We start from the raw sequence: 102,357 nt of genomic DNA, 5'->3' as shown, positions 1-102,357 counted from the left end.
CAATGTCCACAAATACAGTTGTTTTGCGTTCTATAAAAGGTTTGGCTGATCAGAATCGATTTTGTTACTTTTAAATCTTAACTGCAATTTATACTTTTGAGGATTGTTCTATAGTCTGTAAATATTCAGACATCGTGTGTTTTACAGGCACCCCGTTGTACATGGCTCCAGAGCTAGTCCGTGAGCAACCATACAACCACACTGTAGATTTATGGTCTCTTGGTGTCATACTGTATGTTGGATCTCTCTATTTTTCTTGGTCTAGTATTGTACTTTTTATTGTGATTGTGGTTGATTGCTCATTTAAATCTGGCCTAATGCCTGATGTCTATATAATGGATCCCTTTACAAGATTTACATTAGCCCTTTGTATTTTTCTGAATATATTCATGGATGGAGAATACATTTGCCATATGGATGAATTCTGAGTGCCAATTGAGGTTTTTTACTTAGTTATATGAGGGTCCCCACATGAGGCTATGGGTGAAAGGATATTTAGGGTTAAGGAAGAGAGGATTGATATAATACTGCTTTTTGGTTTTTACTGAGTAAACCGTGAGAGATGGCTGCGATGAAGTTGTCCTAGGTGTTGTTTTCTTAGCAACTCGTGGTTTCTCGTTTGGAATCCTTTCTATTTGTCACATACTTATGCCATTTTTTGTACAGAACTTCTTGTTTCGTTCTAGCAGAAGATACTTTCCCCAGCTTCTTGCTTGTAGTATTCAACCATTCTTTCACCTTACCCTTGTATAGTGTGAATATTCCAGATCCGTTGCACTTTCCAAGAGTGATCTGAATGATGACGCTGTGTTACTAGTTGTTATGGTAGTGTGTTTTGTTGAACAGCGCTTCCTGACCCTCATTTTGCTTTACTAGTCACGAGTCACCTAGTTTTCCTGTTTCCAACAGGTACGAGTTATTTGTTGGCCAACCACCATTTTACACAAATTCTGTATATGCTCTCATCAGACACATTGTGAAGGTACATTTCCCAAATGTATTACTTTTGTTATTTAATCTCTTACGCATATTTACTAGTACTGAAGGGTGGGTCTGATCACTAGTTCAATAATCCAGGATCCTGTTAAATATCCTGATCGCATGAGTCCAAATTTCAAAAGCTTTTTAAAGGGTTTGCTTAACAAGGTAGCTCACTTGTGAATATATCCCCTTTTTTATTCCACATTGCTATATTTTACTTTGATCTAAAATGATATTTAAAATGCTTTGCTTTCTGAATTTTTTTCAAGCAGGCACCGGAAAGTCGACTAACTTGGCCGGCTCTTCTTGAGCACCCATTTGTTAAAGAAGCCTCTGACGAACTTGAGGCCAGGGTTAGTGTTAGATTGTTCCACAATGTGCAACATGCTCATTGGATGTGTAATTTGGTTGATTTCTAAATTAATTTAATAAAACATGTACTGAAACTTCAGGAATTGCGAGAGATAAATGGTTCACGCATGCGCAATGGTGCAGAACGGATGGTTGAAGGGAAAACCATTCAGACTCCAACAGGTTTAGCTACTTATAATACTGCAAAATGATAGTACCTAATACTGATAAAGTATCAGCTAAATATGCCTAAATTTTGTATTTTCTTTCCCTTCAGTATAATAGTTTTTACGTCACAGGCAAAAACAATCACATGGTAGGTGCGGAAAGGCATATTGCTTCACCGCTTCAGAGTGAAGCTCAGTTAAATGGTCCTAACTTAGACAGAACTAATTCTTCAGTGCTTGATGAGTCCCCGGTATTTTCAGATCAAAATATAGGAGACACAGGTAATTCTCTTGGCTTTATTCATTGCTCATTATATGCGAATAATATTTTTGGTTGGGGGAAACACAATCTTGTTTTTGCACTTCCAACTGTATTTCTATTGTTATATTTTGTCACATTCGTTCCAAATGCATTCTGTTATGAAAGAAAGGGTTATTATACTTTTGTTATTTTAACTAACAGGTAAGGAAATTGTAATTATAATTGATTCTTCATTCAACTGTGAAATTTCTATTTTAATGTGTGAATGATGTCTTTAACGTTTCCTCTTTAAATTAAATAATTTTATCTAATATTTAAATTTAAATTGGTATGGTGGGCTTTTGGTTATTGTAATTATGTTATATTTCTGATTTGTTTGGTGTGCTCATGAGAACAGAGGTAACTGTATGCTCCGTCGAAAGGAATTGATTGAATGTCACATACACTGAAAAATTTAGGAACCAAAATGTCGTATGGTTCTGGTCTAATATATGATGTGAAGCTTATAAGTGAGCCTCCGGGCTAATGAAAAGGAGATTTCCTCGATGTTTTGTGTTCTTTTGTTTTTCGGATTTGGTGTATACTCACATATGTCCTTCGCATTCACCAATTCTAAACTAAGTATTTTCTATATTAATTATATTCTAAGACTCTCCTCAAGCCAAAACTAACATTGCAAAATAACATTAATGCAAAATGTTAAAATTGTGATTATGATCACTCTCCAGTCCAATCACTTCCTTCATAGCTGTATCCTTTCATACAAATGAATTTGTAGAAACTGTAAAAGCTTATGCTGTTGAAACATCACGCAGTATTTTTTAAAAATTTTGTCCTAACAGAAAGGCTGAAAAGCTTATATTATACTTGAAATTTTCCACATTTTATGCAGACATTTATGAGGAATGGATTTCTTCTGGAGACTTTAAGCCTTTTATTCACCAATTTTTTTTATAAGGAAGGAATGTGTATGCATAACTATCGTATGCATCCAGTTAGGGACTTTAGTACTGTGAACTTGTATTATAATTTTTGTTCTGTTGACTTTCTGAAATTAATTTTCAAATGTCTCCATTGACGTAAATACTTCTGGGTAGGCTGCCAAAGATTGGACAGACTTGAAAATAACTCTCGCACAGTCAAAAGTGCAAAAATAATTGGTCAAGATAATGAAGCGTTGGCACATATTTTGCTACCACTGAAGAAGTGGTCAAAAGGATCTCAAAATATTTGCAGGTATATATGAACTTCTTACTTAAGACTTCTATTTTTGCATATTGAATCCTCGTCAACATTAAACGTTGAGTTGGTTTTAATATGTGGAGTTTACTCATAACTTTTCTTTTAAGATTTTGTTCATTATAATTTTAAGTAGGGAATTTTTTTTTGACTTGGAATATAGGAATACTATCGATTTGTTATCCTTCTAAAACATGGTTTTATTGTATTTCTGCTCAATGTATAATGTTTTGCGCATAGTTTTAAATTCAATCACAAATTTGCAGCATGCTTTCTATCCCTCTAGTTAAGTAAATCATGTGATGTCAGTTTTACTTCCTTGATTGCCTGCTTTTGTACGTCAGGCTGTCAGAGCGTCTCTAGCAATCATTGTATAAGCCTTTTAATGTTCGTATTTTTTTAAAAAAAACTACGATAGTTTTTTAATCTTGAAATAGCCTTAGTTTATGTGTTTGGACGTTGACTGGGCTAAAAGCCATAGTTAACGGCAAGACCAGCCAGATGATGTCAGCAGCATGTTGTTTATATGTCTTCCTAAAATCTCTCGTGTCTTACCTTCGGTATTTTCTGCTGGTATCCTCATAAATGATTTGTTGAAAGGTTTTATGTAATTTACTTTTTCTATTTTGATAATTATCTTCTCAGTTGTAGTTTGCTGCGAAGGATATAAAGTGCTAATACTAGTATTATTTGATTTGCAGAGTACTGCTGCATCACATAAACCTTTTTAAGTTTGCGTTGTTTCTGACTAAATCATTGTCTTATTTTTGAAATGGTAAATGCCAACTCAAGAGTCTTGTGTTTTATGGCTTTTCTCTTCCTGTAATTTAAAAAAAAAACTGGTTACCTTTAGTGTGCTGTTGTTCTATTCTTTCTTTATCTTCTTCATAGAAATAAAATAAATCAATTTGATTTACTAGTGGGTTTTTACTTAGTGTTTTAAATGTTAAAACAATAGCAATTCTATAACCTTTAAATTAAAAGTTAATGCTTTTTTAGGCCCTCTACACAATTTTTATAATTAATTGTCTTTGAAGTCTAATTGCATGTGAGCAATGTACAGTGATCAAGATGTTCCTCAATCAAATCAGTCATTGAGGATTCTCTCAAACCTCGTTGCAGCTGGTGCCTTCAATTCTAGTGGACGAATAGATGAACTAATAAAAGAGCTCCTTGTGTTTACTGGATCTGTTATAGCCATTAAGTCTTCTGAAGTTATTGACATGATGGCAAAGGTACATCACAATGACATCTATTATAGTATTTTTTCCTCCATGACTAGTAAAACTTGCTTGGATTTTAGTTTGATGTATGTTAGAATATTTCAGTCCGTTTCAATATCTTAGAAGTTTAATAGTGATGTAATTTAGGAAGCAATCTTAGTAATTGTTGAAAAGCGATCTTGGGAGTTGTTTATAATTTCTTATGTTTCTTGAGTTGTTTCCGTAATAAATTTATTTAGAGCTAGCAGTCTTATTTATTGTATTAGTGAGCTCGGGCGTATACTAGAAGAACAACAATGTAATCTGATCTGATTAATAAGTTATTGTAATTATAAATTGGTGGTATTGCTTTGTACTTTCTCTACCTCATTATCCATGAAACTATTACTCCCTTATACTCCTTCAGTCTTTCCTTCCTTTAGCCCCAATATTTATCATGGCATGAGAGTGGTTTTGTCCGTCTGGCAGGGTTTGTCCTTTTAGCTATGTTGAGTTCCCATAATGTGAAAACTGTAAATTGCCTCTCAAATATCATCCTTGAGAACCAATTTTTTTAGGACTGCTTTTTCTTGAAGTACGTATAGGGAAAATTTGGGTAGCATATAGGGAAAAGACTAGTGGAAGCCCTAGTGTTGGTAAACTGCCTTAATTGCACTCATTCCCGGACTGCTTTGATTGTGTCCTATAAGAGTTGGTAGCCTCTTGGAAAGGGCTATCAGTGGAAGAACAACAAGAAAGGTTGAGTGAGGTTTTGGATAGTGCAACTTCTGAGACGTTGGTTCTCAGGGGGGTTAGGTTAGATTTAGATTTGATATCAACTAGAGATATGACCAACATATTCCTTGTAAGACTCGAGCCATCATTGCTTTACAAAATGATTTGAGGAGTTGAATTAGATCTTAGACTAAAATCTCTAAAACCTAGTAAGGAGAGTAAGATTAGATGCCCGCACGGTGCAAAGTTAGAGACAGAGGGAGAGCAAGGAAAACTATAGGCCAAACCATTAAAGAAAGATGTAGATTCAAATGGTTTGCCATTAGACATAATTTATGATAGGACATTATGGCATTGCTTGATTGATGTTCTGATTGCATCTGGTTAGGCTTTCGTACTACTTTTTTTAAAGGCATCAATCTCAGTACATGCATTAAATTAGGTGCTCTTTGATTAATGATGTATTAAACCGGGTTTGCCTATTATTATTTGTTTTTGACAATAACTGACAGTCCTTTTTCTCCCAAGAATAGCCAGTGAAACTTAAGATATTTTATTTGGTGCAGGGTTTCTCCATCACTAAGATTTTGCTAGATAATGGAGGAAGTTGCCCATCAAGCTCTTATCTAAGTCACTGGGTTGAATTTGTTGATATATATTCTCAGGTAACACTCTTTCTATCATGTAAATTCATATCTCGTAATGCTAATTTATATTTTCAATCAAAGTAGTGCCGTTTTCATCCATTTTTCCAACCAGCCTATATGCACTGAATACTAGTTTGTATAACTTAGATGAAAAATCTCTTGATAATTGTGTATTTCTTTCTTGTTTTTAGTACTTATTATTATATGTACTTTCAGGTTGTAGCATCAAATAATGATGCATCTGGAAGAGTTCTTTATGAATCCAGTGCCTGCATTACAGTCATGCTGTCTAGAGTTGCTCAAGTGGTTAAGTCATCTTCTCAAATTTCAGGCCAAGAGACACTGAATGAAACAGCTAGCAGAATTTTAGACCACGCAAAAACAATGGGTTTAGTGGACCATCTATGTCTGTGTTTAGCCACTTCAGGTTCAAGTCTTATTTCAGGTTCTTCCAACATGCTAAGGGCTGCTTCTGAAGCATGCAGAGCTATGTGGTCTTTGATTAATGCACTGGATATTCTTTTTATGAAAAAAAGTGCCATTTTGTTTCCCATTAATGCTTTGCGCAGTCATTCTTTGCATCGGATGGAAGTTGTGCAACATGAGCAAAATCTCTTGGACAAAGCAGATTCAACTAAAGTTGTTGATGCAATGACAAGAGCATTCCTTAGATCAAAAGCTGTTCAGGTTGCTGTTTACTATTGTTTTCACCAACGACTTGAGTCTGCAATGAGTTGTTGTCTTCAGGTAATTGTGGTTTACCCCTTGCCCCTTTTTTGGATATATGGCAACGAGTTTTATACCTGTGTTTTGGATACAGTAGATGAATTCAATATTGTTTTTGCTGTTTTCTTCATGATGTTGTAGTTGTAGCACCTAATTTCTATTTGGACAAAGGTTGTGGTTGTAATTATGGCAGAGTTTAAGGTGATTTAATTTGTTATATTCTGTTTTTCCAGCTTTTGTCTAGGTGCTGCCTACACAATGAACTTGTTCCAGCTCTTCTTTGTGGCCTTCCCAGTTCCCTTCCGGTGACTACTGTTGTTAGTGGGGGTGGTGATGGAACTATTGTTTCAGAAGTTTTCACTGTTTTATCATTATGCGGTTCCTCTGTTAACAAAGACGCTCAGAGTATGGAACCAAGTAATGTAAAGTGCAAATTAACAAATCCTTCTGCTCTAGTTCGTCATTCATGTCTTGTTCTCGCAATAATTGCTCAGTGTTTGAAGTCAACTGGAAGAAATTCAGCAATGTTTATGCTCACTACCGCACCAAAGAAGCAGCATGCTCGACTTACAGTGCTTTCGCATCATATTACTTCTGATGATAAAATAAAAACCTCTATCGAACCTCAAAGTGCATCAGCCATATTGGCTTTGGCATCCATTCTATCTCTCGAATCTGGGGCTTTAGTTGAGTCTCCAATATCTGAAATTGCAATGCCTTTAATTCCTCGAACCTCTACACTAAGTGATCATCTTAAATTTTCATCTGGCAATGAAAATGAATTGGACCCTTGCAACTTCAGTGGGAAACTCTCATATTGGCAAGGGGTAAGAGATGGGTATGTTGGCCTTTTAGATTCCAGACTCAAGTGGGGAGGACCATTAGCTGTTCAGCAGTTGTGTGCAAGTGGCACTCCTCTACTTCTTATGGGCTTATTAGGAAATGATGGTTTTAATGCTTCTCATGGAAATGATCATCTAAGTGATAGAGTTGGATTGTCTCCTATTGGTGTTGTATGGACAATTTCATTATTATGCCATTGTCTTTCTGGCGGTGCTTTGATATATCGTCAAATTTTGATTAAGAATGAACATATTAAGCTCATTTCCAACTTGATATGTGATGTTCATATCAAGTTGGTGAAATGCTGGATCGGACCTGGTGGAGGGAGAGCAGGAGTCAGAGATCTAATAAATGCTGTGATAGATATTTTAGCATTTCCTTTTGTTGCTCTGCAAAATGCACCTGGCTTGCCTTCCGCCACTGCTTCTGTCAACAGTGGATTTCTTCTTAATATGGGCTCCTCTGGTCAGAGAGTATGCATGGAAGATAAGGGTATAATTAAGGCAATTGAAGAAGACATGGGAAAATATATTAAGATACTTGCAGAGGTAAAATCTTTTTTTGATTCCTCATTTGGTAAGCTTCTAGCAAATATCATTGTAGCATGTTATAGTAATGAGAGGTCATTCCATGATTTGCTAGTAAGACGTCATTACAAGTAAATTCATTTTCCTTAACGAGCAGTGGTTAATGATGGATAAGTCATTTCTGATGTACTGTGGTTCAACAGTTATTGCTTCTGAGACAATTTTTTTGTTGGTTTTATTTAGCAACTGTTCTAATCGTGCCTAGTACTTATATTTTGTTTAAACTTGATTACTGGATGAATCGCTATATTGTTAACTTTAATGCTCATGTTGTTACCATTATTAAATGGTTTGAACTTTTCAGGTTGGTGTGCCTGGTATCATCCTTCGGTGTGTAGATTATATGGATTTGAATGATTTGGGCAGGCCTATTGCATTTCTAGCTAAGATGGTCTGCCACCGACCTTTGGCAATCCAACTCGTGAGTAAAGGTCTTTTGGATCCAAATAGGATGAGAAAGTTGTTTGACTGTTCGGGCCCAAAAGAGGTCACACTGGATGCTCTTATGATTATTTCCGATCTTGCTCGCATGGACAAGGTTAGTTTCATTCTCCGTCAAATGATTTTATGCGAATGCAAATACCAAAGTTAGTCAGTTCTTACCTTTATTCTTTCTATTCTGTTTACTAAGGGTGGTGAATACACATAAAAGAAAGAGTTAGATAGGTGGAGATAGTGCATGCCATGCACAGCCTCATTTTACATAAATGTATTTTTGTGTTAAAAAATAAAGAGAATCCTTATTTTGCTTATTTGGTACCACAGATGCATCCATTCTCAAGTTTTTAATCCTTTAAGGGTATATTTATTTTTTATGAATTTAATGAACTTTTATTCTTTATAGAGACTGTCTTGGGTGATTTGTTTACAGGTATTTGTTTCAGTGTCAAAATGTCATTTTGATTTCAGTTGGTTGTAGTTTTACTTTGAACGAATATATACTCGTGGTTTCTGATCATCCAGTTTTGTTTCTACTTTGGATCATTAATTTCTCTGTATTTTCATTTTGGATATTCCTTAATTATTGTTTTGGAAAATCATTACTATCTGTTTTACGGTGATCAGGGATTCTATGAGTACATTAAAGGTGCTACTATTTTGGAGTTCTTGAAAGATTTTCTTTCGCACGAGGATCCCAATATGCGTGCCAAAGCTTGCAGTGCTCTTGGAAACATGTGTCGTCATAGTGCCTATTTTTATAGTTCACTTGTAAGTATTCTAAATAATGGTATTTGTATTAAAGTAATTTATTAAGACAATGATATTTCGTTGTTGGATGCTATTTCCTGAATTTCTTTTCATTATTTCTCCTACTTCAGCCATTTTCTCCTCCTGTTTATTTTTTTGTTAGCTATTAAGCAATTATGCCTTTTCCAAGTGTTAGATATATACAATTTTGTTAAATAGATTTATACTATGGCCGTAATAATGTAACAGGAAATTTTTGGATGACACCACACATTACATTAAATTTTCTGACGCTCAAATAACGATATGAAAAAAAAAGTAATACTATGTTTTCTGCTGTTCTCATATTTTGGATTCTCTTATTTTCAATTGTGATTTCCAGGTTAGACATCAAATTGTTGGTATCCTTATCGAAAGATGTTCTGATCCAGACAAACGAACACGAAAGTTTGCTTGTTTTGCTGTAAGTTTGATCTCATTCCCACTGCCGAAACTAAAACTTGATCATAACCATGTTGTTCATATGTATTTCTTAATGCGTTTGATTTTATTAATTTATTTATTTTGGCTTTAGAATATTCTTGTGGTTCATGATTTGCTGAAGATATTAATGTAATTGCATGGACATAATAACATAAAATGCGATCAATTATTTTATTTAATGTTTCACTTGTCAAACATTTATCTGTTTAATTGTCAATCTACCAAGATGTATCTAGCACAAACTTATCCTTCCTGCTTTTAGAACTGATGCCATCGTGTTTATGTTTTCTTATACCGTACATATGCCACTTTTCTTCTATTTTCATCTCTTTTAATCTGCTGCACCATATCTGAACTCAGATTGGAAATGCGGCTTACCACAATGACTTGTTGTATGAGGAGCTGAGGAGATCGATTCCTCATTTAGCAAATTTGTTACAAATAGCCGAGGAAGATAAGACTAAGGCAAATGCAGCAGGTGCACTTAGTAATCTCGTTCGTAACTCTGACAAACTTTGTGAAGACATCGTGTCTAAAGGAGCGGTTCAGGTTAGTGCAAAGCTGCATTTTTTTAATACCGTGAAAGTTTTCTATTCATATCTATTTTCACAACTTATTATCTGATTTTTTAAATATATTTTTAAATCCTCAAATTAATATTTCTAAACTGGATCATATTTTTCCAAATTCGAGAGATTAAAATAAACTTTTCTTAGTTTGGAAAACTAAAATTGTAGTTATTCCACATTTTTATGGATTTAAAATATACCTAAATTTTAATAATGCTTTTGGATGGAGAATTTTTAGACAATATTGACTATGTTTCTTTCATAAAATAAAAATAAAATCCTGTTAGTCACGCGGATGCCACGCCTGAATAGATACAGTACAGTAGCTATGCTGCTAGTGATTGCTAGTTGATTAGAATAAGGAGCAGGTGCCTACGTGAAAATGTCTGATTAGGTTTTGTAGTCTGAAAACCAGTGAACTATCAATCTCTCTATTGCGGGAGGCTTGTTTTCAATCTATCCCACAATCAATTGTTTTAAATTTGTATGGTACTAGTGGATTGTATTTCAACTACTGGCTTTGATTATACCTAATTCTTTTGTTTTGCTTGGATGGTGTTTCTCCCTTGTAGTCTCTGCTGAAATTAATATCCGATTGTGCGGTATCGGCACTAAATCCAGGCAGAAATGATTCGGGAAACGAATCTCCACTTAAGATCGCTCTGTTTTCCCTGGCAAAGATGTGTGCACATCCACTCTGCAGACAGTTCATCCGTTCATCGCCATTGTTTCCTGTGATTGGAAGGCTTAAGCAGTCTCCAGAATCATCCATAGCCAAATATGCGTCCGTGATCATTGGTAAAGTTGCTGAACCTTGACATTTTAACTCTACTTCACAGTTGTGCCATTGGTGCCTGACTTCCACTGAAGAAGTCATTATTCTCTTTGTACAATGCTTCTTGAATTGTACGGACATTGTAACACTGCAAATAAGTGATTTTTTGACACTTATTTTAATATATGTAAAATATGTACATGTACATATATTGTAATGTTTATTCTAAGTGTTTGTTTTGTCTCTTAATGACTGTGACTTCTTACTCAATCCTCTTAAAATAAAGTCAGTCTGAATAAGTATTTTTATTAGTATTTATTGAAGAAAAAAATACAATAACTAATTCTTTTAGTATACAATTAAAATATATTACTAATTAACATTCTGAGCTCTGTTAAGGAGGATTTTTGAAAATTTGCGTATTTTAATCATAATATCAATGTAGTTGTAAATATTTGTTTTAGTTTAATTAGTAAGTAAATTTAGGATTAAAATTAGAAGTGTAATTTCATACGTTTGTTTTTCTGTTATAAAAAAATGATATTTTGACCATTTATTGGATTTTTAGTTAACGTAAGACCTTTTGTAAAATTAAGTGTTTAAAACTACTCAAGCAGCATTAATCTTGACACATTAATTCTAATGTTAAGACCATAAAACCTTCTTGCAATGCAAAATTTATACTGCAAAATAATGAACTTAAAAGCTGCTGAAAAAAAAGGACACTTAAAAAGTGCTGATAAAAAAAAAGAACCACATGAGTATATTCCTGGAGTGAATCGCTCTTGAAAGAATATGGAAAAATCTATTAAAAATGGGAAGAAAATGGCCTAAGTTTCTGATTATTTAATATGTACATTGATGGTTCCAACTTCCATAGTTAGAGAGTTATTTTCTGTTGAGATGATGAACTGTTAATTGTAAGAACATTGCCAAAGTTTGCATTTTATTGGATATTTACAATAATCACTGGCTGGTTCAGAGAGCTTGAAATGGGTGAAAGATGCAAAATTGATTAGTCTGCAAATATGGAAAAAAAATGTTAGTTTCCATAGAGGGAAGAAAAACTACAATAAATTTTAAGAAGAAGATGACAGAGAAAGGGTATACCTGTTATGAGTAAGAATTATGTTAAGTAAAAGTATACTAAAAATGGAGTTAGAAGTTAGAAGTTAGAAGTTAGGAAAATGTGGTTGGAATTATATTTGGGAGACTGCAAAAACTGTTGAAGCTGCATCTTCTTCCTGCCATATCCAGAAGATAGATAGAGTAAAAGAAGTGCATAAAGAGAAAAGAGAGATGAAAAAGAGAAAGTGAAGGGAGTAAAAACGAACAAGTGGAATGTCAAAGAGGCTTCTTCTGCGTTTTCTTGTCTCAAAAGCACTCATTCTGAGAAAATACTTTTGTGCATGACTAGCAACTTGTGTTGGAGTCTTTGTTCTCACATAATTCTTTGAGATCTCTTTCCAGTTACCTTTTCCAACATTCTTTAAACCACACAAGAAGTACCTGTGCTCTTCCTCAGTCCATGGTTTCCCTTCAACAACAAAAATCATTCATGTTATATAATTTTAATAAATTTATTATTGTCTTAAGTTCCAAATAATTCTAATTTATCATTAAAATTAATTTAAGGATTAAAAAGTATCTTTATTAACTTTTTTTAAAAATTTGCAAATATTATATACGTAATTAAATAAGGTTTGCACCTACTTATATAATATGAAATGTCTTTATTTTTAGTCGATATGAAATCTCCATTGCACCCACTCACGTCAAGACCTGCAAACTCGTACGTGAAACTATATATTATAAATGATTCAAGATAATTTCTTTCTGCACCCCTACATATTTCTTCCTGCAACCCCACAATATTATGCAAAAATCAAACTGTCCTATTATTTTTTAAAAACCCTAAAATGCACTTGAACTATATTTATTTTTTTGCTTTCTGGATTATAAAATCCAGAAAATTTTAGATTAGCACTTCCGATAAAATTTCGGATCCACAAATTCATAATTTAAAATATGCATTTCACATTGAAAAAAAGCATTCCGGATCCACCAATCTGTAATAAAAATATACATTCCAAATTCAGAAATCCATAATTAAAAAAAAAGCATTTCGGATCTACCAATCCGTAACAGAATTAGGCTTTCGGATACAGCAATATGGAAATCAATAATTTATGCAAAATTTACTACCAGAACACCCCCTCATCCAAAAAAAAAATGATTTCATTTTCGGATTGATGAATTTGTAGCACACTCCCAAATCCCGATTTCCAATAACCACGGTGTTCTTTTTCAAATAAAAGGTCAAGGCCAATTTTGGAATTTAGAAAAATGTAGGGGTGGAAGAAAAAACCATGGTTCAATAGCAACTCGATATAGCGCAATACAATAAGTCCAAGAAACTCTTGTTAAAATAGACTCTAAATGGTTCTAATATCATATTAAAACGTGAGATCTCAATCGAGACATGCCTACTCGCGTGAAACTATATATTATAACTGGTCTGATAACAACCTGATAACATGTGATCTGATAAGAGCCCAATAGTGAGTGATATAATAAGCTCAACAAACTCTCGTTAGAATAAACTCCAAATGGTTCTAATACCATATCAAGAATTTAAGTCTAACCTAACCTTATAAAATCAACCTATAATGTAAGGTTTGATTTCACCTATATACTATTAAAAGTTCTTATCTCTAGATGAAATATCTAACCGATCTTGAGATATATTCACAAATATTTTATGACCCTATAACTACTCTTTTGATTATCTTTATTTAAATTTAATCTATTTATCAAATATAATTAATAAAAAGTTCATAAATTTTTTCAACAAGAAAATAATTAAATGTAAAAATTGAATAAAAATACAAGTGCAAAAGATTCATACATATGTTTTTAACATAATAAAAATTGATATAAATAGTAGATTTATATGAAAGATATTAATGATGTGTACCTTTATTTTTCTTGTCATGGAAGGCATGTCGTCTTTGAAGAAAGATATCTTTAGAATTTTGTTTGAATGAAGAATTAATCATCCATTCTCTTCTTATGGATTCATCTATCATCATATTTGATCTCATAAACTCAGGATAATTCATCCAACATCCAAAATAATAATCCTTCCTATTTTTATTCTCCTTCTCTTCATCTAAATAACTCAACTTTACCATTCTTCCACCTTTCCCTGAAATATCATATAATTCTTAATTTTAATTATGTTAAATATAATCTTATCATTGTTCAGAAAAAATATATATTTTTCTCACATTTTAAAAATGTAAAATAATCATTTTTCTATCAATAAGAAAAAATAAAATAAATTAAAGTATTTAAAAATACTTCAATCCATATAAAAAAAATTCTATACACATAAAAAACTATTCTGTTTAACAAAGAAGAGAAAAAAAAAATAAACATCTTTTTTGTTTCATGGCAAATGCTAACTACTTGACATCAACAATAAACAACACTTAACCAATCATGTACACAATAACTGTTTGTACATTTTAGGCATGTTTTACAGAAAGAAAGAAAAAAACACATTTTGTCAACAAAACATGACTAATTATTATTTTCAAAAGTCAATTTCAATAAATGTTAAGCTGAGTTATATATATATAAACAACCTCGTAATAAATAAATAGAGAAATACCTAAACATAACCACAATTATTATCTAAAAATTTATCTTGAAAAGCCTTTTATATATATTATACATAAAAGACATGTTGAACAATAACATAAAAAAAATAGATTTTTTATTTATTTTAACTTTATAACTCAATAGTAATTTTTTAAAAAAAGTTGACTAATTTTTTTTTTAAAAATTAAGATAAAAATAAAAATAAATAAAACTTGTTAGTTTGTGACTATAAAACAGGATCAATCGACAACTTGTATGTATACATAAAAATGAATTCTTATTAAAATAACAATCAACACAGTCTCATTATGTAAAATTTCAATAATATATATATATTTTAAAAGACAACAAATTTCTACTAATAATATAATATGAGTTTGCATATTTTTTTATAAAAAAATTAAATAAATTGAAAATATGTTTCAACCTATTTAGTACAGACACAACACGTACACAAAAATTGGATTTTTTATAGAGGAGCAAGATGTTTTTTATGACTGGTTCAAAAGAATTTGTTCCTTATTTTTATAATCATAATAAAATTTTATACAATAAATTTGAGTTTTTAAAAAATTATTGTATTTATATTTTTTAAAATTGTGTTAGAACCGTGTTAGAATTTTAAGAAATCCAATAAATATTTTTTGAATTGAACACTTCACCGATAAGTATCGTTCGAATGTCGTACGAGTATAGACACCGATACGTGTGTCCGACACGAACAAGTCATTTAAGAGAAATGTCTAAACTTCATAGGTTTCGACCCATATAAAAACAGTTTAAAAACTTAAAAAATCCAGCAGAGACCATTAAATCTTTCTAGGTTGTCTTTATTGAAAAAAATATTATAAATTTATAACATATTACTTGAAATAATTTATGCATACTTTTATTTATATATATATATATATAAATAAATATAAAGTTTAAAGATTTAACTCTCAAGCACCTACAAGGTGTTTGATAAAACTTCCAAGTCAATTTAGCAGTAACAGCAATCATAACACTATCAACATTAATTTAGAAAACATATGCAGTGTGTTGTTAATATAATTAAAAGGAATGAATAATGTACCCATATTGTTGTTGCCATGATATGCATGTAGTTGTTGATCAAATTCTTCAGAGAAATATTCATCTTTACAACTTTTGGCTCCATTAAGGTCCTTCTCTGCATCAGCAGCAGTTACAGGTTTCTTTGCAACAATGTTGACACCAAACAGCCTCAAACAATCTTCACTGTTCCTATTGAATGTCATTCTTCTTTCTCTTTCTCTTTTGCTCTGTCAACAACTCTTATGATCATGTGATAACAATTTTGGCTTTCTCTATTTATAAAGCTTTTGGTGGGATGAAAAAGTCCATTTTATGAACCAATAATCTTTTATTTCCTAATTCTCAATCTTATGTCTATTATCCTGGGAAAATATTTGGTCAACAATCTAATTATGGCATCAAATTTGATTATTCATTTCATTGATTAATTATTCCTTTTATTCATGTAACTGACATTTCACTTTTTCTGTAGTTTCATTCTTCTTTTTGACTTCAGAGGATTTTTGGGATCTGATTTATTTTAGATTTGCAACGACGTAATCTCTGTTATAAACTATATATGCATATTTTATGAGTCAATGAGGATAAAGTTTATAACTTATTAAGCACTTGGATTTTTTTTATTTTTTTTAAAGATAAAATTAAAAATAGAATATGATACTATCATTTAATATTGTTATAAAAAGATGAAGCTAAAAAAAGAAACAATCTAAACATTATCTTTTATATATATAAAAGTCAATGAGGATAAAGTTTATAACTTATTAATTATTTGGATTTTTTTTTTAATTTTTAAAGATAAACATATAAAAGGAAAATCGGATATGATATTATTATATAAAGTTCAAACTAAAAAAGGAAACATCTTAACATTATCTTTTGGTTGAATATATATTTTTAGTATAAATACGTCAGTAATAATTACTTTATTTTAATTAATTGTGTAATATTATATAATTTTTCAATCTTATATTATTATCACACTTATTTCATGAACAATTAATTACAAAATTAACATTTTATCTGTTATATTATGAGAGAAAGGAAACGGTAAGATACGATGTGACAATCTATATTTGCGATTTATAATCTTATCTTGATATATCTAATTTTTATGACATTTTTTTCCGTGTATTCAATCCTTAATTAATAATTAAAGGTGATTTTTTTTACATTTTTTTTCATAGCATATTTTTATTTTCTTGTTTATTATGACGTGTTATGTTTTTTGAGAAGAAAATAACGTTGTAATCAGGATAATAATATATAATATAAGACAATTTAAAATATTTTATATAATACTTTAGATATTATATTTATTTATTTTTATCTCAGTAGAGAATGAAGTCTAATTTTCATTGTAGGAGGTGGTAATGGTGAAGAGGATGACTGAGTGAAATTTCAATATAAATTATGTCGTATGCTCTCTATAGAAAGTAGCACTTTTTTTAAATCACTAAAAAAAATCATCAAATAAAAATCAATTTTTAGATACCAAAATAATTAGTTGTAATAGTAACTAAATTATACCATTTTAGAAATTAAACAAAAAATTGGTTTCTAAATTAGTTTTTATTATTGTTAAATAGTTTCTAAATTGGTATCTAATTAGCAACCAATGTTGTAGATACCAAATTTAGAAACTAAATAATTAGTAGTGAATGAGACAAGATAAACAAGTTATAAAATTTTATTAAACAACTATTTACATAATTTTTTGACATTGACAAATCCATTTATACTCATCATTGATGTCAATACTCAGAACATTTGGATCATATTGAGATGATGCTACTAGAGCAGTCTTAGTCTTAGTAGATGCAACATATATGGTAAAAGTGCACATTGTATTAGACAAATAATTGTGTTAGAGTTGAATAATGTTTATGTTAGGTTGTTGTTGAAGAAAACAACTTTGGCTCTTTATCCAATAGATCACTTGACATGACTTGTGCTTGATCATATCTCATTGACAAACGAAAGGAACAGACAAATCCTACGACATAGAATAAACTTACAGATATTCGAGAAGTACAAGATTATCTTAAACTATGCATGTATTGTCCGAGCATATTGATGTCTTGTTAGATGTAAAGGAAGATATCACAATGTTGTATCGTCTAATAGACGAAATATTTGCGTATTAGGTAATCTGCTATTGAATAAAATATTTGTCTTATAGACAATGTATGACCATATTTTATGTTTTATTGTATTTAAACACTTAAAATCATGGATGTATAGACACATTTTTTTTCCAATTTATATCAACAAAAGATATTTTCAAATGATATTAATCGTAATTTAAATAAATAATAAAATAAATAAAATTAATGTTATCTAACTGACATTAATTTAAATAAATATAAATACTAATAATAAACAAGATTAACATAAACTAGGTCAACACTATTTTTTTTTAATATTTATTTTATGATACCAACATAAATATTTTACTTATTAAAAAAAAAGTTAGAAATAATTAACGTCATTTTAAAGTCGCCTACGTTGTTAATGTCTAGTATTAGTTTAACAAACACTAATTCTTTTCATGGTATGTGCTTATTTTCTTGTTTATTACGACGTGTTAATTTTTTTAGGAAAACAACGTTCATTAATCAAGATAATATATAATATAACATAATTTAATTTTTTTTTCATGAAATATACTTAGTTTCTTGTTTATTATGACGTGTTAAGTTTCTTGTGAGAAAAATAACGTTCATTAATCAGGATAACATATAATAATATATAATATAACATAACTTAAATATTTTACATAATATTTTAGATATTTTATTTGTTTATTTTTATCTCAATACCAATTGCAGAGAAAAAATATTTTTTGAGAATTTGCATTATTACTAGAAGTAATAATATATGTGACATAACATTAAAATAATTGTCACAATATTTTTGTGACGAAATGTCATGTAATCAAAAGATATGTAACTCAAAATTTGTGAAAAAAAAGAGTCAAAAGTTTTGTGACAGAATTATTATTTTAGTTGATTAAAAAGGTCTTTTTTTAAGTTACCTTCTTATAAACACACACAGTTTCAAGTGAAAACAAAAAATTAAAAGTTTTATGTATCAACGATGTGTATATTTTCTCTTAAGTTATATTAAAATATATTTAATTTATTATTTATTTTAATTATTATTGTGACAATTAAAATAAATAATAAAAAATAAACAAAAAGGTAAAACTATTATTTTAATTATTGTCATAAAATTTGATATTATTATAAAAAAAGTAAAACTAAAAAACAAACAACCCAATATTATCTTTTGTTGAATATATATTTTTACTAGAGATAACAATGCGGATTGGTTCGTCCCATATAGACCGTTTCGCATTTGACACGCAAAATGCGAGCTGGATTGAGCTGTCCCCATAGTGAACCATAGTGAATGTGAACTCATTTTTCTATCCTAATCCCGTATTATTTTCAAAATATTTATCATTATTATGTACTTTTTTATCTTTATGATTTGTTCAAACAATACATTATATTTTAGAAAATATACAAACCTCAATTTTATTAGATTAAATTATTTTTAGAATATATATTTTATTATTTTCACTTATTTTTATATGTTTTTCTTTATTATGTTTAACTTAATTTTAAAAGTTTAATTGTGTAAACAATTGATTTCTTAAGTAATTAGAAAAAAAAATCTTCATTTTTTTTGTTTTTAATTTTACTTGAAAGAACTCTTATTTCACTACATAGTTTTTCGTTCTCTCACTCCCAGATAATGACTTGAATATTTTTATATCCATCAAATTTACTTACATATACAAGATATTTTCCCTCTGAGTATTTTGTGAAATTAATGGATGTTAAGATATTATGAGATCTCAATTATGTGTAATAGTTTAATTTTTTATCTATTTAAGAGCAGTATTCAATAACATATTTATTTTTTGAAACAAATAATTTTTTTAATTTTAATACATTAGAAATAGTAATTTTTATATTACTTTTGTAAATAATTATTCTATGTTCATAAAATATTATTTAAAAAGCTAAATACATATTTTTGTTTTATATTACATTATAAAATATACCTGTTTACAATTTTACATGTAAAATATAAAAAAAAATAGTTTATAATATACAAAAAAATAAAAGTTATACATAATTATATTCTTTAATTGTATTTTAAATTTATAGTTACAATAATTGATATTTGTTTTTAATTTTTAAAATTCAATATTAAACATGAAAAATATGCAAATGTATTGGAATAGGTAAAAACAATAAATTCTGTCATTTAGCAACCAAAAACTAATTATAAAAATCTTAAACAAATAATTCACATTATTAGTCTCATAAATATTCTAAAGACACACCTTAGACGATAATTTTGTTTTTGTCAAGTTTATTTCTCTTCTTTTCTTTCTCCTCTTCTGGGTAATTTTGTATTCCTCAAAAGAAAAGAAAGAAGAAACTCTGTTTTTCTTGTTTGGTTTTCTTGAGTGTTCTGTTTCTCCAAGATTTGCCTCTGTTTTTGCAGTTGTTTGAGAAATGGCAAGTTCAACCAGTGTGTGCAACTCAGTGGTGCAGGATCGTATATTCCATGCAGAGGCAGCTCCAAGATGCAAGAAACTTGTGTGGAATGCATACAGGGAGGAACTACCCGTGAGATCTCTCTTGTTAGCAAAAGGTATTATTGAAAACGACACATGCCCATGTTGTGGGAAGGGCAACGAGACAACCATGCATGCTTTGTTGCAATGTGAGGAAGTGAAGACCATTTGGTTTGGGTCGCCATTGGGGCTCAGAGTGGAAACGATGCATGATATCAACACTGTGTCGGAATGGATCCATGAATGTGTGGCTTTGTTGGATAAAAGGGCCATGGGCATCGTCTGCGTAATCATGTGGGCACTCTGGCACAGACGCAACGTTTGGGTTCTGCGACAAAAGAAACTGGGTTTTCCAGAGGTCATGGCCAAGGCTTGCTCCATGTTCTTTCCAGATGAATGGATCCCACCTTTGTATCCTCATGTCAAGGCCAATTTTTCTGCTTTTGTTCAAGACAATGTTGGTACTGCAATGGGAGTTGTTTATAGAGACTCCACCGGTGCACCACTAGCATCTGGTATAATTTTTCTTCTATTCAACATAATTCATCTCATCATTAAGAAACTATAATGTTTTATGAGTTTTCATCATGAGAAGTGTTCTTGTTGTGTATTTTTTGAAGTTGTACTTTTGGAATGAAAACATGTTGTGCATATGGAATAATGCAGATGCTGTAATAACTGAAAAGAACAAGTTTGATGAGTGTTTATTGAAAAATTGTGTGTATGCATTAGAATTCTTATTGGGTGTAGTACTTAACATGTGTTTGGATGAACACTGCAGCGACAAATTTTATGGAAAAAGAGTGTTTTGAGGTGGAAATTGCAGAGGCATTGTGCTACAGGTGGGCTTTAGAGCGAGCAGGGGAGCTATGTTTCTGTGATGTTATTTTCGAAACTGATTGCCAAGAGTTATACAGTCACTGGAACGAAATAATGAAAGAAAAAGGCAATATTGAAACTTGCTACCTTGATTCACTTCTGGAAGATTGCAGAATCATGCTCCGTTGGACGAGATCAAGTCTCACATTGGTGGGTTGGGGAGGCAATAAAGTGGCACGTAATATAGCTTTAGAGGCTTTTGTTTATGGTGAAAGGGTTTGGACTGAGGATGTCATGGATGAAGCATCCCATTTTGTACTTGCTGATGCTACCAACTTGCAGAATCAAATCTAATTCTGGTTCAATTCATGATTACATGTTCCAAAATACAACATGTTTAATCTCTAAATTCTCCTGTTAAAGTTGATAATATGTTTCTTGTGGAGTATGTGATCAAATATCAGAACCAAGAGTTGCATCTTTTTCTGGTGTTAATACTGTCATTGCAGAATACCTATAGCAGTTAAATGCAGCAGAACTGATCAAACCAATCTATATTTGTAATTGGATGATAATATAAAAGGTATTTATTTAGGATTTCAATTCATAAGTAATTATTTGAAGTTATATCTGATTGAATTGCATTTTTCAACTTGATCATTTAGCTGACACAAAGCATGAAATTAACATATGAATGGTGTGCCTTAAAATCCAAATATGACTAAATTAACTGTGTCAGCAAACATAATTTTCATATGATTATTTTTAAATTGAGGCAAAACATAAAATTTAGCAGTTGTGGTGAATTGATTGGGTAGCTACTTTATAAAATTTGGTTAAATCTAGAACCAATTTTTATCTCTTTGTTAACCAAATATAACTATAACAACTAATAAGCATCAATATCATACACAAACCATAAATCATGAACATTTCTAGAATATTTTTATCAAGTAATGTTCAAATTTGCAAGTTGAAAATTCTTCATCTTATTTTAACTCATATTGAATCCCTTTTACACCTCCAGGGAGATGAAGATAAAGACCTATCTGCATGTAAATAAAGAAGTGCATTTGTCCACATTATGCATGGAAGCAAAAATGAGAATAAAATTAGATAGCAACCAGATAGAGACATGCAACAAATTTATTTAAACGGTTTAATTATTTATTCAACCCAATCACATTTGACCACATTAAACAAATTATTTTATTCCACAAATAAACAAATAATGTTGCTTTAAGTGTTAAATTTTGGGTTTCATGGTACATATAACAAGATTTACGTTACAACCAATAAATAGGTTCAAAACATTTATAATATATTTTATAATTAATATATTTTATAATTGTAAGATCTGAAGAATAAAAGTTCAATTAAGTCAAAAGTTCAACAAGTGAACACTATAAATAAGTTATTTACTTAAGAGGTTAGCAAAATGATTTTTATCTGATAATTAAGCAAATTGATTTTATATTTATTATTGAACCTGACCAAGCAAAACAAGTTGCAACCGAGAACCAGTCCAAGCCAATGGACCATGTAATCGAAAGCCCAAAATAGCAATGAGAGTCTGAGATACCGAGAAGAAAAGAAGAGTACTAATTGTTTCTAAAGCCTAGTACACTAATTTATAGCTATATATAAAGGACTTTCTTCTTAACTTTCATTTTATTTTATTCCAATTTTATCCTTATACTTATATTTTAAAAATATATGAGAGGAGATATTTGTCATTTTGGGACTTCTTTATTTTTAAAAAGTAAATTTTAAATATTAAATATTAAATATTAAATTTTGAATGTTGAATTTTAAATTTTGAATTATGGAGTAATTGTAAACATAATTTAAAATGTTTTGAGTCACTCCTCTTTTCACTTATTTAACCAAACATTTTCCTTCAAATCCCATTCTTCTCCATTTCTTCTTTAATGGGTGAGAAAAACCACTTATACCATCCAAGAATCTTTCTACGCAATGTCATTAAACATGTAACTTTCTTAAGGTTGAATCTAAGGAGTGAACCTTTTTTTCCAAAAGTCTAATGGCGTGTAATGATGCATAAAATATAATTAATGAATAAAGGAGTGTAACTTTTTTTCCCTAGGTGTGTTTTCGTGTCAATATTAGACATCTGAAAATTTTGTGTAATTTTTTTGTTTTTGATCTATTCTCTTTCTTTCTCTTTGAACTTTTATTGAGTTTTTTTTTTTTCAAATGAAGTGTGAGAGAGAAAATATAGGTGTGCAAATAATAACATAATTTAATATATAAATGAAAAAAAAATACGGATACATACGCATGTGGGGTAAATTCCCTATCTATCTAGCACCATTTACACTTTTATTTCCCTATCTAGCACCCTTTTGTTTTTATTTCCCTATCTAGCACTCTTTTGTTCTTATTTCCCTATCTAACACCCTTTTATTTTTTATTTCCCTATCTAGAACCATTTCAAAAATAAATAAAAATAATAATAAATTAAAAAAAATGATAATTTTAATTTTGAATGCATTAAAAAATAAATATTTTTAATGTTTAAAATAGATAGAAATATAATTAATGAATAAAGAAATGAGTTTTTACAAAATAAAAAAAAAATAATAAATTTAAAATGTTTGGTTTAAAAATTATTTTTTTAAGAATGAAGAAAATAAAAAATTAAACCCTACAACAACATATAAGTTGAATCTATAAACATAAATTAGTATTTATTTTTATTATTATTGATGATGTAATCATGTTAATTTCAAGTAAAAAATACAGAACATAATTATAAAAAAAAAACCAGTTGAATAAGGACTGATATAAACATAGGAGAACAACATGATCGAACAAAAAAAATGTTCATATTGTCAAACACCAGGACACACATAAAGAACTTGTCTCAACATTACTGGATTGTGCATTTCTCGTCATTAATTATGTTTCATTTGGCACAAACTATTTAATGTACCATTGAAGAAAATATTAAATGAATGATCATTTTTCATTTATTTTCCTTTTTATGATCAACATATACTTATTTAATATCGCCTTATATCTCTTATATTTATCTTATTTGGATTTTTTTATATCTTTTATCTTTATCTTATTTTGTTTTGCCTTTATTTTATATATTTTATATTTGTAGTTATTATTTTTTTCTGCCATTCTTTCTTTATTTCTGTTTTTTGTTTTTATTTTATTGTTGCTGTTTTTATTTTCTAGACTTATTTATTTTTGTATTTTTTTCTTCTCATTTTTAAGCATTAAGTGTTAGTTTTTTTTTTTATGATTTTGCATTTAAGGTAGACACTTCAATATTATTTGTGTGTCCACTATTATTTAATACTAATTGACTTTGGTTTTTTCATAATTATGTCCTGTATTTTTTACTTGAAATTAACATGATTACATCATCAATAATAATAAAAATAAATACTAATTTAGGTTTATAGATTCAACTTTTATGTTGTTGTAGGGTTTAATTTTTTATTTTCTTCATTCTTAAAAAATAATTATAAACTAAACATTTTAAATTTATTACTTTTTTTATTTTGTAAAAACTCATTTCTTTATTCATTAATTATATTTCTAACTGTTTTAAACATTAAAAATATTTATTTTTTAATGCATTCAAAATTGAAATTATAAAAAAAATTAATTTATTATTTATTTATTTATTTTTGAAATGGTGCTAGATAGGGAAATAAAAAATAAAAGAGTGTTAGATAGAAAAATAAAAACGAAAAGGATGCTAGATAGGAAAATAAAAACAAAATATGGAGAAATAAAAGTGTAAATGGTGTTAGATAAGAAATTTACCCTATCATGTGTTCCCGTTTTTATTTATATTTAAAAATAAAGACATTTGTGGTAAAATGTTTAAATTTTTATTAAATTTAATTAAGTCATTGATGAGATCTAATGAGTATCAATAAATTTTAAGTTTCAACTAACAGGTCTTCAAATATGTTGAAAACACCAACCGAATCCTAACTGAATAATTATTATTTAATGATTTGTATTGTTTTTTTGAAGCTGTTTCGATTTCTTTTGTGTTGGCAGTTTTCTTGATTCTTCTTCTTTCATCGCCCTATAACTGAGAGGTTAAATGTTCTTCTTATTAATAATTACTATTAAGTTCCCTAATTACGTTCAAAAAATCACACTTATCTAAATTCGCCAAAAACTATAAATTCTTCTTCTTCTTCTTCTTCTTCTTGTTTCTTGATCTGGAATTTGTTTGCAGAAACAGAGAATGGTGCATTCTAAAAGTGTTTTGGACTCAGAGGCAAAGGTGTGGAGGGGTATATGGCACGCAGAAGCGCCTGCAAGATGCAGGAGCGTGGCGTGGCGAGCGTGCAAGGAGGAACTGCCGGTGAAGTCTCTGTTGGTACAAAAACGCATTCTGGACGACGCCACGTGTCCGTGCTGCGGCAATGGTGCGGAGACAACGGCGCACGCTTTGTTGCACTGCGAGGAAATCAAGCGCGTTTGGTTCGCGTCGCCGTTGGGGCTGAGGGTGGAGGCGCTAAGCGGAGTGACGAGTGTGTCGCAATTGATCGAACAGTGCGTGTCCGTTTTGGACGAGAAAGCGATGGGCATGGTCTGCGCCATCATTTGGTCAGTGTGGCACAGACGCAATGTACGGCTTTGGAAAGACAAGAAATTGGACTGCAAGCACGTTATGGGGAGAGCCTGGTCCGTGATCGCTCGCCAGAAATGGGCCCCACCACCAGTTCAACACGTTAAGGCCAATTTTGGTGCTGTTGTGAGAGACAGTGTTGGTACTGGAATGGGAGTTGTCTTTAGAAACTCTTTGGGTGTAGTTCTAGCATCAGGTACAGTTTTTGGTATCTTTTTAATCATTAATATGTTCTGTTTGGAATTAAATTTTTTGTGTGCATGAATGCAGGTACAAATCTTCTTGAGGATGAGACTTTTGAGCCCGAAATTGGTGGTGCATTATGCTACAAATGGGCTGTGGAACAATCAGGGGAACTGGGTTTTTCAAATGTTATTTTCGAAACTGATTGCAAAGTTTTACACTCTCAATGGAACCTAATCACTGAAGGAAAAGGTAGCAGTGGTGTTTCCTTCCTTGATTCACTTCTAGAAGATTGCAAAGTTATGATCGATGGGACAGGATCATCTTTCTCATTGGTGCGTCCCACTGCCAATAAAGTGGCACAACGTTTGGCTGCAGCAGCTTTTGATTACGGTGAGAAAATTTGGATGAAGGTTGTGCCCGAAGAGGCGTCACTGGATTTACAATCTGATATGCCAGCCTCTGCTGATAAATGAAACTGCTATACTCTTCTACGTTTTTGGGTTAAGATACACTTGAAGTTTGGTTAGTTTAATCTTTTTACTATATATATCATGAAGTGCCTTTTTGATGAAGAGATCATGGGATGAAGACTTACACTCTAAACTTATTCATGCAATCTAAATTTTATGTATTGGAAATGGTTGGTCAAATTTGAAATGACTAAACGAAATAAGCAAACAAGCTTCGGTATTCGTTTTCTATGTAATTTCACTTTATGAGATCAAATTGACTAAAAGTGAATTGTCTCTGAAGAAGACGTTTTGAAACTAAACTTAATAAATGTTTAACTATCTTTTCTATAAAAGAAAGGCCTAAGAAAACTCTTAAAATAGTATTTATTATGAGCCTTCTATAGAAAAGGGGATCACAAATACGATCCATCTTTAGTTATAAGCAATTATAGAAAAAAAAAGATATAGTGTAATCAAATTTGTTTTCATATTTAAAATTAATATATATTTGTTATGTTGAGACCTTAAACGATATGAATAATCTGCCTACACGATCTGTTAAGCTTCTATTAAATGATCTCATGAACAAAATATCATATATGAAGTTTATATTCTTATGTTTTGATGATAACAAAAATTAACAAAAAGAATTAAATCTAGTTCAAATAACATGCATTACATATGTTGAATGAATTGAAATATTGGACGGTCTAAAATTCTATAGACTATATGTTCCGACACAAGACGATCTCTGACCCATAGACGATATGATGACTAGACTGCATTAAATATGTTTATATTTGACACTGCATTAAATATGCTTGCATCCTTCACATACTCAGCACCACCTTATACATATCAAATGCTGATACCTTTAAATGTAGATCTGTCCATTGCATTGACGTGTTCCACAGTAGCAGGTATTACTCCTACACTTAATCAATTTTCCATTAGAGATATTATAATCATAAGTCAGCTCTCTACCAGCAGCAATGTCCCTTATAGCAAACAGCATTTTGTGAGGAAGACTCTTGTCATTGTGATCATACATAACATCTTTGACACATAGATTTGGAGAACAACTATGATTTATAAATCTTCCAACGTTTCCATATTTACTTGCATTAATGAAGATCTTTCCAACACCTGCAAAAGAACACTGAAACTGTTAAATTAAGTCCCCAACACAAGAAAAGAAAGTATCCATCATCAACATACCCATATGAAATGTATAGTCATCATCTAGCCTCCATCTAGCCTCCATATAGTCACTCACTTCTCCAATATACTCACATACAAAGCTTCCAGAGGGAATGAAAGAGCGTGTTCTAACACCCCAACCTTTCAGTTCTGTGATGAAGATTTCAAGCTGAAACTGAATGCCATGCTGAGTTACTCGGTTGATGCAAGAAGAGGAGCACTTGCAAGATGGGCCACACTCATATATAAATGATGATTCCAAGTCAGAAGCTAGTCTTTTATTACAATCATTCGGCATTCTGCTACCATTCTTCCTGAAGCAGACACAACTTTCTTTGTCAACACACCCGTCTGCACAATCACAGCCACGGAGAATTGCCTGCTTGAACTTGTTTGAGTAAATGTTATTTACAACGTAATCAAAGGATGTGGGTAGCTGAACACAATCACTTGAAGTCACCACCCTAACACTAAACTTCTCGCCACCATTTGAAAGATCTTTAATGCGAACAACCTCCTTTTGAGCTACACCACTTTTCAGTTTGTGTTTCTTCCTAGGAGTAAAACTTGCAAGTTGCCTTGAGTTTTGGCCATGGCCCTTAAGGGCAACACAAGTTTGGGGTTGTCCTAAAATTCTATTTAATGCAAACTTGAACACAAGCTTTCCATATCTGCCTCTTTCTATTTTCGTTGTGTCCACCAAATACAAACCATCATACACATATGAGTAATGAGAATTGTTGCCAGTGTTACTGAACTCACCATCAAACTTTCCACAAACTTTCAATATAACCCTCACGGGACTTCTAGTTTGCATGCTATTTTTCAGGGCCAAATTTCCTCCTTCCAATTTTTGATCAATAAGTGAAATATTTCTCCCAACATTAGGATTTCCTCCTTGACCTTCATAAACCAAGGTACCATTAGATTTCATAGCATTATCATAGCGATCCGTGACTACAATGCTTGTGGCCAACAAACTATTGTTTATTACCTTATAATCAATCCCATTCCAAAATTGTCTATGGAGACCAATGACATTGAGTTCAACCCAGTTCTGAAAGACATCACCGACATCGATTCCTAGTATATGCCCCACACACTTTTGAGTGTTTTCCCATTGATGTTCTCTTCTCATTGTCCTTGCTGCCTCCATCAGAGCTTTTGTCTTAACCTTAGAATTCCCAGGTTCGTACACTTTGTATTCATGCATTAGCTTCTCAAACAAGTTCCTAAATATGACCAATGCTCGATTCACCTTCCTGCGTTTCAAAAACACTTCCCTCAATTCTTTGCCAGACGAAGTGCTACTGTTGCAATCTTCATGCCTTTTCCTATAGGTCTTTGAAGCATCCATGTCTACACACCCAATTTACAAAAAGAGACTCTGTGTCAGAGATATCCATCAGTGGTACCTCAACAAGTAAAACAACAGTTATGGAAGTGTTCAAATGTAGAAATGTTGAACAAACAACAACAACAAAAATCACATACCCACTATTTAAACAAAAAAAAAACATTAAACTAAGAATTCAAATGTTGAAAGCTTTTTCAGTTATGGAAGTGTTCAAATGTAGAAATTAAAGTATAATGGGGGATTGGAGTGTAAAACAATAATGCTGCAAAATGAAAACTGAGAAGCCATGAAAACGAAAACTTCATACCTTGTAAGCTTTAGAGTGATGAAAAGTTGAAGGACAGTTGCTCGGAAAGTGACAAACAACAGAACTTGAAAAATCACAGAAACAAAAACTTCAACTTGAGACAAAAACAGTAGAAAAAAAATTCATACAAAGTAAACATATTTAAAGGAACTAACTTTTTCCCCCAGAGGAACATGCAATGCAGAAAACAGTGAAACAATATGCAAAACTCAAAAACTAAATGAAGAAAAAGCAAAGCTTTAGGGAAAACATGAAAGAAAGAAAGAAATCACTCCCATGAAAACCAAGAAAAACAAGTAAAGAAACAAACATACCAGAGAAGATAATGAAGTACGGCACTCCCTGGAATCAAGAGCATTTGTTATTGTTGAAGAACTAAAGATACAGAGAATTGGAAATGAAAACTTTTGAAAGAATAGAGACAAAAAAATATTTATTACCCTTCTGAAGAAAGTCTTGAATGAACACTACTTCCTTAGCACTGCAGTGGAGAGAGAATCTATTGTCACGTCGTTGTGCAGTTAATCATTAGTATAAGATTATAAATTTGATTAGAGTTAGAATGCAATTGCAACTTTAAGAATAACAAAGATTTATATTATGGATGCATTTAAATTAAATAATTGTTTGTTAATTTTTGTAAATCATTAAATTTAAATCATAAAAGTGATAGAAGTTTTAAGAAGACAAAAATTTAAGTTTTTTTTTTAATTTTCTTTCTAATGCCATTTGTTATTAAAAAAAGACTTTAATATATATTTCTTACAAATAGTATTATACTGTGGAACTAATACAAATATTTTCAGAATCATAAAAAAAATATTTAAGAAACTTTTATAAAAGAATGGTGTCCTTTGTAATTAAATTTATACAAGTTGTCACTAATAAGTGTTTTGAAACTTCATCTATCACTTTTATTATTTAAATTTAATGATGTACAAGTCATGAAATTTGATGATTTACAAAAATTAACAAAAAAAAATTTACTTTAAATGCATCCATTGTACCTCTTATTCTTCTCAGTGTTTACTTTCTCCAGTATACTGGTAAGGAAATTTGTTCTTTCAAGCATTTAAGAAGGGTAGTAAATATTTTCTTGTTTCTATCCTTTCAAAGTCTTCATTTCCAATTCTCTGTATCTTTAGTTCTCCAAAAAATAACAAAAGGGTAGTGATTTCACGGAGTGCTTTACTGCATTTTTTTCTCTGGTTGGTTTCTTTCTTTACCTGAGTTTCTTGGTTTTCATGGGTTGGTTTCTTTCTTTTTTTCTTGTCTTGTTTTCCTTAAAGTTTTGCTTTTTGTTTATGGGTTTTGCATGTTCCTGTGGGGGGAGTTAGTTCCTTTAAATGTTTACTTGTATGAATTTTTTTCTACTGTTTTTGCAACTGTACTGGTCATACTTCTCAAACATCTCTCGTTTCAAGTGTTCTCTTGAGGTTTTTGTTTCTGTGATTTTTCTAACTTGTGTTGTTTGTCATTTTCCGAGCTGTCATTCGACGTTTCATCACTCTAACGCTTACAAGGTATGAATTGGGTGTGTAGAAATGAATGCTTCAAAGCCCTATAGGAAAAGGCATGAAGAATTGAAACGCTGGAAGGTGAACCGAGCAGTGGTGACATTTAGGAACTTGTTTCACAAGCTAATGCATCAATACAAAGTGTACGAACCTGGGAATTCTAAGGTTAAGACAAAAGCTCTGATGGAGACAGCAAGGACAATGAGAAGAGAACATCAATGGGAAAACACTCAAAAGTGTGTGGGGCATATACTAGGAATCGATGTCGGTGATGTCTTTCAGAACAGGGCTGAACTCAATGTCATTGGTCTCCATAGACAATTTTGGAATGGGATTGATTTTAAGGTAATGGACAATAGTTTGTTGGCCACAAGCATTGTAGTAACGGATCGCTATGATAATGCTATGAAATCTAATGGTACCTTGGTTTATGAAGGTCAAGGAGGAAATCCTAATGTTGGGAGAAATGTTTCACTTATTGATCAAACATTGAAAGGAGGAAATTTGGCGCTGAAAAATAGCATGCAAACTAGAAGTCCCGTGAGGGTTATTTTGAAAGTTTGTGAAAAGTTTGATGGTGAGTTCAGTAACACTGGCAACGATTCTCATTACTCATATGTGTATGATGGTTTGTATTTGGTGGATACAATGAAAATAGAAAGAGGGAGATTTGGAAAGCTTGTGTTCAAGTTTACACTAAATAGAATTTTAGGACAACCCGAAACTTGTGTTTCCCTTAAGGACCATGGCGAAGCTTCAAGGCAACTTGCAAGTTTTACTCCTAGGAAGAAACACAAACTGAAAGGTTGTGTAGCTCAAAAAGAGGTTGTTCGCATTAAAGATCTTTCAAATGGTGGCGAGAAGTTTAGTGTTAGGGTGGTGACTTCAAGTGATTGCGTTCAGCTACCCACATCCTTTGATTATGTTGTAAATAACATTTACTCAAACAAATTCAAGCAGGAAATTCTGTGTGGCTGTGATTGTGCAGATGGGTGTGTTGACAAAGAAAGTTGTGTCTGCTTCAGGAAGAATGGTAGCAGAATGCCGAATGATTGTAATAAAAGACTCGCTTCTGACATGGAATCATCACTTACATATGAGTGTGGCCCATCGTGCAAGTGCTGCTCTTCTTGCATCAACCGAGTAACTCAGCATGGCATTCAGTTTCAGCTTGAAATCTTCTTGACAGAACTGAAAGGTTGGGGTGTTAGAACACGCTCTTTCATTCCCTCTGGAAGCTTTGTATGTGAGTATATTGGAGAAGTGAGTGACTATATGGAGGCTAGATGGAGGCTAGATGATGACTATATATTTCACATGGGTATGTTGATGATGAATACTTTTTTTTTTACTGTGCTAAACTAAATTTAACAGTTTCAGTATTCTTTTGCAGGTGTTGGAAAGGTCTTCATTAATGCAGGTAAATGTGGAAACATCGGAAGGTTTTTAAATCATAGTTGTTCTCCAAATCTCTGTGTCAAAGATGTTATGTATGATCACAAAGACAAGAGCCTTCCTCACAAAATGATGTTTGCTGTAAGGGACATTGCTGCTGGTAGAGAGCTGACTTATGATTATAATGTCTCCAATGGAAAATTGATCAAGTGTAAGAGTAATAGCTGCTACTGTGGGACACCTGAATGCAATGGACAGATCTACATTTAAAGGTACTGCTTTTATTGCGTTGTTGAAGATAATTTAGATATGTTTTTTTTATTACATATACTGGCATCACTATTTGATATGTATAAGGTGGTGCTGACTATGTGAAGCATGCAAGTATATTTAATGCAGTGTCAAATATAAACATACTAAGGGAACATGAAATAAGAATTCTGGTTGATGATTTTATATATAAAGCTGTCATTGATTCTTGATAATCATGTTCAATTATCTTGAAACTTGCACATCATTAATTCCTTCCCCCACTTTAATAGGTTGAGTTTCATTTCTCTTGATTTTTGTTTTTTCTTTTTGTTTATCATGAGTTTTAGCTTAGTCCCCTAATGACATATAAGATTGATTAGGAGTCACTAAACTTGTCAATTTGGTTTAGTCAACAGAGCCTGGCCTTGATCCACATGGGCCAGGGTCAACAGAGTCCGCAAAATCACGAAATCTACATAAGTAAAATGTCAAGAAAAGGCTTAAGGGTTAGTGAAAAATGTCTACAAGAAGTGAATTTAAAGTCTTGTTTTAATGTTGCAGTATGTGAAACCATTTTAGTTCCTATTCTAATCCACTTGGTGTTTTTCATTGGAGTGAGTGAATTAGGGTCATAGAAGTTGATAAAATGCAAAGAAAAGAGATTGAGTTAATATGCGAAAATATTGTAATATTAAAACTCTTGCATGCCATATCGTTGTTTTTTGCATAGGAATATATCGTGTGTTTTGGAATTTGTTTTATTATTTATATAATTTGACAGTATTTTATTAGTTATTTTACTGGCATAAAACATGCGTAATTTGTAATAATGTTATTTGTGTTTTATGTTCTTATCAAGTTGAACATGTAGAAATAGTTGGTATTGTTAAAATTTGTTGTAGAAAAGTTAGAATATTCCAGAAATATTTATTATTTTTTTTCTGATAAAAAAAATGTTATTATACTCAGCAGGCAAAGATTTAGCGTGGTGGAGAATGAAGATTGAGGTCTGTGGGAAGAATGATTCATTTACCGGTTTTGATGGTTCATTTTGGATTGATGAGACTCCAATTACTACAATATTATACTACATTACTACAACATTTATCATATATGAATTACATTCACCTCTTTTTACTTTTTCATGTTACAATCATTTGTGGATGAACACAAGTCTTCTCATTGTTGAATATAATATCTCATCTTTTCATTGTTGAATATAATATATTTTTTAATTGATCACATCTAAAGTAAATATATGATTCAGAAGATTTCACTTAGTTGTTATAATAAAAAACCTATTACTTTAGTAATATGTTCATCAAATCTTCTAGTATGAACAAAATTACAAAATTATAATTAAATTACAGATAAAACATATCATTCAAATAACAATTAAGATAATCATTCTAAAATATACAATTAACAAGTTGTAAATGTTCAGAGATTCTATTTTGTCTGGCAATTATTCCAAAATATTGTTTGAACTTTCAAAATATAAATAAATCATTCTTTTTTTTATATTATCAAAATATTAATTTTTTGTTTAATTTTTAGTCATTAGATAGTGCAGTGGAAATAGATGTTTCAACATATCGTCTATGAAAATGAGATGCAAGATGAATGAGAAGAATCCTAAACTTAAAAAAAAAACATAATAGTAATGAACGTGAATAGAGAGAGAAAAGATAATTTATTATTCAATGGGTTTACCAATTAGAATGGTTCATTATATAAAAAGGCCAAACATATGGACATAGAAGTTATAAATAGAAAATTTCAACATAAACTAAACTAAAAATAAATTAACAAACTTTATAAATAGGATCTTAGACTTTATGATGGAAATATTTTTAAAATGAAAATTTTATACATTATAAATTTATATATATATATATATATTATGAAAATGAAATAAAATAACGTAAAATTAAGCAATTCAAGTAATTGAACATAAGTGAAATAAAATAAATTAGAAGAAAGATATTATATTACTAAAGCTTGGTATAAAGTATTAAAATTCAAATATTCTATTAAAATAATTCAGTAAAATAAACCAACCTACACAATTATTTAAATAGAGTTAAAATCGTACCAAAATTTTAAAGATCTAGAAGAATATCACTAAACAAATCAACACTCTTTCATTAAAGAATATTAAATTTCTTCAGCTTTAAATTAGAATCCATTACATTTTATTCATAAATAAACTTTACTTCCATACACCACTCTACAATTACAATATTCATTTTGATACCTTTATCTATATATTAATATCTTTATACTTTTATTATTATGATATTATAGTAAATAACATATTCAATTTAAATTTGACTAAATAAGACATATGACTGACCTCAATTTATACTTACTATTAATAAGAATAAACATTATTGAAATACACATCCAGTTAATCATATATAAGTATAATAACATTATTTCCACTATATTAACTTAATTCATTTGTATTCTAAACTCCACTATTTTGTGATTCGAATACATTTAATCTTTTATATTAAACTCCTAATTATTTATTATTTATCAAATAACTTGTAGTAAAGAACAAAACAAAATCAATTACAAGATATAAGAAATGTATGATTAATGAAAAAAATAAAATATAATTAATATATAATTTATTTAAATTGGAAAGTTATATATTATGAGTGTGGGCCTCCTCTTGTTAGAACACGCTTTTTGATTCCCTCTGCAAGCTTTCAGTTACTGCATTTTTCTTGTGTTTCAGACTTCTTTTACAGCTGTTCAAAACCCCTTCATTAATGCACTCGAAACCCTAAACCATTCAAAATTTTATGGAATTTTTCACTTTATAATAATAATAATTAAAAAAATATAATATAATAAAATGATTAAATATTGTAAAAGAGTAATTGATAAAAAAGTTATTTAAAAATAAATTTACTATTTTTTAAATTCAAATATTAAATATACCTTAATATTTAAAAGAGATAGAATAAATATGACATTTTTGATACTTAGTAAAATTATCATTTAATTTAGGAAACTTTTTAGTTTATAATAAACTCAAACCCACATTTGGCAAATGAGTAATAATAATAACAATTTAAAAACTATGATCTTATAAAACAATCAAATAATATAAAAGGACCGTTGATGTAAAATATTTAGAAATGAATTTATTGTTTTTTAAATTTAAATATTAAAATAGAGATAGATTAGAAAAAGTTAACATATTTGACCTTTTTCTAACTCAATAAATTATAATTTAACACTGCAGTCAAAAATTTAACTTTTAATCAGATCAAACATACAATCCGTAAATCCGTAAATGAGTAATATTTAAATATAGTAAAACAATTAAATATTTTTAAATGATAATGGATTCAAAATATTTAAAATTAAATTTATTATTTTCCAATTTCAAATATTATAACGGATTTCAACTTTTCGTATTAAACCCCTCACCATTTATCAACTAACTTGTATATCAAATTATATCATTTCCAGAGAATTGTTTAAAAGTAAAGTGATTTTGAGTGTCATGTTACTATTAAATTTACTTTATATTTAATCTTTCTTTGTTCATACAACTTTTATTTTTTACAAGATATAAGAAATGTATCATTAATGAAAAAAAATATAATTAACATATAAGTCATAATAATTAGAGTTTGATTGCAAAGTTGATCTTAGTTATGATTCATAATAATTAAGTTATTCTTATTGAGTTTTTTTGTTTAATTTTCTTTGTATTTGGCTCAGAGTCATGATTTCTCTTGAAGTCTCTCCCAAAGTTTAAACTATCGTATCTTCTCTTATAATTAGTTTAAACTATCATATCACCACCCTTAGAACCATTAGAAGATTGATATATGTGTATATTTAAACTTTTTGAAGATACAAAGATAACAATGTTTATGTTTTTATTTATTTTAATTTGATCTTATAATTGACAAGTTTACCACTAGCCAATATATATATATATATATATATATATAAATATAAACCTCCTAGTACTTTGGAATGATATTTTTTTTTCCTTATTTTTAAAAAGTAGATACTATTATATCAAATCAATTCAATGTAACAAATAATACATAAAAAATTACGATGTTGCTTTATTCAATTACTTTATTACAAATACTCTCATTCAAAAAAAAAATGAAGACACAGTGCAACAACGTCACTGTATAGCCAATTAGTTGACTTCACAAGGTGGATCGCTGCAGCCATGTGAAGGTCCAGAAGGTGGAATGAATCCTTTGGGAAGAACATTAAAATGAATATTTTTAATGACTCTAACATGTTGAGCACTACAAGGTGGATCGCTGCATCCCTCTGAAGGTCCAGATGGTACAGTAGAACCTTTACTAGAAAATATTTCTTCCTTGTTCAAACTTTTCCAGGGAAATATAGCATTTACTATCACTATATTTGAGAGAATCAAAAATAAGAAAAATGAACTTAATCTAATCATCATTTTGGATTCCTTCATATGAAAATCAGAGGTTAAATGCTAACTTTTATACCACGTCAAGAGACAAAAATATAATAATAATATTAATATTATTATTTAATAAAAATGACAGTTATATATAAGTAATCTTTGACTAATCTTTCAACATAGAAAATTATTATACCTAAACTCTATAAACGGAAAAGGAATGCAAAAAAAATAATTTTAATATTTATTTAATAAATGATTTATTGATTGTTTATCATTAATTATAAATTTATTAGATCAGATAAAAAGTCAAAAGAAAAAGTCAAAGATGGTATATAATAATAATAATATAAATTCAAAGAATATTTACTTTTATTTAATAATTAAATGTTACATATAGAAGAATATAAAAGTCACATTTCTTAAGTTGAATGAATAAATTTTATTAATAATGTAATATTTATTAATCAATTCATTTTTATATATTATTTTCAAAATTCAATAATTAATATATTTTATAGTCAATCTTTAAATATAAATTATTCATTAAATATAATATATTTATATAGTTTTTACTATATATATTGCATATTTTATTTTTATTAAAATTTAAGAATATAATATAGTTTGAATATATTTAATTTGTTTCTTGGCCATAAATATTGTTAGAATTTTATTTGTTCAATGTTAATTTTTTATCCATATATTCTATAACATCGACAATTTTGGTTTCTATTTTTTTCCCAGCAACTTTAATCCTTGAACTTTTAATCAACCATTCCTAATTTTAGTTCTTTAACTTTTTTTACGCAATCCCAACTCCTTAATTTCTAATTATTTATAATTTTATTTTGTTATACAATTTAAAAAATATATTAAATCACTTTCATGTCCAAGTAAAAAAACATTCGGACTGATGTTTCGTATAATTAAAAATTAAAGAATCAGAATTACATCAAAAGAAAATTCAGTGATCAAAATTATGGATAAGTAAAACCTATGAGACTAAAATCGTGACAAAATAAATTAAGGATAAAAAATACAATTAAGCTTTTCTTCTACTTTTATAAGAAAATAATTATCTTTAACATTAAATAAATATATAAATGCAAGAGAGAATAAACAAATTAATTCAAGTAGTTCTACATATTCATGTTGAAGGGAAACAATATCATAATTACTCAATAATATAAAGGTGAAGATTCCTCTACAATGGTTTAAGCAAGTATAAATATAAGATGAAGAAAAATGTACAGAAAATACCATAACATACAATTACAATTCTACATTCTTAGAAAATTCTTAGAAAAAACCTAGAGTGTATATTTTCTATCTTTAATCTTTGTATAGTTGGAAAAATAATTTTGTAATATTCTTTACTATCTAAAGTTAAACTTTATAGAAAAGTCTTTATTGTATATATTTTCTATGAGAGTTATTTTTTAGGTTTACTTTGTTCATTGTTATTTGTAGTTAGAAAATGATACTTAAGAATACTTTGTTTATTGTTAATTGACTTGTTTATTTTAGTTTTTTTATTAATGAAACTTTTTGGAATTATTAAATGAAACTAGACATATTCCAAGTATTTATGATAAATCAATATAATCTTTTGTATTATTTTTATTCATTAGTCGATATTTGTTTCACAATAGGAGGCTAATGTTCTCATAAAAAAACATTTAGTGTTTTATTTAACAACTTTGTTTTAACTCATTTGTATCTTCAATATTTGTGGATCTTGTAACTTACTTAAATATTTTGAAGGATAAATATAAAACTAAAATTTTTAGATAATTTTATTGTAATTTATTGAGCACTTTATCAAGAAAAAAAATATACTTTTATATTATATTTTGTTTAGCACTTTATATTAAGCTATACCTAAAAGCTATATTTGTTAACTAAAAATGTAAAGTAAATTAATAATTAACTGAAAATAAAACATTGAAATGTATATAAAAGCAAGATAAGTTAAGGAATTAAGGATTAATCAACTAGATCTCAGAGTATTTATTCTTTTACTAGATAAGTTTCTAACAATAATTTATTCAATGCATAAAGTAGATATTGTTTTATTACATGCAAAAATCTTTGACATATGCGCCACGACAATACTTCAACTTTGTTATGGCTTCATCCAAGTCCACTCCAAGAAGCTTAACAAACAATGTTGACATTGATGTGAAATTTGACGTCACATATCCATAAATTTGTTTCACGATGGGGATATGCAACAACGCAAACACATCATTCAACATGGTTGTCATCTCACTGCATAGCCCATTAGTTGACTTCACAGGGTGGATCGCTACAGTGATGTGAAGGTCCAGAAGGTGGAGTGGATCCATTGGGAAAAACATCAAAATGAATATTTTTAATGGCTCTAACATGTTGAGCTCCACAAGGTGGATCACTGCATCCCTGTGAAGGTCCAGATGGTGGAAAAGAACCTTTACTGGAAAATGTTCCTTCCATGTTCAAACCTTTCCAGGGAAATATAGCATTTACTATCACTATATTTGAGAGAATTAAAAATAAGAAAAATGAACTTAATCTAATCACCATTTTGGATTCCTTCATATGAAAATGAGAAGTTAAATGCTAACTTTTATAGCACGTCAAGAGACAAAAATATAATAATAATATTAATATTATTATTTAATAAAAATGGCAATTATATATAAGTAATCTTGACTAATCTTTCAACATAGAAAATTATTATACCTAAACTCTATAAACGTGCAAAAAATTAATTTTAATATTTATTTAATAAATGATTTATTGATTGTTTATTATTAATTATATATTTATTAGATCTGATAAATAGTTAAAAGAAAAAGTCAAAGATGGTATATAATAATAATAATAGTATAAATTCAAATAATATTTACTTTTATTTAATAATTAAATTTTATTATATAGAAGAATATAAAAGTCACATTTCTTAAGTTGAATGAATAAATTTTATTAATAATGTAATATTTATTAATCAATTCATTTTTTATATAGTATATTTCAAAATTCAATAATTAATATATTTTATAGTCAATCTTTAAATATAAATTATTCATTAAATAGAATATATTTATATATATTTTACTATATATTGTATATTTAATTTTTATTAACTTTAATATTTAAAATTTAAGAATATAATATAGTTTGGATAGACTTAATTTGTTTCTTGGCCATAAATATTGTTGGAATTTTATTTGTTCAATGTTAATTTTTTTATCATAATTTTTTTTCCATATATTTTATAACATCGACAATTTTGGTTTCTAATTTTTTCCAGCAACTTTTAATCAACCATTCCTAGTTTTAGTTCTTTAACTTTTTTTACGCAATTCCAACTCCTTAATTTCTAATTATTTATAAATTTATCTTGTTATACAATTTAAAAAATATATTAAATCACATTCATGTCCAAGTAAAAAAACATTCGGACTGTTTCGTATAATTAAAAATTAAAGAATCAAAATTACATCAAAAGAAAATTCAGTGACCAAAATTATGGATAAGTAAAAACTATGAGACTAAAATCGTGACAAAATAAATTAAGGATAAAAAGTACAATTAAGCTTTTCTTCTACATTTATAAAAAAAATAATAAGTATCTTTAACATTAAATAAATATAAATGCAAGAGAGAATTAACAAATTAATTCAAGTAGTTCTACATATTCATATTGAAGGGAAACAATATCATAATTACTCAATAATATAAAGGTGAAGATTCCTACAATGGTTTAAGCAAGTATAAATATAAGATGAAGAAAAATGTAAAAAATACTTGTGTACTTACTTTATAATTTAATATTTTCATTAATGAAACTCTTTGGAATTCTTAAAGAAGACTAAACATATTTGAACTAGTTATGAAAAATCAATATAATTGTGTAATGTTTTCATTAAAACATCTAGTGTTTTATTCAGTGTCTTTTCTTGAACTCATTGGTACCTTCAATATTTATTGATATTGTAACTTACTCAAATATTTTAAAGGCAAATATAAAACTAAATTTTTTAGAGAATTTGATTATTGTAATTTACTGAGCCTTTTATTAAGAAAGAGACTAGTTTGATATTATATTCTATTTAGACAATAAATAAAAATAAGACTATTGATTTTTGTACCTCCTTCGTTACTTTTTAGAGTCTAAGGACCAAAAAATAACATTTTACAATTTTTACACTTTTCAAAACATAATATCCAAAATTTATTAAAAAAATCAGAATAAACATTTTAAAAAAGTATTCCAGGATCCGACCCTACCCTACACAAACGGGTTGGTGCTAACCCAAAAAAGGCCACTATGACCCGACCCGACCCGACTCTGTAGAAGCAATTATATTGGTTATTTGAGTGGAAAGTGGCAACCGTTAGAAACATAATATTTGAATGGCAACAGTATTTGGCGGGTGAAGAAAACGAAGGAACCACCATTTTCATTTCCATCGTCTTTTTCTTCTTAGAAGCATAAAACTAATACTAACAGTAACAACAATAATAATAATTTCATCATAGTAAAATGTGGAATCTTGAACATGATTGGTACTCTCCCAAGAGTCTTCTCAGCACTCCCACCCATTACGATTTTCCAGTAAATTATTCACCATCACTCAATCTTAGTTTCAATCTTGCAACTTTTGTAATTGTTTTTTTTTTTGTTTTGTTTAGGGTGATCGCTTCGTTCCCAACAGGAGTTTGATGGATCTTGATCAAGCCCAGAGTTTGCTCACAAACAGGACCAAAAAAATTCAGAACAAAAAATTCAATGTATCATCCCTCTTTTTCACTCCTTTTATGTGTTTGTTCTCTTTTTTTCATGCTTAAGAAACATAACTTTCGAACCTTTTTGAATTTTGGTGGTTGGGGTTGTACCCTTCTTTACTGAGATTCAAAGAGTTCTTCTTCGTTTCTAAAGTTGTCAACTTTTTCCTCACAACTCAAGTAAAGTCATTCTTGTTGAAATTCTTGAATGTATACTTACTTTTCCCATGGTTGGTTGTTTTTAACCTCTTCAAAATACATTTTTTCTTGCCTCTGGAATATTCAGTGCATCAGATTCTGAATGTTTTTGTATTTTATTTCCATTGTTGAAGTTATCTTGTTAGAGAAGTCATGTGTATTGAGGCTTTATTTTGGGTGTGTTTTCTCTATATTCAATGACAGGATGCGTACAGACAGATAGTGGATGAGAAACTAAGTTTGGATTCAGAAGGAAAGCCATTTAGGATGTTAGTTTTTAGGGGAAGTCCAAAATCAAGCAGAAAATCCATTCGTTATATCGATGAGATACGAGAGGAAGAAGCAGCAGCATTGCAAAACATTAGCAATCAACACAGTTCTAGAAGATTGCCTAAGGTTTTGTTCATCACAGTGTGTTAATAATAGTGTTTTTATTGTATATTCTATTTTTAGATAGTGTGCTAACTTCAATTTGTTGAAACATTTATGCATTGTGAGTGATAGAATTTATATCTGTCTAAGCAAAATGCACCTTTATTTGCCTTTGGTGTGACCTTGTTCTAAATGTTCTTCAGTGGTAACCCTAAAACATATCAACACAAATGCTTTACATTTGTGATTGTCGGCCAAAACAATTTCTAAGTTGCCGTTGAAAAATTACGAAGTTTAGCCGATATGGGGTTGAATGTGATGTTTTTCTAGTTATCTTATTGAAAAGAACAACTGAACACATATAAATTGTTACGACAAAAAGACTGCCTTTGCAAAACTATGAAACTCGTGTCACTGTAAGAACATTCATGTTTAGATAAGAGTAGAGCAGAGCAATCATAACAGTCTAATATGTCATAGATATATTACATCATAAATCATAAAAGGGAGAAATTTTCATAACTTGTGTATTTTCCTCAAATCAGCTATATATCCAAAATACAAAGCCATGATCTTATGCTGCAACCTGATTGGATGAATGGCATAACTATACTTGCAGGGAGAATCAAGGATATTGGATGCACCGAATATTAGAAATGATTACTACGCAAACATCATGGATTGGGGGAAAAACAACATTCTTGCTGTTGCTTTAGGCTCAAAAATGTACCTTTGGAACTCAGACAATAGTAATGTAACAAAGTTGTTTAATGCCACTGGCAACGATTTTCCTACGAGTGTTTCCTGGTCAGAGGATACCAAATACTTGTCAGTAGGATTTAAGAGCTCAAAACTTGAACTCTGGGATGCAGAAACTTCCAAACCAGTATGTTTCTTTCTTTTTACGGGGCTTCTCAAAGATCAGCAAGTAGTTAATTATACACTACAAATATGTGCAGATAACTCAGTTTTTAACTTTCAGATAAGGATCCTCGAGGGTCATGGTGAAAGGATAGCAACCATTGCATGGAATGGTCATATTTTAACTTCTGGAAGCCATGACAAGTACATTTTAAATCATGATGGTAATCTGTTGTTCCTTTCAACCCTTTTCAGATACTGAGTGTATAGCAAGCAAGACAGTGAAATGAAATAATTTAACATCTTGACGTTTCATGCTCTTGTAAGCAGTTAGAGCAAGAACAAATGTGATATCCCGGGTAAAAGCACACAGAGCAGAAGTTTGTGGTCTAAAATGGTCAAGGAGCAACATATTGGCCAGTGGTGGAAATGAAAATCATATTTATGTATGGGACTTAGCTAAAATGAGTTCCTCAAATTTCTTGCACTGTTTTAAGGACCATTGTGCTGCAGTCAAGGCACTTGCCTGGTGTCCTTATGATTCAGGTGTGCTTGCCTCTGGAGGTGGCACTGAAGATAGATGTATCAAGTTTTGGAATGTGAAAAATGGAACCTGCATTTTCAGCATAGATACAAAAGCTCAGGCAAGACAGTTATTTGTTTCCTTGTTTTGGTAATGTCTTGTTATCATGTTGCATTTATTGTTTAGTATTAAACATTGTCATAAGCCAAAAGGAATAAATCATCATTTTCTCAATTGTACTGATGCATTTCATGCAGGTTTGCGGATTAGAATGGAATAGACACCACAAGGAGCTATTGAGTGGTCATGGATTCAGCACAAGTTCACATCACAACCAACTTTGTTTGTGGAGATATCCATCAATGACTAAAGTGGGAGCCTTGGACCGTCACACTTCTCGAGTACTCGATCTATGTCAGGTATGCTGCAAGTCATACACAATCAATTATGACAATGTATTTGAGTCCAACTTTGTGAACATCATGAAACAATTTAATCTTTGATTTGGTAGTTACTTCATCAAACTAAAATTAAATTATTCTTATGTTTTGCAGAACCCAGATGGTTTAACTGTGGTATCAGCTGGGGCAGATGAAACTCTGCGCTTTTGGAATGTATTTGGGCCACCTGTCATTGATAATTATGAGACAGATCTGGATAACCTTTTGTCTCTCAAGGTGTCCCCATTAAGGTGATGGAAACAAGACAATTTTCTTCATTCAAGCTTATATTCTTGTGTAAATAGTAATGGTGACATTGGTCTTAATACATTTAGCAATCTTATTTTAGAAAGTAGGTAATGAGAATGCTTATATAAAATATTATTTGGTTCAAAATGTCAGGTCTCTGATCTATTTAAGTGGATATAAATATTAACTTTAAGTATTAATAATTATATGAAATTTGTTATAATGTATTAAAAATTATATATATATATATAAAGTCAAATTACTAAGATTATTAAAAATTTAATTATATTTTCTTTAAAAATTATTATGTACTTTATTTTTGTTCTCTGACCACATCAAAGTCTAATTGGTTTTTGCAAGACAATCCATAAATTAAGACTTAAAGCTATCAACGCATGTATATAATATTAAGCATTAAATTAGAACATTTATCTTAGAACAAAATTTGCAGCTTGAAGTGATTGAGCCTCTATACCACACCCAGCTAGTGCAAAGAATACATACTTCTAAACCCCACATGAAAAATATTTTACTCATCATCCGCACCCAACTCAGCATCACTATCAGAATAAATCTCAGGAGTAGCTTCACTGCTTCTAGGTTTCTGTTCTTCGCTTTCATTCCTCTCAGCCTCTTTCTCCCTCTCCACAATTCGAGCCTTAGCTTGCTCGAGTCTTGAGCTGACTGCATCCCAAGACACAAGCTTATCCATGAACACTGATATATAATCAGGGCGCTGGTTCTACAAAGATAACAAAGCAGTCATAGATGTATATTTATCTATTGAGCAGAATTATCAAAGACAGTAATCACTGTGTAATTCTCTGAACTAACTAACATCTTACCTGAAAGTCAATGTAGTAAGCATGCTGAATAAAAGTAAAGTATTATCACAAAGTCAGCAAACTTTTTATCAAAGAAATGAAATGATAATTTTAATGTCCTCAAATCCACGAAAACAATGAAAACTAGATTAGTACCTCCCAGACATCAATGGTAAGGAGTGGCTGCAAGAAATTAATATTGAATCTTGTCAGACATTTTAACCATGATGCTAAGGCCTTACCTTAGCATTCATGTTTTAAAATATAAAATGAATTTTGGATATTATAGCTAATCCTTATAACTTACATGATAGTAGTTCCAAACAAGGGGGTTCACAGCATTGGGAGTCTTCACCACAACTAGCTTCTTGTCCTCGTCAGATGGAAGAGGATTCACCGCATTTCCCACGTCAAGTTTGCTTTCTTTATCTGTATATGAAAAAGAAAAAGAAGGGTAAAGGCCACTTGCTAGGTTAGATATACCAAGAAAAATAAAAAATGAATGCCAGAAAATTAGTATGATCAGAAGGGTATTTACTCACAGGCAAGCCATGTCCATCCTGAACCAAAATGTGTTGAAGCAGCAGTCTTGAACTCGTCAAGGAATTTTTCAAATGAACCAAAGTCTCTTTCAATCAGCTTTAGAAGATCCCCAGATGGCTTTCCACCACCACCGGGTTTCATGGACTCCCAGAAGAAGTCATGATTCCATGCCTGCAAAAAGTTGCACATGATTGTTATGCAATGATTTAGAAAAATAGACAAGACTTAATGATTACAACTATGCATGCCTGTGCTGCATTGTTGAAAGCCGGAAGAAAGTCACCCTTATTGTACGAACTAACTACAACGTTCTCCAGTGACTTCTCCTCTAGATCCGTTCCATCAATTTGCCTGTTCAGATTATCTACATAAGTCCTGTGATGCTTCCCCCAATGATATTCGAGTGTCTCCTGACTCATAATTGGCTCCAAAGCATTCTGAGAATTTTAATTATGACAGTATTGGTAAAAATATGTATTATCAGTCCAGCATCAACATAAAAATCTCCAGAAAAGTACAAGACATATGGTAGGTCATCGCAAAAACTACATGAAACTCTTGCGACATTGTTTAATCAGTTCAGTGTAACTGTTGTGCTGCACAGAAACAAATTAAATGGCTAGTTGTAATAAACTGAAGTCTGCCCAACAGAGTGATTGTATTGTAATTATAGTAATTCAAGTCAATGTGATATTAACTTCAAGAAAAAGATACAGCCAGGCTAAATATAATTTTATGGCAATTGCCATGTTTCATTTGAAGCACAGTTCCCTTTAAAAGTTTGCCAACTTAAAGGAAAAGTTAGCCAACATGTTTCATTGGGAGAAGCACACCACTAAAGCAAGCCATTGTAGCTGGTGAGTCCAAAGCCTTATAAACCCCACACCAAAATATCATTTCCAAGGTGGACCTCAAGTCATATACCTTGCAATTGGATCAAACACAATTAATTCTAATAAGTAATAAATGGAGTAATTGACAAACTTTAGATCTTACCAGTGGATACGGTGGTGGCTTCAGCTCAAACTTTGCAGTGATTTCAATACGTCCAGCTTTCCTTATACATCTACTCTGCAGCATTCAACATATTCTTCTTATATTTTTTTTCTTTTAAGAAGATGAAGAGTGAGAGGTTTAATTAGGAAAACTTTTAAACAGGACATGCTTTTCCAGCCAGAAAATTTAAGTGAAAAGTCCAATATGATCTGATAGACACCCCAAATCACAGACAATATTACAAACTTATAATCATAAAATGTAGTAGTAATCCATAAAAAGGTTATATATTGGCTGTAAAGTTCAAGCATTTATTGTTGAATTGAAGGTCAGTTTTTGTTTACCATATTCAATATATCAATTTCGTTCACTTTTTTTCCATAACTCGTTTTTCTAATAGGTAAACTTAAACATTTCAGCCGATTTTGCATCAATAGGCCTTGAAGTTTTCTCTTTAGTATAGTTATAGACTCCTTTTCTGGTCTCTAGATTTGGAGTATTCTACTCACAACATAATAACTATGTAGACTCCTTTTACTACACAAAGTGCGTTGCTAGCACTCCTCATATTTATAATATCATTGTCAAACCAAATCGCAATTTTGTATGCATTTGTTCATGACTAAGAAGCCCAAACCAAACCAACAAATAGCCTTATCTTGGGCACAGAAATAAAACAGCAAAAGACACATGATAATAAAAAATAAACTAATATTATTCCTTTTCTATTAAAAAAATCAGATAAATAAGCTTTTGATCCTTCTGAATTTAAAATTTTGAGTTCTAGTCCCTCTGAAAAAATTTCTGAACTTTTAATCCATTTTTATTGCTCATAATCAGTCCCAGGGAGGGACAAAAAATGGGAACAAAGGGTAAAATTTAACTCCTCATAGACGAACTATGAGGAACTAAAAATGGGGAACAAAAACTTACTTACCCAAAAGGAAAAAAAAAATTCTTAAAATGCTAAAAGTGTGTGTTGGAAATGGATAGTGGTTCGAAAGCAAACCTCTTTCTTCCACAATTTGAAGGTACCCAAAGAGAACCCTGCTAGCCAAACGAGAAACCCGTGTGAGAGAGAGAGAGAGAAGAGAAGAGAAGAGAGAGAAAGGTGGAACCTTGAGTTTGGCGAGGAAGAAAAGGCGAAGGTGGGAGAAAAGTAGAAGCAGCGGTGGAAGGGGAAGATAGCCAATTCATCTTCTGGTCTGCCTCTGCTTCTCACTCAGCTGTTTCAAAATATTTTGCCTCTCCTAATCTTCTTCTCTGTAACACTACTACAGTATAATACATGCTACATTCCTCTTTTCTACTTTTCTTATACTTCGTTTTTACCTCTTTATTCAAATTCACTTTTCTACTAATTTAGAGATTGTTATAAAGAAAAGAGATAAGGATGGTAAAATAAAAAGAGAAATATAATAAAACAATATAGGATTATGATTTTAAGTTACTTAATATTTTGGTATTTAAATTAAAAAGGTTTTAACTTAGTTCCTGAAAAAAAGGAAATTATTTCTCTTTCATTTCATTTCAAATTCTGGGAAAATATTTTTTATTGGGTTAGACATTACCCCTTCTTCAATTTAATCTTTTTATCTTTTCTAATTATCATCACTTTATTTCTACTAAAACAAAGGATAAGTATTACTAGAAATAGAAAGAAAAATATTACACAATAAGAAATAAAACATATATATATACACACACATATGACTATTGTTATATGTAACCTGATTTTGTTTCATTTTATATATTACTTAACTTGTACCAATAAATTGTACAAACACACTGCATGTTCTAAAAAAATTGGTTATTATGGTTGAGAGACGGATGAATTGGCTTAAAATAATAATGAAATTATTTGCGTGATTATTGTCTTCATTTTTGGAGGGGATTGTGAATTTTTTATAATAAATTTAATTATTTATTTCTCTAAACATGAGGTAATTTGTTAGATTTTAACATTAAGATCACACTTCCAAAGATTAGTTTTTTTTCTGATTTCTCCGCCAATTATTTATTACATTTAAACTCTTGATTCAATGAATCCATTAAAAACGTGTTCAAGAAATGTGATTCCCAATCAAATGTAAATGAAATTGATCTTTTCTCCAATAACTGCTCAGAGTTGATCAAGTAATTACCATGCCAACTTATGATTTAAGATATATTTGGTAGATTCCATGTCCAAATTGCAAATCTTTTTCACAGAAATTAATAGGGTCATAAATCGTTATGATCAATCCTTAGTTGAACCCTCCAAGTTTTGTTATGCATGTGAATTATATAAATGACTGGTTTAGAATATAGTTTTAGGACCTGAAAGTAGTTGTTCTTACCAAAGGCGTGAAGAGTAAAGAATTAATAGATTTAATCAAATAACACAAATTAGTGGTAATTCTATGTTGAAGAAGATCTCATGGTAAAATGTTTTATGGTGCTCATGGGGACTTTATGCCCAAACCCTTTTCCTTGGGACAAGATCTGAAGTCTTTATTTCATCTATCTTTGCAGCAACAATAAAATCATTCATACTTAAACCTCCTGCAAAATTTTGAACCATTTCCATATCATGTTACAAGATGAGAATACACACAGGACATTTAAGGATGTAAAAACAACATCTCTTGAGCATACAGCAACAATGATATGAACAGTTCACAAGAGATTTTCGGTTAAACCTCAGTAACATCATTGTATAAACCATGCACAGTTATCAAGATCGGAAATTCGCAGTCATATAACTACTTACAAGTTTTAAATAAGTTGTAATGATCAATATTTACTATCTCATTTAAGTGACTCCCTTATGTGAGGTAGATATAATCATATAATGAGCAACTCTTATACACACTAGATTATGTTCCCTGTGGGGGTGTTGAGTCCTCTATCAGGAACTTGCAACTAGTATCTAAAACAAGTGCTAAATATAATGAAAGCAACTGAATATACAGGGATTTTGATGATATGCAACTGAAATGAAAATATCCTATCATATTTGTTCTGGTTCATAGTTTAAGTAGCTTAAACAAGAGCATTCAACTGTTATCTTCTAAATCTAATATTATCTAATCTTTAAAGTTTACATCTTCAAATACCACTCGTAGATATAAGATTTTTGGGATAGTTTTATTGAATCTCTTTTAGTAATTAATAGACTCTATAACCGAATTTAAATAAGTTATATTCCAGAAGATGATACGAACTATTAGTATAGAATGTGATCCACAAGAAGAGGGTGCAAGTTATTGCTTACCAATGGAAGTTGTCCATAGTTCTGCCCTGACTTGATTTGGTTGTTCTAAGTAGATATTAGGGAAATGGCCTGCAGCCTCAGCAACCTTAGAGATCCTGTTAATTAGTTCAACCCCACATTTAAAATCTCTCAATTTCCACAAGCATCGAAGTTTATGTCCACCTTCCTCATTCACAAGTCTCCAACCCACAACCTGCAAAAATGAAGACAAAATAAGTTCTAAGAAGGTGGAAAAGGTAAAAAGGACCATCACATAGCTATTCCTTTTTTGTAAAACATAAGTTTTTAACAGGTAAACTATTAAGCTCTAAAGTCCTCTTTTTAACTTTTTAAATAAACAAATAGGGACTTGCAAATCAGTATTTATCACTGAAAATGCTAATTGCAACTAAAAGCTATCCAGAAGCATTATGCATCACCTCACTTTCTAAATCAAAATTCTGAATGTCAAACTTCAACAAACACTGACCATAAAATCTTCAACCTTATGCATAATTCCAATGCACACTTATCATTGGACTTGGGTAACTTGTGTTGACTCAATCAAAAGTTTTCAAGATGTACAGAACCAGATTACATATGATGCTCCTCAGAACACAGAACCAAACTAAAAAATCCACATTTTCAGAGTGTAAAATGTGAACGATCCCAAGCATACAATAGAATCAACTACAGTTTAGCATCACTTTTTTCTTCAACTCCTTTTGAGTCTCTCCTTTTAAGCATACAAGCCCATGCAGCTGAATATTATAAAACTCCAAAAGTGTAGTATAAACATATCTTCCAAAGTGTAGCATACAAAAAGATCAGCGCACAGAAATATGCTAACATGATTCGAGCATTCTATCTGTTATTATAGACTAAAATTTCAAAATTATATAGATCTCACTTTATTTCAGTGGTCACTCTTAATTTATAGTTCTTTTAACAATTTTTAATTAATAATAGAACGCAAATTAAAAGGAGTACAAAAAAAAAATGTGTTGCTAAGGATCATTGTTCCATAATTAGGCCTAAACAAAAAAAAATAGACAAATTCTTCCTCCATCTCCATACCTTTTTATGCACTTCTATACTTTTTTTTTTTAATTTCAACTATAAAAAACAAACTAAACTTAGAAAAACATCTAATCTACGTTAACTTCCTTTCAATAAAAATATATATAAATAAAAAAAAACTAAAACTCAAGATGTCTCAAATAAATTCCTTTTTATTTTAAAAGATCTATTTGATGTTATTATTTTTAAATGCTAACAAAAGTTAAATAAAAGTATTAAGTTATTTGATTTAAATTGTGTAATACAAATATAAGTTAATAATGATTAAATTATTTTTCTTTAAATAATGAAAAAATTGAATAAAAAAAAGAAAAATATTTAAAAAAATATGTTCACTTTTATTATTAATTTAAGAAAAATAACATTTTTATTTTTTTCTAAATTTGGAAAAAAAAAACAGCGTGGTGCAAAAATAAGCACAAATCTAAAAAGAAAAATTATCTTGACAATGAAAAAGTTGAATACAATGAATTTTTATCAATCATTTCACACAAACACAAATCTAAAAAGAAAAATTATCTTGGCAATGAAAAAGTTGAATACAATGAATACAATGATGAAATTACTCTCTCAAATATTATAATTAAAAAAAAAAAATGTTGAGATTATTTAAAAATGTAAATTTATGCTTATTTAAAAATAAGTGAGGTGTAATCTTTTTCACAAATACTCTGATCCAATCCAATAATTGGTATTATAGAATGAAAGTTTATGAGTTCGATTTGTGTTGGGATAGATGAAAAAGCTGCTGAATCCAACATTAACATGTAAAAATTACTAAATTTAACATATTTTTTCGTTTTTTCTTATATAAAATTTCTTGTCAGTTTGTCTACACATACCTTGTGATTCATTTCATTTGAGCAGAATTTAATTTAATTTAATTATTATCTGCAAGCTCTCCGAAATTATGAGTGATGAGATGTTTCTGTTACCTTTCTGACGAGCATCTGAGCGTCGTGTTCTGAGATGGGAGGTTGCGAAGGGGAAATGGGGGCACAGTCCTGCTGCGAGAGAGAGAGAGCAGAGATATTGGGGATCAGGATTCTGTGCTCGGTGTTGCCGTATCCCAGCACCTTCTCTCCGAACGAGCTCTCCAATTCCGCCGGAAAAGGGTCCCTCGCCCCGAAGTCCCCCAGGAACTCGTTCGTGTCGATGGCGCGCGTAACCACCAGCGGTGCCACCCCGTTTCCACCGCGACTCACCGACGGGGCGCGTGTGGGCCACGTCATGGGCTTCTGGTGCATCCCATGAAACCCAAGGTTAAGGTTAAGATTGAAGTTACATGCGGTGGTGGCCATCTAAAAACAAGACACAGTGTGTGATGTCTGGCGATAAGGAAGTTGTTTTGTCTGTGACCTGTGAGAAGAGAGAATGGAAGTGATAATGGCCATAAATTATACTATCTATCCTCTTTAAAGATATCACCATCAAAATTCATATTTCAGAATTTCTTTTATATATATAACTTAAAATTAGTGTTTATTAAGTTGTTTCGGTATGGTTAATATATACTTTTATATTATTTAGTAATCGAGGTCAATTATAATTTAAATATACTTGTTTTTCTTAATTTATTAAAAAAAAATTAAAAATAAAATTGTGATCTGTTTATTCCGATATTTGCTAATATAGTCTCATATAGAATCGATAATAGACTTTTGAAATTCGAAGATAATTGGTTTATACTTTGGTCAAATTATTTGTATTAAACTTTGCACTTATATTTTTTAAAAGTATTTTAGGACATGTGATGTAATTTTGTTAGAATATAAAATTAATTATTTAATTGCTGTTATTTTAAAAGTTCTTACAAAGTAGGCTTATAAAATTCCATATAAAGAGAAGTTAATTCATGTCTAACACACTGCTATTTTTAAGTGATTATTTTGTAAATAAAATATAACTGAGTTTTAGGATTTTTTTTTTATATTCCTCTTAAATGTTAAAGAACGAGCCCAATAAAAAAAAGTGGGTTATATAAACTGAAGTCGAAACAAAGAAAGAAAGCAAGAAGGGTTTTGAGAAGAGGGACAAAATCAAGGTTGAACGAAGAGGCAAGCGTGTAGGGAAACTTTTTCATTTTCGAGCGCGTGGCTTTCGAATCCAATCTGCGTTACCAATGGCCTTCAACAACGCACTCAGATCCGCCGCAAAACTCATCGCTTCTTCTGAATCTTCCCTCTCTACCTCAGGTCAAATCCTCCCTTTCGTTAATATTTTTGTGATTTCTAATTCGCAAATCTTAATGCAATTCGTGGTTGATTTTACGTTGATGTTCCTTTTGGTTGTTTTATGATGAATTCGGTTATGGATGCGGAGGATTCTGTATCGGTGAGGTGTTTTTTTATGGTTAGGGTTTTTTGATTTCATAATAGAAGAAAAAATGGTTGGTTGCAGGTTGTGTTGTATCGACGATTGGAGATTTTTTTTCATGAATTCTTAACAAATTTTATAGGAAACTGGGAGTGTTGACATACCTACGTTGGAAATGAAATGCAATCTCTGAGAGCATAAAGTGTAGGGCTGGATTAATGTGCAATTCGCGCTGTGTCCGTTTATATCGATTGTGGAGTTTGATGGGAGAGGTGTTGGCAGTGACTTTAGTTGATGAATGTGACCTAGAGGGAGTGAATGTTTGGGACTGTCACTTTTCTGGTTGTGTTCCCTGAGTTGGAGGAGTTTTAGCTTGGTAAGTGGAGAATGAGGGGAGCTGGATAGAGATGAGACCATGTAAATCTAGAACCAAAGGACTTGTATTTGATAATGTGTCCTTTTTACAGCATGGAAAGGGTGATGTTTGTTGAGGTAGAAGGAGTTTTGATTTTCTTGAAAATTAGTTATTTTCTGTTGCATGTTTGCTGTTTTTTCTTTGTTTATTTGCTCTCCAGCATGTTGGAGGTATGGCTGCATAGTTCTACCCTCCATAGACCCCTCTAAGTTTGAGCTCCATGCAGTTGATTGTCGTCCCCCTGCTCTTTTTTGCTGCGGAATGTATACTGTTGGATGAGTTCAGTTATGAGTTTAAATTATAGTTACAAATTCAATTGGTTGTTGATAGTACAGAAGTGTTGGCTTTTGAAAGAGCTTTCTTATTAAATAGAGGGAAGCAGTTAAATCTTTGTTTGTGGACTTTCTTTGCAAGAAAGACTGTTTGGAAATGCTTAAGTTTTCTTTTTCTTGTTAATTGCTGTAATCGATTTTGCAAATTTTATGTACATACCTGAGGTTTTTGTATAAATGTTTTATCCTGTTAAACTGATATTTATAGTCATGTTTTAAGTTCCAAATCCACTATTGTATTTATAGAGCATTTAGTTTATTGAACGTTTGAGAGTTCGTATGAGAAGGAACAAATGGAAGGGAAGAGGAGAGAAGAAAAGGGGATGAGTATTTAAGAGTAACTTTCCTTTGCTTCGTTAAATTGTTTGTGATTGATTACTTACAATCTTTTAAGTTTCTTAACACTCCCAAGTTGATGCATAATGCAGAGTCTTGGATAATTACGTGATAATTCTTCAATTACTTCCTCTTATCTCCAAATAGTCCCAAACAAAGGCCTTCTCTATCCATATCTACCCTTAAAATGTATGTTGGATCTTTAGCGCCTACTGTTTCTTGTTCCAGACTCCAGTTGCTGCCTGAATATTTGTTATATTCATTAGGTTACGATTTGAATTTTGTTGACTGCTTTCACTTTTAACATGATCGAAAATCTTGCTGTATATAATCAAGTTTGTCAATCCACCTACTGTAATAAGTGTGTATGTGTACATACAATTGCATATCAATACCCTTTTAGATCCTTGAAAATTAGTTATTTAGTAATCGTTAACATTTACTGATATCTGAGTGTGTCTGTATGTACACACACAATTGCATATCAATACCCTTTTAGATTCTTGGAAAGTCACTGTTTTCATCAGAGTTCCGCCTTCTTACTGGAAAATAATTAATATGTTGACAGTGACCAGAGGTTTTCATTCAACTGCAATGAAGAGGATGGGTGGACATGGGCATGATGAGCCCTATTATCTTCATGCAAAGCACATGTACAACTTGGACAGGATGAAGTACCAGGGATTGAAAATGTCCCTTGCTGTATTCACTGCTTTCAGCATTGGTGTTGCAGTTCCTGTGTATGCTGTCATTTTCCAGCAAAAGAAGACAGCTTCTGCCTAACTCATCTTTCGCTTCAATTGCAACAATAAGGTGGATTTGGGGATCCTAGACTAGCCTATTGGTTTTGGTTTTTATTATTGTTTTCAACGTTGTTTGTGTTCAACCTTCTATATAGATTTTCCTGATATATCTGATAATAATCAAATTCTCTGCACATCTGTTTCATGCGGTTCATCAATTGTTTGATCATTTTTGGTTGATTGCGTGTCTGCAATCAGCTCTCATTTGCATCTTTCCACATCATGGTAAGAATGCTAAAAAAGCAGTAAAACCCAAGTGTTGTATTTATTTGTTTTTATTTCGATTTTGAAATAAATTACACAGCGCGTACGCTTTTTTGGGTGTGAACAGAGAAATTGTTTGCCAAATCCTTGTTACATTTTCAGGGTATATTTGAGTGTTTTTGGCGACAAAACAAAGTTAGGGTAAAATTTACATTTTTAATTAATGTTTTAAAATGTGGTAATTTCTTATAATAAAAGCAATAGATGATGTATTAAATCTTCCAACTTCTTTTCGTGAATTTTGTTCCTTCTGAAAACTGTAGATTGGTTGTTTCCTTTCACTTTGGAAAATCGTGAAGTAGGTCTTCTTAAACAGATAACAAGTTTGTCATTTGACAACGAAGTTTTTAAGTTACTGAGGATTTGACTTTAGTTCATTTGGTTAGCTATTTGTACATTTGTTCAGGTTAGTCAGAAATTTCACATTAGAAGATCTGAACTCATAATAAGAAAGTTAGGAGGTTAAAATTATATGTAACTTTAATTTATTTTTATATAAAATCAACTTTTTTAAAAAGTTTAAAATATTTAAAAAAATTGTATTATAATAAATTTTTTATTTGTATTAAAATTGGATTGGATTTATCAATTTGAAAGTATAAATCACTTGTAAGTTTAAAAGAAAATTCAAAACTGTACTTTTTTTCTAAAAAGTATTATGAATAATCTCTTTTCTCATTCCAAACTTTATTTTCTTCAAATTTGAACAAATCTTATATTCTAAAAAGGTTTATTTTACCACAAAAGCTTCTATAGAATAAATAAATAAAATAAACTTATTTATAAATTAAAATTAATTTATGCATAAGTTTAAAATAAAAATTTTGAGGAATTATATAAAATAATTTAGGTATAATTGTCTTTTTTTCCTATATTACGCGCAGTCAACTTAATTTAGTTGTTTTTTAAAAAAAAATCGTCTTGATTTTTTAAAAAAAATCGTCTTATTTTTAAAAAAAATATACAATTTGTTCCCTTCATCAACATCGTTAATCGATGATTACATGGCATATTACGTGACACATAGAGTAGTACTTTTATTTATACATGTTTCCCGTGTTTAACACTCTTCTCTTTCCTTATTTCATTCTCTTCCATTAAAATCCTAGTACTTCTCAATCTTCTTCCTCTAACTCTTTTCTATCGCTCGATGACTACCTCTCTGAGTTCCTCAAATAGAAGCAGTAATGCTTCAATGACACATTTGAAATCGAATTCGAAAAAGGAAAAATAAATTTTGTTTGGATCATCATTGAAAGAATGTGTTGTTGTGCTTGAAGTTGAACTTCACGCTCACTTTCAAACTAAACTATTTTAACCTAAACTTTTCAATTTCTTCATCTAATCTCCATATCTTCATCATCAATTTTGTAACTTTTTTATTTTAATAATTATTTTTACAAAGTTTTATTCACTTTAATTACATATATAAAACAAACACAATAAATAATTTTTTCGTAAATCCTAAACTCTAAACTTACGAATTATATAATGCTTAAATTCACTAAACAAGTATCAATTTATGATAATATAAAATTAATAAATATTATATTATATTACTTTTATTAAGAGACAATGAAACTTCATCAAGAATCTGTACAAGAACATAATATATTTTGCTAAGCGCTCCTTAATGGTACATAAGGAGCATTGATGTTATTAAAGTTACATAAATGACTTAAAGTTTGTGTGAAAAGCTTAAACAAACATGTTTAATCTATGTTCCTCCCGTTCTTACCTTGGAGTTCGAAATTGATGAGTATGACACTGTTGGAGCTTATAATGGGGAGCAAGTCATTGACAGAGTTTGGAGATGGAGTGTACATCATTGGATGACTAAACAAAATCATATTGGAGATCTCAACTCCGTAAGATGCAACATTAGTGTTGACGGTGGTGGACCCAAGACTTAGTGGGTATTCATTGACAAGTGTCATTTACATGTTCAACATTATTATGATGTGTGTCACTCTGTCTGTCACATCATCACCACTTAACGTTGTTTAAATGAATTTAACAAAACATATCAAATTACATATTTAAAAAAAATATGAAATTGATTTTTTTAAAAAAAAAAAATCATTAGATCAAATTGACTATTTACCCCCTTAAGAACAAAAAGGTAATTATATTAAGAATTTATATAAATTAGTTTATAAAAAAGTTATTCTACAGTTTCGATAAGAGATAAAATTTAATTTGGTAAAAAAGCTCAAGAACTTTAAGGGTACCAAATACAAAACTAAAGTGAGGAAAATATTTCTTTAATATTTAGTTAATTGAGTGCGATGAGACCACGTAGATTTCATATTTATATCCCATATGGATTACATTTGAGACTTTTATTCATTCTAAGTAAAGAACTCAAACTTTGTACTAAACTGAGTATAATTATTAAAGATATTAAGTATGATAAGAATATTATTAGTGATACATTTAATTATTTCTTACTTGTTTTATTTTTTTAAGAAAATTTTATATTTATATTTACTACAAGCTAAATATAACATTGAGTTTATGATAACTTTAGTGAGACAAAATTGAAATTGTGTTTAAGTCAAAGAGAAATTGTATCATTCAATTATGTTCCACACTCATAATAACATTAGATACTTTTAGCCATTATCCATTCTATATAAAGAATTTATTTTTAAATAGGTAAAAAAGAAATCACTTAAACCTAGTTCTAAGTAGAATTTTGAAGTTATTTTAGTAAAACATTTATCATGAAAGGAAGACATTAGTAAACTATTTATTATGAAGGAAATAAGATAATACTTCTTCAAAATTTAGTTAATTGAGTATAAGAAAACCTAATATAGTGGCAACTTTTCTTACTTATTTTATTTTCATCCATTTCATAGTAAGGAGTAGTAAAACAAACAAATATATTTTATAATTATTAAAAAGTTGAAAATGAAAAAAGTAAGGAAAACAAAAACTAGTTTGAAAAAAATTAGAATGAAATTTATTTTCAAAATAAAAAATATAAATTAAAAGTGTAACATCTTTAATCAATTTGACCTTTATCCAAATTTTTGTGCTTTTATAAACTAAAACATGTCTCACCTCACCTTCACCATCTTAAACTTGTAGTTGACTAATGGCTACTAAGAAGATAACATGGAGTTTCTAGAAAAAGTTAAACAAACTACTAATTACTAACTAATAGGAAGATAATAGAAATTATTATTGTCTCAATGTTGTTCAGAAGAATGATCATACTGGTTAAAGATGAAACATTGAAGAAGAAGAAGGAATAAAAATGATAGGTTTTAATTTTGAAACAATGTTCCTGGTATAACACTGAACACAGTAATGGTGAATTCCAGATTTGAGTGATGGTTCCAAAGGGGTGTATCTAATGATTATTCTGTACAGTTCCACATTTACCATAATCCGTGGTCCAATAAAGAAGTGACACGTGGAGAAACGAAGGTGAGGGACATTAGCAACACCAGCAAGTAATTTTAATGAAACCAGCAGTTGAAAAGCGAAAAGGACAAGAAGGCATTATATCCGGATTTAAGAATCGCGACTTTCCTTTCTCTCTCTAAACGTTCTCTCTCTAAAAACCTACAGCCAAACCCTCAGCACACTTTTCACTGTAACAACAAGATCTAACCCTGGTACCAACTCTGTTCTTTTTTTCTTATTCTTCGTTTCTCTTTGCTGGGTGTCAACGTTTCAATTTATATGTTATTTTCCTTTCTGGGATTGTTGCAATATTGTTTCCTGTTCCCTTTCTTTCGGTGTACGTTCTGGAGAAATCTGTGCAGTTTTTTTCATCTGGGTCATTTACAATTTTCCAAATTCCCGGGGTGAAAAAGCGGGGTTTTTTTTTAGTTTATTGAATGTTTGAAGTTTCAATTTTTGTTAGATACAATCTCCATGGAGGAACAGGAGAAGGGTTTGTGTGGGACATCAGAATCCGCAGTGAACCATGAGGGGAAAGTGGGGGATGAAACCCTAGAAGGGTCTGTGGATTATGGGGGTGAGGTTCAGACGGAGGGTTCATTTTCGGATGAGTTAATTGGAGAGGGTGGGGATTGTAATGGGAAGGATGTAATGGTGGAGGTTTTGGGGTCTGATTTGTACATAGATGGTGTTTGCACACATGGGAGTGTTGCTGAGCTTAGTGGTGAAGTAGGTGGTGGTAGATCAGTTGAGGGTTTAGGGGAGGATGTGTGGTCTGGAGCGGCAGGTGGTGGGGACCCTCAGGGTGTAGAATCTGAAGAAGGTAGAAGCGAGAATGTGGCAGTGGAAGATGGTGGGACCGTGATGAACGTGGCAATGGAATTGGATAATGTGGTTATGGGGAGGGAAGATAGAGATGAAGCAATTGTTGGTAGTGAAGTTGATGCTGCATCTTTACAGGAGGAAGCTGTTTTTGATAATAGAGCTCAGAAAGAAGTGGGGACTGCAGTTAGCAATATCGAAGATCCTATTGTGGCAGGCACTGGTGTTGAGTGCACAAATGCACTAGATGCGGGGGCCTCAGATCACAAGGTGACAAATAGTAGATATGATGATGGTTTAGGATGCCAGTTAACGGGTAGTTCTGTAGAAGGAGAGAATGTACAGAGTGAATGTGCTGAAAAGGATAGTGGAGCAACGAGAGACGGAGATGATGTGACCTTAGACGAAGAGAAGAACATTGCTAACTTGCATAGTGATAAAATATTGGAGAAAGAATGTATCGGTGACAAAGTTGAATCTGAGGAAAAGTTAAATTCAGATGTTGAACAACCCATGGAGATTAATAGAGTTGATGAAGACTCCAAAGAAGTGGTTGGTGAAACTGAAGTTACAATGGATGAGGCTCTGCCAACTTCTGAGGAAAAACAGTGCTTGAGAAAATGCACTGAAAAGGAACAAATGTCTGAGACTATACAGGTTGGTTCAGATACAGGGCAGGGAATAGTTGATAAGGATTCAACAGAAGAAGATAAATTAAACAACAATTTTTCTGATGCTAAAAGATGTGGTTTGCTGGAGGGGACAGAAGTAGAAGTCGAAGTTCAACCAGAGACAGAAATTATTGAAACAATGAACCACACTTCATATATTGAAGGTAAGATCTCTGTTGATCTAGTAACTGCTACTTTTCAGTTCAATCAGTTGTTAAAAATGATGTTGTAGCCATAATACAACTTTTCTATTCATTCCTGATAATGGTCTTTGTAATTCTGTGAATGAAGGTACATTTGTATCTTTCAGGAGTGAGAAAAATTTAGATGCTAATGCAATTTCTGTAATTGCAGAAGACACTCAAATTGCGGACCAGGATAACCTTGCACTGATGGATGCTGGAAAGGACAAAGTCCACGATGAGTGTAATATTAGGCAAAATGTTGAAGTACAAATAGGCATTTCTGAGCAGGTTGGTTCAAATGGAGCACAGGAACTTCAAGAATTTGTTCAAGTTGAACAGAAAAAAGTAGAGGGAAGGGTCACAAGACGGTCATCATTACTGAAGGCTGTGAATTCAGAACTATCTAATTATGCAAGATATTTGCTGCCAACAGAAAAGGAAAGCAACTTTGCGGTTTCAAATATGGTTTGGGGAAAGGTGAGAAGCCACCCATGGTGGCCTGGACAGATATTTAATCCCTCAGATTCGTCTGAAAAGGCAATGAAGCATTATAAAAAGGACTGCTATTTGGTAGCATATTTTGGGGACCGAACATTTGCTTGGAATGAAGAATCTCAGCTAAAACCTTTTAGAACACATTTCTCTTCTATTGAAAAGCAGAGCACTTCAGAGTCATTTCAGAATGCTGTAGATTGTGCTCTTGATGAAGTAACAAGACGAGTAGAATATGGGCTGTCATGTTCTTGTATACCTAAAGATACCTATGACTCCATTAAATTCCAGACTGTAGAAAACACTGGGATCCGACCAGAACGAAGTGTCAGACATGGGATGGATGAATCTCTAAATGCAAGCACCTTTTCACCTGATAAGCTTGTAGCGTACATGAAAACACTATCTGAATTGCCAACTGGTGGGTTTGATCGTTTGGAGCTTGGGATTGCTAAGGCTCAACTGCTTGCATTCTATCGCTTCAAGGGTTATTCTTGCTTGCCAGAATTACAATATTGTGGAGGTTTTGACGATGACATGGACACCTTAGTTCATGGTGATGAGAATAAAGCTATTGATTATTCAGCTTCTCTAAGCAAGAATGATGGTCGAGCTGGTTCTGGAAATTTGAAAAACCAAAGCTCTCGCTTCAAACGGAAATATACCTTGAAGGATACTATGCAAGAAACAAAGAAGGAAAGAAGCATGTCTGAACTAATGGGTGGGACTCCAGACTCTCCTGATGGTGATTATTGGTTTGATGAGAAGGTAAATGATAATCTCGTTTCACCTGGCCACTCCAAGAAAAGGAGGACTGTTGATCACTATGGTGATGACTTTGGGAAGCAAGATGGAAGGAAAACAATATCTGTTGCAAAAGTTTCTAATACCACAAAACCGTCATTTTTAATTGGTGACCGTATTCGTAGGGTTGCTAGTAAACTTACTGGTTCACCCTCTGTGGTGAAGAGTTATGGTGACCGGTCTCAGAAGACAGATGGTAGCACTGAAGGCATTTCAGGGAATGGGTTTGATGTTTCCTTTGATGAGGATCAGAGGTCAAGTATGGTTGTTACAACAGAGTATTCATCTCTGGATGATTTGCTATCTTCACTTCAGTTGGTGGCACAGGAACCCCTTGGATATTATCGCTTCCTGAATCCTATTGTAAGTTTCTTCTCTGATTTCAGAGATTCGATAACTATGGCTGGTGATGCTGTAAAGGATATCTTTTGTACAGAAAACGTTGGCACTAAAAGGAAGCAGTCACCCATAGCTGGATCGCCTGAAACATTTGAATTTGAGGATATGAGTGACACATATTGGACAGACAGGGTCATTGACAATGTCAGTGAAGTGCAACCAGCACAACTGTCGCAACCAACACAACCAGCACGGAAAAACCGGAAAAAGGACCATCAACTTGTTTCTGCTGAGCCAGGGAAGCCTGTTCCAGTTGGTCGAAGGCCCTATTCCAGGAAACAGTATTCTAACAGTAATCATATTGAGGCTCCTCAAAAACCTGCTGGTTATATAGATGAGAATGCCCCTGCTGAACTTGTTATGAACTTTGCTGAGTTGGGTTCTGTTCCCTCAGAAACAAACCTTAATAGAATGTTTAGGCGTTTTGGACCTCTAAAGGAAGCTGAGACAGAAGTTGATACAGTAAGCAGCCGGGCAAGAGTGGTTTTTAAAAAGTGTTCTGATGCAGAGGTTGCTTGTAGTAGTGCTCAAAAGTTCAACATATTTGGTCCAATACTTGTGAATTACCAGCTTAACTATACTCTAAATGCATTGTTCAAAGCTTCGTCTGTTGCCACAACACAGGACCACGAGATGCATTTTGATCTCTCCAATTTTGAAGTTAATCTTGGTAAGTACTTTAAATTGCTTTTCATACACAATATGTTAATTGATTCACTTTTAGGCTACAGTTATTTTGTGCTATTTTGTTGGGGTATGCTCTCTAGCTTCAGGAAAAATTATTCTCGGGGACCCTGTTATCATGTAAAAGGCTACCTTAAAGTGAACTTGTTTGAAAATTTAGGGAGTAGGGGTGTGCATCCAGCCTTACTTAGATCTAAGTTGCATCTGATCTTAATCTACTAAGTTCATATAAGGCTGGATACATCATCCTTGCTTGTTTTATATACGATCTTAGTTTAGTGTCTTAATTATTCAGGTATAGTTTTTCATTTGGTGGTTGATTGAATTATTCCATAACCTTAATTTAGGGTAAATAGGTACTTCTAAAGAAACGTTCTAGCAGACTATCCTAATAGAATGCAATCAAGATGAGCATGCTCAGAATTTGAATTTAATTTATATGCACTCATCGGTATAAAACTGTTTTACACAGCCAATTGAAATTTTCTATATTGCCACGAACCAAGTTTATGAACCAAAATCAAACCATAAGAACATGATCTCTCTTTGTAGGTTGTCATAGAATGATTCTAGAATAAGATTCAACTAATTGACTCATGGAAGTTTATGAATAACACATGAAATATGAAACCTGTTTTTGAACAAAACAAGATTTCAACAAAATAAACAAGAATTCGAAGACAAGACAAATATTTGTTGAAGATGTAAGGAAATCACAAAACAAGGCAATAATCGTATGGATTTCATGGAATGGATCTCATGAACAAAAATGCATATAAAACCAGTTTTGAAGCTTCGAGACTCAGCCAAATGATGAACGCAAACCATTGAATTGTTGTTAATGCTTGTGGAAATTAAATGACATTGGAAAAAAAAAGTAAAGATCAAATGGTAATAAAAGGTGAAAAGAGATAAAGGAATGTAGAACACGCCAGTTGAACAAGTTCAAGATAAGTGCAAAGGACCAGTACTTAAAAGCAAGAGATTTGAGATTTGAGATTAAGATAAGGATCAAAGAGACATATTCATACCTTACGGGAGAAAACGCACTGTCAAGCTTCTCCAAAAACTACAATTTATCCAAGTTCTCAAATTTGTGATTTACACACTGAAGTCAACTATATAAAAGAGAAGTGACCCAACATCTAAAGCTTTAACAAGAAGCTGAGGTGTTTGGTTACAAGACTAATCTATACTATCCTATTCTTGTAAATAAACACTACAAATGATCTTATACCTAACAGAGCTATCCTAATCGCCAAAAAATGGTTTTAGCTTCTAAAAGGAATTTGAGTTCTGCTATCCCTTCTTTAGCTACCAGCATGATTAATGATCCTTCAATACTATTGTGAGTGTAAAAAGTTGCGAACACTTAAAATATAAAAGGTAGAAAATGTGATTTATTTGCTTGCATCATTCAGAACTAATATTCTATGAACTATAAATGATATTTGTGATTCTCATTTCAGGAAGTGGTGATGATGATGTGGTGGCAAGTTTGGCTGAATGAACAGCGAAAACAAATTTTTATGAAGGGGCTGCTGTAGTAGTTAGGTAAACGGAGAATGTTAATTCATCTGGTCATCCATTTTTCTGTTAAGAGATATTTTTGGTTGTAGGATTCCTTTTATTGTAGTTCTGTAGTTTGTAATTCATTTTCTAGTTTTCTGTATAGCCTTGTCACTGACCCTCTTTTTGTAGTTGCCATCATTCTCCAGCCTGATTGTTTTGAATTCTCTAGTCTGAACACTGCTTCTGTATCAATATCAATGCTACATATAGTAGTCATAGGCCATTATAGTTAACCTTTAGTTGTTGCTAGCTAGTCATTTTGGTTATATGTGTGCTGAGTCAGTAAAGGGCATTAGTAAGTTAATCGTTAGCCTATGCTTGACTAAATTTTCATACAAGACATTTTTTTATGAGTGGTTACTGTATAATAGGCATTTCATATTCAGCAGATTTCAAGTACTTACCAAATGTTTGGTTCATATTATTGTCACATGATCCGGTTGAGATGCATACCAGTTCCTTCTTTTCCCTCCAACTACTTCATTGCTATGAATGGTTTCCTCTTGTAGCATCAAAGGATCTTCTATGAAAGAGAGAGGTTACAGAAAGTGACAACACATATTAATAGTAAAATAGCATTACATTTCAACACAGTGAAATGAAAAATTCTTTTTCCTTTTCTTTTCTTGCTGGAAATTCAGTTCTCTTAGAGATGTACCCTTTCTATTAAATTTATTTATATTTTATATGTTACAATTTGGTCTAAGATGAAATATGTGAGCGATATATTATAACTTAATCATATGAATTTTCAACAATCTTAAAATTAGAAGTTTACCTACATTAGCAATGTGGCTATCAGATATCATGTTCAGAGATTTAACGATTACAGTACAGATTACAGTACAGTGGGCTTGAAATTTGGTTTTTGGAATTAAGATCGTTAGAACTTGTAGTTGTGGCATAGCACTATGTTGAAAATCTTAGTGTACATGTCCAATGATTTTAATTCTACTTAAACTCATGCTTTGGTGAATTGGATGTCCACTTTTTTTTCAAAAAGGGTTCCAATAGGTTTCAAAATACACTTAATTCTTGACAAAATTGAAATGGGTTCTTCGTATTCATTTTGTTGGGTGCTCCATGAGATTAGATCAATGTTAATTCCCTTTTACTCTAACACTTAGTATTCTTCCATTTTTTTAAAATATCGTTTTGGAGAAATGGTTTTCAAAATTTTAATACATTCCAATCCAAAAGTTAGTTTTTGAAAAGTTGATTGTAATAGAAAATTAAGATCCAAAATGAGAGGACTGTTTCTTCCTGCACCTCCATACCTTCTTCTCTCACCTCCATAAGTTTTCAAATTTCCAAAAATGCCCCTTTATAATATTCCGGATTACGTAATCCGGAAGTCATTTTTTAAATTTGTAATTAGTTACCGGATTACATAATCCGGAAGCCATTTTTCAGATGCATGATTATTCTCCGAATTACATAATCCGGAAGTCTTATTTAACTTCTGGATTATGTAATCTGGAAGTCTTTTTTTAAATGAGTTTCCGAACTACATAATCCAGAAACTATATGGGGTGACACAAGAAGGACAAAAATGTATTTTTATGTTGTGTATGGAGGTGCCAGAAGAAGATATGGAGGTGCAGGAAGAAACAGTCAAATGAGAGTAGTTGTAGAGGGAGTTTGGGGATGAAGGTCAAACTTGGGCCATTTTGTGATGTTTAGGGAGGAGGTCCATCACTCGCTGTTGAAGACCTCCAACTACTTTATCTTGACTCTTTCTTCCTGCACCTCCATACCTTCTTCTCTCACCTCCATAAATTTTCAAATTTCCAAAAATGCCCCTCTATAATATTCTGTATTACGTAATCCGGAAGTCATTTTTCAAATTTGTAATTAGCTTCTGGATTACATAATCCGGAAGTCTTTTTTCCAATGCATGATTACTTTTCGGATTACATAATCCGGAAGTCTTATTTAGCTTCTGGATTATGTAATCCGGAAGTCTTTTTTAAATGAGTTTCCGGATTACATAATCCGGAAGCTATTCTATGGGGGTGACACAAGAAGGATAAAAATGTATTTTCATGTTGTGTATGGAGGTGGCAGAAGAAGATACGGAGGTGCAGGAAGAAACAGTCCTTTATCTTGTCCCATGTTGTTCTCGTTGTATTGAGAAAAAAGTCCCATATTGATAGGTTGAATATTTTATATATCTATGAGAGTTTAACTCATTTTAAAATTGTGATAATTGATCAAGTTAAGTGAGTGATTAATTTTGAGTTTTAAGTTAGAATTCTTTTTACACCTGATTTTTGACAAGTGTTTGGATTATAAATTTTTAAAAGATAATTTCTATTTATAAAAAAATGAATTTTTTTATGTCAAATATATTCTTTATGTAAGACATTTTAAAATATATATATATATATATATGAATTTTAGAAATTTATGGTAATAATTCAGATTATACTTAAAGGAAGAATTTAACATTCTTTACACTCTCATTTCTTAAATCTATGTTTCTTTTCTTTATATTCTCTCTTTTTACGTCTATGATTCTTTTCTTTATATTCTCTCTTGGACTAGGATTTAATGATAATATTATGAGGTTGATTTTAATTGTAATGTTGTTCATTGATATAGATTTTTTCATTGATGTCAACGATAATTTTATTTAAGTTAAAATTAATTACGATTATTTTTCGGTCACTATTATTAAGATTATTTTTTATATAGCTATTGTTACTGTCAACATAAAAAAATTAAATGAAATTTGTAGTGTTTTTTTATGTTTATAATTTTTTTTTATCTATATCGTAGTTTTATTTGTTAATAGTTGTTGTATTTGGTATTTGGTGATCCAAACAAAAAAAATGAATTATTTTATCCAAATAAAACAATTATAAAATTAAACATTTTGAAAAGAAAATTCTTCAAAATTAATATGTTTAAATTTTTTATACTTATAAAACTCTCTATCCAAACACAAACTTTTTTTTAAAGAAAATTACTTTAGTTTGATATCCTAAGTGTTTTGGAATTTGTCGAACAATACCATCTAAAATCAAATAAATTATATACCACACAAACAAATGGTATGAAATTGTTATCACAATTTATTATGACAACTTTGTTGTTATTATTTCTTATTGATGAAAAAAAAAAGGAGAAATATAGAGTTTTTAAACTTTTTGTTGTATATGTCACCATTTCCTGCATTTTAATTTTATTTCATGCTCAACATGCATCATAAGTATAACATATGTTTTGGATTGTTGTTCTGTTTTTTTTTTTTCTTTCTATAATCAATTCAATCTTTAAAAAATTTGTCACATGAAAATAAATATTGTTAACACTTGGACAATCCATTATATGTTTAGGAGCACCAGATTGACCCTAGTTAAGTTTTCATGATTATATTATAATGATCGAATTAATTATTAGATTTCTTATTTTCTACCAACTATCTAATGTTTGTTTTGAATAAGAAAAAGTTTCATAAGTTGGACCTTCTATAAAATCAAAATGTACACTAAACGATATATAATGATTATTCTTTCTAGAATATAACAAATTATTTTTGAATAATTTGTATGTAAGTTATATATATATATATATGTGGTTAACATCATTGCTTGAAATAAATAAATAAATTAAAACAACATTCAACATGTTTATATGTTTTTATTAAGAAATAAATTATGTAATGGAACATTCATATATCCTTATATTAGGAATAATTGATTCCAAATTAATTACGTAATTTTGACAACACTTACCTCATGTATGTCTATATATATTATTGTTATATACACACATTCTATAGTTTGTGTTTATTCAACTTAAAGCTTACGGAGGAAATAAACCTTTTATACAAAGGTTCTAATCTCATTATAGAAACATATAAAGTATCTCTATAAATTTTACATGGATCAAAATCAAAAGAGATCTCACTAGAAAATTTCTCAAACATAAAGTTCAAATTCTCAAAGAACAATATAAAGATAAAGGTGATAAAAGATCAAACACAAATGAGAAAAAACTGAAATTACTTTATCTTTTAGTTTTCAAAAGTGTTTTTAATTTTTTGGAAAAAAATTGATCATATTTATTTTTATACTCGTCATTTCCACTCAATTTATAATAGATATCATCGTGAATACTTTTTTTAAAAGTTCACTTATTTTAAATTGGGATTCCACTTTATAGGTCTAGTGAATCAATTTCAAATAATACTACTCATGTAACTTTATTATATCTTGAACAACTCTATTAAGATCACTTATAAAAGTAGCCATTTTAGCATCTAAAGATTTATCATGCATTTTTTTTTATTATAATAGTTTTCATATCTTTAAAATGCTCATCAACACTCTATTTTTTTAAAATAAAAACCATGTCATGAAATTGTTCTTAAATTCTAAGGAAGCTAATTGGAATTGTTGATCCTCATTTATATTATATACATTAAATATTTCATCTACTTTAACTTCCTATTTTTTTTATTTTTTTTATTAAATAACTAGTGTTTTAAATTTTGGAATCTTAAAAATTGACTTCTTGGATTTGCAAGCATAGGAGTTAGGCTTCCTCTCTTGAAGTCTTCAATGGTAGGATGGGGAAAAGTCCTTCTTCTCCCTTCATTTTACATGTCTCTTCTCTCATCTTCCCATTGTATTCTTTCCTCTTTCATACTGTTTTTTCTCTCTTTAATCCTTCACAAAAACTAAAATAAAGAAAATATGAAAAAAAAATTAAAAAAACTTTTGTAAACAAAGAATTGAATAATTTTATTGTGAGAAAATTGTTTTAATTTTTTCAATATCATTTTAAATTGCATTCACACGTTATGGAGTAGAAAACTCATTCTATATAAAAACTCACCATGTTAAGGATAGTCTTAATAAAATAACATTATGAAATAAACTGATATTAGTCCTAACTGAGTTGGTTTTTTTTTTACAATGTTTTATTTAAGTTTTAGCCAATATGATATTTTTAAATAAATTAAAGAAAGTATCAGTTTATTACAATATAGGATAAATTTTGTGACATCTATTAAAAAATTAAAAGAGATAAACACCTATCTTAGGTTTTAAAAGATTTGAGTGTCATGTTATTAAAATGATCGTAAATATAATTTAATATGAGCTCCAAGAAGTTAAGTGTAATTTCCAGGTTTAAAGTAATATAGGAGTTTTTTTTTCTAAAATAAGATATTATGTTTCAAAAACAGAGTTGATTTATAATCCTGATTAGAAATCAGTTAGTTTAAAATAAAGTAAAATCAAATATATACTCAATGCAATTTAAAATTAATTATAATCTCAATTATCAATATTTTAATTAATAATTATTATTGTTTTTTATTCTCATGAATTCATTCTCACATTTTAAAGAAAATCAAATCATTTTATAACCTTGCTTTGCAAAATATAGAAACTTGATGAAAGGGAAACACGAAAAAAGAAAAATTATGTGTTTGAAATTAGATAAACATAGAAGTGATTGAAGCATTGTGTCTGAGACTCACCATTTGTCAAATTGTAAATTTCCACACAAAAGTATGGAAGAAAAAAAATTGGTGGATATATTAAATGAATAAATTATTTGTTCCTCTATAAATTTATTAAAGATTTATGGATTATTATTTTTTAATAAATAATATATAAAATCATCTTCTTTGTTTTCTTTCCAAACTAAAAATATACATGATGTGACGTTACAATACCAAATTTCAACATTTAATAAATGCATGTACAAAAGTTTTATTTCCATAAACTTCTAAGTACTTTCACACAAAAATAAGAAAATTTTGAAATTAATTTTCTTATAAGTTAATTTTAATTAATTTATCCAGAAGTTAAAAATAAGAATTTAAATGAACTATGATTAAGTTCTACAAAATAATTTACTTACCCAACAAAATAATGAATTTTATTTTTTCTAATTTTCTTTTCTTAAAAAAATTATGAATAAATTTATTCAAACATATCGAAAATAAAAAAATGACATAAATTGCAATATTTGTTCACTTCCTCCAACATTCTAATCTCAAATATCAGGTTTCGCTTTTATCAAAGAATAAACAAAGTATTCATAGTTATCCATGATACCTCACCATAAAATATTATATATATATATATATATATGTATGTATATATATATATGTATATATATATGTATGTATATATATATATATGTATATATATATATATATATATATATATATATTGTATGTATATATATATATATATGTGTGTGTAGGTATCTATTTTTCAAATACGTATTAGGCAAGTTATCAAACTAGATTTGCCTTATCTGTTTTAATTTATTTTTATTTTAAATAGATTTAGTTAAATTTTAAATATGTCATAAATTTAAGTATTTTAATTAAGTTTTTACTAAAAAAATATTTTATTAAAAAATAATTTTTTATTTTGTTAAGTACTTTTTTTTTACTTAATTTTCAACTTTTATAATAGAAGGGTGTACCCTTTACTTCAGTCTCTCTTTATTCAACTCATTGATTATAAATTTTTTATATAACATTTTTGTATTTTTTTCTCTGAGATATTTATTAGGATATCACCGTTTTGGATATAGCTCAGAATTCAGTCCTCGGATAGCCAAATAAGGAATCAAATTCTGAGCTGAACTTTTTATCTTTTTCACATTTTCATTTATTAAAATAATATGAAAGAGAAAATTGTTGGGACCAAATTATAAAAGTAATTAATTAAAAAGAGTTATTTTTGAGGAAATATTAAAATTAATTTTAAAACTAGTAATAATAATTAATTATATTTATTAAGTGCGTAGGAATTAATTATTGAAGTAAAAGTGAGATAAATAAATATTTAAAAATAGATAATTTTTTAAACAAGAGAAATTTTGTGGAAGAACTATAAAGGACTATAAGAAAATAATGAAATGTATGTGGTATAATTAAATTTATTGAGCATTGAAAAATATATTAAATAACTCTTGACAAATTGTTTCGTAAAAGACAATATATATAGATTATTATAACATCAAAAATATCTATATTTGATTAGCTTTTTATATGTTTAATTTTTCATCTAATTACATGTATTACTTTTATAACTATTCATGTCAAATTTCAATTCCTTTTTAAGTATCATTTAAATATTTTCCTGTTCATCCTGCCTTACTTTTTTTGAAAAAATTATATAATAGAACTATTAATATCAATAAAATAAATCCTACCATAGTACATTTTCCCAACCCAATCCTACCATAAAAGTCAACTTTGTTTACATTTATAAAGAATAATGTTACTTCAAACATCTTTTACTTGAAAATTTTATTTCTATACATTTTTAATTTCCTTCTAACAATATTTTTAAAATAATTTTTCTAATTCACACTACAAAAAAATTAGGATGGCAAAGTGGGGCGGGCCATGCAGGCCGATCCGCAGCCCGCTGGTAAAAAACGCGAGGCAGGTTGACCTTTTCAATCCGCTAACTCGCATTAGCGTGCGGACCAGCAGCGGGGCGGGGCGGGCTGACCCGCTAACCCGCAAGAAAAAAAAAGGATGAAAGTTCTTCTAATGTTTTTGAATTAATGTTTAATGTTTTGATGTTTGACTATGTTTGAAAAGGAAAAAAAATTAATTTAGGTTTGATAGTAACAAATATATAGGTTTAATTTGACAATTTTTTAAGAACAAAATGTAAAATAAATAAAAAAGAACGCGGACTAGCCCGCAAACCCGTGGGCCAACTCTTATGGGGCAGATTAGGAATTCTAGCCCGCCATAATTTTGCGGGGCGGGCCAAACGCAGGGCGAGCTGACCCGCTTTGCCACCCCTAAAGAAAATTATGAAATAGAAACCAATTTTTAGATACCAAAATAATTAGTTGCAATAGTAACTATTTTAGAAAATAAAAAAAAAATGGTTTCCAAATTAGTTCCTATTATTGTTAAATAGTTTCTAAATTGGTATCTAATTAGCAACCAAGGTTTTTGCTACCAAATTAGAAATTAGTAGTTAAAACCTTGATTACTAATGACGTACTAATTTAGAAACTATTTAACAATAATAGAAATTAATTTAGAAACCAAAACTTTTTTAGTTTATAAAATAATTTCTAATTTTATTACTATTACAACTAATTATTTTAGTATTTAAAAATTATTTATATTTTATGATTTTCTTGTAATGTCATCATATTTCAGTTAAAATATTGATCATAACTCAACTCACAAATCTCAATTATATTAAACAAACTTTCCAATATACTTTTACAAGTATTCATTTTCTCTACTTATTCATAAATTTTACTTATTTATATATTTTTTAAATTTATATTTTCTTAAAATATGTGTAATTTAAATTATTTGTGGAAATTTTATTTCTCTAAATTGATAGGTTACACACACTTATTTTTTAAAATTAATATATTTTTCACTACTCAAAAAATTTAATTATATCACATACATTTCATTATTTTCTTATCCATTTTTTAAAATATATCTATTTTTAAATATTTCTTTATATAACTTTTTACTTCTCTAAATAATCATATCCTACACACATACTAAATATAATTAATTATTACAATTACTTTTAGAAATAATTTAATATTTCCTCCAAACAAATGTTTTCAATTAATTATATTTACAATTTTTCTTAAAATTTTTTCATTCATATTATTTAATAAATCAAAACACACACAAAATAATAAAAAACCAGTTTAAAATTTCGTTTTCTGAATGGTTTTCAATGCCAGATCAGTTAATCTAAGATCAGAATTCACCTTCCCAACCACTAAATTGTGATCTAAACCAAAAAATAGAGTGCACAGTGAAAAAAAAAACGATTTCATGGTACCTCTGAAAAAATTTCATGAATTAACTTTCGTTCATCCTTGTTTTAATGTCAGTGTCTTTCAACTCGTCCATCATCAATCCACGAAGATGAGAAAACATAGAAAGGTAATGTCCCTATATATATGTAATCAAATCTGATTAAAAATAACAACATCTTATAATATATAAATAATTACTAATTTAATTTTATAAGATTGAATTATATTTATATTTATTTTTCATCTTATTAAAAGCGGACATACTCGATTATCCAGCTTTTTTTCAATAGTCTTGACTTGGTTCTGATTTCTCTATTTTTTTTTTAAAATCGAGTTCGATTTTTCTCTTATCCGTATGGAATAGAACATGCTTAGTCAAATCTTGCTTCTTATAGGTTAACTAAAGTAAAAAATAGATTAAAAATAATAAAAAATGATTAAAAAATTATTGGGTTTGCATTAATCTTCATAAAACATAAAATCCAATAGAAAATTATAAATAAAGGTAAATCCCTAACTCTAAACCTATATAAACATATCAACATCTCAATTAACTTAAACGTTGAATTGTCTTTGTAAGTACCTCACATTTTAAACTTGACGAATGAATAACGGAATAAGGTAGTGAATAGACAATACTTGGAGATATTCGATCTCTTATATTGTAAGAACACCTCTTAATAAAATAAAATAAATAATATTAAAAATATAGAAAAATCTTAGTATAATAATTTAAAAGTCTCTAAACATATATATATATATGTATATAATGTGTTTAAAATAGAAGAAATATTTTTGGAGTGATATAGAATCTGAAAGAGGATGCAGTGGGCAATTATTTGAGGGTGCGTATGGAGAAAAAGGTTGAAGGAATTAAGTGTGGTGAGGCCCACTCTATCTGTCTCTTTACTCATATTGCCTGCCCTATAATTATATCTTTTAAGAATGTGTGATTCACAGAGGTTATATCCTATCGTTGTAAGGCCTTATGGACCAAAATCAAACACACCCACTGCATTCATTTCGGGCATGTGGTCCTTTTTTTTCATCATTGCCTTTTCGTCTATTCCAAAAACCACCTCAACTACATCCACCAAATCACACATGTCTAAAGGATTTTCTCTACCCACCAAATTTCAACATTCACATTACTCATAAATCTATAAATCTATGCAACAGAGAGTAAAAACAAAAATATCTACTTTAGAATATGCATTATGGCTAACTCCATTTTATTGATTTTGTTTTATGCTCTTATTTGGTTATTTTAATGTAATACTTTTCTCAGACATATACCAAATATTTCTTTTTTCATATACTCTACTTATTCTACAATGACCAAACTTGTGGCCAAATAGTATATCATTCAATCTAATCAAGCAAAACAAGACAAAATATGAAATTTCTTGCAAAGGTATAAAATTATGCAGTAACATTATGGTAACACGCTCTCTTGTTTTAACCACCTAGTAAGTTATATTAAATATCTTAAATGTAAACACAACACTAGAATGTTATGTCTCCTGAGTCTTAGTTGCTTACCCCTCTGTCCAAAAGATAAGGGTATATGTGCATCAGTTCTTGTTGGGAAAAACGGGTAATTTTCCCACTAAAACAAAACCCTAACAGAGCTACCCGACAAATAATATTGAATAAATAAAGCAGAATAATAAAAGAGATAAAGAGGAAAAACACACCCGAAAATTGTTAACGGAGTTCGGCCTGTTTAGCCTAATCTCCGAGCACAGCAAAAACAACTCCCTTTTATTATTATGAGAGAAGATATTACAAATTGGGATATATAACAGTGAAGGAGAAGAGTTTAATTTATAACCCTCAAACCTCCTTCCCAAACAATGAACCCACCGATGTGGGACTTGGGATTAAGCCAAAATCAACAAATCTCCACCTTGGCTTAATTTCAAGTCCCACCTAAAACAAATCTTCTCACAACATAACAAAAAACAAACTTTACAGTGCTTCAAATTTGCGCCTCCGGGCGCCAACTTCAAATGTGCAAAATATTAACCAAGTCTAAACAATATTCAAACTTGGCCCTTGTAACCACCTTGCCTTGTAGCAAACATCTTCTTTATTAGAAAATTCTTCTTTCTTTGCAAATACCCATTTGCACCCAATTGCCTTCTTACCTTTTGGTAATTGTGCCAACTTCCACGTCTTGTTCTTCTTCAAAGACTGCATCTCCTCTTCCATCGCACCCGCCCAATTACCACTTTCTGAACTCAGAATGGCTTTTGGGTAAGTGGATGGAATGTCATCAACAACTGGAAGTGCATAGGCAACCATATCCATGAAACGAGCAGGCTTCTGAATATCTCGTCTTTGTCTTCTAACTGCAATTGGCGCTGATTGTTGTTGAGATTCTTGGGTAGGAACCTCTTCCTCATCTGACTCTTCTTCTGCCATAGGAGAGTCACTTGTGGTATTTCGTGTTGGGATCACCACTGTCGGCTCAAACTCCACCTGCTTCCGAACACACTCCACCTGTTGTGGAGTACTATCAGCTCCTTCTGGATTTACCTTCTTTAACATGGCAGATTCATCAAAGGTAACATCCCTGCTGATAATCGTCTTCTTTGCCTCTAGACACCACAAACGGTATCCCTTCACTCCAGGACTAAAGCCCATGAAAAGAGCCTTCTTTGCCCGTGGATCCAACTTTGATTCAATCACATGATAATATGCAATAGAACCAAAAACATGCAAAGAATCATAATCAGTTGCAGGTTTTCCAGACCATACCTCTAACGGGGTTTTGCCATCTATAGCAGATGATGGCAAACGATTGACGAGATGTTGAGCGTATGTCACAGCCTCAGCCCAAAACTCTCTGCCTAACTCAGCATTAGACAACATACAACGAACTTTCTCCACAAGTGTCTTGTTCATACGCTCCGAAACCCCATTCTGCTGTGGTGTTTTTCTAACAGTGAAGTGCCGAACTATGCCACAATCTTGGCATACCTTCAGGAACGGATCACTCTTGTATTCTCCTCCATTATCTGTTCGGAGAACCTTAATCTTCCTTCCTGTCTGGTTTTCAACTTGAGCTTTCCACTTAAGGAAAATTCCAAGCACATCATTTTTGTTCTTCATAGTAAACACCCAAACTCTCCTGGAAAAATCATCAACAAAAGTGACAAAATAATGCCTACCTCCGATTGACGGAGTCTTGGCAGGTCCCCACACATCTGAATGCACATAATCCAGAATACCCTTGGTATTGTGAATTGCAGTGCCAAACTTCACTCTTCGTTGTTTTCCCAGAACACAATGCTCACAAAATTCAAGTTTGCAAGCCTTCGTACCTTTCAACAATCCTTGCTTGGTAAGAATTTGCAAGGATTTCTCTCCAGCATGTCCCAACCTCATATGCCACAACTTCGTTGCCTCAGCATCCTTCTTAGTGCTAGAAGTTGTTGCCGCTACTGTCCCCACCACTGTACTACCTTGGTAGTAATACAAATTGTTCTTCCTCACGCCTTTCAACATCACCAGTGCTCCTGAAGTTGCTTTAAGAATTCCATCTCGCATCGTCACAACTAGGCCTTTAGATTCTAAAGCCCCCAATGAGATGAGATTCTTCTTCAACTTTGGCACGTACCGTACATCCCGCAAAATTCTGGTGGATCCATCGTGATTCCGCAACTTGATTGAACCTATCCCGACTGTCTTACATGGATTATCATTACCCATGTAAACAACCCCGCCATCGAGTTCTTGAAAATCAAAGAACCATTCCCGAATGGGACACATATGATAGGTACAACCTGAATCCAATATCCACTCATCTGGATGCAATGATGCTGAAAGCGAGACAATCAACACATCACTTTTGCTTTCTGCAACATTTGCATCTTGCAGAGCCTTCCCTTCTTGATCCGAATTTGCCATTACAGACTCACAATATAATATTCAATATTACAAATAATTTCAAACAACCCAAGGCGAACCTTCGGCTCTTGATACCACTTGTTGGGAAAAACGGGTAATTTTCCCACTAAAACAAAACCCTAACAGAGCTACCCGACAAATAATATTGAATAAATAAAGCAGAATAATAAAAGAGATAAAGAGGAAAAACACACCCGAAAATTGTTAACGGAGTTCGGCCTGTTTAGCCTAATCTCCGAGCACAGCAAAAACAACTCCCTTTTATTATTATGAGAGAAGATATTACAAATTGGGATATATAACAGTGAAGGAGAAGAGTTTAATTTATAACCCTCAAACCTCCTTCCCAAACAATGAACCCACCGATGTGGGACTTGGGATTAAGCCAAAATCAACAGTTCTCACGGTTAGCACTTCTTTACAATATCTTTGCATTTGAAGTAAATCACTTCTCTGAGTCTGTCTCAACCAGTTCTTCTGCTTGTTTCCTTTTATGGTGGAACAAGCTCCTGTTCTTCTCTTTATCCACTGTTGTCTCTCTCTCTCTCTCTCTCTCTCATATCTTCCTCTAACCTTAATTTCAGTCTATCTGTTGTTCTGTCAGATACTTTCTAGGTTCACCAATTCAGTCTTCTATCTTCTTCTGTTAGTGCTTAGCTTTTAAAGGGTCTTCTTCTCTCTCTCTCTCTCTCTCTCTCTCTCTCTCTCTCATTCGGTTTGAGTTTCATTTCACTGCACTAGGAAGTACATGAGACTCTTCCAAAAGTGAGATTTGAAGAGAGATTTTCCAAGACATGGCTATGTTTGATCTCAATGTTGACATCAACCATGCTGAGGCTGATGCTGGCTCAAGCTGTGCTCAAAAGGGGGCGAAACTGCAAAATTTTCCACCTGAAATCTCAGATTCCAGGACCTCCAACTCCTCTGTGTGGAATCCTGCAGATGAAGATTCCTCAAACAATTCCTCTCCCTTGATTTTTGACATACTGAAGAAAGAGAGGGGTGGCTCAGAGTTTGATGCTGCCACTGAAGGCAACAAGGAGCAAACCATGGCACAAAAGGGAGAGATGGTGACAAGGACCCTTTTCCCCGTGACTTCTTCTGATAAAGGAGGAAGAGTGCCTGATTTCAAATCGGGGTTGTGGGAGAAGACTCAGTTGTCGAACCTGTCCTTTCCTGAGCCTGATGGACAAAATGGACTGAGAACCTTACAACAGAAGCTACCTCATGTGAGGAAAAATAGGAGAGGACCAAGGTCTCGCAGCTCGCAATACCGGGGTGTCACCTTCTACCGCAGGACTGGTAGATGGGAATCACATATTTGGTATGGTTTATGATGTTGAATTTGTAGTCCAAGATGTTAGTTTCAATATATTTTCCTGATAGATCATAAAAACTAATATGCTGCTACTAATGGATGTAGTTAAAGTTTTAAGTTTGGTCTATAAGTACTCTTGGAGATCCCACAACTAGAGAAATAGATAGTATATATGGGTAACCTCACCTTCACCTTATAAGCTGGTTTTACTTCTTAATAAGTACCAAGGTTGTCATGATTATTATTTTGACACGATCCATAACATTGTAGAAAATTGTGAACAAACGTAGTTGATGTAGTTATAATTGTCGTAAGTAAGTGGTGACAGAGACCGAAAGAAACCTTGACTTGCAGCTCCAACTGGTTGCAGATGGTTGCTTAAAACTTTTGTGATTATAGTTTATGACATGGTTTTGGAGGTCTTTGCAACCACAGATGTGCATATGACCATAAATGTAGTTGTATATTCCTATGAAAGTAATTTTAACCACCATTGAACCGCAATTTAAATCATGAAAACAGTAATCTTAAATATTGTCCCTGCTGTTTTAACTGTTTGGTGGTCTGGACTAACATAATTGTATCTGCTCTTATTGAGTGCAGGGATTGTGGGAAGCAGGTCTATCTGGGTAAGTGGATATTTGATTTCGTTGTTGTTTTTTTTATTTAAATTGGTTACTTGGAAACTATTTCTGTGGTGATTTATTTTAAGTATATGTATATTTGGTTTACTGAATTGGCCTAATTTGGTTTTTGTTAGGTGGATTTGACACTGCTCAAGCTGCTGCAAGGTAAGGACTACACTTTGACTGAAGCCAAAGCTATACTTGTATGCAACTTCTTTTTATGGTTTATTTCTCTCTAACACTTGTTCACAAACTTGATATTGTTCTCTGCACAGTGCGTACGATAGGGCTGCTATTAAGTTTCGTGGAGTAGATGCTGATATAAACTTTAGTTTGAGAGATTATGAGGAGGATTTGAAGCAGGTATTGAACAACAAGCATGCACGGCCATCAGTTTTATTTGATTTTTCTGTCACAATTTAATTCATGATTTGGTTGAGTTGTAGATGAGAGCTTTGAGTAAGGAAGAGTTTGTGCTAGTACTTCGTCGACAAATCAATGGAATCTCGAGGAGAAGTACAACATACAGAGGTTCATTATCTCTTCACAAAGGTGGTCAAGGAGAACCAAGAATGGGACCATTTATTGGCAAGACGTGAGAACTTCTATGCAATGTTTCGTGTAGCCTTGCTATTTAGTTATTTAAATTGTTAATTTCTCATCCTAGTTAATTAGGCTTTAACTTTTTTGCCTGAGTAATAGAATGTATATACAAAATCTTTGCAATTTATCACACATGGCTCTGTATCTTTCTATATCTCTATTTTGTGCAAAAGTTGTTATATAGAAATCAAGTACAACTACAATTACTTATTCTTATCCTACCATGAGAAGTTTTCATGGATTTGTGTGCCACTGACAAGCTTATCCAACAGGGAACTCTCCAATAGTCCTTTATTGGGATACTCAATTTATTGTCCTTGTATGAGACTGTGCAGAAATAAGGAGTTTAATCCAAAAGAGTTTTTCATTTTATATTTTCTTTGTGCAGATTTTGTCCCAAGTCTTCTGAAGGAAAAGTGGAGGCCAGTTTTAGACCTTTTTCCTATAAGGAAAATATAATTGCAAATTCCAGTATAGCAGGTTTTTGATGATGTGCTCAATTTCCTTTTCTGCTTTGTTTCTTTTCTATTGTCAACATTGACTCATGAAACATCATTTTTAATTGAAGCAGGCACTTGCCATAATCTTGATTTGAGCCTGGGGATTTCTCCATCTTCTAAAATGTTGAAGAATTGTGATTTTGGTGGAGAGTACTCCTTTGGATGTATGGCTTCTAAGATACCTGAGGAAATAGGAACAATGGTACTACTATTTGCTTCCCTTTGCAATATTTTTTTTATGGGTGATACTCACTTGGACATGAGCAAGTCTTGTTATATGTTACTAATGCCTTTTTACATGTGTTGAGTTTCATCAATTCCACTGTCAAATAATTTTTTTGATTAAGTATATAAAATTTTATACTTAATTAGTTTATAGATATTCCTTTCATTCAACTGTTGGATTGAAAGTTCACGTTATGTTTTTTTTTGTATAAACAAGGAATCTAATTAAAAACTCTCACCAAGTCTACCAATAAAAAAACCAGTCAGTATAACTTTAAGATAATTAATGTAAATATTAACAGACTTGTCATTTATAACCATAAAAATTACATATACACAAGTTTATTTAAAACTTGGTGTCTGTAGCTATGGAACATGACAGGACATGATTTAGTGATTAAACTTCCATCCTAAACAAAATTTTTTTAGCAAAACTTGGTGTGAAACAGTTGCATGCTTAGCTCTTTGTACTTGTAGATTTGTTGGAATTGTCTAGAATGTGTGAGAAAACTACTAACCAGCTTAACACATGCTACTCTAAGGCTGCTTCCAAGAAAAGCCAAATTTTTACAATATTTGAAGGCATATATATCAGTGTAAACATTTCTAATGTTGTTAAATCATGTGTTACTGTCAGGAGAAGAGCATGGTGGGCAGAATAAGAAGTGTTCCTTTGCAAAAGTTTTCCAACTTGGCTTCACATATTTGCAGCAATGGCAGCATTGGCTCAAGGCCATTGCAATCAAATGCAGCAGCATCATCAGGATTCGTCTCTTCTTCTGGCTGTCTCATCAGCCACACTTCCAATCAGCACACATATTAATTGTGCCAATAATTGGCATTGGCTCAGCCACGGAACTCATCATTAACTTCCCAAGGTTGTGGGGCCATAGTAGATGAAACCACTATAAACAAAGCATATATTTACTATTTGCTTTCTGGAAGATTTGATGAGACAGAAGACATCATAACCACATGTATCCACACTATAATATTCTATTGATTTCGTCAAATATGACTGTCTTTAATAATGTTGCCAAGCATTGATTGCAATGCAAACCAGTAACTTCTATATTCATTATTGTGAATCAGTACACTCTGTTGCCTTGTGTAAGAGGGCTGCTAAAGTAAGAGACCTTTCTTCAAGTATGTAAATATTTTTTAATAAATGCAAAAACTGGTTTGTGACTTCTGGCTTCTTATGATTTTTGGCCATGGTAAATTCAAATCAACATTCTTCCAGTGAATATCTTTCTAGATTAAGATGTTAAGAACTGTAACACTTGTGCTGTGGTTCCTTATAAAAATGCAAACCCTAAACCTTAACATGCAAACATTCGGCACCTTATAAAAATCAAGGTGTATCTCCTTTTCATTTGGAAAAAGGTGTTTTAGAACTTAAATTTTACACTAAAATATCTTTCTAAAATAAAAGAAGGGTGTGCCTTGATTATTATAGGATGGAAGAAGAAACTTTGTGACCTTAATATGCAAATCGACTTGGGCCTTATCAACTTGGTAGGACTTAAACTCAGTCAGACTCATCTTAATGAGTTAATTTTGATTTGGTCCAATGATTTGGTTTGACTTGAATCTTATCTGATTAAGCATAATTTAGATTCTATCTGACTTGGGTTCGACTTAATCCAACTTGACTTATACTCCTCTCGACTAACTTGACATGATTATAGCTCGATCTAAATTGATTTGGCCACAACTTGATTAAGATTGATCTAAGTTTGACTTGGGTTTGATCTAATTTGAGGTTGAACTCAACTCAGGCCAACCCGACTTGGGTTAGTCTTGGAAACATAAGACTGATATAATTTAGCTTGATTTTGACGTGACACAATCCAACTTATCTTGAACTCGGCTTGACTTAACCTTGAATGACTTAGGCTTAACCCAACTTGATCACGTATGAGTTGGTCCTAATTCGACCGAGTCTTTCCTCACTTAAACCTGATCCAATCTAACACATTTCATAACTTGAGTTGGCGAAACTCACATAGATTTTAATTTTTCAAAATCAAACAAATTATCTTATCTATATGCAATTAAAATCCAATTAAATGAATTAACTTAAAATCCAATTAAATGAATTGAAATTAAAATCCAAAATATGGATTTAAATTTTAGTTAAACCTATTAAAATAAACTTAAAATAATATAGATTTAGATAATTATAAATTTAAATTTAAAAAATATATTATTTTTTAACACTTTAAATTGTATAAGATATTTAAACTTAAATGGCAAAAATAATAAGTTTATGATATGTAAAAAAATCTTAAATAATTATTTATTTATTTATTAAATGCTTAATTTATTTTTTAATACTTTTAAATAAATATGACTAATATACTCGAGACATGAAAAATTGTTTAAATCTAAATAAATAAATAAGTAAATTAAATAATAAATAATGGACCACGACATTTTGGCACACAACTTATTTTTACATCTATATTTAATTCACTATTTTATTCTTCATAATCTGTACAAAAGTTTTTTCTTTAATGATCATATTACCTCCACCATCCACGTTTAACGATCCACTTTTAATTTATTTTTACATCCTTCTTTCATTCCTTATTTTACTCTTCATTCTCAATACAAAATACAAAAAATTATTTTTTAATTATCATATTACCTTCACCAACCACTTGACAACCTACGTTTAACAACTAACTTTTAATTTATTTTTACATAGATAATAATACACTATGATTATATATAATTATTAGAAAATAAACTTTTGTATTCGTAAAGAAAAAGAGAAGATGAAGAGTAAAATATTAGGCGAGTGTAAAAATTTATTGTGTAAAAATTTCATAGTCCTAATAATAAAATCTAGTGTAAACAATTGAAGAAACTTTTCAAAAAATTAGATATTCTCCCTTTCATCACATCTTTTCTTTTATAAATATAAAACTTTATTTTTTAATAATTATATTATTCTTAAAAAAATTAGGGCGAAATAGTAAATGTTAGGTGTGTTTATTTAGAGTCTAGATTTAGAGTTTTCAAATTAAAATTTGAAATGGTCCAAATAATAATTTATTTTCAACAACTTAAGATATTGTCATTACTCTCTTCCAATAAATGAGTGGTGTGCAACTAGCAAGTATAAACATGAGGAGGTGAACATCTTCTTTTTTGATACTCTTATATTATTATTTTAATATATTTTTTTGTATCATATAATTTATAATTTAAATTCATCCTTTATTATATAAAACTCATCGATAAGAATTATATATAACTCTTTAGAATTCTATAAGTATTAGAGTTGTGAAAGAATCATTTTCCTATATATTTATAATCACTACTTTACATTGCTCCCAACCAAGATCAATGGCCACCGCAGCACCGCCGACTCTGACAGCGGAAACCACCCCATTGAGCCGGCACCTCTTCACGCGCATCCGCCTGGCCACCCCCTCCGACATTCCCCACATCCACAAACTCATCCACCAAATGGCCGTCTATGAACGCCTGACCCACCTCTTCTCCGCCACGGAGTCCTCCCTATCGGCCACCCTCTTCTCCCCCACCGTCCAACCCTTCCACTCCTTCACCATCCTCCTTCTAGAAGCTTCCCCCACCCCCTTCCCCTTTTCAACCGTTGACTCCAACCCTTTCTTCAAACCCATCACCAAACTCGTGAATCTGAGCCTCCCCTTTGAGGATCCCGAGCGAGACACGTTCAAGAGCATGGATGATGTTACCGTTACAGGGTTCGTGCTGTTTTTTCCAAACTATTCAACTTTTCTGGGAAAACCAGGGTTTTACGTGGAGAACTTGTACGTGAGGGAGTGTTACAGGAGAATGGGGTTTGGGAAAATGCTGCTTTGTGCGGTGGCTAAGGAAGCAGTGAAAATGAAGTACGGAAGAGTGGATTGGGTTGTACTTGATTGGAATGTTAATGCGTTAAGGTTTTATGAAGGCATGGGTGGTGAGACGGTGGAGGAATACAAGTTTTTCAGAATGACAGGGAAGGCTCTTGAGGCTTGTGGAAACACTCACTAAAAAAAATTGTACTTTGAACTATTCATGCTTCAAATACCATATAATAAAATGATATAATCAGAGATTATTACATTGGTTAAAAATAAAGAAAAAATATATTTTTTTTTATTCAAATATGAACTCATAGAGGTAGATATGCTACCAGAGTCGGTCAAACCAACTCTATTATGATGCTATCATAAATATGATGTCGACGCTATCATAAATATAAGGTTAGAGTCAACTAAGCATAATTTAGATTAATTTTTAAAAAATAAAATTACTGATATTAAGCATTAAAAATTCGTCGTCTAATTCAAGACACTAATTTTTTTATTTGAAATTAAATAATAATAAAAATGTCAGTTTCATTGATACAAAATAAAATATATAGAATTATAATTAAAATAAAGTATAATGAAGGGATTTATTTGTTGAGTCTATTTAAAAAAAAATATTAGAGGTAATGTTAGTTAGTTAATATTATGTTTAATGCGATATAAGTGTTTTTTTTTTACATTATTTTAAGTGATATTTAGTTAAAATTAATTGGAGATTTATTTCACATGCAAACTAGGTTTTTGGTTTTTTGTTTTTTTTTTAAAAAAAAATCTAACTGATATTCTTTTGACATTTAAAAAATTTCTTGAGTGTGGTGAGATGATGTGAAACTCTGTAGAAAAATAATACAAATTATTTATTGTTTGTAATAAGTAATTTGAGAGATCCTGATAAATTAGGGTTTTTGAAATAGGGTTTCTGAATATGGCTTTTCCTTTTCATGTATGGTTGTGCAATGGTGATTCCAATAGATGCGGCATAACAATGACAGAGCACCATTCGAGTAATGGTTTTTGAATTTGAATTTGCGAAATTTGTAGAGCTTTTTTTGCTATATATACAATGTATGTGGCATGGTGAACCTCCATTCACATTGCATTTAAATTCTTTTTTTTTTTTTCTCTTTTGTAGCATTATTTGTTTGATGGGTTTTGATGATTTTTTAAGATTTTAAAATATGCTTGGTTTTGTCTTTTATCTTTTACGGTTTTTGTCTTGTAGTGTTTTCTCTTCATCTCTTTTAGTTTCCCGTACTCTGTTTGTTGGATTTTGCTATATTTTAAGAGTGTTGAATGACATCTAAATATAACTGAATAAAAAATAATCAAGTGCTTCACATTGGAAATGGAAATAAAATTGTGTAAGAGAAATCATCAAATACTTTATCAAATGACATATGACATTCAAATATAATTTAGACTTATAGAAATGTTTTGTTGTCTAATTTATAAATTTATAATTCATTGGATGAGAAACAGAATAGTTGATGAGTAATAGAATGAGAACAATGCACATCCATTTTGAGAAATGGTATTCTAATTGGTATGAGAAATGGAAAGTGAAATGTACAAAAAGTGCTAAGTAAACACATCATTTAATATGTTGTGTGCTAAAGAAAAATGTTTTGTAACAGTACTTGCCCCCAACTGGGCTGACACGTGAAAATTTGAATTTGGAGAGTTCACAAAAAATACATTAGACAGCTGTGCTATACACCCTATGTAATGTAGATTGAAAATTTTATCAAATACATAAATATATAGTTTATCAAATACTTTACATAAATATTTTATCAAATACTTTACATTATTTATATCAAGTAAAATCACGTGCATAATAAGTATTTGAATTCATTTGTATAATAATAAGTATAAATTATAATAACTAAAAAATTGTTTTTATTTGTTCTGTGCAGACACAATTTGAAGATAAAAAAAGATTTTTCTATTATGTACTGCAACACAAACACAAATTACAAACATGTTTAATTTAGAGATCGGAAGATGTTTTCTAAAGATATCAATAGTATATTATAGTATATTATGGATTCAGTCATGTATGTTGTGCACATTTAATAAGAACGCCAATCAAATATTAATAACATATGAATTTATTGTCAAAATTTATAAAATTTGGAAGATTCATCGTGGATCTTTCTTAATGCAATTGTGTTTGATTCTCATTAAAATGTTTGGTTCTCATATTCAGATCTCTTCATTCACATCTCCTCTCTAAATATAGTTTTATTAAATATAATTTTATTAGAACATTATTAGAATTCCTATCGTTATGAGTTTTAATTTTAATAAAAGGAATTATGGATGATTATGAAATTGATAGGTAGTTTTATTTCTTATTTATTTTCAGATTAATGAGTGAAATTATTATATTTTTTAGTTATGTTTTTTTCTATATTTAAAGATTGTCAATATCAATAGAAGTGCGTAAACATTTTCAACTTTAAATTCTTACGTGTCAATACCTAATTAGTCATGATACTTTTGCTCTATTAATATCTAATTAGTTATGATAATTTCGCTGAATTTAATTTTTAAAATAATATTTATTTATTTTTATTACTAAACTAATTGAGTGTAATCAAATAACAAATTACATATTTAGATGTAAATCATTAAATATAATCTGTCTCAATAATTATCTCTTCAAACATGTAAAACTATTAGAATTTCTATTAATATTTTTATAAGTTTTAACTATAGAAATTATGAGTGTTAATAAAATTTATAGATAGCTTTATTATTTATTTATCTTCAAATTAATAGGTAGAATTATTATATTTTTAGTTATATATTTTTTTATTTAAAGCGAGCGTAATCATTGGAATAAATTGTTTTCATTAACTCCTAGTGATATAGTTTATGAATATAATGGAATTTTTTATTGTGGCAATCAAACTTAATTTCGTTATGAAAATCAATTTCATTCATATAATTAAGTTATTATTAAATTTTAATATTTTAATGTTAAAATATTGTTATTAACATAAAACTAAAAAAAAAGAAATATAATAATAATAATAATAGAAAAGAATAAGATGAGAAATTCCATAACAAACCTTAAGAATATATTTGTTTTCTAACCCATTTCATTTCTTCACAAGAATGTACTGTGCAGTATTTCGTCTGAAAAGAAAACTTACTTACCGAGACTAACATGTAAAATGCGTAATGAATTTTTTTTTTATATATATATATATATAAATATTTTTATGTAAAGTGAAGAAAAAACACCAAAAAAAAAACTTGGAGTATAATGAAAATTTTAAGTATGTAAAATGATTTAAAAGAAATTCGATAAAATTAGTAACACATACTAAATAAAGAAATAAGTATCTTTAATTTTATTTATTTATTCGTGATTTTTATTTTTTATATATTAATATTTACTATATAAGTTAAAAACCTAGTAAATAACACATGAGGGTTAGTTGAAGAGGTGTTAGCATTGAAGAGGTGTTACCCTCGTTGTGGCTGTGCCCAAACCAGAAAAAGATGTGGCACAGCACCACTCTCAGAGCCTTGCGCCTTAGTTCCTTCCTCTTCTCTTCCTCTTCCTCTTTTTCTTCTTCTTCACTCACCACCATTTCTTCCCCCTCTCCCTTCGCCACTCTCACCACCATCATCACCCAACACTCTTTTACCCCAACGTCCCGCGTTTCTTTCACCGTCTCGCGCCACTTCTCCACCCCCGCTCCCCGCTGCGTTTCGTCCCTCCCCACCCTCGACTGGAACGATGCCGTTTCCTGCTCCGAGGTCAATGCGGGAAGCCGCGATGACGGAACCGTCGATCAAGACACCAAGCCTTGTATTCCTGTCAGAGCCTTCTTCTTCTCTACTAGGTATTCACTTATTTTTCGTCTAATTTGAAATTGAGAAACACGAGTAGTGTGAATGTGAAACAAGAGGACTGGTTAATTGGTCTGGGCCCTTTGTTATCTTTGTTATTGTTATTACTAGAGAAGAAAATATAGTTCCTTTAGACTCAAATATAATGTAAACAAATTTCAATTCCCTAAACCATATTTGATTTATTGTATCTTTACTTGTCTTAATTAATGTGATAGTTGTTAATTTTGCTTATACTTGAGTCTTGACTCCTGAGCTAGAATGGAGTTTTAAACTGTCATTCAATTACAAACCTGAGATGGACTTTTCTAGCTACCTTAATGTCATATCAACAGTGATGTGTAATTGTATGACAATATAAAATTGTTTTTTTGCATTGTCTATGCATAGTAAAATTTCAGAGACAAAAAACATAGTAAATTAAATAGTTGGTTGCATCTGTATGTACCTGCAATGGCTTCAGTGTGACTGCAATTCTTTTAAAGTCTTGATTAGTGCTTTAGGTTTATTCAATGGGTTACCATTGAAGACTACAATAATGTGCCCCACCCTTCTCATTCACAAATGTAGTTTTTAATTTTGTTATATGTAGTAACTACAAGTCACGGTTGATTTTGGTTTAATCTCAAGTCCCACATCGGTGGGTTCATTGTTTGGAAAGGAGGTTTGAGGGTTATAAATTAAACTCTTCTCCTTTGTTATATATCCCAATTTGTAATATCTTCTCTCATAATAATAAAAGGGAGTTGTTTTTGCTGTGCTCGGAGATTAGGCTAAACAGGTCGAACTCCGTTAACAATTTTCGGGTGTGTTTTTCCTCTTTATCTCTTTTATTATTCCGCTTTATTTATTCAATATTATTTGTCGGGTAGCTCTGTTAGGGTTTTGTTTTAGTGGGAAAATTATCAGTTTTTCCCACCAGTCACTTCATTCTTTTGGCTGAATTTGTCATTTTTTTTTAAATGTGAAAGTTGTGCCTTCTGTGCTCCAAGACAAGACAGTGCTCATTGTTAATTCGCATGAACTATGCTTGTAAAGTTGTAGTTATAGTTGTAGACAAGACAAGACAAGACAGTGCTCATTGTTCTTCTAATTTTGTTGTCATTAGAAATCTATAATTTTTTTGAGATAAATGGGTAACTAAGAATGTCTTCTCCAGTTATTTGGTAAATTCATGAACTGTTTTTAGGACAAAGTAATATTGCAGATTTTTAAAGTAGGATAACTAAATGTTGCTACGTTCTTGATGGCTTGTTGTTTCATACTATATATGTATATCAATGTTGATTTATTTTATCTCTTCCATTTCTTTGAATGTAGTGTTGATTTGAAAAGCTTGGTGGAACAGAACAAACCAAACGTTGTCCCGCCATCATCACGGATGACGAATTATATAGTTCTTAAGTTTGGTGATATTTGTGATTCGAAGGTATGTCATTCTTGTATCTAGGTAGTGCATATCCTGTACGGTTAGGAATAATATGTATTTGAGGACATGATTCCAGAAAGGTGTACGAGTTTTGAGGACATGATTCAAAGTAATTCATGCACACAAGTGCTTATCAATTTGTTTTAATTTTACTTGGTGGAAAGATAAATGATGAAATTGTGACCTCAACTACTATTGACAGACTATTGTTTCTTTTTTGTTATGTTTAATGGTTAAACCTTTTCATATGAAAAACATCGTGAGAATGGACTCATGCCATTGGTGTATCATTAAAATCCCTCTACAACGAGGTTCAGGATAGAATTTAAAGTTAGTGAATACTGGTAATACATGTTCACATTCTACTAAGTCAAATTGATGGCACTTCTTTTGTAGTTTTTTTCCAATTATTGGTCACTATTCTTACATAAAACATTCATACCTTGGAGGATCAAGTGTATTGTGTACCCTCTAAACTGTTTTATTAACATTTGAAGTCATAAGATCAATGATTGTGACTGCAAACTACCTTTTTAGGGTCTGGGTTCTTTCTTGAGTGGAAGCAATGGCTGTTATATGGTGGTTTTTCAGTATGGTTCCATTGTATTGTTTAATGTCGCTGAGCACGAGGTAGATGACTATTTGAAAATTGTTAAGAAGCATGCATCTGGTCTGCTTCCAGAAATGAGAAAGGATGGTGAGTTCTGATATCCAATTTGTATTTAAATTTAAAGTATAATGCATACGTTTTCATCTGTGTTATCAATAGTGGAATTTCAAAATGGAATAAAGTCAAAAAGCTGCCACGTGAAATACCAGATAGCATTGCGGCCAAATGTTGCAAGTCACAAAGCAGTTGAAATACAACACACACTTGTATCAAATGAGGACCGTTATATTTTGTGAATTGAGAACTATAAATATACGCCATTAGATCATATTTAAATGGCTAATATTAAAAGAAAAATGCAGATAACTTATTTTAAGTGGTCACGTAACCATTAACTAATTTTTAAGGTTGATCATCATGTATGTTTATATGGTCTAGATATATAGTTCTCATTTCTCACAATAGGAAAAGTTTTCCCTTGATTTGTTTCCTATATATATATGTGTGTATATGTATATGCTGTTTCAATAACTTCAACTGAATTTTCATCTTTTAACAAGACAGGCATCCAAAGAAGTCTAGTGACTAAGTTGTTCTTTGAAGGAATTTGATCACTGGCTAAAATTTGGTACCATGCATGATCAAAATTTGAGTGTAGACTTCTTAGAATTTGGACTAGTATAACTTAGCAAGTTTTTTGTTGATATCCTCCAATGAACCAACCACAAGAAATCTCTTCAATTCTTGTACTGCAGTCCAAACCTTTATTATATGTGAGATCATATTATGATCAGTCTTTCTGAGATAGGTTACTTATTGAGTCACATCAAAGAGATGTTGAATGTTATTAGCAAAAATATCTTGCGCATTTTTCCAAAAAGAAGAGCATGCCATTAGCATAAATATCTTCCACCTCTATTTGAGTGATTGTGTTTTCTTGGACTGTGGTATTAATTCTATTTAACACTTACACATGCCTAAACTTTGTCACTTTTTTCTTCATTTGTCGGAAAAGAATGTAGACTCTGCCCATATTTTGCTGTGTTGTAGCTTTGAATTTGTGATTCATGTACTGGTGGATTCCAGCAGTATTTTTTGTAGACATGTGAAAATCTACTATTATCATAGCGTGTATATTACTGGGTTTATGAAATTATTATTCAGATGCACTATTGCCTTGTTTTGTTTATTACATTTTTTTCATTTTAAGTTTCTATGGTCTCGTTGAATGCTTTTTATAAAATTTAACTTTTATTCTGTTTTTACATGAGATTTTAGAGTATGAAGTTAGAGAAAAACCATCTTTAAGCACATGGATGGAAGGTGGACTAGACTACATAATGTTACAATACTTGAACGTTGATGGAATTCGAACTATTGGTAGTGTGCTAGGTCAAAGTATTGCTCTTGATTACTATGGTAGGCAGGTATGTTCTTCATCTTGTCAGGATTTTCTGATATTTGTATATACCTTATACTGATTATATTCCTGTAAAGGTCTAGTCTAACAGCTCTCTTGTGCTTTTATTCTAGGTTGATGGGATGGTCGCAGAATTTACAGACATAAACCGTGAGATGGAAGCTACTGGAAAATTCAAAATGCAAAGGAAGAAACTTTTCCAGTTGGTGGGCAAGGCAAATTCAAATCTTGCTGATGTCATTCTAAAGCTTGGACTATTTGAGAGGTAATAATTCTGTATGTGGTAACAAATTTTGCAGGTTAATTTTAGTTTCCAAAGTTGAAAAGGAAAATTGTACTTGTGTTACTAGTTGCTCTTTATTTTGGTAGACTCGAGTAGTTTCAATATGAAAATCTTAAAGGGCAGTCCAATGAATGAAACAGTTGGATCTAGAGAGGGTAGATGTATGAAACCTTAAACCCACAAATGGAAGGTTGTTTTCAAGATTTGAATATTACTTCTAGGTCACAAGACAACAACCTTATCATTGCACAAGGTTTTTCCTCTCGAATGCATGTTGAATAGAAAAAAGTTAAAGGGTAAATTAAATATTAGTGATGATACACATCACAAATATGATGTGTACCAATAACAACATGCATTAAAACAGTAAGATTATTCTAAAAATATACACAATTAGATATATCCATGAAGATTCATATTTAGAATATACTTCTTGATTATTATTATTAAAGACTCTTAGAAAATGGGTTGAGTCTAATTCAACCTTGCAAAACCAATTTGTAAAGTGCGTACAGAGGAGGCCACGAGTGGATGCGAACAGTAATGCCGGCTGGATAAAGGTCAGTGAAAAAAAGAAACTTGTTAGGAAGACATAAACAATATTTGCTGGAAAAATGTCAGCAGTATATTTATGTCCGTCATCCCCATTTCTCCTCTTCTCTTTTCTTATATACAACTGACTTTACTCATTAGTGGATTCTTGAGGTTTTTGGGCCGAAATCCCTTTCCTTCCTGCCTCTTCTTACATAAACTCTTGTAATAGTAGGTCTGTTACTAACAATACTTGTCCCCAAAAGTTTCACCTTGTCTTCAAGGTGAAAGTGTGGAAACTGTTTTATTAGAGTGTCAAAGGGTTCCCTAGTAGCTTCAAAGTCAGGTAGATTTTTCCATTTGATTGGAACTTCAGCTCCTTCTGCAGACTTGTTATGAACTGCTATGACTTCTATGGGTTCAATTTGTGGTTCCAGATTTTCTGATAGCATTAAAGGCATAGGTTGGATGTGATAGTAGGGTTGATAGCTTTTTTTAGGTAATTGTAGTTATAAGCAACATGTCTCACCTTGATAATCTGATAAGGGCTATAAAATTGTGGACTCAGCTTCTCATTCCTAAGGGGGATTTACCAGAAAAGTTGAGTGAAGTGCTATACAATGGGTTGACTAGACTCACTCTTAGGTGGTTGAAATCACATATTGACTATATGTACGACCTAAGTGCTTATAAGGCTAGCGCAAATCTTTACAAGTTGATTTTGTAGAATTGAGTTACACTCATGAACCTGAATTCGAAGATATTTTTTAACTTCGGTCAAAATGGAAGTCATCTCATTCATCTAGGTTGAAAGTATCAGAAATTTTTATATTATTGTAAAGGAATACTAGTGATCATATTATTGTTCCTAACTAAGAAATCAAGGCATTTTTATGTGTGGATATCAATGAAAGTGAAAACCAATTTCAGTTGTTTTCCTTCAAGGTTCTTCTATTAACAAAGTTCTTGATCCCATGTTATAGGAAGTGACATTTTCCCCCAGACAACATGAAAAGAAGATTAGCGCATGATTTTGGTGTCTGAATTACAATACTTTATTTTATTTTATTTCTATTGTACAGCAGTAGGTTGTTATTTTCCACTTGACAGCTGTCACCTGTAAATAACTTAGAGTTGGTCAGAGATTAGTGATTCCATCCTCTGACCTATATAAACTTTTTGTAATTGATGTGTAATTGAGTTTGAGTTCATTTCCACATAATTACGAAACTCTCTCTATGAACTCTTGGAATTTGGATGTAAACCTTAAAAAACCAACTTGAGCATATCTCTAGTCAATTTGAGATTTTAAGCTAAAAGCTGTCATCTCAATGGCTGCATTATACGGCACTTGGTCTTTGGTCAGCCCTTAAGAAGTAGTATTCAAGCACTAACAAACAACTAATTCTAGTAGGGTCGCAATTAAAGTGGCCAGAGGTGACCTCAATTATAATAGCGCAAATTCATGAATCCCCCCAAAAGTTCTTGAATCTTCCCACCTCTTAACATGTCCATGTCATCTTGGAGCTGCTGTGGCTGTGTTTTATATTTGGAGTTTTTTTTGTCTTTCTATTTGTCTGTAACTTCTATTTGTCTTATTATAAAATATAAATGTTTTTTGCAGATCAGATATTGCTTGGAAAGATGCTAAATATGCTCAGATATGGGAATATCTCAGAGATGAATTTGAATTAACTCAGAGATTTGCAAGTCTTGATTTCAAGTTGAAATTTGTGGAGGTGTAACTTCTGGAGAACAATTTATTGTTTGATTCTCTATCCGCACTTTCCGTTGACATTTTTTTCCTTTTTTATTTATACGATTTACCTATTTCCCTTTTTAATTTGCAGCATAACATCCGTTTTCTGCAAGAAATTCTTCAAAATAGGAAATCCGATTTCCTTGAGTGGCTCATTATTGCATTGATTGGTGCCGAAATTCTTTTGTCTCTCTATGACATTGTTCAACGGTCTGGCATGAAACTTTAGCAACAGACTGTAGGATACGTAGTTGGCGTTACTCGGTTTTTAGATATTGGTGGCTCATGCTATAAAACATTCCGTCTCTTGTAAATAATTATTTAAAACCCTCTAAACTCCGTTATTTACTTGTCAATTGTATAACTTCACATGTGTGGAATAATATCTCACTGAATACTGTTCCTCGATGCTTCTTGTAATATAATTCTGTCTGTTGCAATCAACCAATTATTGTGTTCAGTCATGAGAATTCAGGAAGTTGCCAATTGTGATGAATCTCTTTCAACCTTTTACCTGTACTCGAAAACGATTAAGTAAGTGGTAACAATTTTTTCCTTTTTTTTTTTTTAAATCTGTATCATTAACACATTCTTTATTATCTATACCTATATATAAAGGATTCTCCATTATAATCGTATTTTAGTATACACAAATATTTTTATATAATTCTTTCAAAATTATTTTTGTATGTATGTAAAATGTAAATATTTTTTTTATGTTGTTTTTAAGAGGTTAATTATTGTTTTTAATTAAATAATTTAAGAGACTTATTATTTTTTGTACGTTAAATAATTTTTTACTAATTATTTAAGTTAAAATACCATTATATATTTATTTTTTAAATAATATAATACAATATTAAATATTTTAAATTATCTATATCATTAAATTTGAGAGATTGACTTGTATAATATTTGTACCTTCAAATTTGAACGGGAAGCTCTCAAATCGGTTTCCTAATTATTGCGTGTAATTTTTGTACGTTATTAAAATGTATGCAATTATATGTATTTAATTTAATAATGATAGAATCCTATGATTAATATATCCTTACGTAATTAACTTGTAATTTGTAATTTGGAGGGATAAAATGTCATATACTTGTATATACGTGATGGAGTTATGTAAATACACATTAGAATAAAGAGATCTTCATTTTTTTTAGCATCTTCTTATAATTTTTTTTAACTTTTTTCTAAAAAGTTAAGACTCACTCTTTTGAAGTTGAATACCATTTTTTTAATTTCTTATTTTCTTGTTTCTGAGTTATGTCTTGTTAGCTGTTGTTCTCAGTGTCATAATTATCTTGATTTTATAAGATAGTTTTTAACTAAATTTTTGCTTCTTAATTTGTGGATCTTGAGTTCAAACTTAGAAGTGTTAATGTTATGAAACTTTGATTAAAAACTTATAATTTTTTTGCCTATATAATCGGACATAAAGAGGAAAATAAGCGGTACCAGTTTAAGGCTAAAAGACTACACAAACTAATTAGTTTAATTGTTATTAAAAATTACCATGTCTACGACATCCAGTTCTAAAAATTATTATACGATACGCAATTATATGTAATTAATTTGATAATGATATAATTTTGTGTGATTAGTGCATTCTCACATAATTAGATTGTAATTTGGTGAAAAAATATATATAAATATATATATATATATATATATATATATATTGTACATATACTTATGTAAATAAATAAAAAAATCTCAAATTACCGATTTGAGGCTAAAAGACTAATTATTTTAAATGTTCTTAAAAATTACCATTAATATAACAAAATAAATATTCAAAAGAAAATTGTAAAATCAATAGTCATGTAAAAAAATGTGTCATCATCACTAATTAACTATTCTATTCTGAATATTTTTTTTTATTTCCATTAATTTTTTTATCAAAAAAAATAAAATAAATAAAAAGTGATATTTCATAAATAAATAAAAGGTGATATGTGATAGAAGTATTCGAAGGATGCGGATTGGTGCAATATGCTTGTGATGAGAGGCAAGCTCTCCTCATTCACAATATCATCATAAGGGAAATGAGGACTCTCAATGCAGTTCAAAACCACAATGGGTTCATCTGCGAGGCTATCAGCCCATTGGAGCAGCTCCTTCACCGTACACATATCCTTGCACTGTTTTTCAAGTCACATGAAGAAGGCCATCACATGTGTGGACTGGCTTGTGTCACGACCTAGCCCCACCACCAAACGGGTGAAGAGGAGACGATCAATATTGTGGAACCTTTCTCATATCTCAATGTCATAATTATCTTGATTTTATAAGATATTTTTTAACTAAATTTTTGTTTTTTAAGTTTGTGGATCTTGAGTTCAAACTTAGAAATGTGAATGTTATGAAACTTTGATTGAAAACTTTTAGTTTTTTTTCCTACGGCTATATAAAGAGGAAAATAAGCGGTAAAAAGGTTGAATAACAATCTTGTATTGGTGTTAAAATCATAAAGGAAAACAAAAAAAAAATCTGAAACTAAGTTATGAATTTGAGGCAAAAGACTACACAAACTAATTAGTTTAAATGTTCTTAAAAATTACTATTTTACACGCAGAATTAAGGCATTCATTTCACAACTTGATTTGCAATGTTCTTCTTTCTTTTCTTTCTTTAAAGAGACCTCACTAATTTGAAAATTAGCATTTTTATTTGTGCTTCTTGTTATATCTTCTAACTATTAGGAATTCAACACCAAACTTTCCATCAGAGGTTAACAATGTCCTTACAATTATTTTATATTAATTTCACTCATGGATTTTCATTCAGTTTCTCATCATGCTATGCATATTTGTTCAATAAGATTAACACACCAATTTTTTTTATTTTTTTTAACAAAGAATTAAATTAAATAAAAGGGAAGGGGTATCCCAACCGTGGACAGAAAAAATAAAAGAAACCTATCTATATCTAAAGCAAAACCTCTTCCCTTCTTAAAAAATAATAAAACTAGGTACCAAAACTTGATTAAGATGTGTATTACTTGCATAAGTGAAGAGTAATAACACATTTTTTTTAAGTGAAAATAAGCTTGCAAAAACATCATTGCAGTTGATACGATGTTCCTAGCCCTAACTTCGCCTATCACACAACTAACCATTAAAATATCAACGGAGGTAAAACTATCCAACATGTTAGATACATGGTTATTAAAAAAAATTGTTAGCTTTGAAGCTATTGTGTTTGTTAAGTGCAGACAAGGAGTTTCGCATAGCACTAAAACATGACACATTAAGCATGCATATTAAATATCAAAAGTGCCTAAAATCATGTAATAAAAAACATTAAAGAAAATTATTAAAAAGTGAAATTTAAGTTTAACTCAATATTAGAAAACTGACTTAAAAACTCATTTAAAAATTGAATTATGTACTCATTTATATATATATATATATAAAATGTTTTTTATTTTTGTAAATTCAATAAAATCTCGTCAAAATAAACTCTGAGGATTCTGATATCATTTTAAAAAAATAAATTTTTAAATCTAACACAATTTTATAAAATTGATTTATAGAGTAAGATTTACACTCATTTATATATTAAAAAACACATCAGCTCTAATCGATATGAGATTTCGAATAAAAACCACAATAATTATTTGAATTCAAGAACATTCAAAAGTTGAATGAAGTAACAGTTGATGAAAAGATAATATAAGATAAGATTAAACAGACAGTTGTTGAAGATGTTGTTCCAAAACTAGGAATGCTCTACAGAAGCAGCTTATTAGTCTAGCCTTCCAAACATAAAGCATGCAATTGACGACAACAAAACCTTAAAGATGTTCTCATAATTGAAGTACCCAAAGACACATTTCATGAAGAAAATTGACGGGCTGAAGAAGTTGGTGAAGGTGGTCGAGAAGTGACAGGGGATTTATCCCTTGGTGATTTGTTACCTTTGCGAAGATACTTTCTAGCCCAAGCATGTTTTCCATTGATGGAGAGCTTCACTTTGTTTGTGCTCTCAAGCAAATAATCAACCAAATGAATGGCTCTTGAACGAATCACTACACGAGCATACAATGGTTGATCCGGTGGAACCACCTCTTGCATGTACAATGCTTCAACGATATCTCCATACCTTCTGTTTGTTAAGAAACAAATTAATAGAAAAATGATACAAAACTAAATTTATTATTTACTTTTTTTGTCTTTCGTATGCATATTATATGCTATTTCAAACTATTATTTATAAGTATTGAGTTGAATATGGTACTATATTTCTCCAATAGAAGTTGAAATTCATTATATTTCTCCAATAGATACTACTATTATATTCTGATAAAAAAAAATTAAACTAGTGTACAATATAGTTTTTTTTTATGGAGACACAATAATGGACTTTAAAGTGTTCTATTATGTAATAAACACTTGGATGATATATTTTACTAACTTTTATAATACTTTAGCATAGATAACATGTTAGATTTTTTTTCACTTTATTAGAATGTATATTATAATAGGTTTGCACTTCATTAGTTCATTAATTTGCAATAATTTTTTTACTTTCATTTACAATAGATTTTAGGTTCCGAATGATCTTTTAAGTCATGAATATTTTTGAATAAACTTGATCTATAAATAATCTTCATTATGTTTAAGTTTGTTATATATATATATATATATATATAAATTTATAATTATGTTTTACAATCCATTATAAATTGATGGTTCTCAATTATGATTTGGAACTCTAAAAGCTAAAGATATATCTGTATAACAAAATAAATATTCAAAAATAATTTTTTGATAAAAAAAATAAAATAAATAAAAGGTGATATTTCAGGAAACATCCCAATCTATATCCAAAAATCTATAGATCATTTTCACTAAGCTAGTCTCAGTCATGGATATAACAGTGAATACTGGATTTTAGCCATCTATAAAATCATTTTGTTTTTCATTGTGATTTTATCAACAACACTGTCATTAAAAATTATTTTTAACCATCATTACAACTCTTTCCAAGTGACACACATCAATTTACAAGTTTCAAAAAGACAATCTAAACTTAACAAACTCCAATAAATAGCTGAATCTAACCAAACAGATATATGTTTTTGTAGAGTAAATAGAAGTTACATACCTTGCAAAGAAAGCTCTAACTTCAGCCTCAGAAATAGGGTAGCCCTTAGAGAATGTCATGAAGATAATCCTATCATCAACAGGCACCTCCTGTGTTTCATCACTGGTTGGAGCAGAAATACTAGTCTGATTCATCATGGCAACAAGGTCATTGAAATGTTGGTTTGAAACACCATAACTCTCTAGAGGAAGATACATATTGGGATTGGTCTCCCAAGAGGTGGAACTCCCTTCACCCCACTGTGGTGGTGGTAATGCAGGTTGTTGGGATACAATAGTAACACCAGGCACTGGAGTGTTATGATACACCACTTGTTTAACATAAGGATTACTTCCATAAAGATTCTCATATTCTAACTTTTGTTCCCTCACCACCTTCATATACTGCACTTCTTTGATTATGTCTGTGAAGGCTCTCACACAAACACTATCAAGTAACTTGGTGACTGCTTCAATGATGGCCACACGGTTGTGATAGAAATATTTAAAGGATGCAGATTGGTGCAATATGCTTCTGATTAGAGGCAAACTCTCATCATTCACAGCATCATCATAAGGGAAATGGGGACTCTCAATGCAGTTCAAAACCATGATGGCTTCATCTGCAAGGCTATTGATCATGGGATCAGCCCATTGGAGCAGCTTCTTCACCATACACATATCCTTGCACTGTTTTTCAAGCCACATGAAGAAGGCCATCACATGTGTGGACTGGCTTGTGTCACGACCTAACCCCACCACCAAACGGGTGAAGAGAAGACGATCAATGTTGTGGAAGCTAAAGAACTCTTCTCTGCTAACAGTCACATTGGTGCCTAGGTCTGAACATGGAAGGAAACAAGCCATGGTAATGATCAAGAAAACAAATCAAAACTATAGCTGTTGTATACAAAGGTGTGTTATGTATGAAAACTTCTGTATGTATATGTTCAAAGTGAACTACAAGAAATTTATTCTCCTTTCTTTCTTTTTCTTTCTTTCTTTATTTATTTATTTATTTATTTATTTATTCATTTATTGTATTTGCAATGTATTCCAAAAACAACATCTTATTCAATTTCTGGATGGAAACCAAAATGATGTTTAGGTCTACAAGTATGATGACAGAACAAGATATAGGGCAGTTAAATCACCACTATATAATGTTTAATTCATTTCCTATATATGTATATATTAATTGATTATTTAACAAATAGGTTATGAATTCAATTAATAATTTAGATCCATTAATTTATTAAATGCATTAATATTTTTAAGTTTGATGCAAAAGATATTTTTAATTAAATATAGAATATTGTAAGTCAATTTCTATATGATTATTATTTCATTTATTAGTTTTTTTTCCTGTTAAACATTTCCAGTTATATGCGTTTAATTATAATTATATTAATTTCATTAAATAATTTCTAGTTTAAATTATAGTTTACTTTCTCATACTATTTTAACATATATTAATTGCATTTAATAATAAGGTTTATTGTGGTCCCTTATTTTATCTTTAGCATCTGTTTAGTTTTTAAAAAAAATCACATTCTTTCCTTTGAAGTGTATGTGTAAGACCAAATAGTACTTATCTCAATCGGTTAGCACACTAAATGATATTATAACTTTGTTTTGGATGAATTCCATCAATTTAGTATATTAAAGCAGACCTATTATATTATTTCAGATTTCTTACTTTTATTAAATCCAACTTAAATCAATGAAATTTGTTGAGGTGTGGCTCTAGTATTGGATTTGTAATCTGCAAATCCAATAACCCAAATCGATAATGATGTAATTTTTTTTATTTTTAATTATTATGCATGAAGTTTTTATTGTTTAATTATATACAATTCGGTTTTGCTATTATATGTTAGCCAGTTAGATTTTAAAATGTTAATATTGTTTGTGACAAAATTATGCATATTTTTTTGTGACAAATGTATTGCAAGATTTTTTTGTGACAAATGTATTGCAACGTAACTGGAAAGAATACTCGTGTTTTTAATTCTTAGGCGAAATTTAAAATGAATAACTAAGAGTAGTTGATATGTATTAACTTTGTAATCAAACTTTTGATGAATGGAATCCTTTGAGAACTAAACGTATCCAAGAGTTTATCTATTAGAGGATCTAGAGAAGTTTTTTGTAGTTATATTCAACTTCTTTTAAAGCTTTTCTATCACCTCAAATTCCTTAATGATGAGTATCATCTAATAAAACTCGTTGATCTATATGAACTTTGTGTGTAATTAATTTTTTTTTTAGAATGTAAGAAGCTTTGTTTATCCTTCACCTTCTACCGTTATCCACTTGCGAGGAAGTCACATATTTATCCTCTTTCTATTAGTTATCTTCCATTTATCAAACATGATTTGTTTTGTCGTAAAAAATGACAGCTAGAATTAATACTTGAATTCTTAATCTTATGCGGAGATTATAAGAAGACTCAATCATAAATTATTTATGTACTCGTGATAATTAGGAGTGACTTGTGTAATTGTTTGTAATCAAGTTTTAATTAATGAAATCTCTTAAGTTTGACCTAAGAAAAAACTAGACTTAACCAAAAGAGTTGTGAGTGGAAGTATAACTCTATTTTGAATAACTAGATGATTTCTATCAAATGATATAGTATTTATGAGAAAAAGTCTTGAGATTCTATTTGATCTACCTCTTTTAGAGCTTATATGGTACTTCATCTAAAAGGATTTAATTTTACCTCATATTAGTGTTAAAAGGAAATGAATATATTTTATAGATTTTATCTAAAATTAAAAATCATATGTAAATGACAATAATTTGTCACATATTAATTTGGCACATATTCTTTGTATTTTCTTTCTGATGTGAATAATATACGATTCAAATCAAATATACAAAAGAAAAATAACAAGAAAGAATCAAAACTATTTACAATAACTCTATAAGAATATGAACACCACAAGAAGAACTCAACCAACAATCTTACAATCAAATTTTTGTTTCAATGTTAATTTTGGGACACCAATGTTTAACATATTGTCATCATCTGAGAATAATGGAGGAAAAAAGTGCACAAGGTTTGGCTATCAAATCAGTGTGAATATTTCTGGTGAAGAGGAGTGTCAGTTACGACTGGGGTAACAATGTGGGTTGACCTGCCTCACATAGGCCCGTCTTGTGTTTGGCTTGCCCCACGCAAGGAGTGTGAGTTTATTTCACTGATCTGTCCTGCATAAGAGATAATATTTTTTTTTGTATTTATAAATTTTGAATTACAGTATTTAATAATTATTCATATTTAATAATTATTCAGACT

At 30.6% G+C, this 102,357-nt stretch overlaps 15 protein-coding genes across 21 annotated transcripts in view; 10 read left to right on the top strand and 5 right to left on the bottom strand.

The window, feature by feature from the left end:
- FU (kinase family with ARM repeat domain-containing protein) overlaps window positions 1–11,004 on the top strand; it is a 13,170-nt gene extending 2,166 nt beyond the window's left edge. The window contains exons 6-22 of one of the 3 annotated variants that reach the window (XM_068637785.2): window positions 1–39; window positions 148–232; window positions 910–982; window positions 1,078–1,146; window positions 1,254–1,334; window positions 1,434–1,515; window positions 1,632–1,781; window positions 2,859–2,997; window positions 4,064–4,235; window positions 5,504–5,602; window positions 5,801–6,331; window positions 6,544–7,701; window positions 8,045–8,278; window positions 8,806–8,949; window positions 9,311–9,391; window positions 9,772–9,960; window positions 10,553–11,004. The exon at window positions 1–39 is cut by the window's left edge and continues 25 nt beyond it. In XM_068637785.2, coding sequence (XP_068493886.1) covers window positions 1–39; window positions 148–232; window positions 910–982; window positions 1,078–1,146; window positions 1,254–1,334; window positions 1,434–1,515; window positions 1,632–1,781; window positions 2,859–2,997; window positions 4,064–4,235; window positions 5,504–5,602; window positions 5,801–6,331; window positions 6,544–7,701; window positions 8,045–8,278; window positions 8,806–8,949; window positions 9,311–9,391; window positions 9,772–9,960; window positions 10,553–10,798 — 3,572 coding nt within the window. In that variant the 3' untranslated portion in view covers window positions 10,799–11,004. Of the gene's footprint in view, window positions 40–147; window positions 233–526; window positions 587–666; window positions 826–909; window positions 983–1,077; window positions 1,147–1,253; window positions 1,335–1,433; window positions 1,516–1,631; window positions 1,782–2,858; window positions 2,998–4,063; window positions 4,236–4,591; window positions 4,693–5,503; window positions 5,603–5,800; window positions 6,332–6,543; window positions 7,702–8,044; window positions 8,279–8,805; window positions 8,950–9,310; window positions 9,392–9,771; window positions 9,961–10,552 lie in introns of those variants that run through there. The other 2 variants (XM_090305182.1, XM_090305183.1) reach the window with 2 other exon arrangements.
- Window positions 11,005–11,954: 950 nt separating this feature from the next.
- Window positions 11,955–15,686, bottom strand: LOC137829449 (uncharacterized). The gene is made up of 4 exons (XM_090304855.1): window positions 15,497–15,686; window positions 13,733–13,963; window positions 12,090–12,292; window positions 11,955–11,999 (listed from the first exon to the last, which is right to left on the bottom strand). The coding sequence occupies exons 1-4, from the start codon at window positions 15,678–15,680 to the stop codon at window positions 11,955–11,957; spliced, it is 663 nt and encodes a 220-aa protein (XP_090160981.1). The 5' UTR covers window positions 15,681–15,686.
- A 4,326-nt stretch (window positions 15,687–20,012) lies between these two features.
- On the top strand, window positions 20,013–21,247 carry LOC137829448 (uncharacterized). Its single transcript, XM_068636252.1, has 3 exons — window positions 20,013–20,589; window positions 20,741–20,791; window positions 20,856–21,247. Exons 1-3 carry the CDS (start codon window positions 20,013–20,015, stop codon window positions 21,245–21,247), a joined length of 1,020 nt encoding a protein of 339 aa, XP_068492353.1.
- A 3,615-nt stretch (window positions 21,248–24,862) lies between these two features.
- Window positions 24,863–26,408, top strand: LOC137828394 (uncharacterized). The gene is made up of 3 exons (XM_068634951.2): window positions 24,863–24,984; window positions 25,128–25,719; window positions 25,794–26,408. Exons 2-3 carry the CDS (start codon window positions 25,137–25,139, stop codon window positions 26,180–26,182), a joined length of 972 nt encoding a protein of 323 aa, XP_068491052.1. The 5' UTR covers window positions 24,863–24,984; window positions 25,128–25,136; the 3' UTR covers window positions 26,183–26,408.
- Window positions 26,409–26,725: 317 nt separating this feature from the next.
- Window positions 26,726–29,430, bottom strand: LOC137828345 (histone-lysine N-methyltransferase, H3 lysine-9 specific SUVH5). Of its 2 annotated transcripts, XM_090305115.1 has the most exons (4): window positions 29,340–29,423; window positions 29,026–29,089; window positions 27,380–28,720; window positions 26,726–27,307 (listed from the first exon to the last, which is right to left on the bottom strand). In XM_090305115.1, the coding sequence occupies exons 3-4, from the start codon at window positions 28,716–28,718 to the stop codon at window positions 27,036–27,038; spliced, it is 1,611 nt and encodes a 536-aa protein (XP_090161241.1). In that variant the 5' UTR covers window positions 28,719–28,720; window positions 29,026–29,089; window positions 29,340–29,423; the 3' UTR covers window positions 26,726–27,035. The 2 variants fall into 2 exon arrangements, with proteins under 2 accessions (XP_090161241.1, XP_068490969.1); XM_068634868.2 differs by lacking the exon at window positions 29,026–29,089 and having other exon boundaries at window positions 29,340–29,430.
- Window positions 29,431–30,129: 699 nt separating this feature from the next.
- On the top strand, window positions 30,130–33,408 carry LOC137828344 (histone-lysine N-methyltransferase, H3 lysine-9 specific SUVH5). 2 transcript variants are annotated; one of them, XM_068634867.2, is made up of 3 exons: window positions 30,130–31,863; window positions 31,936–32,209; window positions 33,159–33,408. In XM_068634867.2, the coding sequence occupies exons 1-2, from the start codon at window positions 30,570–30,572 to the stop codon at window positions 32,205–32,207; spliced, it is 1,566 nt and encodes a 521-aa protein (XP_068490968.1). In that variant the 5' UTR covers window positions 30,130–30,569; the 3' UTR covers window positions 32,208–32,209; window positions 33,159–33,408. The 2 variants fall into 2 exon arrangements, with proteins under 2 accessions (XP_068490968.1, XP_090161252.1); XM_090305126.1 differs by having other exon boundaries at window positions 30,457–31,863; window positions 33,162–33,408.
- A 7,741-nt stretch (window positions 33,409–41,149) lies between these two features.
- Window positions 41,150–44,170, top strand: LOC137830446 (cell division cycle 20.2, cofactor of APC complex). Its single transcript, XM_068637781.2, has 8 exons — window positions 41,150–41,221; window positions 41,299–41,397; window positions 41,794–41,985; window positions 42,581–42,847; window positions 42,944–43,046; window positions 43,153–43,466; window positions 43,603–43,764; window positions 43,900–44,170. Exons 1-8 carry the CDS (start codon window positions 41,150–41,152, stop codon window positions 44,038–44,040), a joined length of 1,350 nt encoding a protein of 449 aa, XP_068493882.1. The 3' UTR covers window positions 44,041–44,170.
- Window positions 44,171–44,406: 236 nt separating this feature from the next.
- FSD2 (Fe superoxide dismutase 2) lies at window positions 44,407–47,700 on the bottom strand. Its single transcript, XM_068637783.2, has 9 exons — window positions 47,516–47,700; window positions 47,407–47,444; window positions 46,398–46,472; window positions 45,650–45,838; window positions 45,401–45,572; window positions 45,166–45,287; window positions 45,015–45,041; window positions 44,880–44,903; window positions 44,407–44,776 (listed from the first exon to the last, which is right to left on the bottom strand). Exons 1-9 carry the CDS (start codon window positions 47,592–47,594, stop codon window positions 44,564–44,566), a joined length of 939 nt encoding a protein of 312 aa, XP_068493884.1. The 5' UTR covers window positions 47,595–47,700; the 3' UTR covers window positions 44,407–44,563.
- A 1,041-nt stretch (window positions 47,701–48,741) lies between these two features.
- LOC137830448 (Transcriptional coactivator/pterin dehydratase) lies at window positions 48,742–52,172 on the bottom strand. The gene is made up of 3 exons (XM_068637784.2): window positions 51,648–52,172; window positions 49,654–49,846; window positions 48,742–48,941 (listed from the first exon to the last, which is right to left on the bottom strand). Exons 1-3 carry the CDS (start codon window positions 52,011–52,013, stop codon window positions 48,850–48,852), a joined length of 651 nt encoding a protein of 216 aa, XP_068493885.1. The 5' UTR covers window positions 52,014–52,172; the 3' UTR covers window positions 48,742–48,849.
- A 551-nt stretch (window positions 52,173–52,723) lies between these two features.
- Window positions 52,724–55,048, top strand: LOC137830445 (TonB-dependent heme receptor A). The gene is made up of 2 exons (XM_068637780.2): window positions 52,724–52,907; window positions 54,680–55,048. The coding sequence occupies exons 1-2, from the start codon at window positions 52,835–52,837 to the stop codon at window positions 54,892–54,894; spliced, it is 288 nt and encodes a 95-aa protein (XP_068493881.1). The 5' UTR covers window positions 52,724–52,834; the 3' UTR covers window positions 54,895–55,048.
- Window positions 55,049–58,672: 3,624 nt separating this feature from the next.
- Window positions 58,673–64,674, top strand: LOC137830444 (uncharacterized). 2 transcript variants are annotated; one of them, XM_068637778.2, is made up of 4 exons: window positions 58,673–58,807; window positions 59,059–60,252; window positions 60,443–62,638; window positions 64,122–64,674. In XM_068637778.2, the coding sequence occupies exons 2-4, from the start codon at window positions 59,070–59,072 to the stop codon at window positions 64,160–64,162; spliced, it is 3,420 nt and encodes a 1,139-aa protein (XP_068493879.2). In that variant the 5' UTR covers window positions 58,673–58,807; window positions 59,059–59,069; the 3' UTR covers window positions 64,163–64,674. The 2 variants fall into 2 exon arrangements, with proteins under 2 accessions (XP_068493879.2, XP_068493878.2); XM_068637777.2 differs by having other exon boundaries at window positions 60,380–62,638.
- Window positions 64,675–77,333: 12,659 nt separating this feature from the next.
- LOC137830443 (AP2-like ethylene-responsive transcription factor TOE3) lies at window positions 77,334–81,398 on the top strand. The gene is made up of 8 exons (XM_068637776.2): window positions 77,334–78,262; window positions 78,860–78,885; window positions 79,017–79,047; window positions 79,158–79,245; window positions 79,329–79,477; window positions 79,874–79,965; window positions 80,057–80,187; window positions 80,848–81,398. Exons 1-8 carry the CDS (start codon window positions 77,733–77,735, stop codon window positions 81,031–81,033), a joined length of 1,233 nt encoding a protein of 410 aa, XP_068493877.1. The 5' UTR covers window positions 77,334–77,732; the 3' UTR covers window positions 81,034–81,398.
- A 2,106-nt stretch (window positions 81,399–83,504) lies between these two features.
- LOC137830442 (GCN5-related N-acetyltransferase 8) lies at window positions 83,505–84,312 on the top strand. The gene has a single exon (XM_068637774.2). It carries the CDS (start codon window positions 83,568–83,570, stop codon window positions 84,240–84,242), a length of 675 nt encoding a protein of 224 aa, XP_068493875.1. The 5' UTR covers window positions 83,505–83,567; the 3' UTR covers window positions 84,243–84,312.
- Window positions 84,313–87,500: 3,188 nt separating this feature from the next.
- Window positions 87,501–94,408, top strand: LOC137830440 (sporulation RMD1-like protein, putative (DUF155)). 2 transcript variants are annotated; one of them, XM_068637772.2, is made up of 7 exons: window positions 87,501–87,921; window positions 89,249–89,357; window positions 89,895–90,054; window positions 91,246–91,394; window positions 91,501–91,652; window positions 93,826–93,940; window positions 94,052–94,408. In XM_068637772.2, the coding sequence occupies exons 1-7, from the start codon at window positions 87,575–87,577 to the stop codon at window positions 94,187–94,189; spliced, it is 1,170 nt and encodes a 389-aa protein (XP_068493873.1). In that variant the 5' UTR covers window positions 87,501–87,574; the 3' UTR covers window positions 94,190–94,408. The 2 variants fall into 2 exon arrangements, with proteins under 2 accessions (XP_068493873.1, XP_090160389.1); XM_090304263.1 differs by lacking the exon at window positions 87,501–87,921 and adding an exon at window positions 88,631–88,734.
- Window positions 94,409–97,750: 3,342 nt separating this feature from the next.
- On the bottom strand, window positions 97,751–99,788 carry LOC137830441 (uncharacterized). Its single transcript, XM_068637773.2, has 2 exons — window positions 99,076–99,788; window positions 97,751–98,073 (listed from the first exon to the last, which is right to left on the bottom strand). The coding sequence occupies exons 1-2, from the start codon at window positions 99,771–99,773 to the stop codon at window positions 97,803–97,805; spliced, it is 969 nt and encodes a 322-aa protein (XP_068493874.2). The 5' UTR covers window positions 99,774–99,788; the 3' UTR covers window positions 97,751–97,802.
- Window positions 99,789–102,357: the final 2,569 nt, after the last annotated feature.

The sequence above is a fragment of the Phaseolus vulgaris genome, chromosome 7 (genome assembly GCF_051622355.1).
Source record: "Phaseolus vulgaris cultivar YP4 chromosome 7, ASM5162235v1, whole genome shotgun sequence".
Lineage (NCBI taxonomy): Eukaryota > Viridiplantae > Streptophyta > Magnoliopsida > Fabales > Fabaceae > Phaseolus > Phaseolus vulgaris.
Note: the sequence above shows the minus strand (reverse complement) of the source record. Positions and strands in the feature narration are given on the sequence as shown.

Excerpts from the sequence above, each read along its gene's own strand:
- LOC137830443 (XM_068637776.2), top strand. The coding sequence starts at position 77,733 with ATGGCTATGTTTGATCTCAATGTTGACATCAACCATGCTGAGGCTGAT. Across the intron at positions 78,263-78,859 it reads AGATGGGAATCACATATTTG|GGATTGTGGGAAGCAGGTCT; the intron begins GTATGGTTTATG and ends TATTGAGTGCAG. Across the intron at positions 79,478-79,873 it reads GGACCATTTATTGGCAAGAC|ATTTTGTCCCAAGTCTTCTG; the intron begins GTGAGAACTTCT and ends TTCTTTGTGCAG.
- LOC137828345 (XM_068634868.2), bottom strand. The coding sequence starts at position 28,718 with ATGGATGCTTCAAAGACCTATAGGAAAAGGCATGAAGATTGCAACAGT. Across the intron at positions 27,308-27,379 it reads TGACTATACATTTCATATGG|GTGTTGGAAAGATCTTCATT; the intron begins GTATGTTGATGA and ends GTTCTTTTGCAG.
- LOC137830442 (XM_068637774.2), top strand. The coding sequence starts at position 83,568 with ATGGCCACCGCAGCACCGCCGACTCTGACAGCGGAAACCACCCCATTG.
- FSD2 (XM_068637783.2), bottom strand. The coding sequence starts at position 47,594 with ATGAATTGGCTATCTTCCCCTTCCACCGCTGCTTCTACTTTTCTCCCA. Across the intron at positions 45,839-46,397 it reads AGCCACCACCGTATCCACTG|AATGCTTTGGAGCCAATTAT; the intron begins GTAAGATCTAAA and ends TAAAATTCTCAG. Across the intron at positions 44,904-45,014 it reads TTACCATTGATGTCTGGGAG|CATGCTTACTACATTGACTT; the intron begins GTACTAATCTAG and ends ACTTTTATTCAG.
- LOC137830444 (XM_068637777.2), top strand. The coding sequence starts at position 59,070 with ATGGAGGAACAGGAGAAGGGTTTGTGTGGGACATCAGAATCCGCAGTG. Across the intron at positions 60,253-60,379 it reads CCACACTTCATATATTGAAG|GTACATTTGTATCTTTCAGG; the intron begins GTAAGATCTCTG and ends CTGTGAATGAAG. Across the intron at positions 62,639-64,121 it reads CAATTTTGAAGTTAATCTTG|GAAGTGGTGATGATGATGTG; the intron begins GTAAGTACTTTA and ends TTCTCATTTCAG.
- LOC137830440 (XM_068637772.2), top strand. The coding sequence starts at position 87,575 with ATGTGGCACAGCACCACTCTCAGAGCCTTGCGCCTTAGTTCCTTCCTC. Across the intron at positions 89,358-89,894 it reads GTGATATTTGTGATTCGAAG|GGTCTGGGTTCTTTCTTGAG; the intron begins GTATGTCATTCT and ends CTACCTTTTTAG. Across the intron at positions 91,653-93,825 it reads AAGCTTGGACTATTTGAGAG|ATCAGATATTGCTTGGAAAG; the intron begins GTAATAATTCTG and ends TGTTTTTTGCAG.
- LOC137829449 (XM_090304855.1), bottom strand. The coding sequence starts at position 15,680 with ATGACATTCAATAGGAACAGTGAAGATTGTTTGAGGCTGTTTGGTGTC. Across the intron at positions 13,964-15,496 it reads TCATGGCAACAACAATATGG|GGAAAGGTGGAAGAATGGTA; the intron begins GTACATTATTCA and ends ATGATATTTCAG. Across the intron at positions 12,293-13,732 it reads CCATGACAAGAAAAATAAAG|GGAAACCATGGACTGAGGAA; the intron begins GTACACATCATT and ends TTGTTGTTGAAG.
- LOC137830445 (XM_068637780.2), top strand. The coding sequence starts at position 52,835 with ATGGCCTTCAACAACGCACTCAGATCCGCCGCAAAACTCATCGCTTCT. Across the intron at positions 52,908-54,679 it reads ATCTTCCCTCTCTACCTCAG|TGACCAGAGGTTTTCATTCA; the intron begins GTCAAATCCTCC and ends ATATGTTGACAG.
- LOC137828394 (XM_068634951.2), top strand. The coding sequence starts at position 25,137 with ATGGTGCATTCTAAAAGTGTTTTGGACTCAGAGGCAAAGGTGTGGAGG. Across the intron at positions 25,720-25,793 it reads GGGTGTAGTTCTAGCATCAG|GTACAAATCTTCTTGAGGAT; the intron begins GTACAGTTTTTG and ends GCATGAATGCAG.
- LOC137828344 (XM_068634867.2), top strand. The coding sequence starts at position 30,570 with ATGAATGCTTCAAAGCCCTATAGGAAAAGGCATGAAGAATTGAAACGC. Across the intron at positions 31,864-31,935 it reads TGACTATATATTTCACATGG|GTGTTGGAAAGGTCTTCATT; the intron begins GTATGTTGATGA and ends ATTCTTTTGCAG.
- LOC137829448 (XM_068636252.1), top strand. The coding sequence starts at position 20,013 with ATGGCAAGTTCAACCAGTGTGTGCAACTCAGTGGTGCAGGATCGTATA. Across the intron at positions 20,590-20,740 it reads CGGTGCACCACTAGCATCTG|ATGCTGTAATAACTGAAAAG; the intron begins GTATAATTTTTC and ends GGAATAATGCAG. Across the intron at positions 20,792-20,855 it reads TGAGTGTTTATTGAAAAATT|CGACAAATTTTATGGAAAAA; the intron begins GTGTGTATGCAT and ends TGAACACTGCAG.
- LOC137830448 (XM_068637784.2), bottom strand. The coding sequence starts at position 52,013 with ATGGCCACCACCGCATGTAACTTCAATCTTAACCTTAACCTTGGGTTT. Across the intron at positions 49,847-51,647 it reads CTCAGATGCTCGTCAGAAAG|GTTGTGGGTTGGAGACTTGT; the intron begins GTAACAGAAACA and ends TCATTTTTGCAG. Across the intron at positions 48,942-49,653 it reads ACTATGGACAACTTCCATTG|GAGGTTTAAGTATGAATGAT; the intron begins GTAAGCAATAAC and ends AAAATTTTGCAG.
- LOC137830446 (XM_068637781.2), top strand. The coding sequence starts at position 41,150 with ATGTGGAATCTTGAACATGATTGGTACTCTCCCAAGAGTCTTCTCAGC. Across the intron at positions 41,986-42,580 it reads GTTCTAGAAGATTGCCTAAG|GGAGAATCAAGGATATTGGA; the intron begins GTTTTGTTCATC and ends CTATACTTGCAG. Across the intron at positions 43,765-43,899 it reads GAGTACTCGATCTATGTCAG|AACCCAGATGGTTTAACTGT; the intron begins GTATGCTGCAAG and ends TATGTTTTGCAG.
- LOC137830441 (XM_068637773.2), bottom strand. The coding sequence starts at position 99,773 with ATGGCCTTCTTCATGTGGCTTGAAAAACAGTGCAAGGATATGTGTATG. Across the intron at positions 98,074-99,075 it reads GTTAGAGCTTTCTTTGCAAG|AAGGTATGGAGATATCGTTG; the intron begins GTATGTAACTTC and ends CTTAACAAACAG.